The sequence below is a fragment of the Barbus barbus genome (assembly GCF_936440315.1).
Source record: "Barbus barbus genome assembly, chromosome: 2".
Taxonomy (NCBI): Eukaryota; Metazoa; Chordata; class Actinopteri; order Cypriniformes; family Cyprinidae; genus Barbus; species Barbus barbus.
Window position 1 is genome coordinate 21,161,919 of NC_136730.1, and position 144,179 is coordinate 21,306,097.

Genomic DNA, 144,179 nt, shown 5'->3' on the forward strand with positions numbered 1-144,179 from the left:
GCCTGATAAAGCAGGGTTTGTGAGCTGCTTTGTGTGCAGCACCGGGGAAACAGCTATTTTTACCGCTCCAAAAGTGGCACCTAGTGGCAAAGAATGAATTTGCATTTTCTTTCAGACCAACGCGAAAAGACCAACAAGTGGGCGGGCAATATGCTAATGTTTCATGTTGAAACGGCTTATATATATATATATATATATATCATATATATACTGAAACTTAATATTGGTTTTGTACAAGCTATACAGTAAGAAAAACTAACATGCTACTCGACCAGTTTAGACGCGTTACAATATTTTATCTGCATCCTTTTGTACATTTTAATATCTTGCACTAGCAGCTATGAATGCAATTTCATGAAAAGAAAGTCAGGTTGACTGTTAGTACAAAATGAAATTGTAGCCAACACCTTTAACATTCACATTTATTAAATAAAGTTGCAGTTTTAAGTAAAAATGCAGTCATTATTTTGTTGTTGTAATATTTATAAAGGTATTTGTAGCGTTTTCAGTTGCACTGATTAAACCATAAGGTCCCAGTAAAGCAAGTATCTCAGGTTGGGGCCTGTCTATATGTATAATGACATCAATTCTGAAGAATTTTTCCATAACACTGCTACTGTTATTTATTACAGCTTCTCTAGTTCCAGTAGTTTTAAAACCAGAGCTGCTGGCTGTGGTGTGTTGCTTCAGGGCTTCTGTCCAAGCACATAACTGCTGAAACTTGTGCAGCTTCACTGTTACGAAATGTGTTATTGTCATTCTCACAGTCTTCAGTAACACATTGATATCACTCTAGCATACAGAGTGAAATACTGATTTTGATTGGGAAGATAAATAATTGCTCATAATATTTGTATATTAATAATATATATTATATAATTAAATCTAAGTGTAATGTAGTCTTTATTCTCAAATGTAGATCAAAGTGCAATTTAAACTATTGCACAGTAGATGTCGCTAATGCTCTTCTATTAAAGTTAACATTTAAATATTGTCTACTTCCTCCAGCAACCACAAGAGGGCGTGTTTAATGTCCCGTGATTTAAGATTGTGTTTAATGTATCGTAAACACTGAAGTGTGACACACTCATAATTGCATACAGATAGATACAATCATATTTCTTTCTTTCTTTTTTTTTTATAGAAACATTATCTTAAATTCTGTATCTAACTGGACCTCATTCAATTGCTTTTTTGAGGCTGATTTTTATAAAGTGCAGATTCCCAGGAAGTAGGGTTCCAGACAGTCTGAGTTAGGGTCTGTCGATCTGACAGTGAAGAACTGTCTGGCTAAAAGGGCATGCTCGGCCAAGCAACTGTGAGGCCTATCAGTTCTGAGCTCCTACAAAAGTGAGAAAAACATGTCCTATTTTTCCAATTCCTTAATCACCCAGTCACCTAAATGACATCTGCAGTCTTCAAACTCTCTTCTCAAGACATGAGTCAAAGTCAAAAAATCACTTTGTAATTGCTCCAAAAGGCCTCTCAGGAATTTGTATCCATATTGATACCCATCTAAGCGGTCACTTTCACTGACTGAGTGTTTTTGACTGAGAGCCAAATTAAAGCAAAGTAAATCTGCTAGAGTTCCCCTTCAAGCAGACTTACAGACTATAGCATTGTCTAAGAGTCTAAAGAGTGTCTTTAATAACTGTCCAGGAATAAAACGTACTTATAATAAAGGACTAAAGAGGACTAGGGTCTCTCAGAGGCTGTATTAACATAAGACATTTGTGTGTGTAGAGCAAAGGTCCCCAACCACCGGGTCGCGTCCCACTCCCGGGCCGTGGAAGAATTCCTAACGGGTCGCGAGAACGTTCGGGGGAAAATGTGAATAGATATGACGCTCTGTTATTTATTGTGCGTAAATGATTTTTCTAATTATTCTGTTTTTTCGTTGTATGCGATTGATATCTAGTAGCAATTTGACGATTTCATGTTAAATTAGTAAATAAAAGATTGCTCTGATCTGTCATATATGCTATTAGGGCTTAAATGTATCGCAGTTGATCAAATCGGTATGCCGCGCTGTTTGAAACACGTCTCTTGTGTGCTCGCGCTTCGGGTGTGTGCCAGTACAGCACAAGCATAGTGACGTGTTTCAGACAGCGAGACATACCGATTTGATTCCTCTTTCATGTATCCCTGCGTTTAAGATACATATGCATGGGGAGTTGCAGTTACGTCGCAATACTGGACATATTTCTGTTTTAAACCATAAAGGCGAGCCGATTGATATCACAACAGCAACATGCAAACTTTGCACAATAGTTATGCCGGTGAACGTCTTAACTTCAGTCATACAGAAAGTGAAAGTAAAAAAAAACTGATGGATGCATTAACAGCGCATATTCTCAAGAGACAAGAGACGAATATACTTCAGCATGTGCTGATAACAGTATAAATGAATCGACCTGTTTTAAAGACCATCCACAACAAAAACAACAACACCCCAACAAAAAAGGTTGGAGACCCCTGGTGTAGAGGACCACTGTGCTTACATTGCAAATTTTGGGTAATATTACTTTTTAAATAATGCCTTAAGAAAAAGAGAGATGACTACTGACACAAAGGCCATGTTTACAATTAGTATTAAGATGGGTATAGGTTGATCCAGTCACATGTGGTCAGAATGGACGTTAAAGAACATGTGGCCTTATATATCACCAAAACCACAGAGTTTCTCTCCAGGCATCCTTGGACTTTAATGTAAGCACAAACATCATGATAGCATTTTGTCAATTTATTTTAAAGCAGTACCTGTAATGAGCTTCACATGATGTCAAACATACTGAAGAAGCTCCATCTAGTCTTGAGATTGTTTATACAGTACAAGTGCACTTTTTGAGGAGACATCCATCTGCAGTGGTCATTAAAAGGGTACAAGCATGCTATAGGCCTGTGTACATGGTGTTGAATGTCACTGTAATAATGTCTATTTATATTATGTAACATACCTTGCGTTAATCAAAAAAGTTAAGCAGGGTTGAGCCTAGTCAGTACCTGGATGGGATGCCCCAGTATAGTGACGGGGACACTATACTGTCAAAACGGTAAACTGAGATCCTGACTCTCTGTGGTCATTAAAAAAATCCCATGGCACTTCTCGTAAAGAGTAAGGGTGTAACCCCAGTGTCCTGGCCAAATTGCCACTGCTGGCCTTTATCAGTCAAGGCCTCCTAATATTTCCCATTCTCTTGATTGGCTCTATGACTCTCTCTCGTCTCCACCTGTAGCTGGTGTGTGGTGAGCGCACTGGCACTGTTGTCCTGTGGCTGCCGTCACATCATGCAGGTGGATCCTGCACACTGGTGGTGGCTGAGGAGAGATCCCCCATATGATTGTAAAGCGCTCTGGGTGTAGCAATACACAATAAAGCTTTATATATATTAATGCATCATTCATTCATTCAAAAATGTTCATGAACTGAAACATTGAGTGATAATTGTCATGTTTATGTTCTTGTTGAGTTTCTGTTTTTCCTAATTTGGTCAGTTTCCTGTGTTCCTTCATTAGTTCATTATGTTCACCTGTGATGATTTATTATCTCATTTGTCTCAGTCCTTTTAAGTCCTGTGTTCTCTGTAGTTTCTTTGTCTTGGATGGATGTTTGGAACGGGAGATGTGAGTTGACGTTTCCCCAGGTTATTCTTCTGTTCTTTGTTTAAAGTGGAATTAAAGTCTATTTTGGTTACTCCTTCTTCGTGTGAGATTGCTACAAGCACACACCGTGACAAAAATATGGTATTCAAAATGATTTCTGTCATTTTGACAAACCATAAATATTGTATTTACCTGCTTTAGAAACATTCCCCTAGTGGACTTCAATGGGACCCAACAGGGTAAAGGTCTAAATTGCAGTTTCAATGCAGCTTCAAAGGGTTCTACATGATCCCAGCCAAAGAATAATTGTCTTATCCATAGCAAAACGATCTGTCATTTTCTAAAAAAAACAAAAAACTTCAGCCTGCTGTACGTCATGCTTGGCCTTTCCAATGTAACTAATGCATGAGGTTGAGCTACAGTAGTGCAAGACAAGCATTTGTGGTTAAAAAGTGTATATTTTTATTTATTTATTTAAGATCCTTATTCCTTGGCTGGGATCGTGTAGAACATTATTTTTATTTTGGAAGTGAACAAATCCTTTTAAGCGACTGACTTGTTTCTTCACTGCCTTATCAGTCAATGACTTTGCTGGCAACATGCATGAAGTTACCTCCTGAAGCTGATTTTGAAAAGGCTTCTGAGGCAGCATAATGGTCTAATGGTCAAAACAGAGAGTGCTTTGGTGTATATTTAATTACAAAGTTTTCTCCAAAAATTGAAATAAAAGTTCAAAAACATGCAATTATGCAATCTGACCACCAACCTTCAGACATCATTTTAGCCATTTTTAGCTCAACTGTCATGAAAACAAGCATACAGGATAGTGCCTGTATAATATAGGCAACAAAGAATACAAAACTCATCAGATGAATCTATCAGACAGTATTTGACACAAATAAATTCTAGCATTTGCAAGTGGTTCCTACCACTGAGCAGCATTTTTCAGCTTTCTAATGCAGTCAGAGTAAAGGTGCAATAATCAAAACTAAACATTTTAATATATTATATGAAAACATAATGTGTGAGTAATGAGTTCCATAAGTTTTGAATTCCTTTGGTATATCAATATTACATTTTGAATATTGTTTTGTCCTTTTGGCGGGATACTTCCTTCGGATAGAATTTTGTGCTTAAGGTCCCTTGTTTTTGTGCACTACACCGCACCAGAAGTTGCAGTGCCTGCTGAAGAAAAATGTTCATACCAGGTGTTAAAGGGACCAAAGAAAGCTGCTCTACCCTGTAGTACAGACATGATAACAGCAGAACTTGCTTCTCTTGTGGTCTACAACAAAACTGAAGCAACCTAGACGTGACTGGACAAAGACAGAAGAATTCAAGAAAAAACACATATGAAGGAGCAGTATGTAGAGTAAGAAGAAATGCAATGAATCATTTCAGAATGACATAAGCACCTTTTCTTTGCTTTCTCTGTTGTGTGTCTCTGTTTGTCCCTTAAGCCTGAAGGGGTGAAGATATCATCTGAACCAGTCCACCGCCACTGTGGTCCCTGACATCCAGACTCCAGCCAGTTCTCTGTTTGTTTTCTTTAATGTTGATTGATTTTTTGCATGAGGAAATAATCCCTGTGATGTCGCATCACATTTGCTGATGTTTGAAGATGATTATGTAATGACATACAATGTGATTTAGACATCTGATAACAGAAGTGATTGCCATTCCACCTTGTTCAAATCTCCTAAGAAAAGGTCATCGTTTTGGATTGATTGCTCTTCTGATGCTAGTGGTGCATCCCCACCATCTTTCAAGTAATCAAAGGAAACTGATTCTGAGAAAGATTTAAAACAGAGAAGAAATAAAAGAGATGAGATGGAGAGATCACGAGAACATGAATACAAAATGAATGTGCTGTCTGCAAAGACACAATGGGCACATGTTCAAAGGCAAAAATAGAGATACACACCTTTTGATGGTTTAATAAGTCAATGTAGAAAATATATTGTAAAAACAGTAAATCATTGACTTAAATCTGATTCTGGCAGCAAGAATGTAGCAAGTGAATATGTATGTTTAAAACTGGTTTTACGTGTATAAGTGAACTCGAGTTAAATGAACAAAATGAAGCGCACCCCAAACAAACTATTGAATTGCCTCTTTCAAAAAACCCCACTCATTTCCCATTGCTAAATCTGGAAATCAGTGAATCTATAATTACTACTGTTGAGTTTACTCTGTGCTATAATTAGTTTACTTTGAAAGCCTCTTTGCTGTTACTACTAAATGCATAACCAAACTGGACAGTCAGAGGAGACATTGACATTACACAACCTTTTCAAACCTGAGGAGATATACTTGGCCTATTTTTGTTTTAGTTGTCACAATTAAGAATATTTACAGAAACACTGATAAAACTTTTTTGATTATATCGACGAGTTAATGCTTCCCCTTTAAACTGACTTGATTTTTTTCACACAGGTTTTGGAGGAGTTCTCTGTTATTTGGGGAACACCCTCCATGCTGTCAGTCTCGCTGTTTGTTTTGGCTCCTGAGGGCTTCCTGAGTCAAATGTGTCTCAGGTTTGGAACAAGAACATAAGTCTGGAAGTTCTGCCTTGAAACAGTGTTTGTCTCTTCTTAAAGTATTACGATGGAAAAAGTATCTTACAAATACAATGGATGTTTTGTGTTTAGTTTAATTAACTTCCAGTGAGCTTGACTCGTCTGTGATCTCTTGACTTATTCTGAGACCAAACTGCAAGATAGTAACAGTTTTTGTTAATGTTGGACAGTGTGCTGTTAATAGATAAATTGATATTTCATAAACATTCTTGACCAAATGAACTTTCACCCATTTTTGTTTCTTAATCGCGTGTATTCTCTTACATGAGAGACACGTGTCATGCCTAATGGTAATTACACAATAACCTTGGGAAAAATACTGTTTATATCTAATTTCCTCTTGAGTTCCACCTCAGTACAAGCTCTAAAATTCAATGCCCCCCCCCCCACTCTTTCCATCTGTAACACACCTTGGGATAGTAATACACTAAAACTACAACAATGATGACATGTCCTTGACACTTAAGATGCGTCAACAGGCCCTCACAGCAGACAAAACACTAAGCATCTGTTCCGGAAGCATGTGTGCTATGTAGTTTTAAACAAACCTATGCAGTTTTGACTGCTTCCATGTCAAACACTGATCTAGTGTAAGAATGACTAGATGTCTTACTCCCCCAGTGCTGTGACCTGGCGGATTTCCTTCTGCATTTGTGAGGCAGTTTTGAAGCAATATCAAAATAACCCCCACTGAACAGACCGAGATAGAACATGTTATCAGACTAAACAGCTGATAGGAATGTGTGATTGCTGCCTTTGGACAGTCTGAACTACCACAGCATCTTCATGAAAAGCTTTACAAAAGGCTTTCTGGTATAATTGATGTATAACATTTTGTATATCTAAAGCTATAAATTCTAAATTAAAATTTCTCTTTTTTGAGTTTTCAGCTTGCAGTTAGCCCCGTAGCTTAGCATACCACTAAAGTCAGCCTGCTAAATTATCAGGGCAGAGTTAAAAGAAGAAAGTTGCAACAGATTTATTTATTTTTTAATCACGCATGTCACATTAGAGAGCATCAGAGTATTTTTCATGCAGTTTATTTTAAACCATGCATTAATATGTTGCAATTCCTGATGATGTTACCGGCCAACTGAGTTTTATTTATTTGACTAAGCCATTTTTTTCTTACAGTATATTTGGCGCTTGTGGAGAGTGTTAATTTTAGACCCTTCTTTTAATAAAATATGGGAAGATGGGAAAGTAGTTGCAAAGATCATCCAATCACATGTGTAGCAGTATAATATTTTGCATTAAAGATAATTTAATCCACTAGTTTACTTCTGTAGAAATTAGGAAAGATTGATCAGCCAGAAAGTTTGTTTTTGTAGATGAACAAGAGTTCTTATGAGTGCCACTGTGTATCTCTTTTAGCTGGAGACTCATAATTTCATTTGGAACCGGATTACATGGATTTAATGTATTAAAGTGATTTATGCCCAGGCATTCTCGGACAGATGATTGCAATCTTTAAAAAAATAAAATAAAAATCATAATAAAGACTATAACCCATGGCTTTACTTTGTCAAATTCAGATACCCTGATGCACAGTGGCGGTGCATCATTTTCCATTGTTTATGTCTAACTGTAAGTAAATTTTTTTTTTTTGGCTATACCTACTGTGGTGGTCTGTGGTAACCACCATATGACAAGTAGACAAATGTTTAAGCATCTTTTCTCCAAAAAATGGATGCACCATTGCTCCTAGAATGCTATTTATAGTCCAATGTAATGAGAGTCCAATTAGTCGTAGATGGTTTAGTCCACAAAGTCTGTACTCAGTGCCAGTCTCTCTTCATGTCTCCTTTTTAAGCCTCAGTGGGAGTCTATTTGATGACAAGTGTGCTTCTGTGCTGTCGTGTTTTATTAGGGCAGAAAAACAAGTTTGATTGAGTGTGCTTCTCCATTAACCATGTAACAAAAACACCCACCTCAATGTTCACATCTTCATTTAGGCCTGTGTGTGTATGAACATACATGGGTGTCTCACTTTTGAACATCAAGATATGACAATTCTCTGTCTCTGTTTCTGCCTGTCTCTCTCTATTATTTCTAAATTTGATCCTATTTTTTCTACCAGTTTACAACTGCCAATTACTTACACACCAGGGAGTCCTTGCGATAGGAAAATTCCCACAGCAATACAGAGTTTTTGATGTTATCAGTCAGAGCTTACATCTTTGTTCTGAAGAGTCTTCTGTCTCTGCTTTTAACTTGCGTAATCTCTGCCTCTTCTCTGCTCTCCTACACTCTCCAGGAACCAATGATTGTATCCTGTACGGAGAGAGTAATATCCTAGTATTACCACAGCTTTCTTTCATCAGATATTTAATCTTTGTGAGAACCCATTTTCAAATGTGCAAATGTATTTAAATAATAAAAGCTTATTCAAATGTGTCTACTCTGTATGTTTCCAAAATTTGCCACAGAGTTATTTTCATTATCCAGCAACAAAATCTAAAATAAAATAAAATAAAATAAAAAAGCTATGTTTTAGTTGGCAGTATTTTTCATTTTTGTTTAGTTAATGTTGAAGTACTAAAATAGCTCAAACTAAATAAACGATAAACTAATCATAATAAAAACTACTGTATACAGGCATGTTTAAAAATATTATAATAATACTTACAAAAACACAACTAACTTTAACTAAAGTTAAAATGAAAACAGGAAATATAAAAATAAAATATAATTCAGAATATTATCAAAACTATAATATTGTATGTGTGTGAGTGAGGCGACCCATACTTGGAATTTGTACTCTGCATTTAACCCATCCAAGTACACACACAGAGCAGTGGGCAGCCAATGCTGCGGCACCAGGGGAGCAGTTGGGGGTTCAGTGCTTTGCTCAAGGGTCTCACTTCAGGCATGGTATTGAAGGTGGAGAGAGCACTGGTTATTCACTCCTCCCACCTACAATCCCTGCCGGACCTGAGACTAGAACCCGCAGCCTTCAGGTTACAAGTCCGACTCTCTATCCATTAGGCCACGCCTAGTCTATACAGCTATAAACTGCCGACTTAGTAAGTTATAACATTTTCATGGACAACATAGTTTTTATTTTACATGTCACTTAGGGGCAGCTGTATCTGAAGTTGTGATACCATGATTTGAGAATAGTACATAGAAATATATTATTCAGTAATTGTACAGCAAAACTATTTTATGTAGAGTTAATATCGAGATAATTTGCAAAGATAATTATAATTGCCTAACAATAAATATTTATTTATTTAGATTTTTTTAGAACATTATCAGATATAAAAAAGAATTCAGAATGTACAGTTCTACTAAGTGCCTCAAACACATTGAGTATCTACTGCTCATCTACTGCTCAATATGTATCAAGCCAACAATGAACGAGCTGTGAATGGTCCGCAGGAGGAGGTTTGAGAACTTTGTGCCAGGGGTGGCTGTCTGAAGTCACAAAAGTTTTGGTGTTTGTGGGAGTAAACAGGAAACACAGTTGAGCATCACCACCAATCTTTGCCCAAGAGAGCGGAACAGAATGATGGCAGAAAGGAATGGTGGGTAATTAAAAGCACCCTCAGTGGCCGCAGTCGCTATTACTGTAAATTCCTCAGTGTGCAGCGGCCGCAGCATGTGCTGATCCAGTCAGAGTGTTTTCCTCTGGCCGACTGAAGACCCATCAGCCCTGCATTAGCTGCTCATTTTTTAACAATCAGATAACCTATAATGCTAAGGCTCTCAAGCATATCTGATTCACTGAAATTAACCATACAATAATGCTGAGCAACACAGAGGCTAATTTCATTTTCATTTGATGTATCTTAAATATGCAAAATTTAATAATGTTTTTACACTGTTTGCATAGTTTTACAAAATCCACAAACTAGTGGAAATGGAAAAAATGCACAAACTAGTTTTAATTTTTTTTCTTTTTTATTGCTAAAAATAATTGAAATAATAATAATAGATTCCGCTACAATACAAATATGAATCATTTAGTATTTAATTATTATAATAACAAGCATTATTATTATTATTATTATTAATCATCATCACCATTTGTATTAATATAAATCAACCCCAGATGCATAAAAGTTAGTTATCTTTAGTACTTAAAGTTGTGTGTTTGCATGTCTATACAGTTTTCCAGGAGACAAAATATATAACATTCAGATTGTAAATTACTTCATACATATTTAGCTTTTTTTTTTTCATTTTCTTTATGCGGGCTTCGGGGAAAAAGTAATAGAGCATCCATTGTTTTGACTTTCTCCAGAAAACAACAAGGCTTATCTAGGAGCTGCAGTCCTGCTACACATGCAACATATTTGGCCCACTGCACTGGAAACTAAATGGAATATTAGAATCTACCGGAAAACAAAATTCCATATCCCCCCTGTTCGCCAGAATCAGTTATCTGCAATCAACACTGCAAAGGTAACTGACTGATCCACCCTCGCCGGACTATGGAGTCCATACTTTTACTCTCTGGCACAGCACACTGGGAAAATATACTCCGCTGAAGAAGACCATTGATTCCTGGCTTCCTCTGTTACACCCCAAATAGTCCCTGTTAAGGGAGATAATACCCTGCGGTGACCTTGTTTTCTAACATTTAGAGATGCAGCGAAAAGCCATAGCACTGGCAGATGTTATTCAAAAGTGAAAACAGTAATGAAAATGAATACTGCTATTCAGAAATCTAACACCAAGTTCAGCTCAACTCAAGTCAAGTTAAGTCAAGCCGACTTTTTGATGGTAGAAAGGAAGGAAAAAACATACCATTTATCAGTACAGTGCACCAGCGTTACCATAAAACATCTCATTATTTAGTTATTTTATTACTCATACTCAATGCCATATTATATTATTCCAAGAAAATGCTCACATGGACTCGAAGTGCCGCATCTTAAGGTGATCATTTGTTAGTGGTGCTTAAATAGAAAATTAACTTACAGTCTTTGTGATAAACTGCAATCTGTGTAATTAAAAATAATGAGACGGATTATTGGAAGATGATCTACTGCTATGGAACGTTTCTTGTTGTCAGCAGAGTTCTTCATCTTGGCTTTTGCTAAATGTTGAATTAATCTTCTTTAGACAACAACACGCTCTCTGTCTCATTTGCCGGATTTAGGTCTTCTCTGGCTGTCGACAGAAAGTATAGATCTTATCAATGCGGTCACATGGATTAATCTTCAGCAATTGGATTACGAGGAGAGAACAAGGCCCTCAATATGAAGAGAACCAAAAAACCTCTTTAATTGCATTACAGCTGCAGAGAGTCTGCAATTAGCCCGCTGTCTGTGGAGAGCTGGCTTGACTTTTATTGGCTAAGCAAATTTGATGAAAGTTTGTGGTTTTGACCTTTTTGGTGCATTAAGCAAGAACCCAGAACAGACCACAACAGATAAGATGAATAAGAGTGGGGGAAGAGGAGAGAGTGAAAGACATAAGCTAAAGGAAAGAGGCAGGGAGAAAGTGTTATCAGCGCTGAATATCTTCCTGTATCAGCTGAGTGCCTGGAGAACAGAGTGCGGAAATTCAGGACAGGTCATTTCTCTCTCTCATCTGCGAAGGATACACAGACCAGAATAACTGAGTTTAGGAGGATGGCCGAACCACAAATAAAATAAAACAAGATATCCTGCAGCTGAATTCATATAACTTATCCTCAGTTTATATACAGTAGTCATATCCTGGGAAATACTATGCTAGACATAAAGAGTTTCTGCTAATTAAGTAGCTGTAATTGCTTTATTATAATTAATAGAAATTCATCAAACAAACTTACTGTACTGATCATATCTCCTTCAACCATCAGCGTACTTTTAAATAGGCTAAAATAATAGAGAAATCATTATTTGCATTAAAAATGCAAAAGGTCTGGTTTCTCTCATAGCACACAGACTGATTTTTAAGAGCAAATATTATTAAAGAAAAAAATATTGCTAATTATTTTTAGCCAGAAAGTCAATAAGCCTCCAATAAATTGTCTATAAAATATTTGAGTCAAAAATAGTCAGCATGTTGCAGCTAGAGATCATCTTTCAAGGGAGTTCATCTATTTTTTTTTTTTTTTTTGCAATTACCACATTTTCAATATCATTGCTCCAATGACTCATGCAGTCTCTGGTCATTATAAATTAGTATCAGTGTTGCTACTGTTTGCCTAATGTGTTTTGGAAAATCTCAGTCCTGATTCCTGAAAAGCGCTTATACAGTAATCTGACAGACTCCACTCTCAGCACCTTATTTTCACACACAGACACTACAGGGTAGAGTTAAAGCATTGGTGACCCATTAACTTTGCTTGTTAAGGACACATTGTGAGAGGTGGAGTGACCTTTCACCTCCAGTCATCCTGAACAGTTTATAGTTTGATTAGAGTTTTTACACTGAATACACTCTGATATTGGTTGGTTCTTTGAGGTTTCTTCATGTTTTTCTTTGAATAATGTTTTTCCTGTCTCTTCCTGTCTGTGTCCATCTCTAACTTGCAGAAGCTTGTCATTTTCTCTCCTTCATTCATTATTTTCTCTCCCAAGATTAGACAAACTGAAGCAGAATAAACCTCTAATCTCCTTTCAGGCACTTAATTCCTGCTGTCTTCTGCGCATATAGTCTGTCTGACTTTCAGACTAATTGGCGTCGTTCCCTTATTTTTTGTCTTTCGGGAATTTTTCTTTATAAGAAAATAATTAAAACCTTTTAATTTAACAATACCAGGTCAAGGGTAGCCTACATTTTGTTCTGTAGGATTACATATTGTGTGCTTGAGAATCTGAGAAAAGAGAGAGAACCCATAGATATGAAGCTGGACATGTGTGGTGCTAACGTTCAAAAGCATCAGTTTTCAAATCTCCCAGTATATTAATATTGTTTTGAAGTGATAACATGATATTCTTCAAGTAATTGTGCGAAAATTACGCTTTTTTAATCGAAACTCTGTAAATTTGTGTGAAAAGGAATAAAAGGCGTCAAAGTTTTGTGTACTTATGTGTACTTATTTGTATGCCCAAAATACTTGTATGTTTAGAATTACATTAAGAGGCCTCTTACTTACTAAAAAAAGTTTGAACTATCACTTTTCACCAAAGTTTTGATCATGTTTATAATTTTGAGGCCTTATACATTTTTCTATCATATATCATACAGTAGGCTTTACAGGTCTAACTGATTAAGCAGTCAATGAGCATATATATCCTAAAGAGGGATTAATACATGGTCAGCTTTTAAAAAATCAAGATTGGTTCATAAAAATGTTTGGCCTAGTGTCTGTAAATATTTGTTCAAAACAGTTGAACTGACTCTTACACTGTTCAGTGGGTATCACGAGTCCCACAATGGATCTGACAACACTTATAGCCCTAACTTTCATTGAATGCATTGAAAGAGATTTTTTTTATTTTTAGTTTATGAATTACTGTGTTGTGGAAGAGAGGGGACACAGGCTCGGCATCAGTGTAGTAAGGCTCAGTGTACTATACATCCAGCAAAGAGACGGGTGAACAGAACACAAACAAAAAGCAGAATGCTATTGAGAGAGAGAAAATAGCACTGTCAGCCTGTGCTCAGCAGAACACACCACTTTTGTAGTCTATTTATCAATATGACCAAGGGTCAGAAAATGATGAGCACTGTCATGTTTGTGTAGTAAAAACAAAACCTCAACAGAAAATGCTTCATTAAGAACAGACAAAACACTGATTTCTATGTGTGTGTGTACTGGAAAGGACTTTATTGTTATAGTGTGCATATTTAAACTTTTTCATATATATTTGTCACTTACAATCAAAAGGACAGTTTGTAGTTGTACACGTTATTCTGTAAGCATCACTCAGAAATGGCAGAGCTGCTCTGTTTACATTCGTGTGGTTATGTCACCCCTGGTTACACGGAATAATACATTTCTGAATATTTATATCTTTACCGACATCACACAGCATGATATAACAATAGACACTTTGCTTAAAATGTTTTACATTCACGTCTTATAAAGAATTTGATACATACAATATTAGATATATAACAAAAGAATATATTTGTATCTCTTTATATGTCGTAATCCACATATGTTGCCTGCTTCCTACCAGTGATCATGTTTTCTGTAATTTTTTTGTATTTCAAATGATTCTACACAAATAAATAAAACATAAACCAACATAATGGGAGTTGATTTTAACACGTTAAAATGTCAAAACATTTCCTTCAAGTGAAAAAGCCACAGTGAACCACAAAATGTATGCGTCATCTCGAGACACCACATAGACTATTGATTTTGACTAGTTTGAAAACCTAAGAGACCTAATCTGTTAGCTATACTCGCACACAGACACACACACACACACACACACACACACACACAGACACACACACACACACACTCCATACAAGGTGTGAAATGCTTAAAGGGACCACATGATGATAGGATTGTACCACAAGAGCTCAGTTAATTGAATTGTCAGTGTACAGTGTAAATAGATTTTCAATGTCATGTCAAACAGAATTCAAACTAAATAAGATAAACCCCTGCCTAGTGTATTTGAACATTGCTGCTTTACATGGTCAACTGGACTTTCTTGAGTTTAAAATATAATGTTCTTTGTCTTTGATCTGATGCTTTTGAATCTCTTGAAGGGGCAAACAATCCTTGTGCAAGGTAGCAAATTTGTCACAACAATAATTGTTGCTCTGATCCAAGGCCATAAGTAAAACATAAAATGTTGATCCATTGACTCAAAACACTAAAGAAATCCCTTTTCTTTAATATTGATCTATGACAAAAGAAGAGCTCTTAAGCTCTACGTGAGGGAGATCATTGGATCTCAGTTAATTTTGAAAGCTATGAGCGTAAATTGAGCGTCCCTTGGCATGGAGTTAATTGAGACTCTTTCTCAATGAGATGCTTTAGTCATGAAGCACATCGCTGCACTCTCTTCATGAGGATGAGTTACTTAATGACAGGAAGTTTATGGTTAGATAAGGCACTGACACAGTGGTGTATGTCTGCTTTGTGAGGTGTGTCAAAAAGGGAAAAGATGTGCTTGAAAAATGCTTGGTGGACCCTTGATGTAAGCCAGCTGTTGCAAAACCAAACCATTCTTGGGAAACAAGATAAAATGTGGGAAACTCACAGCTGCGCTCTAACATGTACTGTAGCAATGACTCAGAACGCTCCAAACCTGTATAGGATGAAAGATTTCCTGGAACATCAAGGGGGTTTCCAATTCTCAGTGTGTTACCTAAACCTCTACAACTTGCACCCCCACATACTCAATTTCCCAGCCATACAGAATAATATAGCTTCAGAGTGTTTTTCTGCTTACATTTTCACACACAAAGACCAAAATCTAAAACAAACAAAAAAATATACAAAAAGAAAAACATTGTAAAACATACCAGTTTTACTCCCAAATTAAAGTATTTTGAAGTCTTTTGAAAGTTCAGAATAAACCTAAGGGTATGATTTAAAAGGAAGTACAGGCGCAATATTTATTTTGCCCTACAATATAAAAAAGTCTAGTCAACCACTGAACACAAATGGAGCAGACTGGACATTACAGTGTGTGGCTGGGAAACGCACAAAGCCGTTGCTTCATTCTGTCCTTTTCTCAGGGGACACTTTTCAAATGATAAAAGACCTTTGCAGAAACTTTTCTGTCTCTCACACATCATATCTTCTCCAGCATTCAAGTAGCATTTGAGAGGGCACTCCCACCTGACCCCTTCATCAGATGGATAACCAATGTCTGAGCTGAAAAAAAAAACAAGACCAAATGTACAATAGAAAAACTGTGAGCATGTTTCGGTAAGCTATAATTGTACCTTTTGCATTGTCTTACCTTGAACTGCCTGATATTACCCTCCTTCACCAAGTGATGTTCATATTCTGGAGTAATGCAGTACGCTGTCCTCTGCAATGGACATTAAAAACCAAAAGTGAAGTAGCAGAAATAAACACACAGCAATAATGAACCACAAATTTAAACAAAAACTTCATTAGCGGCTCAGAAACAGATGGCAATGTGGCATTTTATTCTGCATGTTAGATGATCTCTGAAGCCATTCAAGATATCATGCTTCTTGTGGAAAATATGGGTATGTAAGCACTGAGCCAGATATCAGTATAGCATGTTTGTGGCTTTGGGAAGTGGCGCATTTAGAAATGAAAACATCTCTCAGTTTTAGAACCACACAAAGTCATGAAGCAGATTTAAGTCATGAACAGATTTATTGAGGTCATTCAACATATGGTGAGATTGAAACAAGGAATCTGCTAAAAGTTAGCTCTGCTGGAGTGAAAATTAAGTGGTGTATGAATATAATCTGGCTTAATATAAGATTATTTAAAATATAATTCTAAATTTTATGAACTGGAGCTAAGAACTAGATATGAAACAGTGTAGTCTGAAAACAAATGTATATATATCTTTTTTATTTTTTTTTTTTGTTTCCTTTTTCAACTATAAATGTGTCACTTGCTAGTGTGTGCTTGTGTGTGTGTATGTCTGTGTGTATCTATAGCATTAAACCATATTTTGAGGACAAATTTATAGTATTTTTTATTATTAGTTTATTATTTTAGTATTTATAGCTTGCTGTATGCAAACAATAATAAAAGTCCTCAGTTAGTCCATTAAGACAAACGTGTGTTTACTAACCTCCTTGAAGGTGCCTGGCAAAGTAAGGAATTTGTAGATGGCGTAGATCGGTACAAACAGCATGGAGGATAAGGCTATGAACCAGCCCACCGTATTTGACCAGGCAGGGAAAACATAGTCATCATATCTCAATTCGCCGGAGGTAACAATGCTGGCGATTACCACAAGCTGCACAGAAAAAGAGGTAAGGAAGTACAGAAACAATAAGGAGTAATTAGTTATTCTGTACAAATTTGTCAGAGTAAGAAAATAAAAAGTTATTTTTACTGGTTGAAACTATTCAATTGTATTAGCTATATTCCAAGTACAATTGAGTAAATTCTTCGGTTAACTGAAAAAAAGACATTTAAAGTTTAATCGGACTGTGGACAGAGAAAGACATTATTTCCTTAAAGGGGTTATGACATGACAAACCAAATATCCCTTGATCTTTTGACATAGAAGAGGTCTTTGTATGCTTGATACATCGTGCAAGTTTCATAACTTAAAATGTCCTCATCATCAATAAAAAAGCATTTATATAATAACCCTCAGAATACAGCTCGTTTGGATCCGAGGTGCCAGGTGACATAACCCGAGCACAGTCGTTTACATATGACCGCCTCCAGAGCAAGAATTCCTCTCACCATAGGCCCCACCCACTGGTGTTCAGCCACTTAACAGCTAACACTTGATTACGCTGAATGCGATTGTCGCATTGCGTCAAAAGCAAATAGAAATTACAATCACTGCTGTTATCCACATTGGATACAGTATACAGATGCGCGTTTGCTTTCTGACACAGTCCACGCGCATGAGTCTTTTGTCAATAGGATAAATGGAGTGAGAACGTTCACTTTTACACGTTTGGTGTAAATAGCTCATTTGAGTCTTTGTACACATATCAGAAGGTTCCCAGTCTAAGGAACAAGTGGATAGTTTATTTTTAATGGCATCCCAGATCATGGGCCCGTTCTTCATACGTCGCTAATTCAGTTAGCTGGATTTGATTGTTGACGACTTGGCATGATCTTGGATTGTTTGGTTCTTCGAAGCTCACCCCGGAGTTGCTGTCATAGCATCTGGTCATTCTCACTCATGCATGTGCTGCTGATAAACATGAAATAATTTCAGTTATGTTGCTTTATATAAAAATAAATATGATGAACAAGACACTTAAAGTGCTTGTTATTTAATTCCATACAAAAGGCATATTTGTCATTCATTTTTACTTTAATACAAACATGTATTATAGATTTTTATAGAAATATGACATCAATCACATATCTCACACAGATATTGCACTGTCATAGTTTTTGGGAATATTCATGCATAATTTAAATACATGATCTACATCACGGTTGTCTGAACCAATGAGCATTAAGCTGTGTCATCAGCCAGTCATTTCTCATCATGCTTTTGAGTAACTGTGCCTGACTGCGCAATCCGACACAGCCGCCAGAGTTTTTTGGCACACGTCAGCATGACATCAGAGCAAGTCGGACGTAACTCGGACACTTTTCTAACCGCCATGCATCTCGCGTTGATCAACTGTGATCAGTTCAGATCAGTTCATATCTCAGCCTATTGTGATTTATAACTTCTCCCCAAATTTCTTGCTGCCCTGTATCTTGCTCTCTCATTTGATATTAGTCATTGCCGATATGTTTTCCATCAGAACTAATTTCACACAGCAGGATTTTGAATTGCTGACATGTCCAGATATTTCACGGGTGTCGGTAACGCATCGGCGATTCTCTTTGAGATTGTGTATTTGATTATACACACTGTGTGATTATCACTTGCGTGAACGAGCACCACTTTGCCTCCAAATTCGGACATTTGTTGGCGATTTCACAAAACCTGTCAGTGAGTGAAAATCGGGCTAAATTCATGCAGTGTTAACTCGGTATGAATCGAGCTGACTGACAAGAAGAGTGAGGTGAGAAAGACAAGATGATGGTGAAAGATTAAACTTCGAAATGAAATACAAATCTGAACTGCTGAACATTCAGCAGAACACACCACAAAATCTCCTACCGGTTTTCGATTATTCTGACATTTTGCTGAACATAGTAGTTGGCGGAGCAGCAGCGCTGATCAAACACTTCAGGACGTGCAAACGGGGGAAGCAAGCCAGTGCGCTCGTGAAGCTCCGACAGCGTGGATTTTGCATGCCATTGCCTAACATCCATCTGGCAAATCTCCGCTCTCTACCCAACAAAACGGACAAACTTCTTCTTCTAATAAGGACAAATAAGGATTTCTCACACTCTGCTGCTCTGTGTTTCACGGAAACCTGGCTGAATGACACCATTCCGGACAGTGTGCTTCATCTGCCGAGCTTTCAGCTCTTTAGAGCGGACCGCAACGCAGAATCAACGGGGAAATCGTGTGGCGGCGGAATATGCTTTTACATCAATGAAAGGTGGTGTACAGATGTAACTTTTAAAGAAGATGTGCTGTCCCGATCTAGAAGCGCTCTTCATTAACTGTAAGCCGTTCTATTCACCGCGGGAGTTCTGCTCGCTCATTCTTGTGTTTACATTCCACCGCAATCGCACGTGAGCTCAGCTTTACAGAAACTTGCTGATTAGATCACAGACACAGAACAACAACACCCGGACTCTGTTTTAATCATTCTTCGAGACTTTAATAAAACAAAATCTCTCCCGTGAACTGCCACAATACAAATAGAATGTTAGATGTCCCACCAGAGACAGTAATATACTGGATCACTGTTACACAGCTTTGTGGCTCTCTGACCACTGCCTGGTTCATCTTATACGAACCTACAGGCAAAACATTTAATCTGCTAAACCTGTAGATCTCACTGATCTGGACGAATTTACAGAGACTGTAACATCCTATATTAGTTTATGTGAGGATATATGCATTCCTACCAGGACTTACTTAACATTCAACAATGATAAGTTATAGTTTACTGCAAAACTCAGACATCTTCGTCAGGCCAAAGAGGATGCCTACAGAAATGGGTCTAGTACAATCAGGCCATGAACACACTCAATAAGGAGATTAGAGTGGCTAAAAGGTCCTACGCTAAAAAGTTGGAAGATCAGTTCACTTACAATGACTCAGCTTCAGTGTGGAAAGGTCTGAAAGCCATCACCAACTGAGGTGGGAAGTCATGGCCTAATGGTTAGAGAGTCGGACTTGTAATCCAAAGGTTGTGGGTTCGAGTCTCCGGCCGGCAGGAATTGTAGGTGGGGGGAGTGAATGTCCAGCGCTCTCTCCACCCTCAATACCACGACTGAGGTGCCCTTGAGCAAGGCACCGAACCCCCAACTGCTCCCCGGGCGCAGCATAAAATGGCTGCCCACTGCTCCGGGTGTATGTTCACGGTGTGTGTGTGTGTTCACTGCTGTGTGTGTGCACGTTGGATGGGTTAAATGCAGAGCACGAATTCCGAGTATGGGTCACCATACTTGGCTGAATGTCACTTCACTTCACAGGTGAATCAACAATTTGCTGAAGACCTGAATGAGCTTTATTGTAGATTTGAAACCCACCAAACACATTCTGAACGTCTCTCTACACAACCGTTAACACCTCCTGTAACCCCCCTCTCACCCACTCCTGTACTTCAGATCAGTGAAGAAGATGTGTGCCAGGTCTTCAGAAAGAACAAGAGAAGAAAGGCACCAGGCCCAGACGGTGTCACACCAGCCTGATTGAAAACCTGTGCTGACCAGCTGGCCCCCATCTTTTCACAGATCTTCAATAGATCTCTGGAGGTGTGTGAAGTCCCTTCCAGACTTACAGATAACAGGACTTGGCGACTACAGACCTGTAGCACTAACATCTGTCGTCATGAAATCATTTGAAAAACTGGTTCTGTTCGGGTCGTCATGAAATCATTTGAAAAACTGGTTCTGTTCTCTCCCCACTACTCTTCTCCCGCTACACAAACGACTGCACATCTAAAGACCCCTCTGCTAAGCTCCTGAAATTCGCAGACGACATTGGTCATTGGTCTCATCCAGGAAGGAGATGAGTCTGTTTACAGACAGGAGGTTGAGCAGCTGTCTGGTGCAGTCTTAACCACCTGGAACTGAACAAGCTCAAAACAGTGGAGATGATCATGGACTTCAGGAGAAACCCCCCTGCACGCTCTCCACTCACCATTGTAGACAGCACTGTGGCTTCAGTGTAGACATTCAAGTTCCTGGGTCAATTGACGCCAAATTGCTGCCAATTCGAAAATTAAAATGCGCACAGGCATTTACAACCTATTCAAAAGCGAAAGAAACGGAAAAGAGGGTAAACTCAACTAACATAAACCCCTCCCCTTTCGGTGATACCAGTATTACCGGTGTTGTCACACGTCGATTAAATGGTGGGAAAATTTCCTGACCATCACAAAGATTGTTGAAAGATGAAACGGAACTAGAGCTGACTGCTGCTGAATCAGAACCATAAGTAAATGATTTCATTACGCTTTGTTTGAAAATTACCCTTTTATTTTGAATATGTTGTAAAAACATTCACACGCAACAGTGAGGGGGGATTGATACTGTTTCCTATGCAATGATGTTAGCCAATCATAACAGTGGCTGAATACTGACAAGCATTAAAGGACACACCCCTTAAAAACAGGTTATTTTAGTCAGAGGGTAATCTGTCTATAATCATTTTTCCACATCATTTTTATTATTATTATTATTTTTGCGCAAAAAACTTTAGCATGATAAGCAGACCTCAAGGAACATATTAAAATAATGAAAAAAATTTATAATCCATGTCATGACCCATTTAAAAGTCAAATTACATCAGGTGTTATGTTCATACACCCCTGTTTCACTCACCAGTAAGAAAGTGGGACTGACGAACTTCCAACAGAGCCTCCAGTAGATCCCTGGTTTGAAGCCTGTCATGCGTTCAATGTCCTCACTAAATCTATCCACACCTAAGGGACAAACACAAAGAAATTAGCATCTGGACATCATTTCAAGATAAAAGTACCCGGGACATTTCTCTGAATTGTGGTTTCTCTTCTTACAATATTAATGATGATCTGAACTCTTTGTACTGTACTCTTAGACAGCACAATACAATATAAAGTAGATATGAGAAGTTTTGGATCTTAGGAAGTGATGTAATGGAATGCAACGCTGATAATCTTGACATTTTAAAGTCCAGAGGCTTTAAACTACTGTTTATGTTTGCTCTTTGGGAGAGGTAGGGATCCTTCGTATTCATGAAGTAACCATGGATCTTGCATTAGTAATTGCATAAAAAATATTATAGACAATGTGTTGGAATGTACAGTATACAAACATTTTTTGAAATTCACAGAATAAACAGTAGGGCTATAATAAAGGACCTCCATCTCCTTGCAGTAACTAGAACTGCATATGTTTTGGAATAATTACAAAAATATATAAAGTTGAGATAAATATATCATTTTCTGGTCAGTCTTCAACTTTCATTGTCATAGATCTGATCTGGTTCATAGCTCTGATCTTACTTGCACTGTAATGCTTTAGTGTGTTGAGGCTGAGTTTCTCAGTCCTACAGGGAGATGCAGAAGCTCCACTGAAGACCATTCAAAAGTAGTTGTATATGCAAGATACACACTACATGGACAAAAGTATTGGGACACCTGACTATTACACTAACACTATGTTTAATGACATTAATATGGAGTTGGTCCCCTTTTTGCAGATTTCACTCTTCTGGAAAGGCTTTCCACAAGAATTTGGAGTGTTTCTGTGGGCATTTGTGCCCATTCATCCAGTAGAGCAATTGTGAAATCAGGCAGTGATGTTGGATGAGAAGGCCTGGTTTGCAATCTTCATTCTTGGTTATGCCAAGGGTGTTCAATGGATTTGAGGTCAGGGCTTTGAGCAGGCCAGTCAAGTTGTTCCACATCAAACTCATCAAACAAGAGCCACCTATTTTTATGTGCATTTTGGGATATCGCATAAAAAACGCTGGATGGAAATGGCAAGATGCTCATAAATAAAAAAAAATGCACATAAAAATTTATTGCGCATCAAAAAAGATTTTGCGATGGGACAGCATAACTGGACCAAAAACCAACAGACCGATCTCATTGCACAGCATCAGAAATGCTAGTTTTGTCATTCTAAAATGCTTGTGCAAAGTCTTGCCAAAGCGCTTCGTTATAATTTACTCCCAGAACTGTGTATCCAAAACAGCAGGCTCCGAAAATATGATAACATGACTGCGTTTTGTCTATGCGCCCTGAAGCTCGTAATTTATTGTATACTAGAATTATTATATATAGTGCCTTCTCCTACTGCAGCAAATTAAATCTTTCTTTGTGATATTTAGCGCAAGTTAATCAGGAAGTGACAATTTTGTTCTCTTCAACTCACTGGATGGAAATGGTGCTTTATTCGCAAATTTGCAATTTTTCTTTATGGACCTTGCTTTGTGTACTGGAGCACAACCATGCTTGAATAGAAAAGGGCTTTCCCCAAACTTGTTCCACAATGTTGGCAGCATAGCATTATCCAAAATGTCTTGGTATGCTGAAGCATTAAGGTTTCCCTTCACTGGAAAAAAGGGGCCTAGCCCAACCCCTGAAGTACAGCTCTATATCATTATCCTTTCACCACCAAACTTTATAGTTGGCACAATAAAGTCAGGCAGGTAACGTTTTCCTGGCATGCACCAAACCCAGACTCGCCCATCAGACTGCCAGACACAGAAATGTGATTTCATCACTCCACAGAACACGTTGCCACTGCTTCAGAGTCCAGTGGCGGTGTCCTTTACACCACTCCATCCAATGCTTGGCATTGTTATTGGTGATGTGAAACTTCCATGCAGCTACTCGGCCATGCAATCCCATTCTTTGAAGCTCCGGTTGCAATTGTTTTTGTGCTGATATTAATGATATGAATGATACTGATATTAATAATTAATATTAACTTAATTATATTAAGTGGAAGTCTTTAGCTATGGAATCAGCAGATCAAGATTCCATCATCCATGCATCTCAGCACTCAAACTGACTTAGTGCAAAGGTGGCAGATCTTATCACAGTACCATGCTAAAATTCATGCTTGATTGATCAATTTTGTCACAAATGTTTTTCAGTGTTTTTTGCTTGATTTTATACAACTGTGGCAGTGGGTCTTATTGAATCAATTATTGATTAGTTAATAGGTGTGCCCCAATACATTTATTGTAGTGTATTATATTATGTATATACCAATACCAAAAGTCGCAGTGAGTATCTGGTGTGGCCACCAGCTGCTTTAAATACTACAGTGCATCTCATCCTCATGGACTGCACCAGATTTGCCAGTTCTCGCTGTGAGATGTTACCCCACTCTTCCACCAAAATACTTGCAAGTTCTCAAACATGTTTGGGGGGACACATGGTTACCTACCCGTCTCTCTGTAGCACTGTTTTAGGCATCTTACATTATGGACATTGCAGTTTATTGCTCTGGCCACATCTCCCTGCAGTCCCTGAGTCAGTAGAAAGATCTCTTTATTGTCCTAAGTTACTGTAAATGTGACCTTTATTGCCTTAAGCCTGTAAACTGTTAGTATCTTAAGGACTGTTCCACAGGTGCATGTGGAATACATGTTAATGGTTCATTAAATAAGCATAAAAAAACATTGTTTAAACCCTTTCCAAAAAAAAAAAAGATCTGTAAAGTTTATTTGGATTATACCAAATGTAGTACATAAACCTGTCATAAGACTACAAAAAAGTTTACTAGTAGGTGCATTAAATTCAGTCAGTAGTGGAAGAGGACCTTTAAAGACAAATGTATGTTGTTTATTTCTGCTCACCATAGAACCAAGCTACTCCAATGGACTCAATCAGCACCCCAAATAGAATAGATGTCCCTGCAGCATACTTGTCCAACACGGTCAACACATAGATCCCTCCCTGTCATGACCGAGATATAACCAAGTCAAAATGCTGCTGAATAAAGGACTTCTATTAATTAACTCATCATTATATTGCTTTTATGTTGTTTTTGTGAATATTCATTTATTTTGCCTGTTCATGATAAAAAATGTATTCACAAAACATAATTTGATCTGCTACGTTTTTTGACTGATCACATGGATCACACCACTGATGCTAAATAAATATGATCTCAAATGCAAATTAAATAGGGATATTATATAGAATATAATATCATGTGACAAGAAAATAAACAATATTATTAGAAGTATTTTCATATTGTTACAATGCTAAAAAAAATAGACTCAACATACTTACATTTGTGATGCACAAAAGGGCCAATAGGAATGTCCCAAATACTACAATAAATGTAAATACTTTTCTATTTCTCTTCAGGATTTTGAAGTCATCTGATAGCCCAGTGATCACTGCCTCCATGCCACCCATCTAAATAAGACATTATTAGTAATTCAGTTATTAGTATTAGTAATTCAAGTAATAATATAAATTATTAGTAACTGCATTGTTTTTGTCAATTAAATTTTATGTGAGATGACCCAGACAAATAAAAAGGTGTTTAACCAAAAGGACTATTTGCATAATCTTTATATATGCCATACAAATATATTACAAACTGGCTGCATATATATCTAGACAATAACAAGGTTACTTTGTACTCACAGAGCTGTCAATTCCAAGAGTCAAAAGCATAATGAAAAAGACTATCGCGAAGAATGTGGATCCAGGTAGGGTTGAGATCGCTTCTGGGTAGATAATAAAAACCAGTCCAGCTCCTGCACACAGATATAAACAAGGGGCAATGTACAACTCCAAAAAATATTGTTTGCCGGGGGTCGCACTCTGGTTAACCACAAAAGAACTAAGAATAGTGCACAATGTAAAACTGTGAAACATGAATAGGTTGAGTAATACACAAAGAGTAAAATAGTGAGGTTTTACGAGTCACAGACCCTCAGTGGCCACATCCTTTATGTTGACCTGATGCTGATTAGCCATATACCCCAGTACTGAGAAGATGGCAAACCCTGAGATGAAACTGGTTACGCAGTTTATTGTGCTGGTCAGAATAGCATCCCTGCAACAAAGCACAAGAGAACAGTTTACATTGCACCAGAAGTCTCAAAACTGCTGAGCAGAATCTATGACTTGATCACTTTAAACCCACAGTGAGTCGATGCCAAAGCTGTGGCTTATCCCCACTGTGGATATGCTTTGAGTTATCAAGTCTCATTTAGATGGTTCCTGTGCAGACAAACTGTGCACTGTTGAAGTTTAGCATTGTTTTTTTTTTTTTGAAAGCTTGTTCCCTTCTTCCCACAATGTTTGCCAGTTGCCGTGACTAGACATTACAAAAGCCCAATTCAAAAGCAAACAATTTATACAAAGAGCAAGAAAGAATACAACAATTCATGATTTTAATCATTTCAAAGTGTGTCCTAGGGTGGGACCATTCAGTGTAGTCTGTGAAGGAGCGCATAAATCTGAGCAGCCATCTGGCTTGCAACATATTGTCATGGTGGCCAAAAGCTGAAGAGGTGAAAAATGCTGCTGACTATTATGCACTAGATTATTTAAATGTAAATAATGTGAAGATGAATATTTCAAATTGACATTTTCATTGGTTTTCTTTATTTTCTGTTAGAAACAAAAGCAAATATTTTGACATGACTGTAGATTTTAGGTCTTAGTAAGACATATGTGCCCTGGAGAGCAAAAACCTGTTGAATCAGTGGGGTTCCAGCTTTAGACGTCAACATATTGTGATGTGAAATCAATACTGCTTACTATAAGTCATTGACATGCTTTAGATGTGCACATTGACAAAGCATCAAAAGATGATTGCAAACATGTTTGAATATTAATTTAATGTCATTTAACACAAGCCAACCAAAGTGGGCATTGACTTTTCAGTGAATAAATGAATCAGACTTTTGCCTCTTCAAAACCTTCACACATGAACGGAAATCTCCTCATGCAAGCCTTTTGTAACTTTATACCAATTTCAACTACCTGACAAACCATTTTTTATAACTGACAACCATATTTACAACATTGACCCCACTTCAAACATGTAAATTCCACCGCTGCAATTACTCAGAAATTGACAAGTTATGTCATTAATTATGATAAGGATAAATGCTCAGTACTCAAATGAATAAGTGTTGAAACATAACAATCTACAGAGACACTAGTCTAGACACCTGTCTGTTATTTTGTCTATTGGGATTCACAAAGCCCACAAGGTGACTGCCACCTGCTGGCCCCACTTTTGATCTCTGTAAATTACATGCTGGTTTTCCCATGAGAACTTTAACCCACTAGCAAGCAATGCTATAGCTTCTCAGTATTAGTAAACTGGAATGGTTATGGGATAACAGATCAGGCAAAAAATCATTATAAGCCTTCGAGTAAGATATCACCTGTTTGTAGTAAACACCATTATATCATTCTGAAGAGATGTTACTATTAAGGACAATTCACCCTGCACAGACAGACGCAGACCAATGCCGACAGTCAGCCGACTACAGTATGTCACTTCTCAGACACTCCAAGACCCAACAAACACTGATTCAACATGTTCAATCGACGAAATTAAGCATTGACCAATGCCAACAAATACTGACAGATGTAACACAATGATCCGACAAAAATCTTTGCTGCAGATTGTCTGCATCTGTGAATAGGCCTTTAGGGAATTTACAAACCTGTCAAAGATTGGTCGTACCTGTAGCAGTTATTTTCAAATTTATTGTAGCTTGCGAAGGCAATGTGGACTCCAAACCCAGCTCCTAGAGAATAGAAAATCTGAGTAGCTGCGTCAATCCATACCTGCAGCAAAAAAAAAAAAAAAGAGTGACAATCCATCTATATAAAAGAGAAGTACGTATTTGTGACTATTTTTAAAAATTTTAAAAAATATATACAGTATATATCAGGAATAGTTCATAAAATAGGTTGAGCCCTATTAGCATGAACTTACTTGAGGGCTATTGAGCTTCTTCAGGTCAATGTGGAGATATGCCCTAATTCCATTCATTGCACCAGGGAGAGTGATGCCTCGAATCAGCAACACCAGCAGCACTATGTAAGGCATAGTAGCTGTAACATACACCACCTAAACACATCCACCCACACACACACACACACACAAATAAAGATAGATAATTTTTTGAACAGTGCCTTGAGATTGCTTTTCAACGAAAAGTGTATAAATGAGCATTAAATTAATCTTTGACAGAATGACCAAAAAAAAAAAAAAAAGCTGGAGTTTTTGCACCTTTCCAGAGGACTTGACTCCCTTCCACAGGCTGAAGTACAGGATGAAGACAACCACAATAAGGCAGAGGGCGAGCTCCCAGCGAGGAAGACCCAGGTCATCAATGCCTCTACTCTCATGAATGTGTAGCACCCCGCGCCTGGAGGAGGAGAAATGGTAAGTGAGATTAAACAATTACTTCAGTATATTTAGTTCATAATCACACTGTCTGAATAGAAAAAAAAAATTGTTGAGAAATATTGTGTTGTGTGCCTTGTTCAAAGGCTCTCCAATAGAAAAAAAAAATTGTTGAGAAATATTGTGTTGTGTGCCTTGTTCAAAGGCTCTCCAGTAGTAAAGGAAGTGTCCTGGCCTGGGGCACAATGCTCCTGAGACAGGAGATTTTTTGGAATGTTTTCCTCATCAAATTATGAAATATTATCAATGAATCTCCAACAAATAAAACATCCATAATTATAATGTGCTCTATTCTTAGTCATGCTCCAAGAGAATGGTGCTAAAACATTTATCTGCACACAAAAAATGTTTTGAATAAACATACTGCACAGATCCATTGGTGCCAGCGACACCGTCTATGCATGGGTGTGGGGGGGCCTCACTGAGTTATAAACCACTGAAATTCTCTAAAGCAGGGATAGGCTACTTCGGTCCTGGAGTGCCGATGTCCTGCAGCGTTAAGCTCCAACCCTGAAAAAAACCTCACCTGCCTGCAGCCCTAGTAATTCTGAAGACCTTGATTAGCTTGTTCGGGTGTGTTTGATTAGGGTTGCAGCTAAAATCTACACGACAGCGGCACTCCAGGACCGATGCTGCCTACCCCTGCTCTAAGGAGTATGTAGGAGTTGCCTTGACACTTGACGTCACTGCTCATATAATACTTGGAAAAGGGGTTATGTATCAAAATAAAAGTGATGTTCTCTCAAGTTAAAGTACAATAAAGCCTTGAACTGATAACTGAAGGTCCTATAAAAAATCTAAAATTACAGATAATTAAGTCCACTCCAACTCTGTCTGGGGAACTGTATCTTGTTTTTATAGCACATTCTTACACCTTTCATGTGCTTTATATGTTATGCTTACACTAACTCTAGTTTAATGGCTGTTTTCACTAGACTGTCCACTCTGAACTGATGTTTACGATGTACTAACTCTAACCTAATCTTCACAGAAACTTTAATAGATTTAAAAAAAAAAAAAAGCTTATTTAAATAGTGAGGACCACTTCAAATGGTGGGTTTCACAATATTAATGACTTCTTCAAAAACTTGGCTCTCACTAGTGTAACAATGGGAACTCAGAATCTAGTGAGCACTGGATTCAGTGTCTATAATTATATAATAACAAAGGTACAAGTAACACAGAAACAAGAAAACAGAATAAGCTCATCAAACAATACAACTGTGTAAGTACAAAATCTGACAAACAACACTGGGAACACAGGGGCTTACAGTACATACATAAGGGCTAATTGGGTAAAGGGAACAGGCAAGAATAATCAGGGAAAAACAAGAGGAAACAGGAAACCAGGCACAACTACAAACTAAGAGTCCACATAACAAAAACACACAGACACAAAACCATTACAACTAATACAGCCAAACCAGTATAAACACTCAATCTCAATACTGTATGTGTGTCACACACTATGCTGCGTGAATCGCTTCAAAAGATATTCCAGATAGTAAATTACCCATAAACCCCTTTTTCGTCAGGTTCTTGTTCCCCAAGAGGGATGACCTATGTTTCTAACATTTTAATGGCTGCACAAATAAAAAAAAAAAAGGTCTGAATAATGGTTATGACCAAAGGTTCCTCAACCAGCCAATGATGAATATCATTGCTGGTTTCTAGCAAATTATCTGGATACACCCCGTGAAAAGAGTCTCTGCAGAACGTGATCTAAATTATTCCTGTGCTGCACCTCCCATTGAGGTTCAAAGAGGAGAAGCAGCGCAAACCATTGTTCTTATATTATAAACAAACCCCTATAGCACTGCCAGAACTTTGCTGTAGCCTTTTCTTCTGAAAGAGGTCTCTTCTAAAGGAAAAAACGAAAGCTGCTCTGTTTGAATTTACTTTATGAGTTTAGAAGCCATGATGTGAATGAAAGCAGACTTGATCCATCTCTATTTAACTTCAAAAACAACCCAAAATATTAACTTTAGGACACTTGTCAAGTGACAAAATGATATTCCCAAATGATTACTGTCTTAAATTATGTTCAGCCTAATTTATTAATCTCCTATATACATAATATTTATGTGTAATATGTCATAGTTTAATTTGATGACATTAAACCAGTATCAATAAATGATTAAATCTGGTTTGGTTTTGCAAGATTCCAAACTAAGATAGTTGCATTGAAAAGAAAAACTTTAAAGCTAGAGAGAGCTTGAGAATTGCTCAACTTCTCATCAAACAAGTAATTTGGTCATGCATTGGGAATAAGGGAATAAACGTGAGTATGAGGTCTACAGAAACATGGATGTTGAAGCCATCATGGCTGAGTTAATGAAGAGAAGAAAATCCAGACACACCCTCAGGGCTCTAGAGACGGGAGACAGTCCAATCCCGTCATCATTGCCAATAACATCACGCGCCTGTCCTGCTACAACTTGACCTTTAATCCACTCTCTGTGACATTTCAGTTGACCCCCTGGCCCTTTAACATACCTACACCCTATACAAATCTCTTGCTTTATATCAGTCTGTCATGACAATAAATACTTTTACAAATAGCTCACTCACATTTGATTATTAATTTACTGTACTTTTTCACTAATCCTTTAGTAAATAACGTTTTGATTAAATCTTTTAGAATTACATATGTGGGTTGTTAGAAAGCAAAAGTGCAGGCAGAAATTCTAACAAAACAGATTTTAATTAATACATTTTACCAAAACGCACCGGATAGCTGACTCATCCATGTTAATGATGGGTTTGTTTCTTACAAACACACACACCACTTTTTGTTTCACAATATGTTATCTGATAGACTTGTGGATTATTGTGATGTTTAGACTCTCATTCTGATGGCAACCATTCACTTTTCATTGGTGACCAAGTGATTCATTGGTGTTCAGTCTGTTCAGATGAACAAATAAACTCATCTACAACTTAAATGGCCTTAAGGTGAGTAAACTTTCATTTTGGGGTGAAATTTAAGAATCCAAAGCTCTGTTATTAGCCAATGACAAAACTAGTCATCAAACTATGACAGAAGGAACTGTAATACTATATAGTCCAAAACATGCAAACAGAAACACAAACATAATCTGAGTAATCTTCCTAACTTCAAAAACAGACATTTTCATTCTGTGGCAGCAGATCTTGAGCCTGAGCTCAGTCTCAGTGACAGCGGTTAGGTCAGGACAGATGTGAACACAGCCTCCTCTAATTGAATAATTACATTAGATTGGCGAGTATCTTGGCAAGTGTTCCCTCTAGAGCTCTTCATTCATTTGATGTCCCGTCCTTGCCAAGCTAAATCCAAACACCTATGATTTCAACATATCTCCAGCTATGTACTCTGAGCCAGAAATCAGCCACAGAAGAATGTGGGGTCTCATCACAGCTTGCTTAACTCTGGAGCAAATTATATTTGTTTTCATAACAGGCAACAGAATGTCCTAAAATGTGTTTGTGAAACTGCACATTCATTGTGGTTATGGACCCCTCTGGCTGACACGAGTTCAGTGATGTTTATATTTTTTTGTAATTTCCTTCCTTTTATTTTTGCAATTATTAAAAGCAAACAAGCACTGCAAATAAATAGCATTTGTAAGACTTACAACCTTCATATCAAATTTTTTTACTGAAACACAACCGTTTGATACTTTTAATAAATCATGATCTAAAATAAATAAATAAATCAAACAAGCACAATGAACCTATATAGTAAGGGTTCACTATTATGCTTGTTTGATTTATTATTTTAATTTTAATTTTAATAACTTTTTCCCCCAGTTTCACAAACAAGGCTTAAGCCTAGTCCCAGGCTAAAATGCATGGCTGAGATGTTTCAACTTAAAGAAATCTTAAAATATGTATGTGCTTTTGATTTGTCTCAAGATGCACACCAGTAATGTTTTTTTTTTTCTAAGGCATGTTTATAAAAAATACTTAAATGTTGTATTTGAACAATGACCTAATCCTGGCTTAGTCTGAAACCAGGCCTTAATAATTATTATTTGAAGGCACAACAAGTATGGTCAAGATCTTTGTCTTGGCTTTTCAAATGATGATATTTTTTCCTCAAAATCCACTATTTCTGTCTTCATGACATCAGTCCGATGTTAAATCTGAGACTGTATGTGATGTAACAAGATTTCAGTAATGACGGAATAATTCGATTTAGAACACCTGCAGTGTAAAACAATACATCGGAGCAGTAACGGTTCATTATTCTCAACAAACAGTGATCGACTCGAACATGTCAAGATTGGCAGAGACAGCGTAGTCAAAGGATATGTGGGTGGCTCACAAGCTGATGAAATTTGCTTTGTTGAGCTCGTCATATTTTGCTTTTGTCTGGTTGTCGGTTGTTTTAGAAAGACGTGTGGCATGATGGGTTTGTGTAACCCAATGAAACCCAATGGACTTGACTGGGTTTGATCAGGGGCTTCTGGATTGACAGCTGCTGGTTCAACACCTCTTTCTGTGATTGGTTTCTCGTCATTTTAGCTATTCTGAGCAACACACTGCTTAATCTAATATTCAGTGTATGGCACACCTGCTGAGCATGTGAGTCTGCTGTATGTCTGACAGTAATGAATATTCTCTAGTGCCCTGTGTGCTGTCCCATGATGACAGGATTACTGGTGGCCAAAAACTATTATAATAGAGTGGCATGAGGGGGGGAAAGCGGAGGAAATGACAGCTTTCCACATCCTCTCACACACAGAAGACAGCTGGGTAAACGACACTTCAAAGCATTGCTGGGTGGGAAACCAGTCCAAAAGAGGGTAAGAGCATAGGAGAGGGAGAAAGTGAGAGAAACAGCTAAACAGACAGTGAGAACAAGACAAGCAGAGGGTATAAGAAGCGGTAGATCACCAAGAAAGAAAAGGGGAGAAACAAATGAGTTAAGGGTTGGACAAATTAAAATATATGATATCTGTACATATAGGAGATAAAGTTAAGAGATTTTGTGCTATACAAACATACATAAGATTTGAGCAATAAATAAAGACACGGAAACCCTCACTAGAATCTGATGACGTGTCTCTATGATTTTGTCCATGACTGGTTGTAAACAAATCAGCAAGTGCTGTAGGTTCTTCATTGTTCTACACATTCTTCTGGTTTCCCCTGACATGAGGAGCTAAATTTTCCCTTAGACACGGGAAAGGGCTGCTTTTCTTTGAAGTGCAAGCAGCTGCCTTTCTTTCAGTCTACATCAAGAGTTTTACACATAGATTGTAGGCAGGAGTTTCAGAGTTTTGAGTGCCGCATACACGTTTCAGTGATTCTGACCTAATTTTGAGCACTTTTAAGCAAAATTGTTAACATCTGATAAAGCTAATCATTGTGTCTGTGTTCTACCCCAGAGCAGCAACACGGTACAATATAGGCCTACCTGGATGATAGTTAGCAAGGATTAGTTACAGGAAAATTATAATTCTGTCAATATTTACTCAATCACATGTTGTTCCAAATCTACCTCTGTGGAACGCAAAAGAAGATATTTTGAACCTTGAACAGTTTGGTGACCATTGACCATTTTTGAACTAAAACAATGAATAAAATCACTCACAACATCTTATGTTCCACAGTAGAAGGGAAGTCATACAGGTTTGGAATACCATGAGGGTGAGTACAAATTTCATTTGTAGGTGAACTTTAAAAAAATACATAAATAAATAAAAGATCTCAGCTGGGCTGTATCCTAAGTTAGTAAAAGTCTTAACAATATTTATTTTCTTCTAAACAGAAATAACTATAAAATGTGGTAAAATTACTAGATAAATGCAGACTAAAAACCTGTTCCTTGGTATTCCTCTATGGGATCACTAAAGCCAGTTAACTTTTCCAAATGGCTGTCCCTGATACATGTAAAAACATGTCATTTGCAAAAACAGATAACTTTTTCAAAAAAATCATGTTTTCAATAATAATGTTTTATCATTGTGCATTCAAATTAATCTCAATCAAACTGCAGTTGGGTTATTTTGATTAGGTAAAAAAAAAAAAAAAAAACAACTAGAAAATGCAGCCAACTAACACAATACAACACAATAAAAACATGACAACATAATAAAAAAACATGATTTTTGAAAATGTTTTTTTGTTTTTGCAAATGAACTCTTCATATGCATCTCATGTCTGGGACATACAATGTGCGCATGCAGTGAATTTAAACTATAGCTTCAGAGTTCTAGAAAGAAATTATACCAAATATTCCTTCAACAAGATAATTATGATAACTGCCAGAATGGCTGGAAATCAACTTGTTTTCCAATACTAAACTAGCACTGATACATCTAACTGATTTAGTCTCGCTCATAGCCGACTCCTCATTCAACTAGAAGTAATGATTAACTAAAACCCAAAACCCCTCCAACACAGCCTGACAGGGGCGCAGGCACAGCCAGGTTTGACATGTCTTTTCATCTTTTCCTGTCTGAGGCAAAATAAATTATTCATATCTTTAAGAATGTTTTCATGATCTCACACAGGAATGAGAGAAAGAATGTATGAAAAACAAATAGCTAAATGATAGATCCATTAGGCGCCATATCAGCAAGACTCCATAGGAAGCGACAAGCAACTGGTACAACATGACAAACTGGAACAATGTCGAAACATCACAGATATTGTGAAGCATAAGGAAACACCTGACTATTAAAACAGCTGTATCATTCATAACTGATTTTGCACTTGGAAATGTATCATGCACTTGTTTTAATGTGTTTGGAAAAGCTATAAGACAAAATACAGTAAAAGTGTTTGTTTAATAAACAGGATATTCATACTTTTAAGCAAATCTCAAGCTGACTGCAGTTGATTAAATAGAAAGTCTATCAACTGTCTGCCAGATTTCTTTTAACTGATAATGACATTGCGGCACTTTGTATTCCCAGACATTTTCATGATACTATTGTTGGAATAATACACAACAACTTAAGTACAACAGCACAGCCACAGAGCAAAAAACAATAATAAAAATGAATTTAAGACTCACTCGTAGAACTCTGCGGCCGGTGTGTTCTTGTACTTGGCATAGGAGGTTCTGTTACCCAAGACGGTGCCATTGATGTATTGTGGTTCTGTGCAGTTGGGGCTGTTCCACGGTTTATCACATTTGAGCCAGGGTAGCTCACTTGTCAATGAGGCAAATAAGTAATACAATGACCAAGCTATAATGACGTTGTAGTAAAAGCCCACGTACAATGCTATGATGATCACAGTGTACCCAACGCCTGAGGAGGAAAGTCACAAATATTTGGTTATTATAATAATGTGAAAAAATGTTGCTTTATCTGTTTCAGGCCTCCTCTCTTAGCTGGGTAGATTACTTACAAATTGTAATCCGTTACTGATTCCAGATTACATGACAAAAATTGTAGTCAGTAACGTAATCTGTTACATTACACATTTTAGGTAATATAATCAGATTACTTTTAGATTACTTTTAGATTACTTTTTATTTAACTCGTTTATCACATTGATTTATATAGCATTATCTTGTACCATAATGATGTAAAAAATGCAAAGAGTAAGAAAACTTGTTCCCTTCATTGTAATTTACAACATGAAGCGCATTAAACATATTACAGTTTCCCAAACTAGGGTTCGTAAAGGAACTGCAGGGGGGTTGTGAGTTTAATGAAAAGCTGACAATTAATTAAATCATAAAAAATTTAATTAAAATAAATCATTTTAAAACAAACTCCCTTTTTTTTATTTATTTTTATTTTTTATTTTTTTTATTTGAACTCCCTTTTGAGGAAAGTCTCTTCACTTGGCGGCCATATTTGCAACGCCTCCAGTCAGCTCATACAATACAATCTTAATGAACAGCGGAATTCTGAAATCTCAAAAACTGCTCGCTGAACTCACATTATGTCAAATCAGCAACACAAATCTGAAATTAATTGCCCCATGAATGTTGTTTCTTATGCTCAAATAGCGTTTAAAAAGCTTATTTTTCAGGCTAGACCAGGCAATGCGCATGCAGAATCATAACCTGCTTATACTGTGCATATGCATTGGTTAGTCAGGTTTCTATGGGAAATTTGGCTCTTTTATTTCGAAGGTGGGACTATTCCTCCATATTGCGTGTTGCAGTTTCTCCCATTCATAAGTATAGGAGTGAACAGTCTTTGTGTTTCTATAGTCTTTGTTTGAAATAAAACACTTACTAAAAAAGATTATGCATGCCATGTGATCATTAATCAAAGAAACCGTGAACATGCAAATGTGATACTTAATTATTGAAATATTTATTTTAAAATCTCAGGGGTACTTAAAGCAAATAGATTTGGTGAATAAGGTTTAGATGACAAAAAGTTTTGGAATGCCTGCATTACATGTATCTAAGAAATAACGTGAATATGTTCATTTTAATTAGTTATAATTAATAATACATGGTTAAAAAACCTACAGAGTAATAATTCAAATAAAAATGAATGTGTTCATCAGTAGCTGATGCAATGTTGAAACCCTTCTTAAACCTGAAATGATTTTTGTAAATCCAGTGGTCAAATGCTGTCGCCACCCGACTAATGACTGATCTTTGTGTGAATGTCCGCAAGACTGGACTATTTATACATATATATAATAAGTATATAATCAGTAGGCTATTTTAGAAAGGAAAATTTGAAAGATGAAAAAGAGAAATTAGGGGGAATCAATGATTTATGAATAATTTATTGCTATTGTGTGAATAATATGTAATCATGTAATCCATAAAAAAGTAACTGTAGTCTGATTACGAGTATTTTAAAATGTAATTTACTCTGATTACAAGTACTTAATTTTTGGAATCTGATTACATGTAATCAGTTACTACCCAGCTCTGGTTAAAAGTGTGTGCACTGACTTCAAAGTCACAACAGAGTCACTGTATAACCTAGTTCACTGCCCCAACGAACACATTTGTTGGCTTTTGTTGGATCATTGAGTTAACCCTGTTTATGTTTGTTGGGTCATTGAGTTAACCCTGTTTATGTTTGTTGGGTCAGTGTAAAATGAAGCATCCAAAAGTCAATGTTAGAGAATGTTGCAGTAGCCCCTCACTGCAGAACAAAGATCCAGGGGGCGAGGTTGGATCCATATCTAGGGGTGGAGATTGGTAGGTTTAGGGGTGGGGATGGGTGGGTTTAGGGATCAGGGGGTGCAGACGTGTAGGTTCAGGTGTATGTAAGGTGGGAGGAGTTGGATCTAGATCCAACCCCACCCCCTGGATCTTGTGTTCTGCAGTGAGGACCATCTCGTTTGTTGGGCAGTGAACTAATCGTTGAAATGTGTGAACCTGGTACGGTTCATCTCAGCATCTTTTATGTCTACAAATTTTCAGCGTACCTTTAAATACAGGGCAGATTTTCCAAACCGTAGCTGCTCCCTCTCTGTTATACTGACCCAAGGCAAGTTCCATGTAAAACAGGGGCATCCCAGCAATGAACAGGAACAGAATGTATGGGATCAAAAAGGCACCTGGGGGACACATTATAGAATTTTAGAATTTGATAGCCGACAGATATCTGCAATATCTAAACAACAAGCATTTGTCATTGTATCTGCTAACATAGTGAATAGTCAATCAACAGTGAAGTTAGAGGCAATTTGACGTAATCATAGTTCTTAAGTCTGACTTTGGATTTTAATGTATTCAGATATGGAAAATTCTACATGGTTTAACCTGCACATAGAGGTGAAAAGTCACATTAAATTAAAATGTCACGTTACCTTCTCATGAAACTTTCTGACCCCATGACCTTAAGTTTTATGGTTTTCTGATTTTATGTTATCAAAATCAGAAATCTAGCTGATCCCTGCTATATTTGTCTTTACTCGTGATGTTTTAATTTTATAGTATTAATATTATAATTGATACACAAAAGGAAAGTGGATCAATCATGCAAAAAATTATTTATTTTACGAAAAACGAATAACTGTAATGCATTTAAATGAGTGCATTTTTTACACAAAAAAGTTAGTCTGCTTCAGTCATAAACACATTTCTGTCTCAAAGCTGATCTAAATGACTAAAGAGTTAAAAAAAAAATTGTTACTCATAAATTGTAAAAGACAACAAAACTGTTAAACAATAGCCCACTAGTAGTTAATGAGTTCGCTGACATTGATGTGATGTCTAGTTTAAGGACGATTGGCAGCTTGTTGAGAAAAACTACAGGTGCAAAATGTTTGTCATGATTGGAATAAAGTGGAACCATGCTACAGTTCCTTATAGTATGTGTCATTGAATTATAAATAATCAAAATATAATATTTTGTAAATTCATATTTCAAATTCATATTTTTTACAGTGAAAAATGTAAAAAGTATAATCTTTCAACATATATTTCTTTATTTATCTTAATGCAGTCATCAAATTATTATTTTTTTTCTTTCATACAGTAACTTGAACACTGAATGTATTTTAATAATAGTTTGAGATATAATTTGAATGTATATGCAATTAAAATTAATGTCAAAATCAATAACAACGTTTGTAAGTTTGTGAGCTGCTCGCCAAAATAATTATATATCAAGTAGCCCACATTTGAAGGGTGTCCCTCAGAATAAACGGAAGAACCAATCTTACCTCCTCCATTTTTGTAACACAGGTAGGGGAACCTCCACACATTGGCCAGGTCCACAGCGAAGCCTATGACAGAGAGCAGAAAGTCCATTTTATTGCCCCATGTCTCTCTGGGCACATCCTCAGCGGAGCCGGAGGTGCAGCCGGGGGAGCTCGGAGAAGCCACGACAGAGCAGTTCGTGTACTGGACCCCGTTCTGCTCCTTCACCAGGATCAGCTCCACTTCCTTTTTCTCCACGTTAAACTCTTTCAACGGGGCCACCGAAGACAGTTTGTGCTCAGGCAGGACTTGGATGTTCATCTTTGCGCCCTGGCGCTCTCGTGGCCCCGAGGATGTGGAGCAAGTGAGGTGCGTGCGGCTCGAACTGACGATGATGATGCTGATGATGCTGCTGCTGAGGATGATGATGATGAATAGGAATCGCTACAGCAGTTGCTCTCGCGGCGAGGTAGATTGTTGCCCAGTCTTCATCAGCTGAAAGTGAAGAGAGATTAAAGTTTACTGTTATTGTAAGACATTAAAGCATCCCATGCACCATACTGTTAACCAGCCGACCGCGCAAAACGATTTACAATGAATGCGCGAAAGCAGTCTGTAAGAGTTAAGGAGGAAAAGAAAACTTTACAGAAACAATCACTCGGCATTTTCCGCTGGACGCAACATACTTCATGGAATAACTGTATATGTCTGCATAAAGTGTCGCTTTTCGAATCTGTAATATTTAAAGACTGTACTTGTCAACATGAGGGGGTCCCTCCATGATCCGTCCCTCCTGCTTGATCCAGAAAATGAGAGACTGCTGCTTCTCATGAAGTTTTACTCTCCCCTCCCTTCCAGCTGGAGGCTATAAATTCTGAGCTTTTAAACCAAGATCCAGTTTCTCCACACGTGATATTTTCTATATGATCATCATCATTCTCTTCTTCTTAATGTTTTTTGAAGCGTCCTCTCCGCCCCGAATGTCACAGTCATCTTCAAACACGCGGTGCGCCACCGCTGGACTTAAAGAAATTAAGCACCTTACGAGATTTTTTGTCACATTTAACTTTTCATAAATAGTTTCGTAACTATGCAAAAAGCGCAGTATAATATTACTGAATTGTTAGTAAAGCAAGGTATAGGCTATTAAGTAGCCTATGTAAAGTAGCCTAATCAGTAAACAGAATAGAATAATAGGACGTATGTTTAAAGTTATATGATCTTTAATACTGTTCTCAAAATAACAGCTCAAAATAAAAATGATTTTTCCATGGAACTCTTTTTTTCCCCGAAACGTTTAAGTTCGTCTAACGTTTTTAAACGTTACTACATTTTCAGAACGTTCATTTAAAAGTATCATTCTCGTGATGTTTACAAAACGATAAAATGGAACGTTCCCTTAATGTTTTCACTAGTGTTAGCATAAACGAGAAAAAAAGTGCTTTTGAATGTTAAGAGATCATTCAGTAATTAAGTTTTATAACTTATTGGGAACGTTAGCAAAACGTTCTTAGAAGGTATTTTGAGCCCCTTAAAGAACTCTTACCATTTTTTTTTTCTTTTTGGTTATTTGCTGGTGATATGTACATACTCTACAATAAAATAATATACAAAGACGAGCCTTGGGTTCAGACCATAAACAGTGAGATGACGCACAAAGGTAAAAGTCGGTCAAACGGTCAAAAGAGTGATCAAGTTTTGAATAGCTTGGAGGTGCCGATATCAATTGTCACATTGCTTTTGCATCATGTGCAACCTGGAAATGCACTCATAACTGAATCCGTCTTGCATAGAAAAACAATTAAAAACATGCAGTAGAACATATGTTCTGTGTGAACTGGTCCGTATGTTTTGTCAATGTTTATCCAAGACTGATCTGGATAGAAAGTGCTTGAGAAACAAACCATTGCTGTGGTAACCTTTACTTATGCCTGTAAGCTCAGTCTAACTAAACCTTGCAATCTTTACTAAAACATTGTGCAGAGGAAAAAAAAAGTGTTGCACTGGGAGTTACTAAGATAAGGTATGTAGTGGCCATATATGATCTCAACATGTTGGGCCCCCATGTGGCGATTTGCTCCATGTAAAATAAAACAGCTCTATGTCATATGAATCATCTTATTTAGGCATGCATGATTTTAAACATTTGTTCAAAAATACGGCTCACTTCCCCCTACAATTAGAAGGGTCAGATTTCCCAAATGCCCGTCTTAATTCACACCCTGAGTGATTTGTCAAGAAGACAAAAAAATAAACATATTACAGCTGTTTGATTCATCTCCCATCACTACTACATTTTTTTAAAAAGTCTGTTATTATTCCCCTTTGAGTTGCCTGTTTCTTCTCCCTTCTTCTACATAGATTCAATTAGTTGTTTTCTAAGAAGCAGTAAAAGCATTGTGTTCCACGTGTAATCTAATTCCACACCCGTTTTAGCCAAAGGCAACGATTTCTATTAGATATGGGCAATCAGTTCATCCCATTAAAGTCAATGAATGTCCCCTTAAAGCTCTCCAGCGTTTCTTTTATGAAACCTTTACAGGCCTGTTTTTGTGCAGTTTTGCACATATTCGTGTTCAGATTGGATAACAAAAGTAAGAAACAGGGTTTTAGAGGCTGATTTATTTGTTCCTTAACACACATTCTTCCTCCAGAGGAGCTGGAATTTCTCATTTCTATTTCAGGATGTTGCCATACATGCGGGAGAGGATGATGCTAAAGAGGATCACCTTTAGAACAAAGCAACCTTTCCTTGAAACATGAAGGATATTTGCATATTTTGCATCAATATTGCAATTAGTCTCTATCTGACAGGATTAAGCACTGGTATTTTCTGCTAAATGAGCCACCACTATCTGAGGGCATCTTATAATCATGTTATAAACACAATCATTGACCTCTGACCTGAAGAGTCAGTTTCACATTAGTGTGAAACCTACCTCATATTGAGAATCACAAGCACTTTTATTTATAATTTCGACCCACTATTTACATAACATGGATTTTGCATAGTAAAGCTATACACCAGTTCAGGGTAAAACACATTTGATTTAAATGAAACCCAAAGCAGTAGATGACCGATGGTGCCAGGGCTCACAGTAAAATGTCACATATTGCACTAAATAAGAACTTTGATGTAAAGACATTAGTATTCCTCAATTCCCCTAATTATGCTGTTTCCAGTTCTGCGACAGATCAATATCACGAATATGGGGTCATGTGTGTCATTCAGGAAAAGACTGATGAGCTAGGATCAGTTTTGCCCTTTTCGTTTTCAAATGATTGCATTTACATGTAGTTTGGATATAATTTTGGCTCAATAAACTTACTCCGCAGTGTTTTACAAAGCAAATATTGACCATTAAATGCATATACACATTAATTTTGTATATATCCAAAAGGTACTATTTGTCATTCTTTTGTCATTTGTCATTAAATCGATCCACTCTTCTGTGTATATCAGCATGAGATCAATGTTAATCCCAAGGTTGACATACATTTCTAGTTCAGACTATGTTGTGTTGTAAAAAGTCTATAATTAAATTAGTTGCCAGACTTGTTGCCAGTTGTTTTGAGACCTGCTTTTCAGAGTATCAATTAATTTATGAGTACCCTCCCCCCCATTCATTGGGCATAATGAACAGTACACTCACTACGTTAAAACAATTCTTACCTACAAAACCCAACAACAACTTTCAATTGAACTAAACATCAATATTAATTGATTTGTGTGTCACAACTGTCATGACAGATACACAAGCAAAGAACTTCTTTATGTCCAATTCCCTCATCATCAAAAATGAACTACATTTGGATTTGAGCTGTATCGTCGATAATGTTATTCCTGTCACATTGTGTCTCATAGTAACACACTTTAAAAGCTGTAGCTTTACACAATACATAATGCTCAACATTATAATTAAAAAACATTTCAAATAAATGCAGCTTTTCTATGCAACTTTCTTTACATCTATAAAGACTTGTGAAATTCTTTTGATCACGGTTTCTACAAAAATGTTAAGCAGCACACCTGTTTTCAACTAAGATAATAAGAAATGTTTCTTGAGAACCAAATCAGCATATTAGAATGATTCTGAAGGATCATATGACACTGAAGACAGAACTAATGACAAGTAATGAAAAACATTACATTGTAAAGTACTTTACATTATTTTTTTTTTAAATTGCAATAATATCAGAGTATTACTGTTTTTACTCTATTTGAGATATAATAAATACCCTTGGTGAGCATTAGAAAATTCTTTCAAAATCTTCATTTAGCTGGTATATATTCAAAAAGAATAGTTATTAGCAAGAATAAGTTATTGATACCTTGTCACTGTGAATCTACTTCCCAATCTCTAGGCCTTGACAACAGTGCATTGTGCACTATATTACATCATCTTTTTATGAACAACATACTGTCATACAAAAACATGAGCAGGTGTGGTGATGATATGCCTGAAACTGAATGTTGTGCTTTGCTTGTCCTGTCTGAGAGACTTGAATAGATCAGCATGAATTCATCCAGTGGTTGGCACAAGGTTAATGCATGTTTTATATGTGCTCTCACTAAGAGGAACTTTAAGATGCTTGTGGCCAAGGTCAGGACCCCCTGCTCTGTGGGCACGATGGCTTGAAATGAAAAAAATGAATTAATAAAGAGAGAAAGAAATGAAAACGATAAAACTCAGTGATTTAAAGCCCCATTCTGTCATTTTAACAAACAAATTAAAGATAAGGTCTAAGGAGAGAGAAGAAAGAGAAAAGATGCAGTATGCTATATGTCTCCTTCTAAGGGAAAAGTATTTGCTGTATACACTGTCTACACAGGCATTGGGAGTGAAGGGGCCATGATTTGCAGCTATTTTGCAACCCGTCAATTAGCGGTGTAGCCTGTCGGCACTGACCTTTTCAGACGAGCCCCTGATCAGCTCCTTCATCTGTTCCAGCACAGACCGCCCAGCCAGCTAACTCTTGTTTGGTGTTGTGCAAATAAAACCCGATTACTTGGGCTGATTGTCCACTATTTGACTAGGCAGACTCACCTCAGGCTGAAATAAAAATGAATGCTGCCATATTGTGAGCAAAAGAAGGGAGAAAGAGAGCGAAAGAAAGATAGACATGGTGAGAGACGGAGGGAAAGAAACAGTAACAACAATGTGACTTAATTGATTCCATGCAATCTCATCAATTGTGATTAAAATGAAATACCCCCCTCATGTTTGAAAAGGTTAAAACAAATTGACGGTGGAAATCACAGCTGGTTATCACAGCATGTGGAGCAGCAGGACTTTAATGAAGTGAGTGCAATCCCATCCTTCATCCTGCTGTATCAGATGAGAGAGAGAACATTAGCTCCTCATAAGACATCATCATATCGTCGTCCCTGACCTGCCCTCTGATGATATTATATTGACAAAAGCACTCTGTAAGTCACTCGCTGAGTACACTTACTGATTGACTTGGTTTTGATATACTGCAGCTCAGCACAACAGAAGGTACATTATAGAAACCGCTTAATGATGAACTTGTTTCTCCTTTACAAACTTCTTTATAATATTAAAAAGGACAGACATTTCATCCTACGCTGAAGAAAAGGCGTTACAGGCATTGTGTTTGACTTTATGCTGAATCAATGTAATTCTAAGGCCCTAAATGGTGGTCTGGTGTCTTGTATACATGTATTCATGAAGTCTGTCACATCCTGTCTACCAAGCAACTTTATTTGCATGATTTTTGAAGGCAGCAGATTCATCCTTCTCTACCTTTACTGTGCACTCAATTCTGTGACAGTTGAGCTAAAAAAAATTGTGTCTGAAAGTTGCAGTTGGTGGCGAGTTTGTGTGTAAATATATTTGTGGGGAAGTCGTGGCCTAATGGTTAGATTGTAGGTGGGGGGAGTGAATAAGCAGTGCTCTCTCCACCTCGATACCACGACTGAGGTAAGCCCCTTGAGCAAGGCACCGAACCCCCAACTGCTTCCCAGTCTCCGCAGCATTGGCTGTGTGTGTTCATGGTGTGTGTGTGTTCACTGCTGTGTGTGTGCACTTTGGATGGGATAAATGCAGAGGACTAATTCCGAGTATGGGTTACCATACTTGGCCACGTGTTATTTTTTATTTTATTTATGGCAAGAAATATGTACTGTAATAATTAAATATATACTTAGTTATCACCAAGCTTTCTCAATTTTTTTTTTTTTTATAAAGAGAAAAATTATGTTATCACTAAAAAATGCTTTGTGAGGTACCTACATGCACAAATGCTGCCTGCAAAGACATTGCCCGATAGGCCAGCGAGGCATAAAGTCAACTGCCTAAACTTCTGGATGCAGAGACATGGCTTCTTATTTGTCATTTTGAAGAATGGACCATTTGTGACCCCTATGCGCCCTAAAAGCACAGTTTTTCTGAGCCTGCATTGATGCTGACTATACCTGACAGTTTTTGTGACATTATGACATCAAAGTGTGAACTCAGATTGTACAGGCTTATGCTGCTATTTGGGACAGGGCTGAGTAACAGCACAGATGGTGAAACATGACCTATGACCTGAATTATATGCTATTTTATCATCACTTGTGAGCGCAGAGAAGTGACAAAGGGGATTTTTCATTGTATTATTTCTAATTTTGTGCACATGCATCCTGAAACTCATATTCACACTCTCAATGCCATAAAAGCAGGAGTATCCACTATTGTAGATGTACATTTACAGTATTTGCACATTCACTAGAGATTTCTTTAGAAACTAGGAGCAGTTTTTGCAGACGATCGGCTTTCTGTATATACTAGGATTTGCTGTCACCTAGTGGAAGCTTTCAGTATGAAAGTATTTGTTAGCAGGCTGCTAATCAGCATTTTTCTTCTGTATCTCCTGATAATTCACAAGAGTGTACAAACTCTTCTAACAAGTGTTCATGCACTCAAACATAAAAGGGACAACAAATACAAAGGATTTTTTTAATTGCAAAAAAAAAGCTAACTTTGCTGTGTTAACAAAATCATAATTGCAACCTGCATTGCTAAATAAATACCACTGCAGAGGGAAAATTTGGAGCCAAGCCCTTTGGTGCTTGCTACTGTGGGCGTGTTGTGTTGACTGTTTGCTCACAAATTGGCCTATTTTCAGTGGATGCAACAGAGTATTAGTCTGAACAAGCAGCAGGGACAGAACGCTAACTCAGCAACATCTCCTCTCAGTGGGAATGCAAATAAAAACAAGATGCAAAGCAAAACCTTTGATTACATCTCACTTTCTGTACCAACATCCCTCAGCAGAAAGGAAAAAAGGGAAAAGAAGAGAAAAAAGAAAGAAAAGAAACTTTGTATTTATATAAGATTCTCTTTTGTAATATATATATATTTTTTAAATATCCACTTTTCCACACAAGACACATAAGTACATACATCTTCAATGTAATCACAATTTTTTTTTTTCAAATGAGATATCAAATAATATAATTTTTTTTTAGACTTTACAAAACAGTTATAAAACAAACTGAATAAAAAAACTGAACTGGAACTACAAGCTTCATGTCTAAAAGCTGAGGGGTGTTAACAATAAAATGAACTTTTTAGCTGCATCAGAATAAGACAGTTTGGTCACACTTTATTTCAAGGTCCAATTCTCGCTATTAGCCAACCATTAACTATGACTTTGGCCTCAATAAACTCCTAATTATATTTAAGTATTGGGTAGGATTAGGGATGTACACTATAGTTATGCAGAATATGTGCTTTAAGTACTAATAAACAGCCAATGTGTTAATAATATGCATGGTAATAAGCAACTAGTTAATAGTGACTATAGTGACTTTCACTGAAATGTTTTAGCATGTCTGTATGCATTAACATTGATCTGAAACCCTTTAAATAAATCACTGAATAGTTTATGAAATACTTGGTGGTGTGAACAGAGAACTGCTGACAGGGCATAGGCGTGTGTACAAAATCCCTCCGCCCAAGCTTAAGGCACGTGTTCAAATGGCATGGCAGAATATGAACCTTATGGCTGCATGCTATCAGTCATCTTTCTTATCAGAGGTACTGTCCTCTTGGTGGTTACTATGAAAAGCAGTACAGCAGTGAGACAAACTGGCATCAAAATCTAGCTCCTCTCCCTGGAGACCCTGGTAACGCTGTAGCTCGATGTAGGTGGTGAAGAGCTTGGCATACTCCGGGTGGGTGAGAGCGAAGGAACGAAACTCATCTGAGAGACAAATAGAGAAAGGAAAAGTTACTACAGATTTATACTTTTGATACTCAAAAAGAAACCACACTAATCAAGTGTGGCGGGTATTAATGAATGAATAACGTCAATAATGTGAATATTCTGTGGTAAACAGACACTGTGTGAAAACATCCTTGATTTAATTTGGAATACAGCTGAAATCAGCTCACACTTAATGACAACTTTCTGCAAATATTACAAAAGACCAGTCACCATCATGATTCAAACCTTGACAACTGATAGATTAGACAAACAACAACAAAGCCTTCACTCGAAAGTGTTCATGATTCCACATACAAATATTTTCCAGGGTGTCTACATACACAGCATGGAATCATGTGCTGCTAACCATGATACTTTCATTTGCAGAAAAAGCCTTGGGCCCTGGGATGATGCTTTTTAAATACCTTAAATTATTGTGCAAACTTCTGTGTCTTTTAAACCTATATTGAAAAAAACAGCATTAAGATTAAGAAATCTGCTAGTTCTTGCTTACTGAATGCATGCAACAGATAGCCCAAAGTCAAGATTCAATTCAGACAAGTTAAATCATGACACGAAATGACCTGTATTAAGGGATTTGAACTGTGATACTCCCTAGATTGTCAAGTCAGATCCAAGTCTGAAAAGCAGCTTCACAGGAAAATATTGCTGTAGTATCTGTAGTCTTACATTTTGTGGAGCCCTCACTGAGCAGTTGTATTTAAACATTTATTGGAACAATTATGCCTAAATATATGTTCAAATCAATAAGATTAGTTTAATAAAGATGATGTTGGTATAATGCAATTCAGCATTGAGTAATTTGCTTAATACAACCTAAACAGGCAAGATAACATTGCCAATGTTAGGCCTACCAAAACATACCAAATGGCAAAAACACAGAATATAACAAAAAAAAAAATACAATTATCATGACAGCCCACTTAACTACTATGCACTTGCATAAAAAAATAAGTACAATGTACTTATTTTGTTCATATTGTATTGCAAAACACTTTTTCTGCTATCGAGGTGGGATATGGGTAAGGTTAGGGACAGGTTTGGTGGTTTGGGTAGGTTTAAGTGTGGGTTAAGCTGTAAGGAATGGGTCAACAGTGTAATTATAAATGTAATTAGATCAATCAATTACAGATGTAAATACAGGCAGATATTTTCAAATTTAAGTACAATAAAACATTATGTGCACTGTACCAAATAATTAATTTAAATGTAAGTACATCGTGGTTAAGGCCACCTTGGGACCACCTTGGGATTAATAGCACTATTAATATGACTGACAGTTTTATCACTGTGGTAGTTGCTATACAGTTAGCATACAGACCATAAGTTATGTGTCCTGATCCATCCGCATCAATTTCTTTGAAGAGGCCGTGGACGTCAAGATCACATACTCCAAGAGCAGAACGCAGCAAACCACTAAACTCCTCTTGTGTGATACACTTGTCCTCATCAATGTCAAACAGCTGCATAAAGAATTCACAGACACATGATACACATGAACATTTTTTTGACAGTATATCACACAATAGTAGTCCCCCGTAGTAATGTTCTACAGTTGACTTTCTTTTTGTCAAGTTTGAGATTTTTTTTGTAAACCACCTCGAGGTGTTAACAACCACTGGCACAAACCACACCACAAAATGTCATCTTTTAATCTTTAGCAGATGAAATCGTCTTGTAATCTTTGAACAATCACATTTTGAGATTTCATTGTGATATTTGTGATACCATTACCTTAAAAACAGTCTGAATGACTTCCTCATTATTAGCTGGACGGCACAGAACTGTGACACCAATGACATACTCTCTGAAATCAATCGTGCCATCGCCATTCTACAAAGAGAAAACATATGCTTCAAACAGGCCACACTGTGAATAAAATATAGTGCCGTTAGAGTCCTCCAGCACCGTAGATTTACTGCAGATTTGTTGTTTTGGATATTACCACTGAAGGTAAAGCAGATTTTAAAGCAGATATCTGAGAGCATTTCATACATTAGCTTCTGTTCTGGACCTAAGTGACGCTCTTTTCCATATCTTTTTCCATGTGGTTAGTTATGGACAAACTCACCCTGTCAAACAGAGTGAAGAGCTCCTGTAGAACTGGGCTGACAGGCAGTTTGAGAAAGCTGGCAAACTCCTCAATTGTGATCCTGCCGCCTTTGCAAGAACAGGCTATGTTGGCAAAACTCTCCAATTCCTTCTTCACATTGTCCCATTTTAATCTGGAGTTACGAGAGAAACAAAGATTTTAAGCTTAAACTACAACAAGCAAAAATTGCATGTCATGTGGGATACCAGTCTCAAAAGGTGTACTTAAAGGTATGTTTTTTTTTTTTTAATATTATATACAGTCATACTCCAATTTTCTGCTGATCTTGGTAAACTCTACGAGACCTGCCTCCATAGGCAGGGTCAGTTCTCCAGCTGTAATCATCAGACGACAATCTTCGTAGGTGTGATCTGTGACCGGCAGGCTCAGAGACCTAGTGACAGAGTGAGAAATTGTGATACAACCATTAACACTGAAATATTGTATTGTGCACACATCGTAAATATCCACTAAATATAATATTATAAAAGACACTGAAGAATAAATAGCAACAAGGCACACTTACTCAGCCATCACAGCTCTCACTGACTGAGCAAACTTGAAAGGACACTTTTTCTCCATCTCAGTAGGAATTTGAGGGGGCAGAAACTAAAACACAAACGCAAAATATATTCTTAACTTTTTGGAGATTAGCTATTTAGTATGTGGGATTAGGTTTGCCATTTTTAAAGGTGCAAAAAGCTGAGCATATTATCATGAAATACACAAACGTTTCTCACAGACCTCGACCTCCACTGTCGTAAAGAGCTGACAGAGTGTGAGCAGCAGTAGTCTGGCCCTAAAACAGGAACTGGTGGTGAGGCTCCAAACCAACAGCATTTCAGGAAGCATTGCTCTCTTTATATGCATGACTGTGCAACAGCATTTCTTGCATGACATACTACAAAAGGGTCTCAAAACCAAGCTGATCTAAGACAGCGATCTACAACATTATGCATGCAGAGATGTCTCAACGTGTAAGAAGGAAGATAAGAATTTAGTCAAGATAAAATTGTCTTATCGTAAATGCCAATAAACCAATGAAACATCAGAATGTTTCTTGCAACATAATATTCAATTCTGCCATGTGAATCTGAATTATGATGACTTTTTCCTTGTAACAGTGATTGGAAAAGACCTATTTGTAGAAGCATTTCATCAACTTCTGGCTTTGTTTATGTTTATTACTACTTACGATTTTGGGCCCTGCCATGTCCATGTAACTGTGTCCTGTAAGTATTAAAAAGACACTTTTGTAAGAAATCTTCCATTTAAAGAGGAGTGAGCATTAAGCTATTCACACAAGAGCAGTAGATTACATAAGAGCTCAACTGACATTCTTGTAGAGCCTTTAGTTATGCATCTGTATGCAAATTTTATGGTCCACTATAGTGCTCTCTATTTGGTTATTTATGAATTTGTATTTTACATATATTTAAAATTCTTGTGTTACTCCACTGTGTTTGGGACCACAAATTGAGGCATCATGACAACAGTATAGGTCTTTTGTTGAATTAATACTGACCAGCTTATTTGGATATCTGATCAGAACAGGCTGTACTGGGACCCCTGGGACAAAGGCACCTGTGGAGGTAAAGAGAGTAGCACATAAGCACCTTTCATTCATTCTATTTGTACTTTGTAGCTACATTGATACCTCCTAAAACTGCTCAGTACAAGAGTTTCATCTGTTTTCTTTATGGAGTCATATGCTTCAGAATGCTGTTAAATCCCTGTCTGACACGCCATTGATCACACCATGTCCGACATATTCTCATATTCATTGTTCTCAAGCAAACAATCAATGATTATCAATGAAGCCAACACTGTCCTAATGGTATGACCTGAATGTAGAAAAAAATCTATAGATCTTACAAAATACAATAAATATCATCACTCTGACCCACAAAATTAATGAAGCCTACTGCAAACAGAGTTTGTTTAAAAAAAAAAAAAAAATAAATAAATGTCACAGACTCAAAGGGATAAGTCTTAGTGGTGTGGATAATACCTATTCATAGACACAACACTCCCTCTCTTTCATGTGCTGTGTTTTGCTGGCTTCAGCAGACCTCATTCTACTTTTTATAGAACGCCAAAACAAACTGTAAGCTTTGGACACCAATAATACCATAATAGTTTCTTTTTCCCCATCTCTTGTATACATTTGCATTAGGAAAATTAGTTATCTGATAACAGATGACAAGATTTCCATACGGTGCAGTTCAAACACAATATTCATTATATACTGACTTTTGCTACAACATACTATATTTGAACCTTTACTGTATCTGTAACTTCTCAAACAGACCTTAACAGTTCATCTGTAATATCATAGTGTCTGTTATAATTAATATACATAATTAATAGAATTTCTACATAACAAACAAACAAAATCTGCTAACCTTGTTTAAAGGTAATGAGACATGATCTGTTCGTACATGTTCCTTCAGGGAAAATTAGCACCTAAAAAAGAAAATAACACCAGTGATATTTTCAGTCGTACCATAGCTACTCTATCATGGTGGTTTATGATAGATACAAATCACAGATCACAGTTTGATTGATAAACAACATTCCCTTCTTAATAATACAGTTGGAGAAAATAATTAAAAATCCAAAATGTTGACACCAAATATTGTTTGGGAACCGGACATCCTTTATTCTAGCTGGGGAAGTACAGGTCTATGAGTAATTTCCTACTTTCAAAATGTGGAATGCACTTTGTTTGTTACTTTAGTTTCACATTGTCAGATTCACAAGATTTTTTTTTTTACCTTTTTTAACATGGTTTTATTTTTGACCATTTTAAAGTCACAAGAAAAACTACAAATAAAATGATTTAAATGAGACAGCGTAATCTTTCATGCATGATGTGATCGAGTAAATTAGTGGTGTTATAGATCTTTAGGATGATAGAAGTGGAGACACTCACCTGTGGCCAGTGTCCTCCTGACTTTGCTCTCCGCTCAATCTCAAGAATAGTGTTTCTACGAGAGTCTGGATCTTTGCGTGAAACAAGCACTGGCTGCACACAGCGCAAAATCCCTGGGGAACATAATATCATCTTACCCATTGAAGAATAAGAGAATGCTAAGTAATGATAATTTTCATGATAACACATGAAAAATTAACATCAATAATGCATATTTAACAGCTTTTTTTTTCTTTCTACCCTGGTTTCATTTTGGTTTGTTTCTTTGTGTTGTCTGTGGTACTCACAATTTTGCAGTAACAGAAACTAAACTGATAAACAAAGCATGCATATTCCAAGCTACTGGAACACATTATGAAATCATTTGGCATTAGATTTTGTTTTTGTGTAGACCGATATTGATGCAAATATCCATACTGCCAAAGATTGGTGCTTCCAGGGACTCCGAACGGGAAACAGTAGAGGGTAGACCAGTTTCAATACAGACAATGGCATCAAAGAAAGAAGAGTGGGGAGCCACAGCAAGAATGGGGGCCTCTGCACTGCTGGCCTGCTTCCCCTTCACCACCACCCTAAAGCCCATGCCGAAGAAATACAGCCGGCCTAGAAAGGTCATCACTCGTTTGTGCATGAACCTGTACACAATCACACATACAAACACAAACACATAAAACATAAGGAATCATACTGGGTACTGACATCAATTAGTCTGACATACTGACACATGCACACAGCACAAAAGTCTTGCTTTAACGGCAATGACATCGTGTGCTCATCGGGTGTCAGATCAGCACGTTGTTGCATCAGTTTAGAGAATAACCACATCCCCCCAACAGCCGCGCTACCTCCTATGCTAAGACTTAATTAATCTGATCAGTGTGGTCAGTATGAGAAGAAACGAGAAACAGCAAAATGAGCTGTTTTGCAAGAAACCATGTGACTTGTTTGAGAGAGAGGCATGAATTAAACAGAATGGAGGGGTTCTGTAATGCAGCAATTATGTGTAACTGCTGATATGCAAACCACAAATTTCACACCATCATCTCTCACATCTATTATTAATACAGAAGGAAACAAACACATAAACATACAAAGACCCACCTTCTTCCCACCAGCAATTCATTATTAGCTTATGTTTAACTTTTTAGCATGTAGCAAACAGCAACTTAGACAAAATCAGAAAACGGTAAAAGGTAGCACTATCTGTAAGGTTAAGGTGTAAGGTTTGATGTGATAACTGTCGAGTTTAGTTAGTAGGCCAGGAGAATAAGTAGCTCAAAAACACATAAAAAGGTATATTTTAGTCTTGAGCTGAAATGTAGGACGTGGTGTGTATCTGTGTGTAACGTGAGTGAACAGGGATCAGTATTTACCTTCTCCAGCCAGTCATGGGCTCCACTGCTCCTTTCAGAGACTGTCCAAAAGTTATCATGACAGAAACCGGCCACATGACCATCAGAATGAGAAACAAGAAAATGCCACGGAGCGGCACAAGGATGATTCCCAGAAGAAAACACTAGATACACAGATAAGAAAAAATTGACACGCTACATTAATACAGTATAACATAGATAATATTTTTTTTATACATTTCATAAACTATTATCTAACCTACAAATAACTCAGCACAATGTCTGTCCTTGGCTACAGGATGACTTAAAAGTATTATGTGGACATGCAATGCAGACAAGACCTGTCTGGACAAGCCCTGTAGTGTATATATATATATATATATAAGTCTACACACCCCTGCTAAAATGCCAGGTTTCTGTGATGTAAAAAATGAGACCAAGATAATTTCAGAACTTTTTCTACCTTTAATGTATATGTATAACCTGTACGACTAAATTAAAAAACAAACTGAAATCTTTTAGGAAAGGCGGAGTAAAAATAAAACACTAAAATAATGTGGTTGCCAAGAGGCCACATTAAAGAAGCTGCAGGAATTTCTGGCAAGTACTGGCTGTGTAGTACATGTGACAACAACCTCCCAAATTCTACATGTGCCTGGGCTATGGGGTAGGGTGGCAAGAAAAACATCCAAGCCTGGCTAGATTTAGCAAAAACACATTATAAGTCTCCCAAAAGCATGTGGGAAAATGTGTTATGAATCTGATGAAACCAAGGTTGAACTGACATAATTCTAAAAGGTATGTTTGGAGCAAAAACAACACTGCACTTCACCAAGGAACACCATACCCACAGTGAAGCATGGTGGTGGCAGCATCATGCTTTGGGGCTGTTTTTCTTCATCTGGAACTGGGGACTTAGTCAAGGTGGGAGGGAATTATGAACAGTTCCAAATACCAGTCAATACTGGCACAAAACCTTCAGGCTTCTGCTAGAAAGCTGAAGATGAGGAACTTCATCTTTCAGCATAACAACGCAAAGCATACATCCAAATCAACAAAAGAATGGCTTCACCAGAAGGTGATAAAGTTTTGGAATGGCCCAGCCAGAGCCCAGACCTGAATCCGATTGAAAATCTGTGGGGTGATCTGAAAAGGGCTGTGCACAGGAGATGCCCTCGCAATCTGACAGATTTGGAGCATTTTTGCAAAGAAGAGTGAGCAAATATTGCCAAGTTAAGATGTGCTATGCTGATAGACTCATACCCAAAACGACTGAGTGGTGTAATACAATCAAAAGGTGCTTCAACAAAGTAAGGGTGTGCACACTTATGCAACCACATTATTTTAGTTTTTAAATTTTTACTCCACCTTTACTAAAAGATTTCAGTTTGTTTTTTAATTTAGTTGCACAGGTTATAGTTTACACTAAACGTGGAAAAAGTTCTGAAATTATTTATCTTGGTCTCATTTTTTTTTTTTTTTACAGAAACCTGTCATTTTAATAGGGGTGTGCAGACTTATATATATATATATATATATATATATATATATATATATATATATATATATATATACACACACACACACAAAATTTAAATTCAAATAAAAAAATAAAATAAACATAATATATATCTTTATACTTTTATTGAAGAACATACACTTTTTAAAATGTCTGGAATCAGAAAATGAAATAGTTTGAAAAAGCATCTTTGACATAATTACAGTCAAAAATACCTAAAATAGCTAAGCATATAAGAGTGGGTTGGGATGCTTCAAATATAGTGTTGGGAAATATTGAGAAACACTGACCTAACATGTAAACTAGCTACTTTTAAACACAGTGTCAGAGATCTTGATTGTGTTATTAAAAGCATACCATAATACCCGAATTTTCCACTATCTAGGCCTATTAGATTGATCTTCTATACTGTAGTAAAAACAACTTATTAATTTAAATGATTAGAAAAGCAATATTTATAACATTCTCTCTACCACAGGTTGGGAACTAAGTAATTGCGTGATTTTCCCTTATTACAAAAAACGGTAACATTGTTTAAAATTGTAACATCCAAGAAGTAACAACATAATTTGAACACTTTATACAGCACAGAGGGAATTTTATTTTTAATTTGTTTACTAATCTCACTAATTAAACATTTTCTACATTTGTTGGCAGCATTTGCTAGTCCTTTTCCCTGTTCACCCAAGTTACTGGAAGAATTATCAGAAAGGAGAAAATAAGAGAGTTCATGCAATACTTAAAACAGGGGGAAACGGATCATAGGCAAATCAAATAGAAGTGGATACATTAATACGATGAAAACCTGAATGAGGTCAATGAAGAATAATATTAACAGGCATGTCATAAATGGAGAGCAGGACTCACTTTGATTTTATCGGCTTTGGTTAATTTAAGGTCGTGCACGAAAGGGTTGATGACGGCGGGCAGCAGGAGGGAATGCTGTCTGGGCAGCGCGAACACTCTCTGCGGAGGCATCTTCACTCATCAGCAGCGTCTTCATGTGCCAAGCCCCTGCCAGAGAAGCGCTTCCTCTTTACACGCCACAAGCACCACCTCACACATGACTTCAGTCAGTCACTGCGGTCAGGCCTGCCTGCACTTTGAAAAACACGGTCATTCTAGCAGTCACGTTATTTTGTGATGCGCGCATATACTAGGCGTTACGGTAATAGCGAGTAAAAACTCAGTACAAAGGAAAAGCGATCTCTGGCATTCATTTATTAAGCCAGTTTCTCTGTCAATAATGAATAAATAAATTAATGAATGAACGAATAAATAAATACATTTTAAATAATATAAATGTTTAAAAAACGGTCTGATAAAATGAAAATGACTTCAAATGTTGAGTAATATTAAACGTAGAATTTCCAAATAATATGAAAATAACTGATGAGAAATAACAAAATAAAAGCCTTTAATGAACTTGCATATAACCATATTTATCTGTAAATTCACAGCTATAAAAAGAAAACTCACTTTCTCCACAAAAAAGTTTCACTTTTGATTAACAGTACATCACTCCAGAACGTCATTTGCCCAAGGTCAGGAGGACTGTCTGATTTTCTATTACAAAATAAAAGAAATTCTATTACTAAAAAAAAATTCTATTACTAAAATCTCATATATGACCAGTTTTGTCTTTGGTTTTAGGTAGCTCTGAAAAGAAAGGAAACTCCCTATTTCCACAGACTAAATTCAGAATTCTTAAATTCAGATTAGTCCACTACCCCATGGTGTCTCACAACCAGTTTCAAAACGATCTTGCATTACCAAATTAAATCCCTCCAAATCTCATATTCTACCTGTTGTGCCTGTGATTTTGGATAGCTCTAAAAAGGAAACTCCCTATTTCCACAGACCAGTTTCAATTCAGATTAATAGTCCACTACCCCAGGGTGTCACTTAATCAGTTTCAAGACGATCTGATGTTTTATTACATAATACAAGCCAAATGTATTACCAAATTACCAAATTAAATCCCTCCAAATCTCATATATGACCAGTTTTGTCTTTGATTTTAGGTAGCTCTAAAAAGGAAACTCCCTGTTTCCACAGAATTTTTTTAATTCAGATTGACAGTCCACTACCCCAGGTTGTTTCAAGACGATCTGATGTTGCATTACACAATAAAAGCCCAAATAGTATTTTGTCTGTCAATTCTGATTGGTATAAAATGAAACTCCCTTTTCAACAGACCACTTTCACTTCAGAGTGAGAGTATACTTGCTCAGAGAATCACACATTGCCAGGACTATTTTATGTATAATTCCAAAATAAGGGCTCTTATTTTGGACTTCAACATCAGACAGTCCTGAAATGGGTGTAAGTGACAATGTGAGAAAGTGTACTGTTAATCTGAGGGGAAACTAGTCTGTGGAAATCAGACGTTTCTTTTTTATACCAATCTGATTTTTGGATTTTTTATTAGATTTTTTGGAAGGCCTTCATTTTGGAATTACACATCATATAGTCCTGAAATTGCATAAGTGACATTCTGGGGTGGTGTGCTATCAATCTGAAGTGAAAACAGTCTATGGAAAATCTAAAACAGTCTTTTTAGAGCTATCTGAAAATATGGGAAATATAGGTTATATGCAAGTTTTTTGAGGGCTTTTAATTTGTAATGCAATATCAGACCGTCCTGGCATTGATCTAGTGACACCCTGGGGTGGTGGACTGTCGATCTAAATTGAAATTGGTCTGTGGAAACAGGGATTCCCTGTTGATACTCCGCTTCATACTGCGTCTTGTCTAAAGACGCTATGGGAAAAGCCTTTTTTCCTTCTGACTGAAGCATTCGTTCGTGCAGTGTGTTAAAAACAGAGCCATCTGGCTATATAAGCGGCCGTTTCGCCATAGGAACTCTATGATCCGGTTTCACAGACAGGGCTTAGACTAAACCAGGATTAGGCCATAGTTCAATTAGGACATTTAAGTAATTTTTATAAACATGCTTAGAAAAAAAACATTACTGGTGTGCATCTTGAGACAAAACAAAGGCACTGATTTATTTTAAGATCAGTCAGAGCAAGTTTATTTCATCTGAAACAGCTCAGACTTACATTTTAGTCTAGGACTAGGCTTAAGCCTTGTCTGTGAAACCAGGGGACTGTCTTCTCTTTCAGCGACGACGACGACTTCGTCTCTCACTGATCCAGGAAGCCTGCTCGCTGTTGAAATGCCTCGCAGCTGGAACCAGCGACCTCTGCTCGGCTGAATCCACCGCCTTCTCAGTGCCATCAGCACTGCAGCAGTTTCCGGTCCCACTCCCCTGCAGCCATTCGGCGAAGCTCACGCATTCTTTTCTAAAAGAGCAAACGTTGTTGTTGCAAATACCGCACCGTTATTGCGGTTCGTGCAGGTCCCCCCTGCACGCCGATGACGGCCACAGCGAGTGCGTGTCCTGTTTGGGGAAATCCCATGCAGATGCCGCGTTTGCTGGATCTGATTGTTATCACTGCGAGAACATCAGTCTCACCTCTCAGCGCTCGCGGATAGCTTTCTTTTCAGAGAGCGACACAGCCCCTTGCGCCCTCCCGTTTTCTTCCTTGCAAGGACTTGTGAGGAAAAAACAGTGGGGCAGAGGATCTCAGCGCATGGCTGAGAGCGAGCTCACGTCGGCTCAGACCCCGCGTGCCTCGCTCTCGCCACACAAAGAGGTTTCTCCCATCCTCTTTTCTCAGCCTGACCACCGTCCCTCTGCTAGTGCAAGCGATCTGGTCTCGTTCGGGGGAGTGACGAAGAGCTGAATGATGAAAGCATGTCATTAGCAGCTTCGGATGCAGAGGAGCTGTGGGGCAATTTCTGCATTCTCTTGAAAGCGGTGGAAGAGCTGGGTCTGGAGTGGTCTCCACGCCTACTCCGCTCGCCTCCATACTTCCGCTTCATCCGCCCTCACCATGGTCGATGACGCTGAAGAAAAAGGGTACGAGAAGGTACCTCCTCTAGATGAATAATTGGCAGCACATCACTGCCCGCCCTCTGCTATAAGCTGGAAGGCAAAGGCCGCCCACCCATCTAAGCCGTGCAGGATCAGCACTGCAGCGCTTGCTGGACGCTCATACATTTCGGCTGGACAGGCGGCTTCGGCGCTCCACTCCATGGCGGTCCACCAGGTCTTTCAGGCCAAACTCCTCTCTTCCATGGACGAGTCGGAGCCTGATCCTGCGACTCTCAAGGAGCTGAGAAGTGCTACAGACCTGGCACTGCGCGCCACCAAGACCACCACCCAGGCGATCGGGAGGTCCATGGCTAGCCTAGTGGTGCTCAAGCGCTGATGGAGATCAAGGACGCAGACAAAGTTCCCTTCCTTGATGCCCCGATTTCTCCCAGCGGCCTCTTTGGACCGGCGGTCGAAGGGTTTGCTGAACGTTTCACTGAGGCACAGAAGTCGTCCCAGGCCATGCGACACTTTCTGCCCAAGTGCTCCAGCTTCGTAGCTGCTTCCAGTCGCCCTAAGCCTATGCTGACTCAGCAGCCAGCGAAGCCTGCCACCCCCGTGGCTCAGCGTGCCAAGACGCAGCAGACGCGAGGGAGATTCCGTTCAGCCAACCGCCACCCCTTTCCTAAGCGCCAGGGCCCTAGGATAGCGTTGGACCCAGCGCCTCGGGCGTCTTCCTGATCTGCAGAACAGGAAGAGGAGGGGGCCAAGTCCCGCCACGGCCGGACCACCCCCCAAACAGCCTCTCTGTAGCCGGGTGCAGAGGGAGATAATTTTTTTTGGCGAATATAGGGCCCGTACAAGCGCCCAAGCAACCGCCCGCTGTTATAGTGGAAAGAATAAAACACAAACTTTCTCAAAAAGAGAGCAAACTTCCTCTTCCATGTCTCACGAGTGCCCTGCCCCCGTGCAGCCGGCCACGCGAGTTTATCCAACCCCTCGCCACGCGGGCCGAGGTGTCAGAGTGGGTTATGGGGATAATAAAACGAGGTTATTCACTCCAATTCGCTCGAAGACCCCCACGTGGTCTCCACCTCAGTGCAAAGCGAGAATGCCCATGTTCTACGCTTAGAGGTGATGATTCTGCTGGGAAAAGGACCAATAGAAAGAGTTCCTCCAGCTCAGAGCAAGTCAGGCTTCTACAGCCGATGTCAGATATGATCAATTATGAAATAGTGTCCCATAAGGATTCAACGTAAGATAAAAAGGGCTGCCAGACCCTATAAAACTTTCCAGAGGAACCTTGAATAGTATACTTTCAAGGTGCTCAAGTTTAAGATAAGACATCACCTCAACTACCCATTGTTTATGAGATGGTGGCCTTGCCTTTTTCCAAATGAGAAGAATCAGGCACCTAGCCAATAATAAGGAAAAGGCAATAATTTCTACCTGATTTTCTAGCTGATAGGCGCACTTCTTCCAGCACTACACCTGAAAATGGAAGTCAAAGGATTAGGGTCCATGTCTTTGTCACATATAGATGAAAATGTTCGGAAGATGTCTATCCAAAAACTTTTTAATCTGGGGCATCCCCAAAACATATGACTCAGGTCTGCTGGTTCCAAGCCACATCTGGGGCAAGATGGGTCTGATCCCAAATACATCTTAGGCAGCTTGCTCCTAGATAAATGGAGCCTATGAAGCACCTTGAATTGCAGAAGTCCATGTATAATACATTCAGATGATGAGTGTACCAGTTGGGAGTCCGCATTCTCAACTACCTCGACAACTGGCTCGTTCTGGCCCAGTCAGAGGTGGAGCTTTTATTGCACAGAACCCTCCTCCTCAGCCACCTAGAGCGCCTGGGACGAAGTGCATGGACGCGGCTCTTTCCCCTCTGAGACAGATGGGAGTCTGCATTCTCAACTACCTCGATGACTGGCTCATTCTGGCTCGTTCTGGCCCAGTCAGAGGTGGAGCTTTTATTGCACAGAACCCTCCTCCTCAGCCACCTAGAGCGCCTGGGACGAAGTGCATGGACGCGGCTCTTTCCCCTCTGAGACAGATGGGAGTCTGCATTCTCAACTACCTCGATGACTGGCTCATTCTGGCCCAGTCAGAGGTGGAGCTTTTATTGCACAGAACCCTTCTCCTCAGCCACCTAGAGTGCCTGGGACTCAGGGTCAACTTTGCCAAAAGCATGCCGTCTCCCAGCCAACGAATATCGTTCCTGGGAACAGTTCTTAACTCGACTCAAATGAGAGCCATAGTCACGCCAGAATGTGCTTTGGCCATGCGAGAACTCATGACCTCCTTCGAGATCGGTGCCACTCACCCTCTCAAGACATTTCAAAGGATGCTGGGCCTCATGGCCGCAGCATCGCCAGCACTACAGTTTGGTCTGCTTCGCATGCGACCTCTTCAGCGCTGGCTGAAACCACAAGTTCCATCACATGCGTGGCGTCACGGATGCCTGGGTATCAGGGTGAGCCAGGCCTGTGTAACAGCCCAGCCCCCTGGAAAAATCCTCACTGGATGGAAAAGGGCATGGCCATGGGAATGGTTTGCAGGAGAAAGGTTGTCACGGCAGATGCCTTCAACACAAGTTGGGGGGCGCTGTGCGAAGGCAAACCGACTTTCGGCCATTGGTCGAAAGTGGAGAAAGGCTTCACATCAACTGCTTGGAAATGCTAGCAGTATGTCGAGCCTGCCAGTTTTTCCTGCCAGACCTGAAGGAACACCACGTGCTAATCCGCTCGGACAGCATGTCTGTGGTGTCCTACATAAATCAGCAAGGAGGCCTCTCCTCGAAGTGCCTTTGCCTACTGGCAAAACATCTTCTGGAATGGGCTCAACCCCATCTGCGCTCGCTGAGAGCGGCGCACATTCCGGGCAAATTGAACCAAGGAGTGGACAAGTTATCTCGAAGCAATGTTCCCTCAGAGGAGTGGACGCTCCATCCGCAGATCTTTGGTGAGGCCGAGGTAGACCTCTTAGCCTCAGGAGCCAACTCTCACTACCTGACTTATTAGTCGAAGATCGAGGATGCATTGGCCACGAATGGCCCAAACTCCTCCTTTACGCGTTCCCCCCGATCGACCTGATTCCACAGGTTATCAGGTGAATCAGGGAGCAGGGACACAAGGTCCTCTTGGTGGTCCCCCTGTGGAAGAATCGACCTTGGTTGTCAGAGCTGACTCAGCTGCTCATAGCAGCCCCGTGGCCCATTCCTCTGAGACGGGACCTCCTGTCTCAGCGAACGGGACAATTTGGCACCCTCGGTCCGATCTGTGGGCCCTGCACCTTTGGCCGTTCGACGGGAGCCCGTGAGCTTCTCAGAGAGCGTGCTAAATACCATTTCTGAGGCTAGAGCACCATCTATGAGATGTCTCTATGCCCTTAAATGGTCTGTGTTCTCCACGTGGTGCTTAGACCGTGGTGAAAACCCGTCTACCGCTGACTTATCGGTGGTTCTGTCCTTCCTGCAAGAATTGCTGGATAAAGGACGTTTCCCGTCCACACTCAAGGTCTACGTAGCAGCTATAGCAGCCTCACACGCCGCTATAGCAGGCCAGGCAGGAACACTTCAGTTGTCCGCTTCTTGAGGGGTGCCAAGAGGCTGAATTTGCCTCGGCCCCTCACAGTCCCTACATGGGACTTGCCCACAGTGTTGAGGGCCCTGAAGGGCTCTCCCTTTCAGCCACTACAGTCCACTACCCTTCGGTCACTGTCGCTAAAGACTGCTCTGCTCTTAGCACTAGTGTTGGTTCAAGCGAGTAGGAGACTTGCCTGCCTGGAATTTGAGCCTAACGACTCCAAGGTCGTCCTGAAACCAAGGCAGGGTTATGTGCCCAAAGTGCTTTCCACTCCATTCAGAGCTCAGGTCATCACGCTCTCGCGCTTCCTCCCTCTGATGAGGACCGAGAGTTATCCTTGCTCTATCCTGTCAGAGCCTAGAGAATCTACTTTGAGTGTTCCACCCCATTTAGGAAGTCGGAACAACTCTTTGTTAGCTTCGGTAACCGTGTCAGAGGGCGTCTGGTTACGAAGCAGAGGCTCTCCAGATGGATAGTGGATGCCATTATGCTAGCGTACTCGTCCTTGGGCCTCCAATGCCCCATCGGAGTACGAGCCCATTCCACAAGAGGCATCACCTTATCGTGGGCGTGGTCTAGTGGTATGTCTATTACAGAGATCTGTGCGGCGGCCGGCTGTGCCTCACTGTCCACATTTGCTATATAATTTGGACATACTGGCCGTACAGGCCAGGGTCCTCTCTGTTTAATGGCACATTTTTTACATGGGAAGTTTCTGACGGCGAACTCTTGCTGCATGGCGCTCAAGCTCTCTGATTGGTTACTTGTATGTTTCGGCCCAGGGTGCCGAAATGCAAGAAGTTCTGGAACGATTATCCAGGCCGGGCGTGACCTCTTTGAGTTTAGCCTGCTTTAGCCTTGGAGTTATTGTTATGCTTCCCTTAAGCATTGATGCTTGAGGAAGTATAAATTGAGTCGTTCCTCTATCAGCACGGCGTGATTGAACTGCGTTCCCATAGCGTCTTTAGACAAGATGCAGTATGAAGTGGAGTATCTCAGGGAACTGAGGTTACGACAGTAACCAAGTACGGTTTCCTTTTTAGAGCTATCCAAAATCAAAGACAAAACAGGTTATATATGAGATTTATTATGGATTTTATTATATAATGAAAAATCAGACAGTATCAGCATTGGCTGAGTGATACTCTGGGGTGGTGTACTATCAATATAAAGTGAAAATGGTTTGTGTAAACAGGGAGTTTTCCTTTTTGGAGATATCCAAAATCACAGGTAGAACAGGTAGAATATGAGATTTGGAGGGCTCTTATTATGTAATGCGACATCAGATCGTCTGGAAACTGGCTGAGTGACACACTGGGGTAGTGGACTGTCAATCTGATTTGAAATTGTTCTGTGGAAACAGGGAATTTCCTTTTTAGAGCTACCTAAAATCAAAGGACAAAACTGGTCATATATGAGTTTTTGGAGGGCTTTAATTTTGTAATGCAACACCCTGGGTTAGTGGACTATTAATCTGAATTGAAATTGTTCTGTAGAAATCTGATCTGAGTTTTTACTCGGTTTTACCGCAACGCCTAGTATATGCGCGCACCACAAAATAACGTGGCGGCTAGAATGACCGTGTTTTTCAAAGTGGAGGCTGGCCTGACCGCAGTCTTCAGCCCTGGTGATCTGCGGATGTGTTTAACAATCAAGTGAGCTGTGAGCTACTTAACTAGAGGAAAGCAGTTGTTTATTATAGGGTGCGTGCTGCAACTTCGGCCATCCCAGGAGTCAAAGTCGAGTTTCTGTGTGCACCGGCTGCCCCGAAATGCGTTTATAATGTCCTAAAACGTTGTGTGACGAGGTAGCTCAGTAGGTTTTTGAGACAGAGCCGGTGTTTACACCCCACCTCTTACGGACATAATCCTATTAGCCATGTAGTAGCCACTAAATGTGCCCTAGTTGTTATTCTCTACAGTTTAATCGTTTAAAGCGGTTCTTCACTAAGCACAACAGTAACGGATTATTTATAACATAAAGGACGTAAAATAAAGTACATATTGAATTACCAACAATTCATCGACACCAAAACTGCATCCTAGATGTTTTCAGCGACGAATTTCTTAAGTTCAGCCGTGCATTTGATTTAAGGCCTACTAGGTAAGACATCTTCAAACCAAAAGACTAGCATAACACTACAGTTAAGCTATCAAAAAGTACTATAAGACTTAGATAAATAATGGGGGATAAAATACATGGTACATAAACATATTGAGATTTATGACTTGTGCTCGACTTTTTATACAATAACCACAAGGTGTCGCTGTTTATCTAGATGTGACGAGTAATTTTAAGGTGTTTAATAACGGGAACCATATACTGTTTTCTTGATGTGAAAGTCAAAGAATCTTCAATAGGATACAGTACAATGCTTTACAAAAACTATGTTAAAATTGAAAAATTGAATGACAAAATTCCATGTAAAGGATAGTTAATATTTATTTTGAGACAGTGACAAAGTGCACAAAGCAAAATAGAAAACAATAAAAACAAAACATTACAAATATAAACAGATTGCATGTCATTTAAAAAAACTACAAAATAAAAAAATAAAAAGAGTACAAATGATTATTAATCAGTAATCTCATGATACTTGCTTGACATGAGTCCATCATGCAACAAACCCTATACAGTCTTCAGGCAACCCGTGCCGTGAATCTCTCTGTACCATGAGAAGAAAAAAACAAGACTAGCAAAAATGATGTGCTTTGACAGTTGTTTGGTCTCTGTTTTTACACAATCATCATGTATAAAATGTGTCCTCTTATTAAATGCATATTTTTTTATTGGATATTATTTACTACAAAATAAAACATGAATTAAGTCCTTAATCTTTCCATATCAATACTAGGAAAATTTGTGCTTTTACATCCTGCCTGGATGAATTTATTCTGGGCCAAAAGAAGAAGAAAAAAAAGAAAAAAAAAAAGCTACATCTCACTGACACAACTGCCACATTTACATGTAACTGGGAAATGTCAGAAGTCCTTTTAAATCTGATGATATACATGTAGGTTATATTAAGGGGTAGGAGCTGCACTAAACCCTTTCATAATAAAAAAAATGAACAAAAGTATCATGTTATGACAAAACAACAAAAAATACAGACTTTTCTGCCTATGTTTGTCATGCAGAGATGGTCCAGGCAGTGAAGGCCTCTCAGGTTAGCTAAGGACAGGTTATAATCTAATAGGCTCTGACTAACCAGGAGGGGCAGATTGGTAAATTTGAGTTCTGTCATTTGGCAAGGTAACATTGGCCTTGTTTATCTAGTGATGAAGGTCATCACAGAGCACCAGGGCTGAATGTTCAGCTGATGTTCAGCAACGTAGCCAGTCCTTTTTGATCTCCCCAACTTTGACAATTTTCAGAGTGCTGTCATCCATTTTGAGATAGTGGGAGTCTTTGAAGAAGTAGCTGTGACCTGAAAAAAAATGTAATAAGTGTAAATAAAAATAAAAAAAAGTTTGGGGTCATAATTTTTTTGATGAATAGAAAGCTCAAAATAACAGTATTTATGTGAGATTCTTAACAATGTAAAGGTCTTCGCTCAATAAAAAACAAAATAATATATATATATATATATATATATATATATATATATATATATATATATATATATATATATATATATATATATATATATATATATATATATATAATACAGTTTCATTTAAAATTTAATACAGTTTCGTTAAACAATGACTTAATTTATCCTTCAATCAGTGATCCATTTATCCTTAAAATGTTGGAGTGGGGTCTAATTCACAACCTAGAGAAGCTGTTTTTACTTGCTCAGATCCAAAAAGCCTAATTACAAACAGAGGATCCTTTTAGACTCCACACAGGCCTGCTCTACGAGATGTGCACATGTGAGTGTATACCTGTATGAGTGTAAATGTGTGTTAGTGACAGCAGAGGAAAGAGTTAGGTGGTCGTAAAAGAATGTATGTTAAGTAAATTCCAGTAAATCTAAACAAAACCAGAATGCTTCCGTAAAACTGTTATAAATGCTTAACCTCTCTCGTTTAAGCTTTTCTCTCATTTAGAGTTTTTATGTGCTCTTTAGACAGAGACTGTTACTGGAAAAAATGCCTCATCTTGAGCAGGGGAGAACCATATAGCCAGGGGTTTTTTGTTGTTGTTGAAGGCCTAAAGCCAGCAGTAATTGGGTTGGAGTTAACTGCCAAGAATGGTCTACCAAGCTCCACTGTAGTCCAAAACATGCACACACACAGATGACTAAAATGCAAGTGGTTATATATGTGATATCTAACAGAATGTAGGTGAGAGAGTGGAAAGGAATGAGATGTAAGGTTAATTCAGGGTAGAGGTCAGGTTCTAATTCTCTGCAGAGGAATACCACAGACAAAGCTATATCTGAAGCCAGGCACTTGGCCATTAGTCTCTTACCATCACTATTAATGCTGAGAGCAGCATCTAGGTCATCAGGGACAGCACTCCAAGAATCTGCAATAATTTTAGGGAAGCCTGGATCCATCTTTTTCTTGGCTTCATTGTATCTGAGAAGTAATGGAAAAAATTTGACATTATAATCAACATATTTCTACTTTTCCTTAACTTTAAAATTAACTGACACTTCTTCAGTAGGTGTGTAGTTTTAAACGCATGTGTAAATTCCAGTAAATCTCATGTCTGAGACAATAAATAACATCAATTACAGTCTGAGTTCATTTACTGTATATACAGTTTAACCTAGTCTCTTATTATATCCAGTATAAACTGCCTATACTTTAGTGGAAAAACACCGGCTTTGATATGGGGAATATTCAGTGCAACTGTACAAACATTATTGTAACTCTGCAATAATTTATAAAAATAATTTCTACATTTGTGGAACTTTGCAAAAAAAAAAAAAAAAATCATAATTCACAACTATCTACTTCTACTTGAGTTTCTTAAGGAACACTTGTATTTTGCTCAATCACAGTGAACACATACTTTATAAAACCCACAAATGCTAAGAGATATTAAAAATAGATTACCTCCAGAACTTGTTTCCAGCAAATAAGTAAGTCTTCTTGCTCTTGTGGAAGGAGTAGGCAGCATCAATTCCATGCAAATCTGAAGGAAGACCCATGCTGGAGATCTTCTTGGGATAGTCTCTCTCCAGAGTACTGGCAGAATATACCCACATCTCATCACCTAGAAAAACAATTCAGATATTTTAAATACAAATTATGTTTGGAGGACACGGACGGACGGACACACACACACACACGGACACACACACACACACACACACACACACACACACACACACACTATTTATAATGTACAATATATACTGTAATTTACAATTACTTCTGTTCAAATTTGTTTTTTTTGCTCACTTATGAAAAAAAAAAAACTCACCACTGCTGCATTTTTACATAAAAAAATATGGCACAACTCTAATATTGTGAAATATTATTAGAATTTAAAGTAACTGCTTTCAATTTTAATACATTTTAAAATATAATTTATTCCTGTAATGGCAAAGCTGAATTTTCAGCAGCCATTACTCCAGTCTTCAGTGTCAAATGATCATTCGGAAATTATTCTAATATGCTGTTTTATTGCTCAAGAAACACTTTTATTATTATTATTATTATTATCATCAATGTTGAAAACAGTTGTGCTGCTTAATATTTTTGTGGAAACCATGATACATTTTTCAGGATTCTTTGAGGAACAGAAATTCAAAAGAACAGCATTTATTTTAAACACATTTTTTTGGTAACATTATAAAGGTCTTTGTCACTTTTGATCAATTTAATGCATCCTCACTGAATATATGCATAAACAAACCAATAAACATTTGAATGGTGGTGTATGTTTCTCAGTAAGTAAATAAGTACATTTTAAACACCAGAGACAGAAACATACCACATAAAACCTTAAACTTGAAAACGAAGAGAGAAAAATTTTAGGGAGAGAGAGAGAGAAACAACTTGTTTATACTTATGGGAATTTAAGAGAGACCCATAGACAGTTCTTAACAGGTCACTGAAGTCCACTGGCAAGCATTACACTATCCAATAAATACAGGATGCAAAACAGTAAAAATACAAGACAATAACCAAAAGAGAAGTAAAATAAAGCAGTATTATTTAAGGTTAATTAAGGTCATTCAAGGTTTCACTAAGATTACCATCACTATCCTCTGTATTATTGATAGCAAGAGACTTCACAGGGTAGTGTCATGACTTATTCATCACTAGATTCGACCTATACCAGGTCCCAAAAGCGTTTTTCCAATCTCAAGTCTGACATATATAAACCATAACCCATCCCTGTTTCTAATGTCAGTATGTGAAGAGTGTAGGTGTACAGAGATTCTGGATAAACAATGTAAATGTGTGAATGTTAAATTTGGTAGGGTCTGTGCTAACTTAAATTGATAAAAATGTGTTCTGCAGACTGTTATGGATCAAATTCTGTGATCAACATTTATTCTTGGCATTTCATGTGTTATTGTATTCACTACCATCAAACGTGAGTTTCACACCCGGTTCTGTCTTTTACCTGCAAAGAAGACTGTCTTCTCCTCTAGAGGATTCTCATAAGCTGCATCAATCTTCTCCGGAAGTTCACTCCAAAATGTAGCCACCAGCATGGGGCCTGTTGGCTTCCTCCTGACATCAGCAGTCCTGAAGATGAATCTGTAACAGGAGGAGTTAGAGTTGGACAGGGCTTGTGCACGTATAAAGAGAGAGTAAACGAGAGAGAGAAGGGAGAAAAAATAAGCAAGTAAGATAGAAAGAGACAGCGTGTGCCGAATTCTTGCTGCAATGAGGTGATTCACTAAGCAGATGTTTCTTATTATGGCTGAAGAATGAGTTAAGAGGCATTTGGACATGTCCAAACTTGCCTGCTGCCCCAGAATAAACCACAAAAACAATACCAACCACCCCGGACCTCTTTCCACTGACCTATTTTTTAAAAGGCCAAAACAGTTCAACCTCAGAGAAGACATCGATCTCAGGACTTTCAAGTGACTACAGCTCACTGCAGTGAAGAAAAGCTTTTGTGAGCAGCACACAGCCTCTGTCAGCAGTTATTTCACTTTATGGTAAACTTCAGATCACGGCACAGAGTTAGAACTGAACTTTTATCAAACATTTTGCTCAAAAGTTCCACTTCATCAGCTGAAAAGACTTCTAAACATCCATCTCTCATCTGTCTATGCAATTAAACATGTAAGAACAGAACACTCCTGTAGTTAAAATACTACTTGAGTTCAGTTCTTATTTGCAGCTATCTTAGAAATGAAAAGATATGAGACCGGAGAGGAATTCATTTCACCAAATGCCTTATAAATCCGAGCCAAAGATTAGATAAAATAAAGCCTTTCTGGTGCAGCTGAATAAACAAAACATTAGTGAACCTTTTGGGGGTGCACTCTCTGGCCTTACTCTTCTTCTCTCTTTTCTCTGTGAAATGGCTTAAACAGCTGTCGCATTTATCCAGCTGGTGAATATCTGAGATCTCAAGTCATTTTGCCCACACAGTAAAGTGAGACTTGCAGCTCCAGGGATTCTCAGATTCACAGAATTACGCTGTAATTTGATCATAACTCTATGATAATGACATTTCCACTGCTGAACCGTTTGACTCCTTTCCTGCACAGATAAATAATACTCATCAGTGAAAATATGGAGAGAGGTTCATACACTTGGAGAAGATTGATTTGTAAGTTGATCTACCACAGGCAGAAATCACCAGACATCCCATGATGCAATAATATATCAATAATTGGATTGCATACTGTAGCGTGATAGAGACTTTTACCGTTTTAGAAGCATTTTTGTTATAAATTATAATTTGAATGTTAAGACTTTTATTTTAAACAAACAAACAAATAAATAGTTTTGGATAAAAGCATTGCTAAAATGAATAGAATGTAAACATTGTGAGATGATGGGGGGGGGGGATGAGAATATTATATTTCCCCTCATTTTCCTCCATCAGAGAGAAAAAGGACTATATTGGAAATGACAGGCTTTATTTTTGATTTATGGAACCAACATGATCTGAATACTTTAGATAAGTAATTCAGGATCTTACTTGGAGGGTATACGAGTCCTATACAGACATACTGTACACTCATACCCAGCATACACTCTTTTCACTGTGTGTGTGGTCCTGTGATGATCTCTGTAACCGCATAGCAGTCAGCTTTAAAACTGGAGGTGTGTGTAGAATAGTGGCTGACTCTTTTTCGTTCCAGAGCTCCTGATACATGAGCATGTTGGTGAAAACCAATGACAGCACTCTTTATACTCCCCTTATATTTGCTTTGGACACCCCTCCAAAATGTTAACACTTATGATATTTACTGTACCTCTGATTATGCAAGTTATAAGTATGGAGCATGAATAGTATTTCAAAACTGAAAAACAAATGAGCCAAATGGTCACTGATATTTAAATTGACGTAATGCATGTCTGTTGATTTATTTAGGTTGTTTCTCAGGCACCCACATAACGAGGTAACTTGAGTAATTTCAATGCAGTGGCAGAGGTACTCTGAATGGTACTCTAAGAGAAATTCTTGACTAATTGTTTTGAGGTAAACTATTTGTTCCAATACTGGTTAGGGGTTGATTTTAGGATACAAATATGTTGTTTCCAAATTTTAAGTCTCCTATAGAACAACGCTTTAAAAACAAGTACTAATGTCTATATTCAGAGATTTGTAAAGAGTTTACTTTCTCATGACCATTTGCTACATTAAAGCAGTCAGCAAATTTAGTCTCCCACTAAATCATCCAAGCAAAATTCAGCCAGACAAAAACAATGTACTCAAAGGAATAAAAATGCCCCTGATATGGTAATGTCTGTGTTGAGGTATTTTGATTTTGGGATGTGAGATCAGATTTGTGGACTTTCCCTTCTCTACCCACTCTCGTCACCGCTTACTTTGTTTGAATTCATTTGAATTCTGGACTAACAATGTGGCTAAAGTATCAACATGATTATTCTCCTGTTTAAATCGTCATCCTGTTATTCCAACCACTATAAAGCCATATTTCCCATTCATAATGATTTCAAAAAGACATGCTGAAGTTTTTTTAATAGGCAGATAAACTGGGTCATGAAGTTTTCCCCAGATGGCCATGGGGTCATTTCCTGTGCATGCAAGCAGAAAGATTTTGAAACCACTGCAAACAGATGAATTGAGCATTCCCTGCCAGCAAACGATAAAATGAAATAACTGCTACCCACAGTTGCGTGTGCCTGGTATCATGGTTTTCTATTCAACAGGTCAAATTATTGAATAGATGTTTTGTGGACAAAAAGCCAAAAGTAAGCAATACTATGACCCTGCCTGAATATACTTAGTTATTGTCTATGCACCTTGGGAATAAGGTTAACAATCAGGCTTTTCTGTGAATTGGGTGTCCTTAGTTACCTGTCCTTAAAGAAGAAGATCTCTCCTCTGATCTGGGCTACAGCATCAAATATGATGTTTTCATTACATACATCCATCGGCGTGACAGGTGGGAGTTCAGTGGGCAATGGTTTGTCAGTTGGTACACCTGTACAGAGAAAAGTGTTAAGAGGAATAAAGAAGAGAAAATGAATTATATTATCATGACAACATCAGTATAAGCAAATATAATGAACTGTAAGTACTAAAGTGCCTAAGTTAAATCTGATCAATTCAATACGGTCTTCAACACTTCACACTCACCATAGAGCTCCTGGATGCCTTTAACGTCATCATCAGACAACCTCAAGGTTTTGGTGAATGTGTAGATGGGAGCCATGAGGGCTCCAGGGTCCTCAGAGTGCTCCAAACCCAGGGCATGGCCAAACTCATGGGCCGCCACCAGGAATAGACTGTAGCCTGAGAAAAAGACAGAGGCCAATTTATTAATCTGACTACAATTACATAAGTATAGCATCACAACAAGAGAGACAGACAGGAAGTGGAAAAAGTTTTTTTTATGACATCAAAACAACTGAATATATATATTTTTTGCATGCTAAAAAATTACATTGAAATAATGATACAAAATATCTCTATGCCACCTTGGTCAGGACAGAAGCCCCACTTGCGGTCGTCATCAAAGCTTTTGGTGACAGCACACCACATCTTCCCATCACTGCGTCCTGACGTGGTGCAGGAGTCGTAAGAGTTGCCAAGAAATTTAAAGGGGAAGACGCAGGGTGCACCTTCCGAATTTCCTCCGACCGTTGACATGGCTGTGTCATTTAAACAAATACCAAAAACTTTAGAGATTGATAAATGACAAAATTGGGGTTATACACTGCTCATTCAAAAAAAAGTCACCACCTGGATTTAACTAAGCAAATAGGTAAGATGCTCCCATTGGATAATTACTGCATGGATGATTATGTTATGTCCCCAAAAGAAAGAGGTCAGCTGACTACCTGAATATACTGAATGACCCGGTTATTCCATAACTGATTTTTTTCTTCCCTGATGGCACGGGCATATTCCAAGATGACAATGCCAGGATTCATCGGGCTCAAATTGTGAAAGACCGATTCAGGGAGCATGAGACATCATTTTCACACATGGATTGGCCACCACAGAGTCCAGAGTCAGAACTTCACCCCACTGAGAATCTTTGGGATGTGCTGGAGAAGACTTTGGAGAGTGGTCCAACTCTCCCATCATCAATACAAGATCTTGGTGAAAAATTAATGCACCTCTGGACGGGAATAAATGTTGATGATGCTATGCCGAATGCGTGCCGTAATCAAAGCTAAAGGCGGTCCAACAAAATATTAGAGTGTGTGACTTTTTTTTGGGACAGGCAGTGCAAAAGCACAGAGGGTTTAAAAAAGTATGATCTAAAGCGTTCTAAACATGAAAAAGGGCGAGCTTTTGATAAAAAAACAAAAACAAAACCCCCCCCCAAAAAAGAAGCAAAAGAAGCAGTGATATGGAAATTGTTACGATTAAGTGCGTGTCTGTTTTTCAAATATGATGTCACAAGCTATAACACAAGCTGTAGTTAGTGGTAAACCCACATATTAGATCATGGCATTTGAACCTAAAGAAAAACTACAGGAGCTTAGAGAAGCATCAGGGAGGAATCTTCTCAATTACACAGACTCGACAGTCTGAATCACTGAACTCGACAGACTCAAAATGAAGGACACACCGACTTCATGGCATAAACAGAGCTGAGTTTTGTTAAAGTTCAGCTCAAGTATGGGACTGTGGTCCAAAGCTCCAATTTAAAGTGATGGCTTGCACCATACTGGACTTGTTTTTGCGACTCTTTTATTCAGCACACACGCACACACATAAGAAGAGAGGGTTGCATTCCTAGGGAATTACAACCAGATGAGGAGTTCTGTGCTCTTGACTTGCTTATGCCAGATCAGTAACACAATGGAAAAGATCTCGTAACAAAGAAAAAAAAAACTTTTACAGGCTGCTGGAAACTGAGGAGTGAATGGAGAGAATAGAGAATTGCTTTAAAGACTGACTGACCTTAAAAACCAATTGCAAAGACAGATACATTACTGATTTAAAGTGACTGTAAAGACTCCCGACAATTAGTTTTGTTATTGCATGTGAATGGTAAAAAGTCTTGAGCAACATCTAAACATTTGTTGTTTTACATATGCTTTTTTCTTGCCACTTCCACTTTTGGCTTGCTTATAACGAAATTTGTAAGCACTGCCGTGACTTTTCTGGAGGCTCATTGAGATGAATGTGGGAAAGTCACATGAGAGGAGGCAATGCCTCCATCGTGCTATAATTGAATATGATCAGTTATGATTGGATGTGATTGGTTCTTACTATAACTCCCGCCTCTTGTTTTTGTGCGAGCGGTCTGAATGAAGAAAATTATGGTGTTATTGACTAATTATAAAGTAAGTAAGCAAATGTTTGTGACAGTGCTTTTATGACGATTAAAAGTCGACTATTAAAAAGAACAGCTGAACATCAGTTCACAAATAAAAAACGGAGTATCGATTTACAAATGCAAATAGGCCACCTTCTTGGCAGAGGTTATTTACACTAACTTCCGCCAACGTGTGATTACAAAGCATTACAGAAGACTATCTTTCAATAATAGCTCCAGTGGTGCAGATGGTGTAGTACGTGTTGAAGTCGTTTTTGACGCGATCGACCGGGGTTCAAATCCACGTTTTTCTGAATATTTTCTCCCCTACCTTTTCAAATCAGATATCACGTCAGAAAGGCATGCATTTCCAATAATAATGAAGGAATATTCTAAAAGTTGAACCTAAAAGTATTGGGTAGGGTTCGGGTAGGTGTAGGGAGGGATTTATTGTCCCAATAAGGTGTTTAATAATTTGAATTTTTAAAACAAAATGTTATTATTGCATACTATTGCAAATTATTCACTCTTCTCTTGTTTCCGTTTCTGTACCTTCCTCTCTTAAAACTGCTATTATTACTCCTATTTAAAAAAAATCAGGGACTGATCCATCAGTTTTTGAAAATTATCGACCAATTTATAATTTGCCATTCATTTCTAAAATCTTGGAAAAATGTGTTGCAATTGAAGTCACAACCATCTCTCTAATAATACATTGCTTGAGCGATTCCAATCCGGTTTCCTTCCTCATCATAGTACAGAGACTGCTCTTGTCAAAATTACTAATGATTTGTTATTGGCAGCTGATTCTGGTTTATTAACAATACGATCTCGCACAAGATACTCCTGGACAGGTTAGTTTCTATAGGGATCACTGGCACCCCCTGTCCTAGTTTAGGTCTTATCTTACCGGTCGCACTCAGTATGTTCAAATTAAAAATTTTAAATCAAGATAATCTACAGTTACTACTGGTGTCTCTCAGGGTTCTGTTTTGGGCCCACTTTTATTCATCATTTATTTACTTCCTCTTGGCCATATTCTCAGGAAATATGGTATCCATTTGTCTTCTAAACCCTCTAGTTCTTTTTCTCCACCTTCCTTAACTAGATGTTTAGCTGAAATTAAAGACTGGCTTTCAGCCAACTTTCTGAAACTCAACAGTGATAAAACTGATGTCTTAATTATCGGTACAAAATCTACTTTGACTAAATCTGATTGCTTTACTGTGGATATTGATAATAATGCAATTTGTCCTTCTCAGCAGGTTAGGAGTTTGGGTGTCATTCTGGATAGCACACTTTCTTTTGAAGCTCATGTCAATAATATTACACGTACCGTGTATTTTCACCTGTGTACTATTAATCGCCTCCGTCCCTCTCTCCAAACAAATAATACTGCATTTCTTATTCATGCACTGGTTACCTCACGTGTCGACTATTGTAATGCTCTCCTTACTGGTCTTCCTTCTAATCTTCTCTATAAACTCTCAGCAGCACATGTTCTTTCTAGGACTTCATCAATAGAGCACATTTCTCCAGTTCTCCAATGTTTACACTGGCTTCCAGTAAAGTAGGGCATTGATTTAAAAATTTTGCTTCTCACATTTAAGGCACTTCACAACCTTGCTCCATCGTATCTTACTGACCTTCTCTCTCCACATCTATGATCCTTCTTACACTCTCAGATCTTCACACTCGAGCTCTCGTTTCACCGCGTATACGTTTAAGCACCATGGGAGCAAGAACTTTTAGTTTTGCGGCCCCTCGCCTATGGAACTCTCCTCCTCCCAATATACGGAACAGTGACAGCCTTCATACTTTTAAATCTCGTCTTAAGGCTTATCTTTTTACCCAGGCTTTCTTATGACTTGCTCTTATTATTGCTCTTGTAAGCCTTTATTGTATTTATGATGTAATGCTGGCAGGACTTGTTTATTTATTGTTACTGTTTTACTAGTTTGCTTGCTGTAATGTGACCTTGGGTGTTTAGAAAGGTGTCATTACATAAAATGAATACTTATTATTACTGTTTTATATTGTACGACAATACTGAGGTGCAAACTGCTTCCTCATTTTTAAAACACCACCGCACACCACTGAAGAGTATGCATTATGAAGAATTTAATTGAACAGAAATATACAACATGATTAATATAAAGTTCAAAATAATTTCAATTATTTATTTTTTTAAAAACTTTTTTGTAACAAATTGCTTTTGATCAATTTAATGCATGATTAATGAAGTATTAATTTCTTATAGACAAACTTTTGAATTACTAACCAAACATTTGAATGGTTGTATAACAGGGGTTCTCAAAGTCTACATTCAAAGGTCCAAATCTGAATTTTCATCAGTGTCAAAGGTCCGGAACAATTGGTTATTACAAAACTTGTTTTTAATAAACATACATAACATATAACAAATAAACACTCATTTAAAAAAAAAAGGTTCCCTTTGCATTCAAAATACTTTAATAACAAGTGCAAAAGTGGCAAAACAATTAATTGAAGTGTCAGCAGTAGAAGTCGACCTATAATGTTTTTTTCTCTGGCCAATGCCGATATTTAGAAATCAGGGCAGCCTATGGCCGATACATGATGCTGAATTTTTGGGCCGATTTTCTCTTTTTTTCCTTTTATATCAAAAGAGAGTTTGCGTAAATGGTTATTGCAGGGCACAAGATAGTAAGAGTAGTAGTAGTAGCCTAATTCATAGTAATAATACATGGCTCAAAACTTAAGCACCTTCTCAAAACAGTTCTGAAGCATGCTTTTTTGTTTATGTTTGCTGACAGACAGTGTTTCCCGCAGACTAGCAAATGCAAGTTGATTCTCTGCCAGCAGGAGGCGCTGTTGGAGCGTGATATATAGCCGTTTCCCCGGTAACGACTGTAATCAAATAAGCGCTACTTTATCAGCCATTACAGGAAAGACCAAATGAAAATTGGCATCAAAGCTTTTCTGAAGAAAACGGACGGTTCTTTTAAAAGATACATTCATATAAAAACACCCGCGCAGCATTTATTTTTGAAACGCGCAGTGCTCAGTTTATTCAACGAAGTATAAGCCTTTTGGAAAATCTATTTGTAGCGGTCAGTTTTGATATTGTGACAAGCCGCCACAAATAAATGTATACACTGGGCACTGCTATAAGACAAATTGCCATAATATAAGTGATAGCAAAACAAAACAAACAAAAAAAAAATATTAGCGGTGAAATGTCGCCCGATTACGTCAAACGTCATACGCTCACTGGATGTCATGATGATAACAAATGTCATGAAGGAAAAGTTTCAATATCTCGCCTGCAATTTTGGACCTTCTCCAAAAAGACATAAAAAAATAAGAATAAATAAACAAAAGATTTACATAACGTGCATTTATCAAAGTAGGAAATATAATTAGTATTCTTGAAATATGAAATAGAAGCGGGTCCGGATTGAATTCCCTACGGGTCCGGATCCGGACCGGAGTCCAGACTTTGAGAAGCACTGTTGTATAAGTTATACTTAGATTTGGTTTTCTAAGAAATCTAAATAAATATTGCTCTGGATTGAGACTTATTACTTATAGACTGACCTGTCTCAGGACAGAATCCATAAGTCTTGTCACGGTCATAATCTTCGGTAGTGGCACACCAACGGTACCCATCATCCCGGCCTGAGGTGGTGCAACCATCATATTTATCCCCCTGAAATGTGAAGGGGAACTTACAAGGAGCTCCATCTGCATTTCCACCCAATGTGAACAGGACTGCAACACAGGAATGAACAAAACTCAGTGAGTCAGTGATTATGACATTATTACAGTCTTGATGTGTCACACACATTTCTTCCCCAAATTAAGTCTGAGACTTTGCACCAGTTTGGATGGGAACAGTATCAAATTTTACTCTAAAACTTAGCACAAAGGTTACTCACGCTCATGAGGACAGAAGCCATACTTTCCATCTTCATCAAAGTTGTATGTGGTAGAGCACCATAGGAACCCATCATCTCGACCCTGAGAGGTGCAGCTGGTGTATTCTTTACCCATGAACAAGAATGGAAACTTACAGAACTCCCCTTCTGCATTGCCATACTTCACCTTTACCACTAAATCAAGAGGGAGAGAGAGAAAGAAATCACTGCATCACATTTGATAAACAAATGTGAAATCATAAAATTTCAATTGTAAAAAAAAACAAAAACTTGAATTTAAAGAGGTAACAAGTGACCAGAAACAAGACAACTAATGTACCTTGTCCCTCTCCCAATGTCCACAGCTCATCATCATCAAAGTGAGAATCTCCTCCAATACCAGCTCCAGGAGCAAATGCATGAGCCAGAAGACCATCCTTCCCATCAAATGGGTAACCATCACCATGTTCTATAACAAATAGAACACATTTAACTCAAAAATTTGTTGTAATCCAACATACCAGGGTTAGTGTGTTGGGTATAATCGCATAGTTTAAACATAGGTCTCAAGTATAGGTTCATTTTTTGTAGCTTTTGTCCACACTTTTTCAATCCACAGCATGCTCAGGAAAGATTTACACTGTGACAATACTGTATTTTTTTGTAATTGCCTTGTGAACTCATGATGGTATTTCCAAAGAAGACCACAATGAAAATCAATCTCTGGTGCAGGAAGCTTTATACGAAGGATTTTCCGGAGTGACTGTGGTTAGTATGTGACTTAATAGTTAGATCTGGAGGTTTGTACATTTACACCACAATAGTTCAGAAACTTACATAAAAACATTTTATAGAAAGACATAGACAAAAGGTTTTCTTGAATACCATTTCGGCCAAAGTTAATCATGATGTCAGCTTCTCCATCCATGATCCTGTTGAATTTCAGAGGTGTGACATCACTCCAGACTTTAAATGCACGGAAGAAAGCATCATCAATTGTTTCTTCATCCAGATCTGGGGTGTGCCCTAAGATCCTGTGGAAGAAGAAAACTATTTTGCTTTATCTTTTATTTATAAGTTCCAGTTGATTATATGTTCTAGAAAATGAAATACAGAAATATTTAAGATACAACTTTTTTCCTATTTTTGTAATATTTGTTAATCTCTATGTTACTCATTTATGGAATAATTTGTTATATTGTTATAGTAAATAAGTGGGTACTGCATTTGCTTTTTTACTCATGGCTTTGAGTGGCTCAATAATGCATAAGGTTATAAGCCCAGACAAAAAGTTGCCAGTCGTCATGTTCCACAATGGCATAATTCGAGTATCATATGCAGTAAACGTTTGGATGCTTCTTATGCCTTTTCCCTGCCAATGGTTTTCCACCAACTCTTTTTTGCACCACAAAGAGACATGGGGATGTCCAAGCTCAGTCCAATCATCATCAAGCTATTACAGATCACTCACACACAGCGAACAGAGGACAGCTGGTTACACTGATCACCTGCTGGTGTGCAGCATGGTCTGGTTTCTTTCTCATAAGGAAGGAGCTCCGCTTCAAACCAAAACCAGGACTGTCAAATCCAAACCTGTTCTGGCATTACAAGGCAGTCTGAAATAGTCCCTACAGAAAAATGGAGCAACATCAAACAAATTTGTCAGGTGCAAAAAACTAAAAAGGTTCTCTAATAATAATAATCAGTATGAGAAGCTCTTCAATAATCCCAGAACAGCATGGGGTGAAACGCTGTTATTCTGACCACCCTGGAATACACAGATGATACTGCTAGCCTCTGACAAAAGACAGCCATTTACAAATGTACAATGACAACAAGGAACTTCCCATGCAGCCATCATTACAACAAAATCAATGGGGCTGAATGCTCATCAGAGCTCTTGCCATTGTTTGGCAGCCTAGGTTGCATTTAAATTAAAGAGCTTCATGAAATGTTCTTTGCAGGTACACCGTAATCAAAGCAACTAGCAAATGTTAACTGTACTTGTGGTGGTTACCAGAGAATGTACAGGTCTCTCACAGAAGTGAGTACACCCCTCACATTTTTGTAAATATTTTATTATATCTTTTCATGTGTCAAGAAATGACACTTTGCTACAATGTAAAGTAGTGAGTGTACAGCTTGTATAACAGTGTACATTTGCTGTCCCCTCAAAATAACTCAACACACAGCCATTAATCTAAACTGCTGGCCACAAAAGTGAATACAACCCTAAGTGAAAATGTCCAAATTGGGCCCAAAGTGTCAATATTTTGTGTTGCCACTATTATTTTCCAGCACTGCCTTAACCTTCTTGGGCATGGAGCTCACCAGATGCGTTGATTTGTGACAGCAAAACCTTTATTTTTATTCCCAAAACAGACGAACAGCTGGTCGGACTCACGCAATTGGGCTGTACAATCAACATAGAGCGTGTTTATGTGTTTAACACATCAGTGTGTTTATTACCGACTCTATGACGGCTATCATTGTGATTCAATGATCAGCTATTATTGATTATATGGCCCATCTGTTTGATTATCATCTGTATGGACGCACATCAGCGTGTGATTACTGACTGTATGACCATGTCTGCCAGTTTATGTCTGGCAATCAGAATATATACATACTATATACAAAGCATTTTTTTCTATTTTTTTCCTTTTTTATTACTCAATCTCAATTATTTTTGTATTTTTTAGTGCTCAAATAAATCATTTATATGATGTCTAAAATTCTGTCTATTATTTTATAATTGAAAAACTATGCAGGAATATGTATAATGAATAAAATAGTTTGTATAATTCTGCAATCCATTTGGTGGTTATTTTTCCTAAAACAGGGGGGTGGGAGGACTATAAATAGTTTCAGAAAAAATATTGCAGGAATCTAATTTTTCATGGTATCTTCTTCAAATTTGAAATATAAACTCATGAGACACGTGGCTTTCAATCCATTACTTTTCTGGATTGCTCCAGGACTTATTTCATGTATTTGTATATGAAATAAAAAAATATTCAGTGTGGAAAAATATTTTTCAAGGCACGTCAAGGAAACTTTTTATCTTTTTGAACATTATCAACTCTGGATGATGGATAGTAAAGCCTAGAGTGTCTTCTTTCCAAAGATACCGAATTTGTTTGTGTAGCACACTTTGTCAGGAACTGTTACCGTTTTAATTTAGGTTGGTTATTTTCACCCGTGAGGCCCAAAATGGGGGGCGAAGGTTAACAGGTTAAGAGTGACTGGCGTTACGCCCTCTGAAAAACGACTTTGAAGAAACTCCAGTACTGAAGCGATGGGGCAGTAAGCTGGATCCATATCACGACTCCTACACCAAGTAGAAAACAGTTTCCTTTTGAAGGCATATAAACGTCTCGTAGAAACCGCTCTGAAATTAGTTATAGTCTCGGTAGCCTCCGCTGAAAGACCGGGAAATATTAACTTATTCCACTCAGAGGCCACACCCACAGTTTCCATAAATCTGGCCGTGGGTGCCGGATCATTCCCCGTGCTTGCGACAGCGTGTCCTGTCTGAGGGGAATCTCCCACGGACCGCTCGCTAACAGACCGATCAGTTCCGCAAACCACGGTTGAGTGGGCCACCATGGAGCTACCAGCAGCAGTTGCTCCACACTGTCCGACCGTATTCTGAATAGCACCGCTGGAATTAGCCGGATCGGAGGAAAGGCATACAAACTAGTTCTGGGCCATTCGTGGGCTAGAGCGTATAGTCCCAGGGGCGATAGGGAGAACCATAGCGGGCAATGCGTAGTCGTGCTCAACACAAATAAGTCCACTTCCGCTTCTCCAAACACTCGCCATATGCAGCTCACCGTTTGAGGGTGCAGCCTCCATTCCCCTCCCTCCAGGCTCTGTCTCGAGAGCATGTCCGCTCCGAAGTTCAGGTACCCCGGAACATGAACCTCTCGGATCGACAGAAACCTGTCCTGAGTCCACAGAAGGACATTCCTCGCCAGCCTGCATAGGGGGTGAGAGCGTAATCCTCCTTGGTGATTCAAATAAGACACAACCGTTGTGTTGTGTTGTCTGTCCTGACTAACCCATGATGGCCGTTCAGCAGTCTTGAAAAATGTTGGAGCGCTAGAAAGACCGCTAACCAATCTGTTTATGTGCCACACTCGCTGTGCCTCCGTCCATGTTCCGTGGGCTGGGCGTCCTTGACAAACAGCCCCCCAACCTGTCAATGACGCCTCCGTTGTGACAGTCTCGCGGCGAAAACAGGCCCCCAATCGAACTCCTTCTCGGAGAAACTTGGACGATGTCCAGGTCTTTAACGTGAGAACACACCTCCGTGTCACCGAAATCGTTCGATGCGGATGACAACGGGAAGAAATCCTTTGGCTGCAATGGGGCCAGAACTGCGTACATGCATTTCGTGAAGGTTCGTGGAGCCAGGGCTAACCCAAAAGGAAGAACACGGTATTGATATGCTTTGCCCTCTAAAGCGAATCTGAGGAACTTCCTGTGTCTCTTGATGATCTGAATATGAAAATATGCATCCTTCAGGTCGATCGTGACAAACCAGGCGTTTGGTTGAATCTGAGACAGAATAGATTTTATTGTCAACATCTTGAATTTGCTCGTTCTGAGTGCAAGATTCAAACGGCGTAAATCCAATATTGGTCGTAAGCCGCCATCTCTTTTGGGCACAACAAAATATCGGCTGACTCTGTCTGAGAGGGGTGTACTTCTTCTATAGCCCCTTTCCTCAGCAGAGAGAGATGACACCTCTTGTCGCAGCACTGTGGTTTCCCACGGAAAGGAGGCGGGCCTTTTCAAAACTGAATGGTGTATCCGAAACGAATTGTGTGTAATACCAATTGCGAAATGTCGGGCAGGCGTTCCCACACGGCTCGAGAATCCTTTAATAGCCTCAAGATGTCTGTCTGCGGCTGTGATGTGTCCACAAGTGTTAGAATTTGAGCACGGAAAACTCGCGGCATCCGTAAGAACGAGAACTGCATGTGTTAAGGTCGCTGTTTCTCGTTGTATAGGGTCCTGAAGCGTGTTTACGGCAGGATTCATTCCAACAGGATGCATATCGGGCCCCGCTGCTAGCAATGAAGCGGCAGCTTTGTGGGCTGTCATAAACGGGCCGTCCTTGTCAGACCCTTGGGCCACCCCCTGAACCCTGAAGGCTGAAGCGCACAGATTGTCTGAGGGGGCGCTCGGAGTGGTGGCTCGCTCTAATGCTGCTCGAGGCCCGTTCTGCGGCGAGACAATCAATGTTTGAGCCTGGGGACTGCAGTGAGAGGGTCGGATACACTTTAGCGGTCCAACAGCGCTCTCTAGTGGAGGGCACAGTCCCCGATGAACAGCTGATCAGGAACTGCTATTAGGAGGCTGAGGATGAGAGGTTTTCGCCGTCGAGCTCAGGTCTAGTCTTTTCCGCTGGCTTTGGCGAGCAGGTGGATAAGACTGGGCCTGGGCCGTGTCTGCCTCCCAATCTAACCCCAGTTTATCCACCGCGCGAGTGACCACGTCCAACAGCTCGCTGCAGGACAGGGAGCTGCGTCTCTCCTGTCCACCAGGAGGGGGAGATCTGCATGTGTCGGCCAGTAAGTCCTCCGACTCCGAGGCTGCAGTGGACAAAACGTCATCATCATACAGCCTGTAGCCGAAGGAGATTGCACCGTAGGCCTCCGGGGCAGGCCGTAGATCCTTGTCGGCGAAAACAACAGGCTCCACGAAGTGCAAAAGCGACACGGCGGGGGTTGGACACGGGGGCGAAGAAGAAACACTGCTTGGACTGCTGGACACTGCTTGAGAAGAAAATTATCGCTACGAACTGAAATGAAATCTGAGTGAAATAGCGCGCAGCACGCAGGTATACTATGCTTGCGCATACTTAAGGCGTTGCCAAGCGCTATTTGACCAGTAGGATTGGCGGGATGGTACAGGGCTTCAGACATTCGTCACACCAAAGGGTGTTCCCATACGGTAACGTCACCGCAGCATTGAAGTGACCTATGAGAAGGAGCTACGCAATTCTGCCGCAAACGCGTTCATTACTAAGCAACATGGATGCACGCACATGGAGTCTACGTTGGAAGAGAAAGATTTGATGAATGCTGTAGGTAACCCCTTAATTTGTTTTATTTTAAGATTCTTGGCTGAAATCACTTGCCTGTGAAAAGTGAGAGCTAGTGAGAGCTGATGTTGGGGAATATAGTCAAATTCGTGCTAAAGTATTATTGATAGTCCAAAAAAAAAAAACTCTCCAACTGATTTGCAACCAGAAGCTTTAACTTAGCTTTGGCTTTAGAAGAGTACTAGAGATGTTATAACAGTTGGTAAATATGTTAAAAGACAGACAAATTCTTCCAAATAAAATAAATTGTTTCACATATTTAAAAAAGTAAAAAAAACAAAAAAAACAAACAAAAAACAAACAAATTGGCTCCAAACATGCCAACTGAACAGCAGTGATCAATGTACATACTGTACACACACAGTAGGATTACAGAACTTGTCCTGAGCATGTAATGTCAAGCTGTGTGTGTGTGTGTGTGTGTGTGTGTGTGTGTGTTTGTGTTTGTGTGAGCTTATGTTTTTGTTTTATTTTTCTGGTGTGTTTGTTGCACATTTTGATGCCTTAATGACAGGGGTAGGGGGCTCCCATAATAAAGCGCTGAGGCTTCCCCACTCAAATTCAGATGCAGTGTGTTTTCCATGGTGGGCTTGAACAAAGCCAAAACTAGGAACAGTTTGACTCTGGATAGAATTATCTATCATGACAGTGCTTTATGTGGGAGTCCTCTACCCCTTCTCCTCAGTTTTATTTAACGAACATCACCAATGGGGAAAAGACACAAACGTTTCGGCTACCAAGCCTTCCTCAGTGTGTCATCATAATTTCTTGTATAAAGTAACTTAACAGATTGACGCACCAAAATAAAAAGATAAAGTAATGGAGGAGCGCGGTGCAAACGACATAGGGCTGGGCGATATGAGCAAAAATTCATATCTCTATTTTTTGGCTGATTTGCAGTATACAGTATATATCTAGGTATTTTGTATTTGGATTAAACAAATAAAGTGAATGTAAGCATGTAGGCATATTATGTGCAAAAAAGGGTTACAAATCACATTACATTCTAACATCGTAATCTAAAAGCAAAACCAATGCTTTTAAAGCAGAAGTTAAATTTACTGAACTAAAAATGAAAGTAAAAAAAAAAAAGCACAGACTAATTGAGTAAAAAGGCTGTTTCGAATTACCCCATTAGGCTACAGTCACTTTACAGTTAGTGCTATCATACAAATACACTACCTTATAGGTTTCAATTCGCTCTGTTTGCAGCGCATGCGCGTGGCGGCGCTTGTTCTAAACGAAGTCTGTGAAGTTTAGCGGAGAATCGCAAAGCAAAAGCTCATGCACTTCTGACAGCAAAATGGAAATATTTCCATGGCTTTCTAACATCTACAGATGAGGAATATACCTGTGAAATGTAAGTTATGCATTAAGGAAAAGAGCACATAGCTCAAACCAGCGCGTCTCTGTCAGCGGCACACGCAGCCTTTCAGTCAGAGCATCTGACGGCGAGCCGCTTTAAACTGAAACTATAAACTATAGGCTACTATATCTTACGAGTTTTTTTTTAAAGCCCTTTATATAAAGCTTGTCACATGTTTAGAACAAAGTGTATTATACACTTTCTCCGCTGCAGTTCAGTCTGTGTGCTCCCTATAGATATTTTTTTCAGACACGCTCGTATCAAACTCGATATTAACGGTATTGCTTCATACAGTATTGTACAAACTCGATATACCGCCCAGCCCTAAAACGACGTTGTTGAACTCTACCCCTGTCATCATGCATTAAAATGTGCAACAAACATTTACAACATAAAAAAAGAAACATAAGCTGAAATGTGTACCCTCCCTGTCTCTGTCTGTCTCTCTTTTTTTTCTTTCATTAAATTTACCAGATGTTATAATTTATATTTGTGCAGGTCAATTATGAACAACAGGTAAAATTTAACTGCTAGCAAAAACTTGGGTGCTGCAAATATTTGAGTTGCTCTTCCCCTTTGTGTGGCCCCTTCCCTAATCTCACTCCAAACTTTAGCTATAACTTGAGAGCCCTGTATTATTTGAATTTTTAATGTAGAAATTTCAACTATATTCACTATATAGTTAGTTTAGAGCAGCCACTGCTGCTCTAAACTAACAGTATTGGTGATTACCAAAATAATTTTTTAGCTTTCTAGATTGGTTAGTCCTCGAATATGCGTAAGCTCTTTAGTAACAGTAGTTGGCTATTTCTAGTGCTATAATTATTGCTGTTATCTATTATAAAAAAAAGCACTTCATAGTGTTTCTTTTTCAGATTACAGTTACAGTCAAAAAGTACATAAACAATACCAGCAAGAATGCAAGCTGTTATGAAAGGCATAGGAGGACATTTTTGTTATTGTGAATACTAGCCTACTTAGTTTGTTATTAGCCCAATAAATGACAATAACATTTTTAGATTTAAATTTTTTTTGACAGATTCTCAAAATATTTGTGTTTTCTCTTTATGACAGGTGGTCTAATAAATTAAGCACTGTTTTCATAGCATTCGGTTGACACGTTTGTATGAAAGAACATTGGGCAGAATGTTGAAATGTTTTTTTGTCAATACAATACAAAAAATAAAATTGGGCTATTTTTTTTTTATCCGATTAATCGAAAAAAAATTATCTGCCAACTAATGGATTATCAAAATAATTGTTAGTTGCAGCCCTATTAATGTATCAATCCAAGCCTTGAAATCTCTTTTATTTTAATAAAAAGGATGAGTCAGAAAGATAAATTAAATTGTATCTGCTCCATAAACAGTTCTACATAAGCTAATGTGCATTCTAAAAATCTCAACACTTCTGATAACAAGGTAGCCTATTTTCCATCGACCGGTTAAGATTTACAACACAAATTTGGTCAAATTTTTGCATTGTTCTGAACAAAAACATGACAGACAGACTGAATGAATTTGTAAATCCACAGTTTGACAGCAGGTGGCACTTATGAACAGCAGAACAGAGCTGTTACAACGGTAACCTCTGTAAAACAACGCCGTGCTGCCTAAACACTGCTTTATTATGCATTAAACAGACGGAAGATGGAAAGCAAATGCCAACTTTTCTGAAGACAGCCGGTGTCCTATTATGCATTCATACAAATAACTGAATCACACATTCTTTCCTATAATTTCCCTCAGCAGTCTGCCTTCAGTCATGTTTTCACACAAAACAAAACTACTCTGCATGTTGAATATGAGTGAGACTCTTAATAACTTTGATTAAGGCTGAGCAGTATTTACTGTGTTTTTTTTTTCAAATCGCGATAATCAAATACGGGTTTAATGATAATTAAAATATGAAACGGCATAATTAAAATAACATCACGGCTAATATGCCAAGTATGTCTTGGAGACCTACCTCCAATCTACTGGTAGCTTGTGAGTGACGTGTTTTCAAGATTCAAGATTCAAGAGTTTTATTTGTCACATACACAATTATACAGAGTATAACCAGCAGTGAAATGTAGGTCAGGTCCGCTCCAAGGACAGTGCAATTATAAAGAATACAAATATTAATATTGTGTTGGAGACCCTTGCTCTATATCTAAATATCTGTTAAATTAGCAATGCTGACACTGGCAGAAAATCTAAGGCTGAGCCATTTCTTCCACAAATCTGCATAGGGAGTCTGTAAACTTTACTGGTAACATAATAGTTGTGGTCATGACTCATTGAAACACTGTGAGGACATGTAGGCCAGTAAACATCCTCAAGATCCCAACTCTGTCTTTTTTGTTACAAAAGACCATTGATCACTTGGTTTTATGTTGGATTGTTGGCCAATTCCTTCAATGACAGTAAATATTAATTCATGGACAGATATTTCCTGCATTTCCTGTAGTCAGCACAACTTTATAACCTATACTAAATTTAGATTTGTTGTTCCTTTTTAAGCTCCACCACCAACACAGCCACAACACAGGTCTCACTGAGAACATTCTTTAAAGATATGTTGATTGTGCTTCCTGTTTTTGACTGGCTTACTGACTCACACAAATATGGTCCATATGTTTCTTTTTAAAAATCTTTTTGCAAGCACAAACCTCTCACTCTCTAACTAATGAAATAAAACTTTTAATACTGAAACATTGGTGTTGACAGGATTGTAAATTCATATTAAAGGGTTAAAGTGACTGGTAAGAAGACTTAGCTCAGCACTGTCTGAGGTAAACACACACCTGTAGGTAACGTTTTTCTGTCCCCATTTGGGCTTCATGTGAAAGAAATTGTAATTGGCCACATCAGGAACTCCACATCGTGGTTTCTTCATGATCTCTACCGTCTTCTGGTCAATCTCTCCTGTCTCAGGTAAAGTAAAAAACTTCTGCATCTTCTTCAGTGTGTCCTTCAACACCATCAGATTACACCTGTCTTTTGGGCAGCCATAGAACTTATTTAAGTAGTGCTGTAAAAAAGATTAGTAAGGATACAAGGAAAGACAGACAGAAAGAGAGAGAGAGAGAGAGAGAGAGAGAGAGAGAGAGAGAGAGAGAGAGAGAGAGAGAGAGAGAGAGAGATGTGTCAACTTTACTGGAACAGCTTAACACATTCCACATTTTCCCAACCACCATGTAAACATATAGTGTACGTGCTTTACATTTTCTATAGATATTGAAACAGTGAATAAAGGCTGAATAAATAATGAGCAAATACTTAAGTTCTGAGGGACCCAGAATTAACATATAGAAATGACAAAAAAAATAAAATTTTTAAAATGTATTATATATGTTTGTAAAAGGAAATAATTATTGTTTGTAGGCCCATCCAAGAAAAATAAAAAGCTTGCTAACTAGCCATCTGCTTTATTGTTTCAGCGAAATGAAAATACACTCACCAGAGCCACTTCTTTGTCTGTGTAAGAAGTATCATCGCCTGGAAATTTTATGATGGGTGAGGGCGCTGCAAAAGTTTGCAAGAAAGCAAAAAACTGTACGAGGAAAACTTTGAGGACAACATGCCTACAGCTGAAAAACTTAAAGCACATCATTTTGGTCCGGTTCCGAGATGTCCGTGTGTTAAAAACAAGGTAAGGAACAGGCCTTGACGACGTGTGCTCCAAGCTCCAAATCTCTCTGACTGCACTGCAAACGTTCTTTCTTTTCCTCAGCGACACATCCTGCTTTCGTGGTCTGTGGAATAGGTTCTGCTTGCACACGCACTTTTCTGATGCTGGGGCTTGTGCTGAGACATTGACACTGCGCAGCCTCCGGATCCAAGAATTTGGGAGAGCAGTGAAATAGGAGACGCCACGCCAGCGGGAGCGAGCGCGCGCGCGCATCGTGGACACACTCAGAGAGACTTGAAGTTTTAAGTTAGGCCAGCCTGTTTTAAAAACTTTAAATTGTGTTCTTTACCCCAAGCTGGCTTGTTTCATGTTTCACACTGTTCACATTTTACCTTGGGCTATTAAGTAACCCATGGTTATTCTCGAGAGTTTACACTACGTTTGCAAACCAATGCATAACATTATAATTCGCATATTTATGAGGTCATGACATTGATTGGACGAATCCTCGAATACCCTTTTAATAACTGTTAAGTGTATCTTTGCAAAGTGGCAACGTTTTTCCTCTAGCTGTTTTAAATCTCCTAAACGGGAGTTCATACCGATTTACAGCTACAAAGAAACTAGACCTTATTTCAGATGTTACGAAGTAACAAGCAGCGAGGATATAGCGACTACCAATGAGAGAGCAGCAAGCGATTTACCGCGGCAGCTAGAAACAAACAGCACAGCGTCCTCCAGCGAGTGAATATACAGCAAAACAATCAACAATTCCAGTGAACTTGTTTGCTGTCACTTTGGGAGTATTTTTCTGTCAGATTCTGAAACTAAACAGCGCGCCAAAGATCATCTGAATGTACAAAGAAAGCACATGGGCATTTAGTGAGGTAAGAATTGTATAGTTTATGATTGATTGTCTGTAACCTTGCAGTAGCTATCGTGTTGGCTTGAGAAATCGTGCTGTGGCCTGAACGTGGACCAAAGGTGGCTAAAAGATTCTTTGGAAAGATTGCTCTCAAAAGAAAACTTGAGTAACCAGATTAAACCTCAAATGTGTATCGGCACAGTTTTCTGTCGCCTGCATTATTAGCTGTAGAACAATGGCCTCTCTAATTTACATATAGCATACTTTCTAATGACACCCTGTATTTATAAAGGGCCCTATGATTATATGAGTGTTTTAATCAAGAGATTTTTGCATGGCAAGAAAACTTTCTTCACCACGCAATACGAGTTATATTATTAATCCCTTTTTGTTGAAATGGTTTCTTGTTAGAATTTAGGATTCTTTATTCCTGTATTTTGTTTTTCAAATCTTTAACCGTCAAAGCCACTTCATTATCCATTTGCTGGAACTCAAACATCCAACTACATGGACTATCAGCACGCTATCAACAGGCCAATTATTTCATTCTTAAAATGCTGGTAAATTTGACATTTCAAATTCTGGTTCCTACGTGTTTTTTCTGTTTATTTATATTTTTTTGATTCATTTTTTAACAGAACATGCATATTTGCTCAGCTATGTTCAGCCTCTTTATCTTCAAGTAAGTAACAGAGATATTGAATTCAAGTTGCCATATTGTTAGATTTTTTTCAAATAATGATCAATTGAATTTATATATAAACATACACTGTCATAAAAAACAACAAACACATTAATGCTAATTCATGACTTAATATCACTTTCACCTTTGCGAAGGGATCAAATACTGTCTATTTTTGCTACTTTTGACCTTCATAAACACAACTTTTTGCATAAATGGAAGAGATGCACTGCATTTCAGATGCTGTCACATCCCACAACCTCATCACCTGCAGAGAGAACTTGCCATTCAGTTACACCAAAATACACACATACTGATGGACTTAAAAGGCACTTAACACTTAAAGGCATCATAGAGGATTGTGCAAATATTGAAACTTTCTATTCATCTGTTTTTTATTTCTTGTTTTATGCATTTATTCATGTTCAGTGTTGGCTGTCATTTATTGAAGTACGTGTAACTGTTGTTAGAGCGCTTGCCATTTTTGCAAAAATTTCACACATCAATCAATCAATCAATCAATCAATCAATAAAAGTACCTAATTGACACAATTGCTGTTTTTTAAGCAACCTAAAATGTAAATGTATTCAAAACCCTAACAGAGGCTACAAGATAAGAACAGGCAAATAGAGGGGTAATAAACATTATACACACACACACACACACACACACATATATATATATCTGAGTATTTCACAATCTGCTCAATTACTGGGATTTTCACGCACAACCATTTCTAGGGTTTACAAAGAATGGTGTGAAAAGGGAAAAACATCCAGTATGCGGCAGTCCTGTGGGCGAAAATGCCTTGTTGATGCTAGAGGTCAGAGGAGAATGGGCCGACTGATTCAAGCTGATAGAAGAGCAACTTTGACTGAAATAACCACTCGTTACAACCGAGGTATGCAGCAAAGCATTTGTGAAGCCCCAACACGCACAACCTTGAGGCGGATGGGCTACAACAGCAGAAGACCCCACCGGGTACCACTCATCTCCACTACAAATAGGAAAAAGAGGCTACAATTTGCACAAGCTCACCAAAATTGGGCGGTTGAAGACTGGAAAAATGTTGCCTGGTCTGATGAGTCTCGATTTCTATTGAGACATTCAGATGGTAGAGTCAGAATTTGGCGTAAACAGAATGAGAACATGGATCCATCATGCCTTGTTACCACTGTGCAGGCTGGTGGTGGTGGTGTAATGGTGCGGGGGATGTTTTCTTGGCACACTTTAGGCCCCTTAGTGCCAATTGGGCATCGTTTAAATGCCACGGCCTACCTGAGCATTGTTTCTGACCATGTCCATCCCTTTATGACCACCATGTACCCATCCTCTGATGGCTACTTCCAGCAGGATAATGCACCATGTCACAAAGCTCTAATCATTTCAAATTGGTTTCTTGAACATGACAATGAGTTCACTGTACTAAAATGGCCCCCACAGTCACCAGATCTCAACCCAATAGAGCATCTTTGGGATGTGGTGGAACGGGAGCTTCGTGCCCTGGATGTGCATCCCACAAATCTCCATCAACTGCAAGATGCTATCCTATCAATATGGGCCAACATTTCTAAAGAATGCTTTCAGCACCTTGTTGAATCAATGCCACGTAGAATTAAAGCAGTTCTGAAGGCGAAAGGGGGTCAAACACAGTATTAGTATGGTGTTCCTAATAATCCTTTAGGTGAGTGTGTGTGTGTGTGTATATATATATATAAATAAATAATACTGATATTAATACAAATATGCTCATTTGAATGAAAATTTGTTATTGTTATAAATAACTTTTTTTAATATTAAGGTCACTATCAAAGCATACTTCTTCATAGAATCGTATAAAAAGGGTTCTATTTATCACCAAAAAGGGTTCTGCTATTGTTAAAAGCCAATGAACACTTATTTGGTACAGTGTAGAACAAGTTTTTAGTAAGGGTGTTTATCTGTTTGATTAGTAAAAGTTCTCATGTACTTTCATGTTTTTAATGATTTTGACTGACAGGCTTGACCAAGTTCCGTGACTCAAAGAAAGGAAAGGTCTTCCCTCTGGTGGCGTAGTCATGAAAATACATGATGAAATTAAAAGTTTAACAGCACCATTCTAAAATGGCCCACATTTTTCACTTTTTTTCTAAAATATATATTAAAAATACTGTATACTTATTCTAAAGATTGATGTCAAAAGATCTTTCATCTCACCTATTGTTTTATCCCCCCTGCGGCATCCTCTGTTACTGTATATTAAAACAATTTGGACCTGTATCTCTCTCTGGACACATCCCCCCCCCCCCCCCCCAACTTTTTCCCCGTCTCCTTTGCAAACGACAAAATTAAAGCCTGACATTCTTTTTTCTCTGTGACATTTACGTCAAGTATGAGCTGTTATTTTGAGTCATTTGTATTTGTGTATGGCAGCTTTTTTGGTTTTACAGTCTGTTTGATAACGCAGTGCACCACATTTGTAGTTTGTGGTCATCCATAAAGTACACCTGAATGTTTCTATTAAAAATGAGTAAATAATGGTAATCATAGGATATTAACATTGATATTAATGTTCCAAAATAGTGTGAGGGATCTGTGAATCAAAATCTTAGTAAGTGTGCCCTCTGGTGGCAGACATAAACCATCACATACTTTGATGTGTCCTCAGTGGGGTTTATTGAGCTTCAGCAGGCCTGCAGTTCGCCCCTGGATTTCCTCTAACTCCTCTTGACGTCTCTTTTTCCTCCATTGGAGGGATTAAAGTCGACAGTATATTGATGTGGTCTCTTTATAGGAGAAAGCTGGAGGACTTGGCATTGAAATTGAACGGGCTGAACACTCTCAAAAAGGATTTCTACTGCATATCTCACCTGTCAATTCTTGCACTGAGAGGAGTTAATTTTTTTTATCGCTGGGTGTTTGCAGATGTAAAGAAAGAGCGTTATGTTCATTTGACTGTGATGCGCAAATGTTCATCACATTTCATGCACAGGATCATAAACAGAAATTAAACCATTTTTCACTTGTCTCGTTCTCTCTTCTTTTCTCCGTCTGCCTGTCTGTCTCTCACCTCTTTCGACGATGTGGATTTCGATATGACGAAATCCACATTTGGCCTCTATCAGCGAGATAGAGGTGTCCTGTTCTCTCAGGGCTTTGAATGCATCTGCGCTTCTGAATGCACAACAGGCAGAGGGAGACTGAGATGATAAACTTTGATTTGTATGCAAATTGTTTCTTTTGTTCTGCATTTGTTGGCTGCCAGAGCTCTTTTACTTATAGCCTGCTCTCTCCTTTTCTGATTCTCTCTCGCTGATGCTTTCCAAAGACCCCCCCCCCCCCCGAACTCGCTTCCTCCACCAGAATGCAAATGCACAATTGATTCATCTGTCGGTTGATAAAACATTTAATCGACATCCCTGGCAGAGTTTAAAACTAAATAGGCTACATTCATAAGATGACTCTGTAGGAGTCGGAAAATCCTTTGACAAAGTGAAAACATCATATTTCACTCTGTCTGGCATTTCTCTCTAGTTAGTTCCTCAGGGCCAGTCTCTGTGTCTGTTCAAGGGCCATCTCGCTCTCTCTTCCTCTCACATTTTCCGTGTTGTCACTAGTGTAAGCGGAATGCTACATGAGGCTGGTGACTGTCCTCATCCCCTCTTTCTCTCACATCCAGCTGGCCCTTACTTCTTCCTCTTGAACCACCAGCGTGATTCTTGACTCCAGACGTCCCAGCTGGTTGAATCAGGCCAGTCAACAGGCCCAACTGATTCTGAGGGGGTACTGCAGGGTGTTGGGGATTCATCTGGGTCATGTCAGAAGATCTGTCAACACATCAGTCCGTTTGGGACATGTTCTGACCGTATTCATATGTGCCACTGAGCTGTGACCTGCCCCTGCTACATTGGACATTTGTGGTCCTGTTCCAATTTGGATGTAAAAGTGTACAAGTACTCACAACAGAGTGAATTAATTTTTCGATGAAAGGCAAGTGTACAAGTCTGACCTACAAAGTGAATTTCAGGGCAGTTCGCTCGCACTCGCATAATCGTCTATTCGGAGAGGGTTTTGTGCACTAGGAAGTACTTTTTAAAGAGAACTTCTCATCAGTCCTTGTTTCAATTAGCATTTTGGGTGAATAATGCCATTTGTAATGCCTAAAGCAGTGGTTCTCAATATTTTTGACTTTAGGAGCCCCCATTGGCCAAGATAAGATTCGAAGGCCCCACGACTTCTGGATTTTGAAAAATTTCAATTTCCATCTAATAAAATGGAATTGATCATTCAAATTCTATAGGCTACCTGCTAATATATTTAATAACTGGGGAAAATGTCAATGGCATTTTAAGATTTTATCAATTTATATATTTTTTTACAGGTTTCAGTAGCTTTTATAAGGCATATTGTTTCTTTGTATAGAATTTAGAGCTAGCAAAGAATCACCTCAACTAACAGAAAGATGCCTTACGTTAATACCAAAAAGTATTCAAAATCATTGAATGAATTTAAACAGGTTTGGCGCATTTTAAGTACCTTTTGTTAAGCTATAATTTCGTGAAGTACATGCCCTTATATTTACACGACACATATTATAGAGCAGAGCTAGAAACACTAGGATGAATTATTGATCATAAACTCATTATCTCTAGCATAATTTATTCATGAGCGCATTAACAAGCTACTCAAACGCTTCGGAGTGATTGTTTCTCTATTGTTGTTACTATTTTAGTCTCAAAAGCTCATTCTGAAAGGATGACTCCACGGGCTTTTGTTTGATTGGCGTTTTGTTGAAGAAAATGGCTCAGAACAGCTTTTTTGATATCATTTTGATTTATCGCCTTTTTTTCCGCGCGCGTGTTTCTTTTTGAGCATGAACTTGTAAACACTGATGGAATAACGCGTTCCATAATGACAGAGTGGGCGCGCGGAGTGTCTCCTGTGGCATATCTCCGTCTCAATAATAGGTCAACAGCTGTATTTTAAAAATTAATCACATTTCTTGGCAGTAGCAAAGGTTAGCTCGTCGCGCTTGGAGATGCAACCGGAGCACTCTGATCGGCGGAAAATCTCGGTGGAGATGAGCGGAGCTGCCTTTGATGAGACGAGCATGTAAATGATTTGTGTCTTTATAGGACACGCGTGTGCGTATTCTCCATCGGCGGGTTTGGAAACAAGTTCAACTGATTGCTTTGCAGTCTGTGCATTTGTTTGAAACACTCCACGTGCACACATACACTTATCCATCACTGAGCAATCAGACCGGAACTGACGTTTAGATTAGTAGGTAACAGTGCTTCATCAACAGTACTTCAAACTCAGACATATTCATAGTAGAGCATGTGCTGTTGTTGCATATGGTGGTGTTAATAGGTTTGACTACCATCCCCAATCACCCTTTTTTAAAAACCTGTTTAACCTGTTTAATATTTGAAATATTGATGTTTTCACAAGCTTCATACAAATTACTCTGAGATATCATGATGTCATTCCGATGAAATATTCATGTGTATGTCAAATTTCTTTTAGTTACTTTAAAATATTCACACAGTTTTGTTTTCCCCCACCATGCTGACAGAACAGATTGACTTCTGCTCATTTTCATTTATCACGTCATATGTGTTAGAAGTGAAAATTATGTAAATTTGTGTTTAGAACCAAAATGTGCAGTTGCTTAACTTACTTTTTAATTTATAGACTGAAAATTTAAATTACTGCTAGATTTGACCATATTAAAGAGATAGTTCAACCAAAAATGAAACTTTTGTCATCATTTAGGCTACTCACCCTCATGTCGATTCAAATCTGTTGAGTTTCTTTCTCGTGTTGAACATAAAAGCAGGTGTGACCCTGCACCACACAACCAGTTTTAAGTCGCTGGGGTATATTTGTAGCAATAGCCAAAATTACATTGTATGGGTCAAAATTCTTGATTTTTCTTTTATGCCAAAAATCATTAGGACATTAAGTAAAGATCATGTTCCATGAAGATATTTTGTAAATTTCCTACTGTATTTGGACAACTTTAAAGGCCATTTTCTCAATATTTAGATTTTTTTGCAACCCTCTGATTTCAGATTTTCAAATAGTTGTATCTCAGCCAAATATTGTCCGATCCTAACAAGCCATACATCAATGGAACACTTATTTATTCAGCTTTCAGATGATGATGGATAAATCTCCATTTTGAAAAATGTACCCTTATGATTGGTTTTGTGGTCCAGGGTCACATATTTTGAGGAATGCTGGTGATCAAACAGTTGTTGGTCTCCACTGAATTCCATAGTATTTCTTTCCCTATATGGAAGCCAATGGGGACCAACAACTATTTGGTTCTTCAAAATTCTTAAAAATATATATTAGAACAACACAAGGGTGAGTAAATGATGACATAATTTTAATTCTTGGGTGAACTATTCCTTTAATTAGAAGAAAAAGCCTAAATAATGAATGGAACACCATTCCTTAATTCAAAAACTTTTATATTTTCATTTTAAGATTTTATAGTTTTGTATCTTGTCTTGTCCTAAACTGTAAAATGAATGATTTATTGATTGAATGAATGACTGAATGAAGAAAAAAAAGAAAAAAGTACTGGTAATTTTCTGCCAGGACATTATCCAGTAATTTTATGGACATTTCTGTTAACCCTAAAACACAACGTAGTGAAGAGCAAAATTCAGAATACAGGTAAAACAATAATAAATGAATGAATAAATACAGAATATGCCCTATAGTAATATTATATTCATATTAATTATTATTTTAATTTTTTTTACAGTAGTACTCAAGAATCAGTGAAAGATCATTTTAAATGGGATGCAATGCCTAAGATTCTAGAGGCAGCAGTACCATGTCAGTCCATCCTGATGGTTTCCCATCCATTCTGTGTGCTCCAGTGCTCAGAAATCTCTCCTCCAGCATGTATTGGAGGTGTGTATTCTCTCAGCAGGGACTCTGTGCTTGTTCTTAGCTGTAACTACATTAACGTCTACCTGACATTAATACCTACCTGGCGTTAAAGTATTCACATATGAACTGTGTATGTTTATGTGTGATATTAGATTAGTTTGCCGCACGTTTGTCTCCCACACATATTAAAATGTCTTATTTCTGCTTAGTCCTGCTGTCCTTGATCGAGGGCTGTTGTAATATGTTCAGGTAAGCACAGTTAATCAGCTTTGGCTGCGTGCTTGCAGTAAGAGCTGGATTTCATTTCATATGATTTGTATCTGTCAGGCAGATGGCCTTACACCAAAGAGCAGATTTTCATAAATGTGTACAAATATGGATTTTACATTTAAGTACATTTATTTATTTTCTTATATTTGTGTCTAAACCAGTAACTTTACTGTTCTGATAATTATGATAGGATTAAACACAAAATTCAGATTGCGTGATCATACTGCCACTCAAGTTCAATTACAGTGTTTTCAGAATTACCTTGCTTAATGTAACTTGCTTATGAAGAAATACGATATTGGACACTTTTTATTTTTTAAGTTAAGCCTTAAGACCGATACAAAGAGAGATATAGCTGTTGATCATATTTATGAAATATACAAACAACTGGGAAAAATAAGTAAATAATTAAATATATGTATTTCTAAAAACTATGCATAAATGCAATCTATATTTAATTTTACATTGACTATAACTAAAGATTGGTTTGAAATTGAAGATTTCATTGAACATTGACTGAAGATTAAAAAAAAGAAAAGGAAAAAAGGCCTAACAAAATTCTACAACGTATATAATTCTACAAAATTCTAATAGTATTCATTTGAATTCTAATAGTAGATTTGTTGTGCAATGTATGTTTTTTCCATCATATCTGATCGGTAACATGTTAGTCTCTGATTGGCAAGTCAGAAATCATTGAATTGTTTGAGTGTTGCCCCCTAGCGGCGATCTAAAGTACATATTTTAGTTTCTGTTTCTTGGAAGTTTTTTTGGTTTATCACTTTATTAGGCTGATTTTTTTATGAAACCAGACTATGTTCTTGTTGGATGTTGTTCCATATCCAGCCCAGAGGGTGTAGTTTGGGTGCTTTTATGTTACAGGAACGAGTCAGTCGCGCTAGTGGTTTTCATTTGGACTGAAAACAGCAGTGTGGCGTCTGCATAAAACTAGCACCTCTGTTGTGATGTGTGCATGTGTTTAGGGAGAAAGGATGTTGATTATACGGACACAGACGTCTTGGCTCCCCTCATTCCTGTCGCCTGTGATATAAATGGCCTCTGCGTTTTTTGTGAGTACTACCTGACACGCCATCTCTCTCTTTTCTCTCTGTCTCTCTCACTTACTCATAGCCCTCACTATACCCTCTCCTTCTCTCTTCAGGATATTGAGAAGGACCTTTGTCAGGAAGTAGAGGCCCATGGGGTGTTGGGGTGTTGGGGGGGTGTAGAGAGACACAAAGCAACATTAGTGGATCACATTTCAGTATGTAGGTAAAACAGATGCACTTTTAACTTTTCAGACCGCAGGTACCAAAGACTTATGGGTGAAAGAGTGCTGATAGAGTGGCTTTGTAAGGAGTGTAATGAGAGGTCTAAAATAAAGTGTTACCATGACTTTTTTTTTTTTTAGGTCTGTCTGGCATGTTAACTGAAGATATTGATGAAATGTTCATCACAATAATTTAACACATTTATAGAATTCAATATTACTGATTCATTCTGCGTTCTAAAGACTGAAGTCAGAAGTTGTGAGATTAATTGTAATTATTTTATTCTGTTGATACCCTATTAAAAAAAAAAGTAGAAACAAATATATCTGCATACTTTTGTAGGTAAATATTCCTTCCAACATTATGTGTAATACATGCAAAATAGTTTGTAATTGTGTAACCTTTGCAATTTCACATCCAGCATGTTAATGTTTTTTGTAGGTTAAAATTTTTTATATTTTTATATTAGAAAATGTTATATTTTTGTGTAAAGGGCCATAAACCTACACTTAAACCATTTTTTTTCTTTTCAGTGTTATACATCTAAAAATGAATAATGAATTATTAATATTTTAATATAAAAGTTAATTATTTAATTTAAGGAACAACATGCTGTCACACAATATAATTGGGTTGTTGTACATAATATGTAACTGCCGTTATATTTTAGGAAAGGGTTCCCTCATATTTTGGTGTCCTTGCCATCAAAAGTTAGAAAACGCTTGCCTTAAGCAATTGTGTGTTTTCTATTAACACTTTATTTGCTCTTTTGAAAAAGTACTTCAGTGAATCTCAGTTCTCAGCGGGTCTCCACCGATAAGACACTAAGCAATGGCAGTAGATCAGTGTCACTGCAGCATCTTAGATTTAGATCAGTAAAGTTAAAGGAGATCAGTACTTCAACTGTAATCTCCCTTTAGAAGTAGAATAAAGACCCAGATTGAAAAAGACCCCTGTTATGAGCTTTGTAGGGTGTCTCCAGCATTAAAGGTGTCTGTGTGTCTCTGTGTTGAATAAATAAATGTTGTGTTCCAAGATGTCAGATGTTTGTGTGGCAGCTGCACGAGGATCTGACAGCCTATGAATCAAAAGCAGCCCTGCACCAGCAGCCATTAATATGCAAACAGAGAAGACGGCTTAAGTTTAATTTATATAATATTCCCAAAGAATCATTATTATTCTAGGATATTGCCAGCAACATTTGGCCTATAAAGAAATTAACTTTGTCTCCTTGTTAATTACACCAATGCATCAAGCTATAATCTCTGCAATAGATGAATCAAATTTCATATTATACAAGACGAATGTATTCATATTCCATATTTTTCTAATTTTTCCTGTCTGACCATCTGTATGTATTAAGGCTCAGTAAGATTAATCTCTTGATCCTATTGGAGTAGGAGGCAGGTGTTTTTCCTAATACATCTATGAGTAAATAAGGCCTAGTATCAGGACATAATCCCCTGCATTATTTTTTATATCTCACGCCAATGTCACAATTTCTATTGTGTGTGCATGTGTGTATGTGAACGGTGGGGGTAGCATATGCCCAGACATTTCCTAAGAGCAGCATTGTGAATATCAGTGGTGTATGAAATTGCTTGGAATGTCTCCGGATCATAGTGCTAAATCATTTAAAGGCTCCTTCCCCTTGAAAGGGGATCTGTCTTGACAGGAAAGTGTGCATAGATGTATGTATGCATGTGTGAGAAATGGGGGAACTGGAGGTGTTTAAAGAAAGAAAGCAAGGGTCAATCCAATTGTGACCTCTGTCCTTTGCTGCATTACCAGGTCCTTTACGATTAGCAAATCAGCTTCTCATTCATAACGTAAAGTGATCGAGCGACAGCATAAGTCTGGTGTCAGTCAAATCTGTTCAAGTCTGGTCTCTTGCTACGTGTCATGTGTGTGTATACTAATATTCTCATTGCAGTTCGCAGCTCTAGCAGATATACACTGTCGGAGGCACTTTAGGCATACTGATTAGGATGGCCATTTGCAATATGAAAATGAATTCCTGAGCCCTCCAGTTCCTTTCATCTGGGACTGATCTCGGGTCAGGCCCCACAAGGCTCATGCACGCTGGGTAATTCATCCTCCGTATTATCTCAATAATGATAAATTCGTAGCTTTATGAGTAGAGATGTATCAGCTGATGGAGCTTTGGATGTTATTTAGGAAGGGTTTTGGATCACTTTTGCCCTCTAATCCTACGGATGATTAATGAGGGGCTGTAACCACAGAACTGAATTGTAATTGTTAAGAGCAATTTATAGCCTATGTAAGAAATTATATTATTATTCTATCTGTCTGTCTATTTATCTATCTTATGTTTTTGGAAAAAAAAGTCTTATGCTCAGCAAAGCTGCTTTTATTTGATTAAAAATGCAGTAAAAGCAGTAATATTTAGAAATATTAGTACAATTTAAAATGAACGTTTTCTATTTTATTGCATATTAAAATGTAAATGATTCCTGTGATGTTAAAGCTAAAGATTTTTAGCATCATTACTCCAGTCTTCAATGTCACGTCTTCAGAAAACATTCTAAAATGCTGAAATATTAATTATTCCAAACTTTGTATATAATATAAAAAGTGTATGCAGTAAGCTATTTAACTAAAAAAATGACCTTGCAAAAATATATAATTCATGCCAAATTGGACATAATAGTTCTTTATTTAGAATAGCTTTAAAATGCATGTTGTTATGCTTGATGGAACCTTACTAGTATCCGTTAAGGGTATCAAACCCCATTAGGAACAGTCTGTGTTGAACACTGTCTTAGTTTATGTGCGTGCTCAAGTTTAGATCTGACCTGTCAGGCTAATTGATGACTACTGGGTGCATTTCGGAAGCCGAGGGCACGGAAACTCATCGGGAAAATCCCTGTTGCGTGTCTCTTGGGCCTCTCATTGAACGCTGAAAGACTGGCAGGGACACTTCAACCCTGCATGGAGTGACTGGGTTACACCCACCCTCCTTCCTTCCTCCCAGCATGCATATGGCCTCCTTATGAGCAACAAGGTTAACACTTGTGTCTTGGGAGTGGCAGTGCCTGCTGTCTGTCTGTCTTGATTCACACATGAATCCTATTTTGTGTCTTTGTTTCTCTCTCTCACCTCTATTGTTTAGAAATTAGACCAAGTAAAGACCGTAATCTAGTTTTCTTTTTGTTCCTTGTAATAAGTTTTTAATTATGAGCCTTTGGGGCCTTTATTTTCATACAGACTTCATGGTGAAATGCTTGTTCAAACATATACACATGCACACACTTTTGTACAGATCGTGACTCCCGGCTGGCATTCATTAAGACTTGTAATTGATTGCATATGGCAGCTGAATATGTGATATGTGTATGTTCCCTCACACGAAAGGTGCAGAGGGGAATTGCCTGGTCGTAGCATTGTTAGCCGTCTCCTGGGGGGACAGATTTCCTGTGCTTGCTTTGCACGCGTGGCGTGCTGTTGGCCAAGTGACGGGCCAGTGGTGAAGTTAACACCACATGCCAGAAAATACAATCAAAGCTGATAGTTACGTCTTGACAAAAATGGGCACAATCTACATGCACATAAAAAAAAAAATTGTCACTTGCTATCTTTCCATAGTTTTTCATACGTATAATGAGTTTCAAAACTAGAAAAGATGAAAAACAAAAAACACTGGCTTTTCAGAGAGAAAGTGAGGCCGACAGATCAGGTAACTGCTCGTACTGGACATGTGTGTGCAATTATGTTGTGATGTACACAAACTCTTTGTTGTCTGTGAGATGACGGATGGCTGTAAGTAATCGCCTCATCTGAAATTTGATCTCCAAAGTTCTTTTGAAACCACGTCTGATCTGTATATCAAGGGACTATCTAAAGATATCACCACCACTTTTACAGATGTTTTTGGTGAAATCAGATGAAATATGAATGTGATGGCTTGGTAGAAAACGATTATCTTTAATCATAAACCAAGAAATTTCGAAAATAGCAAAAAATATTAGGCATATTTGTTTGTAAAAAAATTGTGATTTACATTTGTCATTTAAATACTTTGTTCTAAGTATGGAGCCCTGCACATTACATTTGGAAAGATATTAATCGTTAATATGTATACTGTATAAGGCTACACACTTTTCCAAGGATATTTCTGAAAATGTTACTTTTTGAATGAATTAATAAATTAATTTAATGAAATCCTATCCATGCCAACAGCATTTTAGATCTTTCACTCCAGGCTAGGTATATAGGCGATATTATGTCGTAAAATTTTATTTAAAAAAAGACAAAAAACTAAAAACCCAAACAAACATAACACCTATTTACAGTATGTGTCTCTGTATAGCAGTGTTATGATTAATCAACTGATTTGTCATGTAAATGCCAACGATCCTGTGACCATTGACCCCAACAAACCAGCATTCGCTTTCGATTTCAAACTCCTGCTTGTCAAACTCCAAAGCATTATTTGAAAACAGCTGTTGCCATGTGCAAATTGTGCTCATTTATTTCAAAATCTCTTTTTCAGTTGTCCATATGCATCATGGAAAACAGTGTTTTATAAAGTCTTGGCTTGTTTGTGACCTAAAACACTGTTTATGTGAATGGGAGGCCACAATGCAGAGAAATGTCATATTTTTGTGGATGGGGCCTAAATCATACTGGGAATGTGACATGACAAATGTGTGATATCAAACCCAAATGAATATGAAATGAAACTCGTGGATGTCTGTGTATGTGAGTGCTCCATACCGTAGGTGAGAATGAAAAGTTTTCTGAGCCTGTAACCTCTCTTACCCTGCCAGTAATCTCCTCAGAACCCTGTAATCCTGAGCGCATGCAGATGCCGCGACGGGAATATTGCTGTTCATATTCTTAATCTGCTCTCAAATGCCTTTCTGTTCCCCTAACGAAGCACCCCTGTTCGCCGTGTTCTGCAGGGAATTAAGTGTACTACATGGGATTCACGCAGAGGTAGACATCCCATCTCGCTCAAAAATCCAGCCGAGACGGAGGTCGAGATGGAGCTTTAAGGAACAGCCATGCTCACATGAGGCCTCTGATGCCGTATTTCTCATAAACAAAGCATATGAAAGTGTGGAGGTAGAGGAGAGAAAGTCAAGGAGGAAACTGAAAGCATTGGCGTGATGAGTGCCTGCATTGGAAATCTAAGGAGGAGTAAAGCTGGTTTAAGTTGACCTGGTTAAGCTGCGTGCCCGTTTCATGTGACAGAGAGAGACAAGCCTGCACACCTCAGTGAGAGGCTGGATATTATGCATTAAAGGCTTCTGTAGACAGGTAGACAGATAGAAAGACTCAAGCAGGCAACATGCAGGGTCTCATCAGTAGGTAACATATCACGACACAGCCTGCTGTAGAGCTTTGAGTCTGTTTGAGAACCTTTCCATTAATCACCCTTATGATTCTCAAGACATATTAATATGTACATTAATGTTAACAACGTGTTATATTAATGTCTAGTTTATGCTCTTAGTATGGATTATTTGTGTTTTTGAAAGCTTGTAAATTTATGACAAAATTTCATCTGTTAGAGCCCATTCACACCAAGAATGATAACTATATAGACAACTATAATGTTAACTACACCAACAGATGACAACATTCTGTTTATTATAAGCATGCATTGCATTTTTGTTGTCTGTAGGGGTGGGCGATAATCACTAAATGAGTGATTACCAAAATTTTTCTGTATCATGACATAGTTATTTTTGCTTTAAATATTGTCTAAATGATATACAAAAATTTTGATACCATAGAAATTTCATAATTCTTGTCACCAGTGTTAATATCACAAAAAACTAATACTATCCCAAATTGAAAACAAACAAAACCTCAAGTTCATTGAAGACAAGTAAACAGTCAGCGATTAAATAAGAATAAGAAACAAATTGCAAGTAATAGGACAAAAAAACTACAGAAGAACAAATAAGTAATGCTATATACGTACATTGTATAAAGAAATCAAATATCTTCACTGTATAAATTAAATATATATTTCTTCTTACTAAAGTTATAAAAGTGTTTTAGCTGTCACTTTAAGAGCTGCCTGGATCCAATATACTTTTACACATTTTCTTCCTCAGCTGTTTGCTTTCAGAAACCTAAATTACAGTGTTGGATACGTGCAAAGACTGACATTTTGACACATAGTAGTGACTGTATTTAACCGTTCAAGGCCTATAAAGTGGCCAAAAATAACGATACGTTTTCATGACCACGTAGCACAGCAACGTCACGTGAGCGTGTAACCACAATAGAGACGATAAAAAATCCTAAATCTCTAGCGGTTGACAAATTTCTAGCGATTAATTGTCTACCGGTATATCACCCACCCCTTGGTGTCTGTCACTTTAAAGGAACACTCCACTTTTTTTGGAAATAGGCTCATTTTACAACTCCCCTAGAGTTAAACAGTTGAGTTTTACCGTTTTTGGATCCATTCAGCCGATCTCCGGGTCAAACACTTATAGTTTAGCTTAGCATAGATCATTGAACCGGATTAGACCATTAGCATTGTGCTCAAAAATGACCAAGGAGTTTCTATATTTTTCCTATTAAAGCTTGACTCTCCTGTAGTTACATCGTGTACTAGTGTTGCAGTCTTAGTACATGATGTAACTAAAGAAGAGTCAAGCTTTAAATAGGAAAATTATCTCAACTCTTTGCTCATTTTTGATGACCAAATGCTAATGGTCTAATCCGATTCAATGATCTATGCTAAACTAAGCTAAAAGTGCTACCGCCAGACCCGGAGATCGGCTGAATGGATTCAAAAACGGTAAAACTCAACTGTTTAAATCTAGGGGAGTTGTAAAATGAGCCTATTTCCAAAAAATGTGGAAAAGGAGTGTTCCTTTAAATGCTCAAGCTCAACAATATTATTCCTCTGTGTCATTATTGTTATAGCTGTGATGTGAACTCCCCTATTCTCATAGAATTATGATTATTAAAACTTTATAGTTATCATCCTTGCATGCAATTGTGGTGTTTTGTTCCTGAATCAATAAGTATTTTTGAATGAATCAGCTGAATCATTGAGTAGCTTAACTCATGGAGAGCCATATGTTTTGTTAATGAATCACTGTGTTTGAATGAATAAGTTGAATAAATGATTCAGTGACTCATTCATTTTTGCCTAAACCATCTTGCTTAACAGTTGTAACCTCCAGAACGAGTCTTTTTTTAGCCTCTTTAGCCTTACATGTTGCAGGCAGATTGTTACAGATCGTCCACCATCTAGTTTAGTTAAACAGTACACTTAATAAGTTCTAAACATCTAACCGCCTATGATTTATTTTGTATTCTTTATTTTCTCTTAATCCACTTTTTATGGATTGAGCATGCTCTTGTATAAATGCTGCCAGTCAGTGTGTATGTGTGTGTGTGTCAGCAGGTGAGGCCTGTGTGCCATCGGAGTGTAAAAATGTGCCAGTTGGATTGACACCCGAATGACAGATACCAGTGAAACACACTCTCCCTTCAGACACTTGAGATTATTCTCAAGGAGCTGAAGCTATAAACAAAACATCATCAATGGCTGCACTCATGGATTGCCATCCTCTGTTTTTTTTTCCCTTTTGTGTTGCCATTTCTGCCCCACCCCCGATATTCAATAAAACATGGAAGACTAAAATGTAGCAAAGAGAATATTTTTTTTGTGCTTTTTCTTGAAGAAACACTCCCTCAATTATAAATGTATTGAGAGAAGCCTGTTCAACTCACTGAGCGGAACTAGGGGGCGATGGTGTGTGATGGAAATTCATTCTTTTGAGACGACATGCTGTACATTTGCATGTGAAGCTTTTGTGTGAAAGCGGGTGTGTGTGTTTGCGTTAATTCTTCTATTCCAAAAAAAAAGCATCTTGTGTCACAATCCTCAGCCCTGCAGAGCTAGTTCAGTGAACAGTAAATGGAAAACGGTTGGTTTGGTTTGTGTGTGTTTTTTTTTATATTGGACGAGTTTTATTTTTCCCTCCCTGCTACGAGCCACACTTCTCAAGTGCATCCACTTAATTTTCTCTGTCCCAATTTTAGCGCCTCCCATGGAAAATGCTGATTAGTTTTTTACTTTCTATACCCTTCTTCAGGTCACCTTGTAAGGAGGGTCGTCTGGCGGGTGGGTGCGTGTTGGGGGGAGGCAGCCAAGTGCCACACACACTCCTTAAGACTTATGAGTGCATAATAACCTTGACCAAGACAATCTGTTCAACGACACTTAGCGAAGATTCCTCATGATGTGCCTCAGAGCCGCTGGGACTCGGCTCTTCTGTTCTTTCTGTGCGCTATCATCTTGGCACCAGATCGTGCCCATACCACTCAACGGCCATTACTCCATTTGCAAGATAAATCTGGACTGCTGTGTCAAATCAATCACAACTGTCATTTCATCCAAGCAGACCACAGTACTAAATTGAAGCCTTTTTGCCCATATGCATTCCAAATAGTCATCAATTCTCTGCCGTACATTCATTGTTTGCTTTGACAGCTGCGGGCAGGTAACGAATGATCAGGTAGTTTAATTCTGAGATGCCGTGGGTCGGTAATACCGGGCGTCCTTTTTCTGAACTGCGATTGTACGTCTCAGTGCGTGTGCACTCCATCTTCCCCTACTTAGCGAGAGGGAATGGTATTATATCACATTTTCCCTTTTTTGCATGTTTGTCGTACATGTGTTGACATTGTCCGTTAGCAAGTGTCTGAAATGTGTATCAGGGTAAATATTTGTGTGTCGCCAGGGACGTGGGTAAGAACAAACAAGTGTTCCTGTAGGCCTTTTGTGAGGGACCCTACAGGCTTACAGCATGTCTACAGTGTGAATAAAGCATGAAAACTGTCGTTCTGTTCTGAGGCCACGGCTCTGATCCCTGTCCTCCTTCTTGTTAGTCGGTAATAAACATGGCTTGTCCACTAACGGATGACATGGAAAGGAAGATTTAGCCAGCGGCTGCGGGTTTTATTTTTTTATTACTTATATGTGTTCTTTCTTTTTGACATTGGATTAGGGATGTTAGTTTAAATAACATGTATTTTCATCCGATTGGGGTCACCGTGGGCAGACATCATTTTTGGAACATTGGGGAAAATTCCACAAACGTCGGCGATTTGGCAGCCGAAAATATTTTTTTTCCCTTCTATCAAACGTATTGTAAACAGCAGATAGCACAACATATTTTGTAAACGTATCCTGACACTGGAAGATAATCCTCACCCATGTGACTCATTTACAAGTGCTGTCGGTTTAGCTAATGCAAAAACAAGGATCACTTTACTTTCACAGCCATATTTTTGCCTCTCTCGCTTTTTCTTTCTGACTCACCTTGCCAAATGTGCTATTGTGTTGTACAGAGATGAGAAATGAGGGGCTTTCTGTGCTGCTGATACCTGTTATTTGATATCACAGCCTTGCAACAATTCATCCTAATGTGCTGTTTAAAGGATTTGTTGGCTCATAATGCATTGATATTAGTTTAAAATATTGCTACTTTGCAAAGCAGTGCAGATGGGCCAGGCTGATGCAGCAGGCGTGAGGGAACGGGCTGAAACGCGCAGATATGAGATGTATTAAATGCACGAGTGATTCTGATGCGTTTTACTGTAATTGATTCTTTTCAAAGGTGTCTCACTTTTCACCACCTCGCTCTCTCTCTCTCCCCCTCCCTCTCTCTATATCACTCGCACCTTCTCTCTTGTGCATTTTTGCAAAGCACTGGAGTGTAACACTGTTTAATATTATACATTTGTCTATTTTTTTAGGTTTTGACTCCTAATAGCTAGTTCAAATGAAAATTCTGTAATCATTTACTCACTGTCAGTTCAAACCTGTATAACCCTCTTTAGTCTGTAAAACACAAAAGACCATATTCTGAAAATATTTTTGTCCATATACAATGAAAGTCAGTGCAGGTCTAGTGTTGGTTTACACTCTTTTTACGTTCATTCTATGAACAAAAACAGACAGAACATTCTTCAAAATACCCTTCTCTGCGTTTTGCAAGAAAAAAATGTAAACAATCATACAGGTTTGGGATGACATTAGGATGAGTAAATAATTACAGGATTTTAATAAATGTTGTTGGTTATATGCATACACATTTGTCTCATGCTTATGCTAAATTTTCGCAAAATACAGACCAGATTTATTGTATATTATGTGAAATTATCCTGGAACATTTTTAACAAAAGAATCATTAATGTATGTGTATTTACAGTAGGTTCTGCATCATCAGTCAGTGCTCCCTAAACTTTCCATCCCTTTACCCAAGTACAATAATATTTCATTTTTTATCTAGAGTGTGAAGGTTTTCGTTCACCAGATCATTGTTCTTGTTTTTTTTTTTTTTATGGTGTCAACGCCAGGGCAGAAGTGGGTGTTGTCTGTATAGTGTAACAATGTGAAATGCAAAAAAATCCAGAGCCATTACCTACATGCGCTGTATTCATAAACAAAGCACAAGTTATTTTAGAAATGAGGTAATTAAGCAGTTCCAAAATGAACCCAGCCCCCGCTCTGAGCTCTGTCATTTGCATGCCTTTGAATATGCTGCGTGTCTCTAAGGGGGCTTCCTGCTGATGAGATTCTCAACGCCATGCCGTCTTTGTTTTAAACACCGCAAATAAACAAACAAAGCATCCTGGATGCCAGACTGCTCTGTCTCTCTCTTTCTCTTTGTAAATGACCTACAGCCGCGATCCTGCCTGAAAAGGATGTTTCTCTGGTCAAAAAAAAAAAAAAACTTGCTCATGGTGATTAGAAAAGAAGAGACAGAGAAAAAACAAGAGAGAAGTTGAGTCACAGATCTTTTCTTTTGGTCTTAATTTGAAAGACCATACATCAGCGAGGCAGTGCCTCTATTCATCCAGCTGATTGGGGACATGACAAATGAATGAGGGAATAAACAGGGTGTCAGCAGAGAGAGGGAGAGATGGATGACTTTTGGTCTGAAGAGAATGGAGAGGTACAGTTAACCCTGGCTCTGGGCCAAGGCCTGTTGTCTCCTTTCCTCTCACCTCACCCCTCGGGCCTAACTCAACCCGACACACCCTGCCCCAGCTCCTGACCCTGCCTCCACTTCCATTTATTAGAAAATCAACACCCTTAAATGGAAACGCACACATACTTTCATCACAATGCATCACGGTACCCTCGACCTCTGCCTCGTTTAGCAAAAGGGGGAGCGAAATAATAAAATAATCATTTACAAGGTATTTCAAATATGGCTTTAATGACTTTTTTGGACCTGTGCTGGATGTAATACTCAGAGTTCAGATGAATGAGTGCAAGAGAATGTGTAGCACTTGTTGTGAAGATGTAATTATGAATTAGACACGGTGAAAACAGCTGCTGTATTTGAAGAGAGTCGATTAAAGGCCGATTGCGCACAATGCTCCGTTAAATTCAACCCGGCTCCTTTCACTACTAGAGCCGGCCGGGCTAATGGGTTCATTCAAGTGTTTCAACACGAGTGAAATAACCAGTGAGTGAGAAGGAGAGAGAGAGAGACAAGGGAGTGGAGAGATTGCAAGATCATTATGAATAAAAAACTATTAAAGGCTTCAAAGGAGATATCATTTAAGATAGCACTACTTCTTCTTTCTCTGAAAACTGGGTGCAGGCTGTATGCAGGACTGAATGGTGTTATGGAGATAAATAGTTTATTTTTCTTTGTAATTTTACAAAGATTAATGTGGTTCTCCTCATCACTTTTCATTTATCCTTCTTTCCACCCACCCACCTTTCGAGCAGACTTTGACTTCCATTAAAAAATATTGAAATAAATAAATAACAGACTGAATTGGTTTTTCAATTACTGGAGACGAGCCGCACACTGGCTAAACAAATATATTCTTGCAGGAACCAACCAGACAAGCGGAGATTATACATACCTCAATATGTGATTTAATAACTCCCATTTTCTTTTATTGTTTCTCTACTTTCATTCTACTCCTTTCCGGAGCTTAGGCGCTCGCTAGCTGTTTAATAGGCAGAGAAAGATGCGCTTCTTTCCACAGTCAGTGTTAACAAAGACGTCCAGAATGAGGTCGGTGTGCTAGCTGCAATACAGAGAATCCTCAATCAGAAGACTTGAAATTGGATTCATAGTTCATTTCATGGAAAGCAGCAGAAAATATTAAATCATTTTCTTTATTGGATTAAATTAATTATGGAGAGACTGCATATTAGATATAGGCTAAAAGGCCTTTTAATGTGCTCAATAAGAGCCTTCAGCCTTTCTTGGAATAGGCATAAATCTATCTCTACTGCTTATTACAGTCTGTTCCTTTCCACTGCCTGCCTTTATTTAAAGTATTAGTCATTTTTTCAACACAATATATGCCCTTCACATTCTTAATCTCGACAAATATAAGCAGATATACGTTCACACACACACAGTTTTTCTTTATTTACGTGTTAGGCTTTAAACTGATGGTGCATTATGGGTGGTCACACTTGTCACTGACCATTCTTCATGTTAAATTGATATTTCTTAACATCCTGAGCAAAGCCGGCACAGTTTTGGTCGCAGTGACCATATCATCTTTTGATGTAGGACTTTATGAAGCTCGAAGTGAGAATCTCATACTTAGGGATTTGTCAGTGATGTCCTCACAATTCAGTTGCTGAGAGATGATTGATGAGCATAACAATCTGTACAGGTAATTAAAATGCCAGTCACACTTAAACTGCAAGAAGGGAAAGGGACAGAAGAATTTTTAGCTGAAACAAAATCCAACCAGAGGGATCGACTCCTTTTAAAGCGAATCTCGCTTTCACTAAAATCATTAGAGGGATAGATGACACCTTGTGTAGATGTGCATAATAAAGTAAGAGAAGGGGGAAAAAAAAAACTGTTTTTAGTTTCAGTTTCATCCTGTATGTGATGTCATGGTATCAAACTTTCAGTAGGCACATTCTAGAGATGCTATGAAAAGAACCAATGTTCGGTTTTGGCCTTCGGCAACAGCTAGTCGTAGTATCACACCCATAGCTCGTAGAGAGCTGACACACAAAAAAACATTTGAAAGGAGGAAGATATACTGACTAATTGATTCTCATTCTTCATTACACTTTAGTCAAAGTTACACACACACACACACACACACACGCACACACGCACACACACACAAGCATTATGAAAGTCATATTAAGGCACTGAAGCAGGGCAGAATAAGGGCATTGATATAAATCTGTCATTTGGATATTCCCCATGGTGCTTTGCTTCTTAGTGCAACTAAATAACCTCTAAGCTCTCTGGGGTTAAGACCTAAACATGTTTAAGTTTTTGAGGCAATCAAGGCTTATTTTCGGATTTTTTTTTTCTTCTGGAGAAGCAAATTCGAGAGGACATCTGTTCCGTTATGAATTTCACATAAATCTTAAGCTTTCCGATGCTTCAAATGAGGCTTCATTCAAGCCAAATGAATGAAACATGATGGTAAACCCCTCACGCGCTGGAGGTTGTCATGCAATATTGAGTTGCGTATAATCACTGTGTAATCTGTCTGTGTGCTAGGGGAGGGTGGAGCGAAATCCCCTTATACAACAATATCAAGCCAAGATCACAAACTCTCTCTACTCTCTTTGGTAATGAAAAGCTGCGAGATTCTTCTGTGAATGTCAAGCCATTGCTCTTTGGCAGACGAAGACACAGAATGGAAAGTGTGATGTTTGCTCCTGCTTCAAAGAACATCACAGTTCTTCCATTTAGATGTTGTGATCTTAATGTTTGTTTGTGCTTTTGTTTGAAGCAGTTTTGTACATTTGTCTCTTGCCTTTCTGACATCTGTATACACCTGACTGATGTGACTGTAGAAATATGTGTGTCACCATGTTTTAGGGAGTTTTGAGTGTTGGACAGCATGCAAATGAGCTTGTTTCAGGCATGTATTGTATATGTTACTGGTGGTTTTGCTCAATGGAGTGGCATTTATAAAAATCCTGTTAAATTTATTGAGAAAAAAAAAATCATGTTTACAGGAGCCTTCTTTTACCAGCCTACTAGAACTACCAAAATCTTGCTTTTTACCTTAAAATCTACTCATAACTACCATAATAACATAGGTGGTACAATAGAAAATAAGAGTAATGAATAAGAGTTCATCATAAGTGACCTGTCCATAAAGCAAGGCCAAATACTCGTGCGCACACCATCAGGGTAACACATGACACTAAATTTGTTCAATAAAAAATATAAATAAATAATATAAAATGTAACACAAACCACCTTAATATACTTACAGCAAAATAAAATGCAGAACTGTTTATATAATTATATATCTTTGGAGAATGTCCTTTTACTGTTTTTCACCATAAATTATATGGTCATTTATAGTTTTTTCTTAGAAAAAAAACCCCAATACATTTGACATAACATGAGGTTAACATGCAATTAACATTTTTCCAGTCTTTTTCTGTACTTTTTTTTTTTTTTTTTTTTTTTTTTTACAGAATTATGTTCTGTTTGTTGCAAGGTCATTTCAATAAGGTAACAACACCTCTTGCAAGATCCCATCAGCTCAGATTCAGTACAGTTTTGTTTTTGGACTTGCATATCTAACATCATTTTCAAAAAGCTTTTCTGTCCCGGGATTGATACCTTTCATGTGTTGAAACATGCATCAAATATGGAGACTATGAAAAACATAATGTACAGTTGTTGTTGAACACAAAAGATTTATTCTAAAAGTCCGTTTTAGCATTAAATACACTGCAAAAAATAGGGCACGATATGAAGAAATTAATTTTTTTACAGGTGTTGTACCTGTAAGGAAAATAGTGGAAATTCCTTCATATAAATTTAGTACATTGTGTTATATGTACAGATTAATATATTCACTACTGTTTGTTGTTTCATACAAAGATATGTAGAAATTTACATTAACTTGACATCATTTAATAAGTTTAATATTAAATTATTCTTCGTTGTTAGTTTATTTAGTTTGCAGTTTGGTTAATTAGCTGTTAGATGTAAATCATAGCCACTACATCTGTTTTCACCGCTCTACCTGTTTGTGTTGCATGTTGAACTGTTTGCCTCTGGCATATTGATTTGATAACACTAATAAATTAATTAGCACTGTTAGACAACTTTTGGTATAGATTTCTGCTCCTGTCCTGGTTCAGAGAATGATGAGCCGTCGAGAAAAGTTCACAACAGCGTCTGAGGCTCTGTGATGTCTTGAGAGAGATCTTCACTCTCCTCTTTCTGTTTTTGTTTTTATGCAAAGCACTGAGATGGGAGGAGTGACACACAAACACATCCAAAATGGGTAAAGACCTCAGTATTGTACTGCCTCACCCATGGCCTAATTAAAATTCGCACAGAGACCGTCTCGCTTTTGTTCCCTTAGTACAGCAGTATTGTTCCTCGGGAGTGAGCGGTTCCAGCAGCGCTATACTAACCCTGCTAGCGTTGCACAGCTGCCCTCTTCTCTGGAGATTTAGCCTACTTTAGCCTCAAACTGACAGAAATAGGTTGTCTCTTTCAAAAAAAGGGAACTATCATCATTACTTTATTGGATGGAGTAGCCTGTTGTTATACAAACACACACACTGCCTTGAATCAGTCTTTGTCTCCTGCCAAAAAAGTGTCATATCCACAGAAATCCCTGAAATTGGACTATATTAATTACTTGCCGTTTCCTCAAAGAAAGCTGTTAATATTCAGAACGAGAGCATAGGAGATTTCTCTCGCTCTTTCTCTTTTCTCTTTCTCTCTCTTTTTGTTTCTTGTCAGATAATCCTGATGCTCCAAGGCATTATTGAATTCTTTTTTGGTTTTGTGTATGTGTGTGTTAGAGGGAGAGAACGGAGTGGAGGCGGGTTAAGAATGAATCTGACGTCTGAAGTGGTCTTGCCTTCACCGCTTGATTCTCATTCACCTCTGCAGATCCACGTCAAAACAAACCAAGCTTTTAAAGTCTCCGCTGGCTTTGAAGTGATTGAATCGCTTTCTCTCTCCCTCTCTTTCCCTTTGCCTTTCTCTCACTCTACAAAATTAACAACCATGCATTGCCTGCAGGCCTCTTTGATGTCTGCTGATTTTTCTCTGTTATCTTGGTTATATTGGACAATGTGTACTCCTGCTCTCAGATTTGCTCACATTATCTTTTAGTGGGAAGCCCAATTCACTTTAGAGAGAGAAAAAAAAATTAGGGTGTTTTTTTTTTTTTTGTATTTATTTGTTTAATTTATTTATTTTTTCTTATTTTGTTTATATTAATAAATTATTTAATTTATTTTAATATTTTATTTTTGTATTTATTCGTCAGTATTTTATTTGTTTAATTTCATTTAATTAATTTGTTTTTATATTTTAATTAATTTATAAAACATACAAAATATTTATTTTCAGATTTTGTTTATTAATAAATTGTTATTTATTTTAATATTTTATTTTTGTATTTTTTTGTCAGTATTTTATGTTTAATTTCATTTAATTAATTTGTTTTTTATATTTTAATTAATTTATAAAACATACACAAATTATTTAGTTATTTATTGCATATTTCATAACGCAACTAACTCTCACAAAGTGACTTTGTATATCATGCAACTTGATTGCAACTTAACTCACAATCATCTGATTATGTTTTGCTCAAATATGGAAATGGGCTTTTTAGCCCATAGCTTTTCGACAATAGAAAGACTAATTGTAGACTAATAATAATAAATAATAATAATAATATTAACTTGTTGGAAAAAAAGAACTAGGATTGACAGTGTTTGTATTATCATTCATGTATGTAATTTCACCCATCCTAATTTATGGGGGAAAACATGTTCTTAGTGCTGTCATATTTATTCAATATGTAATGATAAAATTGAGATGCAGTAAAATGCACAGGCCTGTCTGCATCAATTACTGGGGGGTGATGTTCCCTGTCACTGCGGTCCCTGTAAGGGGAGCTATTTCTAAGCAAATGGAGAAGTCTGAGACAGAAGGATGGATAGAAACACAGATCCTTATTGAAACTAATCAGGAATATTAACCACACAATAATGCCAAGCTCTTCCCCTTGATGCAATCTGCCCTGATTGTGGGTTTGTGTGACTTTGATTAAAAGGGAAGGGGGGGATAAGATCACTAAGCCCAGGGGAGCATCCCTCAATTTCTCCCAGTGGCCTCCTGTGACCCCTACCACACACACGGAGCATCAGTCTGCTGTCTCAGACGGAAAGTTTCAAATCCTTCGCAGGACACCTAATCCTTGTGCGAGTGTCTTTTCCTTTTCTTCATCCTCTTCTTTTACTTTGCCACTTTCACTTTCGTCTCAGCAGATTGTGGAGATGACTGCTATTTTACGGTCAGCGTATAAAAGAGCAGCTGAGATGCCTTGTGGCGAAGGACAGACAGCTCCACAGGAATGCCTGAGGCCTTCATTCAAGATCCACCAAAGTTTGTCGGTTTAATGTATAACATATGACTTTGTTGAAGATGGTCACCAGTTGTAATCATTTAATCCGCCTCATGTCATTTCAAACGTGTATGACTGACTCGGTGAATTTTAGAAGAATACTGTGGCCACTATTGAGACTCTTCCATGGAGTCATACAATAGCTTCATCTAAAGAACAGGGCAAGATTTAAGTATTTATATATTTAAGTGCATTTAAATAAATTCAAACTCTACTTTTAGACTTAAATTTTAAGCCCTTTATTTTCAGAAGGCTTGAAATATACAGTAGCATGTCATATGGGCCACTTTCATTATGCTTTTATAATTGTGTGTGCTGTTTGTCCTTATGCAGAAGACTGGCCATGATATTCTTTTGTGCATACAATTACAAAAGTTTTTTTTTTTTTTTTAACCAATCCTCTCAGGAGAACAAGTTTAGTGAAAATGAAGAGGGTGAGAGTTAAACAATTTGCATTGTACTTTTTTATATGGCATCCAAAATATCAAACTGTGAATATCTGTTGATTATATATATATTTTCATATTGTTTACATTTATGTTAATGTAGACTTGCAGTTAATCTTTAATTCATTAGTAATTTTACACTATTAGATGTATTTTCTTTTCATTTAAAAATATGTTGTGATGGCTAAATTCACTTGTCATATTAAAAAAAAACAAAAAACTTGCTAATTGACTTTAAACTTATTGTTATTTTGTCATTATTGTTATATGTTGTATTGCTCATCTTTTACATTTTTGCATTATCACCATTCTTGAGGTTTATTTGTCAAGTGTTGAGGCCTACAGTATGTTCAAACAGTTAAAATTATATTCTGGATATGCTTTTTGGGATAGTAGTTCCTTCAGAAAAATAGTTCACTTAAAATATTAAGTGTCCAATGAGACTATATATGGCTATCAAAACAACAAATTATTTGATGTTGCTTAACAAGAAATGGTTGTTATTGTGATGAATTTATTGGCTGAGTGGGGCATTTTGCATTTACTGAACAAACTAATTTAAATAGACAGTAAACAGTGTTACTTAGTAGTTAGTTATTATTAAAACAATAGTCGAGAGAATTAAAAATCTTTTTTACTTTTATTTTTTTCAGTGATTCAGTCAGGTTTTATGTCTCAGTCTTACATCTGTAGTTAGAGTGAAGAACTGCTGTACTAAAAGTCAAAGTAAATGTTTGACCACTTCATGACTGTGAGTCCAGCAAAATAAATCAATTCATCCCTTGAGCCTCGTAAAGGCTGCAGTATGAGGTTGCTGCTTAATGAGAACTTTTCTTGAATTTCTTGTTGTGAATATCATCTGAACAGCTGTTTGAAAGGATTTATCTTGATCGGACGTCTTTGCACTTCGTTCTGGCATTATGATTTCTAATCCCTGTTTTAATTATTTCTAATTGCAGCCAAAATGGTCAGTGGTCACGGTAGACTAGATCAAGGCCAAGACCAGCTTAAGATTCTCTATTGTTTTCGATACATTTCATTTTGGCAACAGACCTTGTGTTTTAAGCTCATGCCAATCATTAAGATATTTCAGACACTGCACTTTTTTTTTTTCAAGAAACTTGGTTAATTTGATATTCTAAGAATTTATGTCCCATGAACTGCTGTTATTACACCCTAATATGATGTTTATTCAAAAAGAATACTTTGGATAGACATTAGAAGGAAAATATAACCTCACATGCAGTTTGTAGGTTAGTTAGTCCAGATTTATGTGTTTGCTGAGCAAATAAAATAAGGAGTGAAGTAATGTAATTTAAGACTGTATGAAAATGGCCAGGGTTTGGCTCTGAGTTATATGTGCAGAATAAGGAATGAGTCAGGCAGGACAGACTTCTCTAAATGAGAAATGCAAGCAATTGTTTTCATAAATTAAATTATGAAGAGGATTTCTAGAGGATCTGATGGTGTGTTGACTGAACAATGACACAAATGTCTCATGTTTGAAGAAATTCAAGTGGGCTCAAGTAGTCCGACTTGGCTGCAAGTATGTACACATTTTATAGATTTATGCAGATGTATACATATATGCTGATTATATTCACTCATGCCTCAAGTATTCTCCATCTGTACCAGCAGCCCTTTGTCAAATAACCTCTTAATTGTTCGTAAACATTTAATCAGAACTGTTGTTCCTCATTTGCCATTCTTTCCTCCCCACTTTAAGTCCCTTTCTCCTCTTCCAGCACACCCGCCTCTCTTTAGATTTGTCAGGAATTGTCGCTGTAAACATGTTGACAAATGGTCCTTTGAAAGCCCATTTACAAATGACATTTATTCGGCAACAAAGCGGTTATTTGAGTGGCCTCCCTGGGCTTGCTTTACACCCACTCTAGTGATCAGCTGTCTCATGGCCAAGCACCTCAGGCTCTCGGCCCACCCATGACGGCGGTTTCATGAAGGACCTTATTTAGAAATTCAGCTGAGGTGAGCTTTTCAAGAAACACTGCTCTCACAGCCCTTTTGCTAATGATGCTATGCTGGCATTGGTTACTGTTCCTCCAAAACATGTAGATACAATTTGTCTTGGCATTCTGTAGTACTAAAAAAATAAATAAGCAAACTTGAAAAATGAAGCTGGCACAGCCTGGTGGCCATTGGGTTTTGAGTTACTGTTTGACAGATTCAATTGTCATTATTGTGTGGGCTTCCTATTCATGCCCTGGCTTTCTGTGGCCCTTGATGAAAAATTGGATTATATAACACACTTTAGTAATAGAAGATAATCTCTAAACTGGGACATTTCTGCAAAAATTCACATTTTAGCCCTGTTTGTACTTGTTTGTATATACATGTGTTTGGTAATTAGCTCTTGGAAATTAGTTCATGAATTAATATATTTGTTTAATTATTATTATTATTATTATTAGTGGTGGTAGTAGTATACATTTTTGTATATGATTAAAGGGTAATGATAAGATATTAAAACAGATTGTTTATGTAATCAGTTTTTATAGTATATAAAAACTGATTGACAAAAATATGTTTATTATTATTAGTTGTAGTAGTACTAATACTATTCGAATTATTGTTTATTGTTATATATATATATATATATCTATATATATATATATATATATATATATATATATATATAATATATTATTATTATTATATCTCTATAAAACACAAATTATGTAATTAACAAAATAAAATTATTCTTTTATATTTATGTTATATAATCATAGACATTGATATGTACATTTTATATCATATACTATTATTATTTTTGTTATTACTATTACCACATGCAGTGATGACACCGCGATACCTTACAATAATTTTCTGCTTCGCTTAATTATTGCTTGGCTTGACATACTGCATTAAATTGTATGTGACTGTATCTGAGTGTGGCGACACCAGTGGACACAGTCTGTTTGATGGATTCAGGTGTTGATAAAGACAGGAGTGTGTGTGTGTGTGTGTGTGTGTGTGTGTGTGTGTGTGTGTGTGTGTGTGCATGGAAACTGGAGATTCAGTCGGTAAGTGTGAGTGTGTCTTAGAATCCGTAAGAGCTTCAGTGATTCAGTTTGTGTATGTAGAGTGGATATACTTTCACTAAGTGTATGTGTGTGTGCTTGAGGAGATTTGGTGACTGTGTGAAGGCCCTCTTTAGTGGAACATTTACTGTGTGTGGAGTTTGGTTGTAGTGGATGGCTAGTCCAGGACAGAACAGCCTTTCATTCACACCCAGAGTGGGGCTCCAACCTGCAATAAATGAACATTCGATCTCCTTGAGTTTCTATTGCGCTCTCACTTTGATTTTCTTTCTCTCTCTCTCTCCAAATACCCACTTTGTTCGGGATACAGGTCAGATGTCCATGCATGACCTGACGTGTGGATGGAGAGAGGAGAAGGAAAGTTAGGAATTCAGAAAGAAGTGCAGTGCGTAATCGCTGCAAAAAAAACAAAACAAAAAAAAATACATTTGGACTTTTAGTACGGTTTAGAGTCAAGGGTACTTTTAAAAGTTGAATTGAAACAGCTCTATTAATTTAGAAGTTTGTTTTGTGTGGAGAGAGGCAGTAGCTTCAGAAGCATGAAAAAGAGTGGCTTGTTTATCTCTGATTATCTCCATAAACGAGCAAAAGCGTAAGTCTAAATTTCATCTGTGTGTATCTGTTTGACACATTACACTGAAGTAAAAACTAAAAACTAAACTAAAAACTAAAATGTGTTTTTCTGTGAGTGCCCCATTTCTTGTCTGTTCTCCACTGGATTCCCACTGTGAGATTGCTTGTTTTATTGTCAGCAGTCAGCAGAAACGCAACACATGAAATACAATTATTACATCTCAAACAGCATGAAAGAGAAAACAACGTTAACTAAACCTGGGAAAAATGATCAATTGCTTGCATTTTTCTAGTGGTTATGTCACTTTGTATTCATCGAGTTAGCGGATGATTTTATAATATGAATGGAAAAACTACTGTATAGACAAACGCCATATTATGCTTATTATACAAGAGTCTTTCATAGATTACTATAAGATACAATGAGCTTAGCTATAATTATGTTATATAATTATATATATTAAAAAAATAGAGATACATCATGCATCTCTAGAGATGCCATCATCTAATGCATTATTAAAGTGAATCATTAAAAATATTAATAACACTGTTAAATGTACATTATAATTTTTATTTAAAATGTTTTATTTAAATTGTTTGTAATAACAAAAATATTACTGGGTTATTGCCAGGTTATTGCATCCCTAAAAATATATATTATTCCTATGCATATCTATTTGTTTTTTATTATTATAATATAGATTTGATAAACTTGGCTTTTTTCATCATGCCTATTCTAACGGTGCAAATCTACATTATGTAAGTTTTAATGTTGCACTCCATTCTTTCCTGCTTGTTTTCCTCTTCCTGTTCTAGGAACTGACATGACGCTGGCATAGAGTGATGCAGAAAGCGCGCATAAGTGTCTATGCAAAGCACACAAATGCACTCTGACAGGGGAAATGAAAGAGAATATTGATCCCAAGCCAGGTTCAGTTGCCTGGCACCCCGTTGTGCTGCCTGTTAAGACCCTCTGTTCCCCTTTGACACTCAAGCAAAATGCTGGCAGGGTGTTTGCTGAATACTGAGGAAACTGTTCTTGAGGTGGCCCCATTAAAAGTGTGTCAAACGAGTGTGTGTGTGTGTGTGAACAGAACCGGCTGTTCCCGTGGCAACGATCCTATTCGAGTTTGGCCTCCTGGTTTTTGGATCCATACGTGGATGTTTCTTCCATGTTTCATGTTCCTTGATGGAATGCCAGGACTCACAAACATGCAGTCTGTGTCCCGGCTTGTCCAGGCCTCAGCCCAAATCTCTCTGTCTGTTCCACTGGATAGGATCAAACTGTGGTCTCTCCATAATCAGATGTTGACCATTAAAAGGTGTCTTTTTCTCACAAGAGCTTCCCAGGCTCTTCTGTGCTGTCCAACTGTGGAACAGAAACTTTACAAAGTGAATACAGGTAATTATTACCACATGATTCGTTTTCTGTGATCAGTGTCCTACTTTGCTTTGGTCAAGTCCTATACAGTATCAAAAGTCAATTTTTCTGAAACAAATATCACCATTTCAAATGCTGTCATTTCTTTTTAAACAACCTGAATTCCGGAAATGATGGGACGTTTTGTAAACTGGAATAAAATGAAAACGAAAAGACTTTCAAATCACATGAGCCAGAATTTTATTCACTATAGAACATAGAGAACATAACAAATGTTTAAACAGAGAAATTTTACATTTTTATCCACTAAATGAGCTCATTTCAAATTTGATGCCTGCTATAGGTTTCAAAAAAGTTGGCACGGGGGCAACAAAGGTCTGAAAAAGCAAGAAGTTTTGAAAAGATTCAGCTGGGAGAACATCTAGAGACTAATTAAGTTAATTGACATCAGGCCTGTAACATGATTAGCTATAAAAGAGATGTCTTAGAGAGGCAGAGTCTCTCAGAAGTAAAGATGGGCAGAGACTCTCCAATCTGTGAAAGAGTGCGTAAAAAGATTGTGGAATACTTTAAAAAACAACGTTCCTCAACAACAAATTGCAAAGGCTTTGCAAATCTCATCATCTACAGTGCATAACATCATCAAAATATTCAGAGAAACTGGAGAAATCTCTGTGCGTAAGGGTCAAGGCCGAAGACCTTAGTTGGATGCCCGTGGTCTTCGGGCCCTCAGAAGAAACTGCATCACTCATCAGCATGATTCTGTCATTGACATTACTAAATGGGCCCAGGAATACTTCCAGAAACCACTGTCGGTAAACACAATCCGCCTTGCCATCTGCAGATTCCAACTAAAGCTCTATCATGCAAAAAGGAAGCCATATGTTAACATGGTCCAGAAGCGCCGTCGTGTGCTGTGGGCCAAGGCTCATTTAAAATGGACTGTTTCAAAGTGGTCAGACGAGTCCAAATTTGACAATCTTGTTGGAAATCAAGGACACGTGTTCTCCGGGCTAAAGAGGAGGGAGACCTTCCAGCGTGTTATCAGCGTTCAGTTCAAAAGCCATCATCTCTGATGGTATGGGGTTGCATAAGTGCATACGGTATGGACAGCTTGTTTTGGAAGGCACTATGAATGCTGAAAGGTTTTAGAGCAACATCTGCTCCCCTCCAGACAACGTCTATTTCAGGGAAGGCCTTGTTTTCAACAGCTGGAAACCTATATCAGGCAAGAATGGGGCCAAATTCCAACACCAAAACTCCAGAAACTCATAACCTCGATGGTCAGAAATTGGGTTTCCAGTAGACCAACTGGAGAGATGCCATAACTGAAATTCTGAAAACATTTTACCTAATGTACTGGCAACTAAAATATGTTTCTTGAATGGATTTCTGCAGATCCCTCTCCTCCATGCTTCTCTTGCCTGTTTAACAGTTTTCTCACCATCAATCTCTTTGATCCATCTCTCCTTATAGCTGGATGATGTGCTTTTGTATGTACTCCTATGTTGTTCTTGAGAAGTTAAAACAGTGTAAGCTTTTAATATAGACCATGTTAAACTATGAAGTGAGGAAAGGATGGATGACATGAAAATGAAATCAAAGAATCCCGAGAGAAATTTGTTGATATTGTTGAGAAATGTTTCTTTTGCACCAAATCAGCATGTCAGAATGACTTAAAGTGTTCTTCTATTACATTTCCTCCATGATAAGTTTAGAAATATACCCCTTAACCCTGAAGCAAATTCTGAAAGTTTGATTTATCCTGCTTGTTTAGCTATGTTACAGCGTCCTTCTCAAGCTGTGACATTTCCTAAACAACATGCCAAAACTTCTAAAAGACTGCTGACATATGTAATTTCATAAGCAATACTTATAAATGTATTGCTGGCAAATTTAATTTATTTTCTTTTACCAAAAGGACTCTTGGGATATGTGTATGTGTGTGCGTATGTGCTGCTTCGTAATTAGTCCAGTGGGCTGTTTTGAGGGTGAGCAAAGGTACCAGATGGGCTTAGGGAGGGGGGACTGGCATTAAGACAAGCCAACAAAACCAGACAAAAAAAGCAGAGACTGAGAAGGAAGAGAAGAAGTGTAGAGGGGACAAACAACTGAGCGCATCACTGTCAGGTTGCACCTCCTCCCATCTCCTCTTCTCCTCTAATCCTTTATCACTTCATCACACTCGCTCAGATGAATCTGGATATCCAGCAGAAGAAATGCCAGTTACACTTGTCCTAAAGTCAGTTAGTGTTCTTTTGTGGGAGAGAGCCGTAATCCCCTATTAAGCCCGAGAGCCTATGTTTGACCCAACTATAAATACCGCTCGCACGGCTCCCCCTCCAATAAATATCCAAGTAAAGAGGCTTAAGAAAGAATAAAGAAATGAATTACTTTGTGTCTTATGAACACATTTAATGTTGTTTTTTTGAGTCCTCGTATGCTGTTTGATTTGATTTGCTGCTGTTGTTATTTTTGCACTTAATCTCTATGGATTTCAAGTCTTGAGGATAAATCTATTTTTCACTGTGGCTATTTGGCTAAAGTACTTTGTGGAGACTTTGTTGTGGTGCGATCACAATATTACACTTTTATTCCACTTGTTTTTCTTATTTAAATTACAGTTGTTGTTTTTTTCCTAAAGACAAAGTAGCTTAAACTGTGAAAAATATTTTTTTGTAGCGCCGTGTTGTTCTTTTGGTCTCTAAACGCAGTCTTTATCTGTGTTCTGACATATTTTCGCAAGGTCTTGCGTACAGCTGTCCTAACCCGCACTTCTGATCTGTGAGCTGAACTGTGGCCTGGGAAATACAACTGAGAGTAAGATTAGGTTTTAGGCGGGCATGGTTTTAAAGATGTGTTGAGAGAGAGCGAGGAGAGAAATAAAAGATTTCCTCCAGAGAGATGCTAAGAAAATGTTGGAAGGCATGGTGAGAAATGGGCAGAGAGGAAAAAAGAGATCAGCTTGCTAAAAAGAAAGAAAGAAAGCACATAGGAGGGGTTTAGCTCCCCAGAAGACACCAGACTTTGACTCCTGCTTGACAGGCTGCTGGGTCTCGGACCATACGGGCCTGTCTCTTCCACTATCAGCCCAGCTGCACTCCCCCTCTGTCCCCACACCTGACACTTTGACACGAGCACAGCAGTGACAAATAGCTGGAGCTTTCACCTTCTGTCACCCTGTCTGGACTGTGCTAAATCAGCCCAGTGATACTGTAGCCTGGCCCCACTGACAGGTCCTCTGTCACAACACGGCACTGATCGAGGTCTCTATGGGTGGCTTAGTCCTGCAGAGGAGGGGGCTCTTTCTTCTCTTCATAATGCACTGAGAGTCAGTTAAGCAGCTTGTCAGTTGCTGTGGCTTAGACCGGAGGCGATGAAGAGAGAGAGTTTGCGTGATGTGGGTGCATTGAGTGTGAGAGTGTTATGGCCAAAAATGAGCTAATTCTGACAAAGACTCCTAAAAAATATTTTAGAGGTAGATGACTAGCAGTTGAAATGATTGTGACTTGTGAACTAAATGTTATTTAGTGGAAAAATTAAGGTTTTAAATATTATTGACCAGTGATAGACTGTATATGTCATATTTTCAAAGCCCTCCCACTAGAACTGATAGAAATGTCTTTGTTTCTTTATATGTAAGTGTGTGCATTTTCCTTTTGCAGTTTTCATTGGAAAGAATAAAATTAAGGCTTTCTTGTGCCAAAAGCTTTAAATATGGACAAATTTGCTCCAGTATAACCTTTATTTAAACTTGGAGCTTAACATGTCTTGAGAATACCTGTATGAAAGTCTCTATAACGTGTGGAGATAATGATCTACCTGAAGACAGATAGAGAGAGAAACCAACAAATAATAGATTATTTAATATCTTCTGAATGTAGGACCCACCATTGCCTGCAGCACACTTGTTAAATTCATGTCCCTGTTTCTCTTTCTTTCTCTCTTCCTTTCTTTCATATTTTTGCTGTCAGTATGTCTCCCTCCCTCGATCCTTCTTTCTCCCCCCTCAGGCTTTTAGAGGCCAGATGCATCTAACTGCACATTTAGCTAAACTACAGTACACTGAGTTTTCTTTTCACACCTTCCTTTCCCTTGCTCCTCTTCTCCTTTCTTCTTATAAATCCCATCCCCCTGTCTCCCTTTCCTCCTTCCCCTATCTCCCACAGCTGAAATGGAATTGGATCAAAGAAGGAAGGAGGATAGAGAGAGAGAGAGGGAGAGAAAACGCTCTCATTGGGTTTTATTGAAATATTTATAGTTCAAGGTTGGCTGGCTAAATTGAATATCTATGCAGATCTCACTCGCCTGTTTAACTTGTGCTTAGGCAAATATGTTTCCTAGGTGATAACCTTTTATGTACAGGTCTGACTTCATTGAAATGCATGAAGATAAAAACGTGTCACACTTCAGAGAGGCTCGGGTCTGCCACGCTGCTGCCTCGATTATTCAAATGATAATTGACCCCCACCTGTAGCTGGCTTATTTTCTCTCCTCCATCACTTCATTGACTTTTAAGATATGGAATAAATACCATTTTTGTCATTTACATTACAAACCGTCGCAGAATGTCAAGCACCTCTGGCAGGCGATGAGAAATATATGGCCAATTATTATTTCCAGTCCTGTTAATAATGTAAACAGTGCCGATACTGAAGGTACCTCGAACATTCAGTGGCGTGCGGCCCCATTTTCCGCCACATAACAAATATGTTGATGTTTATCATCATTTATATGTATAATTTTTCAGCTGGAATGCTGTGTAGCGGCTGGCTGTCAGCGGTGATGAATTGACATCTAATGTCAAGCCACTGAACCGTGTGATTTAAAAGAGCCGTGTTATAATATATCATCCACTTTCTCAGGCTGAAAGGAAACTTGTCGATTATTTGAACGTATTTGTCAAAAGCGTGCGCTAACAACCACACCTTCGCGCTCACCAGTCTGACTTTTGCTTTGTAATTTGTGCCAAGCATAAAGCCCTTATTTTTTCTAGGCCAAAAAAATTGTTTTCTTTATCATGCTGCTTCCTCAAAGGACACTCGTTTTCGGATGAATTGCATCTCGGATAATTTTAAATAACTCATTAAAGAGTAATACCTCCCCATTATTAAATGTGATTGACCGTACGCTTTGATAACCCTCTCCCTCTGCTGTACAAACAAATGGCCGCAGTTTAGCTCCTAATGAGCAGGGATGCTAAATGTCCTCTTGCTTCATTAGCGCATGCATTAACCAGAGCACTGATTTAAAAAGAGCTCTAATGAAAGGCGTCGAACGTTTCCCACTTCGCTGCCGCTGCCTGTTTGCTCAGAGCCAGCCAAAGCTCCAGAATTAGAAATGTTTAATTAGGAAAATGGTTACTGTGGAGAATTTCAAACACACTCCCTCCCCAGATCATTAGTTATGGAGTGAGGTGGAAAAAAATAATAAAAAGAGAAAAAGAAATAAAGGAGAGAGAGGGGAAAAATTGAGAAGAAATGCTCTCAGCAATGAAGGGTTCATATTTCAAGCTTATAGCCGCTAAAAGGGTGTACTCAGAAAATCAATTTTATGAAAGTCCGCTCAGCACTAAAGGGAGCTCTATGCAACCGAGCGATCTTAAACTAACGTCCAAAACGATGGCATCGGCTCTGATTCATGCTGCGTATCATGAATGCATTCCCCTTGGCTTAGACATTATCCTCCAACTTGAGGTCAAAGGTTTCATCCTGGTTTAAATCAAGTCATGGTTAATACGTGTGTTTAAAATTAGTCGTTTATGTAATATAAATGATATTTTGTTGAATTATTAATATAACCGTTAATGTTGTAATCTGAACTGTAAAAGACTGTGAAAATAAGTTCTCTTACTATCTGGTGAAAATTTGATAGATCTAACCTTAGATTTCATGTCATTTAATTTCACAGTAAATACTGCTAAACATAGTTTGTGGAGGTGAAAAATAAAAAGTCATCTTGTAATTTACAGTGAAAAACTGCAAACTGACATTCAGAACTCCCTGTGCGACAGCTCACATTTGCTGGTATTTCATTTAAAATAATTGTTTCTTAATAGTGTTGTTATCAATTATGTATATTAGGATTTTACGTTACAACTCAATTTTGCCTTACAAATTTTTGTCTCATGTTTTGCATGATGGTGTTTTATCTGTGCATCTTCTATATATTAATATTTACCTCATCTTGTGGATTGTGATGAACTTTTATTTATCATGCAGCTTTCATTTTGCCACCTGTGGTATTATGGAGGTTGTCAGTATATGTTAGGTACAAAACAGATTTTAGTAGCAGTGTGGCCTTGCTAATTCTGCAGATTCATTTATTTTATTTTTCATTTGGCACTGTCTGCATACATTAAACATTTCTAAAAGATATAATTGAATTATTGCACATTTATTTAATAATACTGGAATTTATTACATAGAATTTTATTGTATAGAATAATAGGACACAAATGAGTGCATTGCGATCTCAGTCTGTCATCATAATGAAGACCAAACATGCTGCCACTCACTCTCCACTGACTCATTCTCACACACACACACACACACACACAGAGAGAAAACACACGCCACAGCTTTCTGTGGCTAAATGACATACGTCTGCTTTTTCATCTGTCTGTTTGATGGACCCCTGCTTGGAGAGAGTCCTCTAGGGCAGATAAATGTGGCAGACACATGTGGAGACCTCAGCTGAAATACTGATTCTCAGAAACATTGACACAGTGCATGTGTTACTGCTATTCTGCTGGACATAACGGAGTATGTGTGTGTCAGTTGTGTATCTGTAAGGTTTTAGGGTTAACATTGTCTGAGATGTCTAGTCTGTGCAGTGTTTTGCGGTGTGTCATAGGGGGGCTTTGTTTGGTCCTAAACACAGTTATTGGATGATGTGGTGTTTGTAAAGTCACTGTAATTATATATGTTTGTGTGTGTGTTTGTTTATGCATGCATATGCTAGTATTTGTTAGTTCATCAAGAATGAACTTTTGGTCTTGTATATTTAGACTGGGTGGGTGCATTTAAATAAGGGCTTGGGAAATGATTGTATACACGTGTGTGTTTAAGCTGGGAGGTCACTGAGATTGTACAGCTGGGTAACTCTGCCCACACTCCTCACCAGGGATTCCCATTAGTTAGATTGATTGGTTCCTTTCCGTGCCCTTTGATTCATGCATTACACACGGCCCTAATCAGTACACTGCCTTATGGTGCCGTGCATCTGTGCATCTCTACATCTCTACATTAACACACACACACACACACACACACACACACACACACACACACACACACACACACACACACACACACACACACACACACACACTTATTTAGCCATCTAAACGAGGAAGACTTTTTTAATGTTATTGTTTTTACAGCTAATTAAAATTATAGACCAACCTTAACCCTCAAAGAAAACTTTTTTTTTTTTTTTTTAACATAGATTTCCCCCCCTAATTCAGGACACACACACACACACACACACACACACACACACACACACACACACACACATACACTGAAAAAGTATTAATTTACTTAATATATTTACTTAATATACATGTAAATTTGCTTAAAATTACAAATACTTAAAGTATTTTATTATATTTTATATTATATTATAGTATATTATATTATAATGTGTCAACATATGACCCATTAATACTGTCCGTTTGGTTTCTGTTACTTTAGTGTCATTTTTCTGTCTCATATCAACAGAAAATATAAACCTCATATAGTCAGGCCTGGTGAAATCTATTAGTGAGTCTTTGTGCCCTCCACATGGTTTAAACAGGCAGAAGTCAGTACACTACTTTTGCAAAGAGTGTGTATATTCATTTAAATGTATTTTATTATGTTCACTCTGGGGAGTAAGACTTTACTGCTCCAGCTAAATTGGTCCGTTATGGCTCCAGACACTTATATGTTTCCCATCATGTTTTATCACATATAAGGACTGATGATGATGATAGCAGCAATGGTGTGAAACTCTATAAAAAATGAATAGTTTTGAATGAGATGCCACATGTTCCTCTACAGACTGGGACTCGGGATTGTAGATTGTGTGGTTTTAGGAGGCATTCTGGTAAGCAAAGACACAAACCTACCATGAATACGGTATGTATAATACATATCAGCCTCAATTATATATCAAGGCTGCCTTAAAATAATAGTTTAACATACACTAACAACCAGAACTAACATTTTGTGCAATTTAATAGCATTTCCCTTGGCATGAGTAGAGGAGTTTACATGCTGGAAAAAGCTGGAAATGTCTGTATATCTATCAGCCTGCTAATCCAAATATGTCATGTTTACTCAAAGGAAAAGTAATATATATATAATTTGGCTTCTCTCCTAGAATACTACAGGATTTCATTGATTTTAACAGGCTCCCTCTGACATTAATATTTAGTATGAAAATATTTTGTTTCAGAGGGAAGAGTTTCTCCATGACTCATATTTTTTTAGTTGGATGGGAGTTTTTATAAGTGTCATGTTTTAAAAAAACAACAACATGGTTAGACTATAGGTTTATTTCTTATGTACTGCCAGGGAAACAAAATAATTGTTTGTCATACAAATCTATGAAGACAAATCTACATAAATATATGTACAATACACATAAACTCACACACCGGATGAACTGTGGATGAACTGTGGATAACAATGAGTGGTGTAATTTATCGAATAGATGAGAAAAAAGGATGCTAAACGTATTAGACCAGCGATTGCTTTGTGCAGGGGTGAATTTCAGTGCACTGAGCTTTTGGGGTGGTTAGGACAGTGTGTGTGTGTGTGCAGTGAATGAATGAGACTAGCAGGTCTGTGCGGGACCGCAGGTTTACCTGAGTCTGTTCTCTCTCTGTCACTGTTATGGGCTGTTGCCAGAGCTGTCAGGGTAAGTGAAACTCCATGTTGTGCCTGGAGAGATCGGTCTCTAGAGGTCAGTGCAGTTCCACTAGTGACAGCTGCACTCACAGACCTGCTGTAGAGCCAACATGGCCGCCCAGACACTAGATGATCCTGGGGAGGGATGGGGGGCAAAATAATTAAAGCAAGGATCAAATATGTTTCCATGAAAGCAGTCACATTCACACGCAGATAGACAGATACACAAACACACAGAGGAGTACAGCCCTCTAGGGTCCCTGACCTTGTCTCTAAAAATGTTGCTGTGTGTGATGGTGTAGAGCTCATGAATGAATGTAAATGAAGGACTGCTGTGTAGTTTATTCAAAGCTCTGGACTGCTCTGTCTGAGAATTTTATATATTTGAATAATTGATATATTAGTTAAAAAGTATTAGTTTCCCCCCCTCTATATTTGGAGTCTCTGTTGTCGATAATAATAATAATAATAATAATTGCAGATAATCACTAATACAAATATAGCTAATTATGAAATTAAATGTAATAAAAAAATGTTGCTGATAGTTACTAGAACTAATTAATTAAATTATTTTTATTATTATTTTTGAAACAAATAAATAGAAGTAACTGTTGTCAACAATCACTAATACAAATATAGTCAATTAATTATTCTTAATATTGTTGTTATTATTATTATTATTATTATTATTATTATTACATTTACGTTCATAGTAATTAACTAGTTAAATATTATTATTATTATTATTATTATTATTATGAACTGCATGATGCAACTAGATGTCCTATTTGATCATTTTGAACAAAGTCCTACAGAAGAGCACTGCATGGATATTTTTTTCCACCACCTGTATTTGATAGAAGATTGAAATATTTGGCCTCTAATTCCATAAGACTTCACAATCCACTCTTCCGTTTCTGTCTGGCTTTTAAACAGCACATTTTTATCTGCTGCTGAAGCACAGGATGAGAATAGAGCGAATGCACCTCCACCCCTTTAGAGCTCTGGTTTAGCGTAATGTCATTATGTCCAGTTAGTTTTAAAAAGCCCTTTTTTATAAACATTTACAGTGTGGGGCACAAAGGGAGCTGCTGTTCCGCTTGCTCTGTTTGTATTGTGGTTTTGGTCACGTTGAGCTTCAACTGACGTGTCTACAGAAAACGGGTGGCAGAAACGTGGCCTGCTTTGCCAAGTTTTAAAATTAGTAACAAATTTAATATGTTCTAAGCTAGCATCCCCTGCCACAGAGACTGCGAAAATGCATTTCTAGTTTGTCGTGGGGTCTCAGTGAATGACCACAAAGAAGCAGAATCAGAGATAAATGCATAACAGATGCGAGAAGCTTCAGGAGAAGAGAGCTAGATCTCAGGACCACCAAATATGTGCTGCTCCTATAGTGATCGAAACACTTCCCACTCCACCATTCTCAGACTCTTAGTGTGACCTAAATGACAGAACAGTGCTCCCGTTAATGGCATAATAGTGATTTATCGCTCTCATTTTGAGTATTGCTATCCCCATAACTCCTAATACAGAGGGAAATATGTATTTTGGATAATGCACCCCATGCCATAAGCCCTCATGAGCAGTTAAAGCATGGGAAGGAACATATTACTGTCATAAATCTACATCTCTAACCTGCTGCATGAGAAGACGTGGAGAGATTAGAATTAGGAATGACTGGGAATAAGAAAAATGCAATGCAAGAAATGGAGTTGACACATATTGATAACAGGCCGCTAACTTTTATCTCAGAGCATTTCAGTAGTGTTTTATTAATGATGTTTTGATGATATTATCTCAGTTTCACCTTTTACCCTGCCATCCTTGCTCGCTGTCTGCATTAACAGCGTCTTTTTCATGTTTTTCACCCATGTCATTGTCAGTCTTCAAAACATAATTTACAGTTTTAAATATGCTATTTTCATACATAATCATAGTATTCTCTAACTGTAGATGACACAAGCTTTCCTTGCAAGTATGTCAAGTGTCAGAACTGATCTTATACATATTTTCACAATATACTTACCCAAGATTGTCATCGTAATCATCTCTTTTGGCTCTCCAGTATTAGAAAAGGCTACCTGTGGAAGGCAGAAGCTTATGTACAGAGGTTACCATGCTTGCAGTTAAAACTTGAACCAGTAGAGGGAGTGAGCCACTGATTTATTTCCACCATTTTCTCAGCGAACAACCTTTGCTGATAACCCCTTATTATGTATGATGCTGAAGAAATGTGTCACTTATTATTTTTGGCCAGCCACATCAAGAGCTTCGACAAAGAATAATTTATAATGTAAAAGATAAGCGTGTTCCAATAACTGATTCCTCTCGAAAAGCTCATGAGAGCTGATTATATGTGACTTCACATCAGGTCGTAAATATTTGTCAGCCCACCTTTGAAACAGGCAAGCTGTGGCGCTGTCAGCCCGCCCACATGAAAGGGCGAATGGAAACGTTTAGGGTTGGGAGCCGAATCAGTCATAGCTGGAATGAGATGGCCAATAAAATGCACAATTATGATGCTCTGTCATTGGCCACAGCCCCAGAGGGCCTTTAACTGGGCGAAAAATCCCACACGCACATAATGGGCCTTTTTTATGGTAGTCTAGTCTAAAAGTGAGCTGTGACAATGTGTGGTCTGCATTCAGTGCCCAAGGCTGCTGGAATATGCTGTTTACCTAGCTAGAACAGTATGTAGGCGTGTTGCAACGGCCCCTGTTGATTACACCGTCTTCAGGAATACATGATTCTAAAGCAGTGTCATAATGGCATGCTACCAGGGTAACCCTTCACTCTCACCTGCTTCCTCCGGAATCGTTCCTTGCTGCGAGTTGCAGATAATTGTCCCGAGTTTATGGTAAAGTTTCCAGAGGTTTTATGGAAATGAGGGTGTCAAGAACTGTTTTATACTGTAACTTCACAAACTGTTACTTCTGCAGCGAGGAGACTGAATATCATTACTGAAAAGATTTGGATTTCTTCAATGGAACACATTTGCCTCATTCTAATAAAAGGTGATGGATGGTAAATGTAGGCAGAGATTCTTCTCTGTCAGAATAATTTGTGTTTGACTACCTTGCTCAGTGGCGTTTAATGTAACAGAAGAGATTCTCACAGAGCTGCAGACCCCTAGCAGGGAGAGTGAAGGGAGGCTTGTAGAAGTCGCACTGTAGCACAAACCTGCTGTGAACTTCCACTGATTAGGCCCAAACTAGCCCTCAACTATTCACTGGAAAGGGTTCCTTTCTGTTAGACATTGTCATTTCTCATTTGAACACACTGTAACTAATTACAGTGGTGGGATTTGGAGGTTTTTACATGCGTAGAATAAAGTTTGGTTTGAGGTATTTTGGGAAGTTATATGCGTGCTGCATAACATATTCTGGGGAAAGGCTGCAAGGAAGAAAAAAACCCCCATCAACATTCTGTGAATATCATCCATAAATTCTTTACTCCCTCACCCAACTCTTGGCAGCTAAATTTGTGCTAGGGGTTGAAAAGAAGGAGTGGCTTCATTTCTGTCTTATCACATATTACAGACATAAATACACATGAGGTACAATTATGCAGAAAAGGCAGCGAGTGCATTTCTTAGTAATTACAGTTCACAGTAATGGAACACAGAACGCTCAGATTTAAAGATGCGTATGTATATTCAGCAATTGGGGTCGGTAAGATATTTGAAAGAAATAAATGTATAATTTTAATCAGCAAGGATGAATTAAATTGATCAAAAGTGACAGTAAAGAAATGTATAATGTTAAAAACCATTTCTATAAAAAAATACTGATATATTGAACAATCTATTTTTATTGAAGAATCCTGAAAAAGTTCACAAAAATATTAAACTGCATAACTGTTTTCATTGATGATAATACAATTTCTTGAGCAACAAATCAGCATATTAGAATAATCACAGGAATAAATTGCATTTTAAAATATATTAAAATAGACAACAGTTATAATATTTCACAATGTTACTGTATTTTTCATCAAACAAATGCGTGAGATTTTTTTCAAAAACTTGAAACATTCTTACTGACCCCAAACTTTTGAACAGTTGAACGGTGTTTATATGTGTTGAGGTGATGTGATGTGCATTGAGTGAGTAGTGAGCCTTATGGCAAACCTTAACAGAAAGATGATTAGAAAACCTGCCACAGAAAAAGGAGAGAAAACAGAAGAAGATGAATAGCTAAATAGACATGATGACAAAACTTTGTATGAAGTTCATAGGCATGTCAGATCTTCTACCTTATACCAAATAGGAAAAGAGGAACACGTGCCTGACCAAGGCTAAACTGAGGCCTACGTTCTAAATGAACAAAAATCATGTCTCTGAGAAGGTTTAGGCCTATGAAGAATGAAAAGCCTTTGTGTCAGTGTCACAGTGAGGATGAAAGTAGGCTAGATTCAGACTCCATGTTTAGACATCATGTCTTTTGCCTCATGCCAAGTTAAGATAAGTTTTAGGTAGTAGAAGTAGTAGACTACTAGTGTAAGATTAGTCTAGTTCAAGGTACAAGGTATCAGGCAGAACTCCATCATTGCAGGACAGCAGCCCTCAGCTAGGAGAGGGTCAGGTCATTCGGGTCACTCGGAGTGCAAGGGGATGAAAATGCACAGTCCACAAAGGCTCACAAAGCTAGTTTTTCATCGAGCTCTTCAGCCACCGTGAGGAGTCCGTAATTATCTTTGACAAAACTCATTAGCAAGGACCTTGTAGCAACATCGGCGACCAGGAATTCCATGAGGAGAGACATGCACCGAAACAAAGCCCTGCACACATTTCACTGCGCCCTTTGACAAAATGTAATGAAGTGTGTTCATTGTCCCCCTCATCAACATTTGAACCCTGAGCCATCATTACTGAGATCCTCTCTCATATGCCCTCTGTGGCACTGTGTGGGACACATCAAATGGCACCTTCACTTTACCTCTTTTGTCTGGATTTGGGCAAATTGTTGTAAGAGATGTTGTTGTTGTTATCATCCTGGGCCTTATTAGTATGAATTGACCATTGCTATTCTGTCAGAACCACTTAGCTGGTTTAACATCACAATCAAACAGTCTGAGGTGAGAGTGAAAACCCTTCATAACCTAATTTTCAATAGTTAACCCTCCACTGACCTTTGACACAAATAATTGCAGTGTTGTCAATTATAGTCATATAGTCAGGTGATATACCAGTGATTGTTGAGTACTGGAACTGTAAAAATAAAGTTAATGTACCAAGGAATTAGTTTGGACTTATCTGTTTATTATGTTCAGCGTTATGTTTGGTTGCAATCTCCTGCTGCTTGTATTTAACTAACTAACTAACTAACTAACTAACTATTCTTAAAACAGTTAAACTAAACTAAACATAATATTGGTCAACACTATAAGATACAAGAATAATGTCCCAAATATTATGTATAGTGCCAAATCATTCCCATGAATAAATGATGGAGCTCACGGTTTATTTTTTATGTCACACATTTATAAAATGCTGTAGTCTTTTAATTTTATGGTGTTTTTAATAGGACCTACTAAAATTAGGGAAATAATCAAATAATTTATTTGTCAAACTTTTTGTTGTTGTTGAAAACTCATACAATAAATAAATAAATAAATGACCTTCGGGACTTTTAAAATTGTTTTTATAAATATTGTATCTGTCTGCTTTTAAAACATAAAAGAGGGATATATTTATTTTTAATTAAACACCCCTTCTGTCATGATATAGTATTAGTATATTTATATTTCTGATAAACATTTGAGCAGTTGAACATTTTATCCCCATGAAGTATCATGTTATGGTTTGAGAAGGTGGTTTTAGTTATAATGTAGCTTCATCATTTTAATAAAGTAAAAAGTAAATCAAATGGAATTAAACATTTGTTTTAGGAACGTTCTAATGATCATGTGTGGTTAATGTGGGAATGTTTGTGTATTGAAAGCTAGCAGGTAGTTAAAGTTGTAGTAGTTAAATCAGTGTATCATTTCACATAAGTCATGCTCCCACATTAAACCAGAAATGTTCTTCTGTGGGTCATAGCAGCTATGCCACCTTGGTCATGAAATATATTCATTTTGGTCATACGCATCAACATACTTTGCTTCACATATGTTTCAAAATATAGATCTTTGCCAGATCCCACCTTGGCTGTGTGGATATCACCTGTTAAAAGCACTTTTAAATCGAATTGATGTTATAAAGATTTATACTGGCTCATCAGTACACTTTATCAAAATCTAAGCCATTTATGCCACATCTCCATAATCCATAAAAATGATTGCATCAAGTGTCCTTCACATGTCATAAGATGCATACTGACAACCTTAAGGGTATAGGCCTATAAGTGAGAATAAACTTAGGCCTGTTAAAAAAAAAGTCCCAGTTCCAGTGTTACTCACATAAGTCTGTAGCTGTAAAGGCTTATTTGGTCATCTGAATTTTTTATAAAAGCCAAATAAAAACTCTATGGCTGACTAATGTTTTTGCGTTTCTTAATCTTTGGGAAGGTCTCACATAAATTCTCAGATCTGGAGTTTCTCACATTATATTAAACAAAGGTGTTTTGCTGCAGTGTTAAGATTTATTGATTAGAATGGAAGCGTTGCTGTGTTTTCGTCGCTCGCAACACGATGCGAGAGCGACGGGGCTGGAAAAGAGCTGAACAGCAGAAGAAAGACCGCCAGCTTGAGGTTTGACTGCACACTTGCGGATCAGAGCTGTGTGTGTGTCAGCTCCGGTCATGACAGAGACGCGCCTCATCCACAAACAAAAGCGCGCGCCTTCTTCTCTCATGGTGGGACATTCCATTGATTTATTGTTTTGTAACGAACCACTGATAAGTTTCTACTTCATACCGTTACACAAAACTTTCTGCAAGACTTTTAGTATCTTATGTTTATTAATATGTTTTCCTCGTTTAGACCTTTGGCTGGTCTCCGTATTTAGTTGATTGCGTAGTAAGCAAAACCTTACCCAAACACATTTCTTCTTCACGGTTCAAGTGACCAGATTTAGTGCCTCGTTAAAAATGACACTTGCCTAGTTCTTCATCTTTTTTTGTTGATCCGTCATGCAGTGGTGTTTATTTCTTGCATCTTTATTTTTGGAGATTAGCGAAAATCTGTTGTGGATTAGGCCGCTATGGCTACAACAGCCCGTAATTAAACTAGCACACTAGCACAGTGAGGTGACTATAGCCATAACACTGTTTTGTGTCTATCTATCTATCTATCTATCTATCTATCTATCTATCTATCTATCTATCTATCTATCTATCTATCTATCTATCTATCTATCTATCTATCTATCTATCTATCTATCTATCTATCTATCCTCCCTCAGGTAGCCTAAAATTGTGATCTAACAACTTAAATGTTTGGCGTGGGCCTATTCGGCGTTTCCAGTATGGACCATTATTGTAATGCCATTTACATTCAGTGCACTCTGCATAATGCATAGCATGTGTCCCCATGCACCCATCCATTAGACTAATGCACAGTCTGAACAACAGCCACGTATACCCACAGAATCAGGGATGCAGCTCTTTGAAGGGAATAAGACATTGTAGGACATAGGCTACAGGACACATTTCCACTATCCCTGTTTTAACGCGAAAGCACATTTTAGTTTTATTCTGCCCTCGTTGGTCTAGATTTAATATGGTGTAAACCTGTTGTAAGACAGGCTCTTAATTGATCTATTAGTTGCAGTATGAGCCTGATGCTTTGTGGCAGGAATCCATGCTATTATTGCCGGCTCCCTCAGGTATAGCGCAACCGCACTAATCCCATTGCACATGCATCATTACCTTCAATAATGTTTGTCAGCTCTTCTTTACTGCTCCCATTTTAATTACCTTTTCTTTAAATATTTAACACACGGCAAACATATTTATGCGGCCGATGCACAAGCTGTGAAAAACGTGTCAAAATAAGCGTTAGCAGCTTCTATACAGAGAGAAGGAGTGTATAATTCACATTGTTTCTTTTTTCTTTTTTTTTTCTCGTGTGAATTTGTGTTGCAGGTCAATTGATTGATCATATGTGGGACAGCAAGCTGGACTTTATTAATCGTTACACAACGGTGTTTTCAATCTTACTCTGCATTATGCCAATCTCGCTGCTTGTTTTTTTTTTTTCTTTTCTTTTTTTAATCAAAACAGTATTCAGAATATGATTTTGAGAGATTATATTTAGGGAGATTTGTAGAAATAGATCTCGCCTGTTGGACAGATTGCTTGGTAGTGGAGATCCTGGGGGATAATCCGAATGATAGTCCCTTTAATAAAACAAAAATCTATTACTAAGAGGTAAAAAGCATGCCAACTGCGTGGTGTCAGGCCTCTGATATATATATATTATATTGGCCTGCGTTTATCAGCAACAAAACTGTTGTACAGCTTTCAAAATCCCCCAAAATTAATTCTTATAAGGAATGAAATGCAAGAATTTGTGTTACAATACTGTGGCGTATTTGACTATTATTATTATTATTATTATTATTAGCATATTATTGTGTAAAAAAAAAAAAGTTATGGAATGGCTCATTATATATAGCCTAGCCTAGCCTATATGGCCAAAGCCTTTTTTCCTAACATAAGATCTTCCCCCTAAATAAAGTCGTATTAATTCTTATTATTATTTATCGCGATATTAGGTGATCTTTGTCAACCTAAATTTCCTTTTGAGGAATTCTGCGCAGCTAACAAGCGACCTCTTTTCAGTTCGACCACAGATTGACCACAGCGCCTTTGAATAGACCTAATACTCTTATTACATGCCTTTAATCTTTCAGTCCGTCCTGAAATAATGTCTCTTTCGAGCTTAATTTACTGGACCCTGACCAGTAGGTTATCACTATCGTTTTTATTTTTCTCATTTACGTGATCGCATTTTTATCTAACAAAAAAACTTTGAAGAATAGAGCTTGTTTTATTTTTCACTAAAGCAACTACACGCTCTTGACACATGAATTAGAAGTGTGATAGTGTTCATTTTTATGGCTATTTTTCATCAGTTTAAGCATGCCGCTTCTTTTGCATACTCTCTAGTCTAACACTGTAAATAAACGAAAAATGTTTTTCTCGGTGGCTTTGAACCATTGCTTTACAAGTTTAATTGGGTGCTTAAAGATCCCCAGGGACTCTAGTTCGAGCAATTGACTGATCAACATCAAAACACTTGATGCGCGTTTCATAGCATGGATGCTCCCGCGTGACCTCGATCTTAACTCAGAACCGGATGATGATGAAACTGCTCGCGCGCGGTGGAGACAAAGCTGCATTCATAACCAATTCCTGCTTCTCTGAGCCTGAACAGTAACAAAGTGTTTGATGCCAATTCCGATTAAATAATGACAATGTGGAACTGCTATACCCTTTCTTCACACCCTTGCTGAGTCCATTCACGTCCGCATCTGAATTTATGACCTTCCAACAACGTCCCGGCTTTAGGCATGGAGTCGAGAGGATAACACTGAACTGTATAAAGCTGTATGGATTCATTTCTAAACGGAAATCATTAAATAAAAATGAGAAAATTATTTCATAGAATATATTTTATAAATAACATGACATTTATTCACAGTTTCTTGATATAAACATAGCACACTCCTCAGGAGCACAGTATCGCACCTCATTTATTGTTAATAGGTAAATAAAAGTAAAAAGACTGACTGTAAATTTTACACCAGCTTCCAAAAAAAGTAAATCACATAACACTAAGCACATAACCACAGATAAATAAATGTAACACACAACAAAACCTTGAGAGGACACATGGTCACAGATAAATAAACAGATGGATAATCAAACAATAAATAGATAAATAGAATTACTAAACTACGATTGCCAATGCAAACATAAGAAATCACAATTTATTCCCATACATACACAAAACATTGCATAAAGTTATTGACACCATCAAATCATATTGTGCAAAATTATGGCTGCCTCCTGTTTTCACAGTTCCAGAAAGAGCACACAAATTCATCCCGCTACTATTTCAAGTTTCTGCTGCCATGGGCTTATAGTTCTTCATTGACACAGTTCCATAGTGCATAATGTAGATCATAAAAATGTCCCCGTGTTTATTGGCATTTCCACAGTCCTAATTCAGAGGGAGAAGGGAAATGTATGAGAATAAGGCGATATTGTGAAAGTTAGGCTAGGTGAAAATGATAGGTAATATTGGATAAAATCCTGTGTGATGAAATCCTTGTGACACAGAATTACAGAACACAAAGGACATGTATTTCTCATTACCTCAAATCAAACACACAAACAGATGCCAAATGGAAAGAGACATTGCTGTTTTTTTTTTAGTTGTGCAATATAACTGAAATAGCCAAAGCAATCCAATAATGTTCATCAGTTTAGCCGATGGCTGCACAGAACAAATGTTTGCTGTTATCAAAGATACTTTACTAGAGAGTAATGGTAATTACTTTAATGCAGACTGTGGGTGACAGATATTACGTAATCCTACAAGATTGGATTTCTTTCTTTTTATTTTTTCGAAAAACCTGTTACAATACACAGTAGTTTGCAGATACTTTTACATTTACATATTTTCTTACAAATAAGTATGCAATGTGTTAATGTTAATTTCATTCTGGTCATTATGTGAGAGATATCAGTTATATACAAACCCTGGCATAATGGGTTCAGTAAGTGTGTGCATATTCACTCATGCTCACCTGCCTCACCTCTTCATCACAGGTCTGAATGCAGTGGTTTTTGGATTCTGGGCATCCTGGATTGTTGGACATGTGTCGTTGAGCTCACTGGATTCTGTCTCTGTCTTTCCTGCACTGGCGAAGCCTGTACACAAACACAACAGATCGCAACTGTCAGTAAACTACACAAACAATACTCAGTTAAACACAAAAGTTGTATTTAATATCCTTCATTTTGCATATCTATATGTAATTAGTTAGGAAAACAGTATTTTGAATAACTGAAATATTACACCGGAAGCTGCCTAGCATTTAGAATTACAAACAGCTGATAACCTTGTGAAACTTTATGATTGTTACTTGGACTTGTTATATAGCTCTGTAAACACAGAAAGGCTGTACCTTCCATTGAGGAATACTGGCAGGATTCTGTCAGTCCAGGATAGGATGAAGAGTGAAGCTGGAGGGTCTTGTAGCTCCCACTACTGTATGCCTTGTGTATCCCCTGCAGTCCTTCTTGGTAAAGGCTTTCCGTATTGCTGAGGCTGGTAGGGTCCTGAAGGCCCTTCAGCTCCCCACACTGCACTCCTCTGATTGTGGGCAATCTGACTCCCTGCATCTGACAGTCCACAGGCCCAGTCCGTACATCCCCACCATGCTGTGTGCCTAATACAACCCCTGCGACGGCCGTGCGTGCCAGCGACCAGATCCGAGGCTTCTCCGATGCCTCAAAGTGAGAGAGTGCCACAGTGTTGATAGAGGTGGACTGAGGTGGGGGCTGTTGCTGCTGTGGTTTGGAGCTCAGAGGATTCAGGTAGTCAGGGTTCAGAGCCCCCAAACTCTTTAGACCACAGGGAAAAGATGTGAAGTTCGAGTGGAGAGGGAGGTCAGGGTTACAGTCTCTCTTTGGAGGAGAGGAAGTCGAGAGGTCATCCTGACCTGATTTCTCACAGTCACTGTCCAGCTTGTCACAGTCCTCGTCCTCTATGTCATCCAGGTCACTGAACTGCAGGTCCCTCTCATCCTTACTTTCTTTGGAGTCTGTGCAAGAGCAAGAGAGAGATACTGAGTGGGCACTCACATGCATTTACAAACAGTCTAATACTTTTTTTTCTTTTAATTTACAGAATTTAATTTAGCTGAGAAGTGTTATGAGGTACCTTTGGTAATACTGTCTGGGTCACTCTTATTGAGGTCTTCCTTTCTGTCGTCGCCTGCTTTGTTTTTGGGGGACCAGGTCATCTTGTTCTCTTTTTTTAGTCTCCTCCTAGCATTGGCAAACCAGGTAGACACTTGTGTGAGAGTCATTTTGGTGATAATGGCCAGCATGATCTTCTCACCCTTTGTAGGATATGGGTTTTTCCGATGTTCATAAAGCCATGTTTTAAGAGTGCTCGTTGTCTCCCGCGTGGCATTTTTTCTCCGGGTTGACCCGTTAAAATCAACTGTCCCATACCTAAATCAAATTCAAATGTGACATCTTTAAAACGGTTAACAGAACGTGTATTTGAAGCAATAGCTTGGCCTATATTATTTATCAAAATATCATATTAGAGGCAGGACAGATACAAATCTCACCTGTCATACTGGTACTGGCCCAGTGAGTGGTCATATGGATAGTAGGCAGCGGGTTGGGTTATAGTGCCATGAAGACTGCTTGACCCCTCTTTGATTTCATATTGTGGGTTCTAGAGATGAATAAATAACAATATTAATAATAATAACAATTATAATAATAAACTTTACATTTTAAAATGCAATTTAGCTGTCATATTACTGGCACTGAGCTAAGCACATTTATTATTTAGAAACAGTACTTTATCTCTTTACTGTCCCTAAATTATAACTTTGTTTCATCACTTACATGCTAAACGATACAGACATTTCTGTTTATTTATTGCAAATTAAACCAAGTAGGCCCTTTTACAGCAAACAAGACGACTATGTCGCTTCATTCTCTGTTTATTTATTTTGATTATTCAAAGTTATTTCACCCGACAGCTAGACAGCATGGTCCTCTCACCAAGCCAAAATAATCAATAACAAGCCGTGACTTGAATGAGTCAATCGATTGAACGGAGGACCCGCGGTATATCTGATGAAAGGGCTACACGTACCAGGCTGGAGTAGATGGCAGAGGGGTCGGCGCTGTACGGAAAGTAATTGGCGTAGTTCTGACCGGCGGCGGCCGCTGCTGCTGCGTAGGGAGAGCCGTACATCCCGAGCGCGGCGTTAAGTTCAGTCCGCGTACTAGCCAGCAGCCGGTTCTCATAGGAGGGACAGCAGAAGGAGGCTGCGGTCTGAGACGCGCTCGATCCTTCCGTCACCGACCTGGAAATCGAATCGCAGCAAGTCGTACTGGGGTTTGCCGACACGAAAAACTGCATGAAGAAAATTGTGGATAGACATGTCATTTTATATTTGCGTTACAAAGCATGCGCACAGTTTCCTTAGTATGCTAAAACATAAAACTGAGGTAAGGTGAAGTTAAGAAGCTTTGTGCAGAACTGAATTTGCTTGAAACCGCTTGTATTTTA

General features: G+C 38.1%; 4 protein-coding genes across 7 annotated transcripts in view; all 4 read right to left on the minus strand.

The window, feature by feature from the left end:
- Positions 1 to 13,867: 13,867 nt before the first annotated feature.
- Positions 13,868 to 39,792, minus strand: LOC306879158 (sodium-dependent noradrenaline transporter-like). The gene is made up of 15 exons (XM_079431936.1): positions 39,514 to 39,792; positions 38,782 to 39,253; positions 37,540 to 37,671; positions 35,198 to 35,435; positions 28,015 to 28,153; positions 27,718 to 27,852; positions 27,463 to 27,566; positions 25,688 to 25,812; positions 25,398 to 25,510; positions 25,035 to 25,163; positions 24,596 to 24,695; positions 21,625 to 21,725; positions 16,820 to 16,987; positions 16,001 to 16,072; positions 13,868 to 15,912 (listed from the first exon to the last, which is right to left on the minus strand). The coding sequence occupies exons 2-15, from the start codon at positions 39,077 to 39,079 to the stop codon at positions 15,889 to 15,891; spliced, it is 1,878 nt and encodes a 625-aa protein (XP_079288062.1). The 5' UTR covers positions 39,080 to 39,253; positions 39,514 to 39,792; the 3' UTR covers positions 13,868 to 15,888.
- A 5,918-nt stretch (positions 39,793 to 45,710) lies between these two features.
- lpcat2 (lysophosphatidylcholine acyltransferase 2) lies at positions 45,711 to 56,050 on the minus strand. Its single transcript, XM_079434630.1, has 14 exons — positions 55,762 to 56,050; positions 53,397 to 53,539; positions 52,441 to 52,658; positions 52,024 to 52,136; positions 51,494 to 51,554; positions 50,614 to 50,672; positions 50,284 to 50,318; positions 49,833 to 49,887; positions 49,615 to 49,697; positions 49,357 to 49,482; positions 49,068 to 49,221; positions 48,731 to 48,829; positions 48,318 to 48,459; positions 45,711 to 46,972 (listed from the first exon to the last, which is right to left on the minus strand). The coding sequence occupies exons 1-14, from the start codon at positions 55,870 to 55,872 to the stop codon at positions 46,785 to 46,787; spliced, it is 1,587 nt and encodes a 528-aa protein (XP_079290756.1). The 5' UTR covers positions 55,873 to 56,050; the 3' UTR covers positions 45,711 to 46,784.
- Positions 56,051 to 64,791: 8,741 nt separating this feature from the next.
- On the minus strand, positions 64,792 to 89,410 carry mmp2 (matrix metallopeptidase 2). Its single transcript, XM_079440759.1, has 13 exons — positions 89,037 to 89,410; positions 88,381 to 88,607; positions 78,997 to 79,145; positions 78,452 to 78,580; positions 78,133 to 78,306; positions 77,792 to 77,965; positions 72,417 to 72,590; positions 72,076 to 72,231; positions 71,794 to 71,920; positions 68,905 to 69,041; positions 67,383 to 67,542; positions 66,790 to 66,899; positions 64,792 to 65,800 (listed from the first exon to the last, which is right to left on the minus strand). The coding sequence occupies exons 1-13, from the start codon at positions 89,187 to 89,189 to the stop codon at positions 65,697 to 65,699; spliced, it is 1,974 nt and encodes a 657-aa protein (XP_079296885.1). The 5' UTR covers positions 89,190 to 89,410; the 3' UTR covers positions 64,792 to 65,696.
- A 51,101-nt stretch (positions 89,411 to 140,511) lies between these two features.
- Positions 140,512 to 144,179, minus strand: part of irx6a (iroquois homeobox 6a) — a 4,730-nt gene continuing 1,062 nt past the window's right edge. The window contains exons 2-7 of one of the 4 annotated variants that reach the window (XM_079434222.1): positions 143,760 to 143,973; positions 143,221 to 143,330; positions 142,803 to 143,098; positions 142,045 to 142,683; positions 141,664 to 141,787; positions 140,512 to 141,074 (exon numbers count right to left, since the gene is read on the minus strand). In XM_079434222.1, the coding sequence (XP_079290348.1) occupies positions 141,669 to 141,787; positions 142,045 to 142,683; positions 142,803 to 143,098; positions 143,221 to 143,330; positions 143,760 to 143,973 (1,378 nt within the window). In that variant the 3' untranslated portion in view covers positions 140,512 to 141,074; positions 141,664 to 141,668. Of the gene's footprint in view, positions 141,075 to 141,663; positions 141,788 to 142,044; positions 142,684 to 142,802; positions 143,099 to 143,220; positions 143,331 to 143,759; positions 144,024 to 144,179 lie in introns of all 4 variants that reach the window. The other 3 variants (XM_079434220.1, XM_079434221.1, XM_079434219.1) reach the window with 3 other exon arrangements.

Bases quoted from the DNA above. Each gene is read 5' to 3' on its own strand.
- LOC306879158 (XM_079431936.1), bottom strand. From the start codon at position 39,079: ATGAACATCCAAGTCCTGCCTGAGCACAAACTGTCTTCGGTGGCCCCG. The intron at 37,672-38,781 runs GTAAGATTGGTT...TGTGTCCCCCAG, and splicing joins GTGTTACAAAAATGGAGGAG to GTGCCTTTTTGATCCCATAC. The intron at 25,511-25,687 runs GTCTGTGACTCG...ATCTGTGTGCAG, and splicing joins AAAGGATGTGGCCACTGAGG to GAGCTGGACTGGTTTTTATT.
- lpcat2 (XM_079434630.1), bottom strand. From the start codon at position 55,872: ATGCCTCCGCAGAGAGTGTTCGCGCTGCCCAGACAGCATTCCCTCCTG. The intron at 53,540-55,761 runs GTGAGTCCTGCT...CTGTGTATCTAG, and splicing joins CCAAAGCCGATAAAATCAAA to TGTTTTCTTCTGGGAATCAT. The intron at 49,698-49,832 runs GTCTGTGAGAAA...TTTGTGTTTTAG, and splicing joins TTACGACAGTGGAGGTCGAG to TTTCTGCCCCCTCAAATTCC.
- mmp2 (XM_079440759.1), bottom strand. From the start codon at position 89,189: ATGATGTGCTTTAAGTTTTTCAGCTGTAGGCATGTTGTCCTCAAAGTT. The intron at 77,966-78,132 runs GTGAGTAACCTT...CCTGTGTTGCAG, and splicing joins TGGCTTCTGTCCTCATGAGC to TCCTGTTCACATTGGGTGGA. The intron at 71,921-72,075 runs GTGAGTGTGAAG...TTCTCTGTACAG, and splicing joins AGGCATCCAGGAGCTCTATG to GTGTACCAACTGACAAACCA.